Source organism: Ixodes scapularis, unplaced genomic scaffold (assembly GCF_016920785.2).
Source record: "Ixodes scapularis isolate PalLabHiFi unplaced genomic scaffold, ASM1692078v2 PGA_scaffold0__279_contigs__length_252992795, whole genome shotgun sequence".
In the NCBI taxonomy this organism is placed as follows: domain Eukaryota; kingdom Metazoa; phylum Arthropoda; class Arachnida; order Ixodida; family Ixodidae; genus Ixodes; species Ixodes scapularis.
In genome coordinates this window covers 87,094,076-87,238,254 of record NW_024609835.1, presented here as the reverse complement: position 1 = coordinate 87,238,254, position 144,179 = coordinate 87,094,076, and the positions used below count along the sequence as shown (strand labels likewise).

The window sequence follows — 144,179 nt, the reverse complement described above, 5'->3', positions numbered from 1 at the left end:
ACTGACACTCGAGCGCGCTCTTCGTGCACCGAGTTTTTCTGGGACCGCGAATGACTTCTTCGCGGTCCCTGACGTCACGTCCACAAAAAAGATGGCTGCCCAGACAGAAACGTTGTCGAGATGAAGGGTGCAGTAGACCGCTGCCCTTTTTCAGTTCAATATTGCTTAATCCAGCAGGCAAGAATGATTTCATTTGAAAGCGAAGACAGCAATTAGCGTTCCGGAAAAGGTTTGTTCGTGCATATCGCCTGAAAACGAAATCATCTATCGAATGGTAGCATTGCGATAGCACAGCAACAGGAAAGTTGTCGAAATGAGAAGACATTCAGACCGCTGCCCTTTCTACTATGCTTAGCCCAGAGAGTAAAGATACTTCGATTGGAAAGCCAAAACATCAGTTAGCCTTGCGGAAAAGATTCGTTCTTGCATCCTGCCTGAAAACGAATTGACGTGTTCTCTATTGAACGGTCTATGCCGGTATCGGCGTAACACATCGTCGGGTTCCGTTTCGCGCTGCAAGACGGAACAACGGAGCATCTGACAACTTTGACAGTTTCCTGCGTCGAGAAGCGAGTTCAGGAATTTTGTCTTTTACTTTAATCTGAACAGCACGCATGGTAAATAAGTAAATCGGTCAAGGTAACTTTTTGCATATGTGCTAGAAGCGATCGAGTTTTCAAACCTCTCAGGTATATTAAAACATTCGTAGATACTTCCTAACTTCACCGTTTTTTTTTGTTTTTTTTTTTTGTTTTTACTTTACACTCTGCGGCACCACTGAGACCTTAATTAATTTATCTTCGAAGAAATTCCGGCTTCTGCCACCTATATCCACGAGATGCCAGGTCGTCATAACCGTCCGATCGAAAGTGGCTCATGCGGCTCGCCGATATACTTTGTTTACCCTTAAGCTAAGGCTACAGTCAAAGCGACAAGCGCGAGCTAGGCCACACTCCTGGCTTTGAGACGTGCATTTTTAGCGCGAGTGCTCGTTCTGCGAAAGAACGCTACAAAGCAGCGACCTCCAGTTGCGGTTTAAGTGAGGTAAAGCAAAGCGAAAGCCTCCTGCACCATTCGTTGCTGACTAACGCGCCCGATATTGCAGCTACAACGACATATTATTTATAAAGCGAGCGGCGCTCACTCACTGAGGCACCGCCATGTTTCCCCGCATCGGACGCATCCCTACCGAGCCAGTCACGTGATTAAAAAAAATCCCTCTCCTAGGTACTGCGGCTAACTTCAGCCGCGGTTAGCGCTTCGAGCAAACAAACCGTTTGCTCGAAGCGCTAACCGCGGCTAAAGTTAGCCGCAGTACCTAGGAGAGGGATTTTTTTTAATCACGTGACTGGCTCGGTAGGGATGCGTCCGATGCGGGGAAACATGGCGGTGCCTCAGTGAGTGAGCGCCGCTCGCTTTATAAATAATATGTCGTTGTGGCTGCAATATCGGGCGCGTTAGTCAGCAACGAATGGTGCAGGAGGCTTTCGCTTTGCTTTACCTCACTTAAACCGCAAAGCATGGGCAATGACATCGCCGCATTGTTTAGATAGTCTTTCGATTCTGGGCATTCCTAAGCCTAAATGAATGCGATAATTGTCGGCATGACAACGTCTTTGGAAAGCGGATTGTTGATAGCACACAAAAGCAGACAGCGTCCCAACAGACCTTTTTTCTAGATTATCCAAGCACCGAGGTGCATGCTACGACTGTAGTTGCACGCATCGCACGTGCTGGCGTCTGCAGTAGTAACCGTTCTAAAGCAAAAAGTATAAAAGAAATTTTGCCTTGCACGCGCGTTCGTTAAAGCCTTATTATGATTTTTTACTTCGAATCTTTTATAAGAGGAAGGCCAGCGCGCGTGGACCGTAGAATTACACTTCCAGCGTTCTCCTCGCGATGCTTCGATAATTTAGAAGAAAATCTGTTGGGACGCTGTCTGCTTTTGTGTGCTATCAATACCCGGCCGATTGAGTCAAGGCAATCCGCTTTCCAAAGACGTTGCCATGCCGACAATTATCGCGTTTATTTAGGCTTAGGAATGCCCAGAATCGAAACACTACCTAAAAATGCGCCGATGTCATTGCCCATGCTTTGCGGTTTAATTGAGGTTAGGCAAAGCGAAAGCCCCCTGCACCATTCGTTGCTGACTAACGCGCTCGATATTGCAGCTACAACGACATATTATTTCCAAAGCGAGCGGCTCTCACTCGCTGGGGTGCCGCCATGTTTCCCCGCATCCCTACCGAGCCAGTCACGTGATTTCAAAATCCCTCTTCTAGGTACTGCAACTAACTTTAGCCGCGGTTAGTGCTTCGAGCAAACGGGCCCAGCTTTCGTATTTGTCTCCATTTAGTTGGTGCGCTCAGAGTATGAAACTCGGAGCGTCGAAGTAGGAGTAAATGAGCATGTACTAAACGCGCCCGCGCGTTAAGTTCGCGCTTCTTTACTCCTAGTCCGATGCTCTGAATTTCATACTACAGGCGCAGCAACTAAACGGAGCATAGCGTACAGGAGCACGACAAACTGAAACTATCGACGAGCCGCATGAGCCACTTTTGACAGCACATATATTTATTTATTATTTACATTTATTTACAAAGTACCTACACTCTAAATCTCTACTTACCCGCAATGCACTCGAAGAGCCAATCTCTGAGATCTGCAAAATCAGCTCAGCAAATGATGAGGTGGAACATCTGTTTAGACCTCAAAATTAAGCTTGCGCTGTGGCATTACGCAATGCAAGCATGACGCTTTGCACTGCGTAATGCCACAACGCGGATTTCATTTTTAAGTCTAAACGGATGTTCCGCCTCATCATTCGCTGAGCTGATTTCGCAGATCACAATTATTGGCTCTTTGAGTGTTCTGAGGGTAAGAACACGCGCAGGCATTTCTTAGAGTGTACATCGACATGTGGGCATTATTGTAAGGTTTGTTTTAGAATACAATATGGTAAGTGAGAAACGAATAAGTTGTTATTGTCAATTGACACGATCAGTTCCAGAAGATGGTTCCACTGACTCGCGGTTTAAACAAAGAATGAATTGGCAAAACTGTCAGTTTTATAACTTTGTACACACTCTAAAAAAAGTTTGTGCGTCTACTTTCCCGCACAACACTCGGAGAGCCATCACCGCAACTTATGGAGGCAGCTCAGCGAATGACAATACCGAAACATATATTTAGACCAAAAAACGCAGTCTGACTTGTGACATTGAGCAATGCAAAACGTCACGCTTGTATTGCTTAATGTCACAACTCAGACTGCGTTTTTTGGTCTAAACATATGTTTCGGCATTGTCATTCGCTAAGCTGCCTCCGTAAGTTGCGGTGATTGGCTCTCCGAGGGTTGTGCGGGAAAGCAGACGCACGGGCTTTTCTTAGAGTGCAGAAACCTTTTAATATGATCGCAACGCGAGGAGACGTAAGATGACGAACTCGGCATATCGTGGATACGGATGGCAGAAGCTGAAATTATTTCGTAGATAAATTATTAAGGGCAGACTGTAAAGCTAAAAAAGAGGGTGACGTTACGAAGTTTTCACGAAGGTTTTAACACTCCTGAAACGTTTGAACACTCACTACAAGCACATATGCGGAAAGTTACCTTGACCGATATATTTATACCATGCATCCTGTTCAGATTTAAATGAAAGACAACATTCTTGAACTCCCTTGTAGACGCAGAAAACTGTCGAACTTGTCATGCTCCGTGGTTCTATCTTGCAGCCCGAGACGGAACGCATATATGTGCTATTAGGCAGGATATCCAACTATACACTCTAAAAAAAGTTTGTGCGTCTACTTTCACGCACAACACTCGGAGAGCCAATCACCGCAACTTACGGAGACAGCTCAGCGAATGACAATGCCGAAACATATGTTTAGACCGAAAAACGCAGTCTGAGTTGTGACATTAAGGGCCGGTTGCACCAACGCCGCTTACCTTAACCCAAAGCGACGCTTTCCTAAGCCGGCTTAGCGCCCTAAACCGAGCTTAGGTAAGCACGAATTTAAATTCGGGTTGCACCAACGTGAAGCCGGCTTTACAGACGCGCCCCTAGCTAAACGCTGGATTTGCGTAGGGAATCTAGGGACAAACAGAGCAAACTAGGGAACGCTCAGAGCGACGAATACGATTGGCGAAGAGGAATCACGTGATGTAAACAAAAAAAAAAAAAAGAAAAACTGCCGTAGTAGTCGTCGTCGGCGTCTGCTTTTCGCTGTATTTCTTCGGTGAGTAACAAATTAAAGGCCTCCAAATTCAATCATTTTTTTGTTTAACTTTCAATAACAGAAGTCAAAGCTTCAAATAAACACGAATGCTCTTTACATCTTTGATTGTGTGTTTAATATCGGTTGATAACAGGATATTTTGACAGTGGTAGTAGTTTTCGTGCTCACATTTTGAGGCGAAGGAGCCATCGGGGGCCCCAAATCTCACCGAACGCGAGAAGGACACTTTACTCGCTACATCGCTGAAGACAAAACATCACGGATATAAGTAGGCAGGTAAGATGACTACTAAAACCAAGTCAAGCTTGAGACCGATGAAGTTCAAAACAGTGACGAACTCGCCACGGCAGCTGCGAAAATGCCCGGAAATCTTCGAATAGAAGTCGTCGAGAGGTCAGGTCAAGAGTCCTTGCATCGACGGTACTCGTTGCTATCAGCAAGGTGACAGAACTGCACTGTACCGTCGTTGAACATCCGCTGCAGCCTCAAACGGACTTCAATTTCACACTGTAGAGTTCAGAAAAAAAAAAAAAAAAAAAAACTCCCACTAGTACATCACATTGTGCCGATAAGAACGGTCGTCTCTTCGCACCACCTGCCCCAGCCTGCCCCGATACAGCAATGAACGAATCTAACATAGTAGTCGTTACGATTTGTCGTCACCACGAATGAAAGATATAAAGCAAAATATTCCTAAAAAATCGCGATCACCAAAAAAGTTACGGAGGACACAACAAGGCGCAACTTTCAACTGAATTTTATTGAAAACGTGTTCCGGTATATAGTCTCAACCATCGTCACAATGACAACAAACGACAAAGTAAAGGGAAAGCACCATCACAGAGCACAACTCGGAAACAACAGTATCTCGTTCTCGGGAAACGAATGAAAGATATAAAGCAAAGTATATATATAAAAAAAATGCGATCATCAAAAAAGTTACAGTTATGGAACGATACAGTTTTCTGAAGCCAAGATTCTACTCGCGAGATAAGGAAAATTCACTGAAGATTGTCTCAAAACTCAGAAAACGAAAGAAATTGAATTTTCGCTGTTTTATTACTTAAAAGCGCCGCAATCTAATGCAAACGGCAGAGGTGTCGACAATCAGCTGATCGCCGAGATCATGTACTGCCACTATTCAACGCACTGATCAAGATTAAAGGATACGCGCTGCAAGTGTAAATAAACAAGGTGGTAAATAACAATACGTTACAGCTATGCGAAAATTAGTAAGTACATACGAATAAGCTCGTTGACAGAAGAACCAACGGGTATACAGACGTGAGCCCCACAGCTCCGTACGTTTCTCGGTTAGGGCTAACACGCCCTGAAAGTGGAGAGCCAACTTGAAAACAGGGGTCGATAAACACTTCACGCGACAATATCTTGCATCCTTGTCACAATCAAAAGTCATTTTGACGAGAATTTCACGCTGATGTAGCCTAAAACACTTTGCACAACCAATTTCGTCCACCGCGTCGACCGTGACAAACCAGCCGCCATGTTTTTAATCCAGGATTAAGAAACAACCAGAAGCAAAGCGCCCAATGTTGGGCGCTTAAGTTAAGCGTAGTTTAGTGCTAGGTTTAGCGATAAGCGAGTTTGGTGCAACCGAACGAAACCGAAACTAAGCTTAACTTCCCGGCTAAGCTCCGCTTTGCGCTAAGCGACGTTGGTGCAACCGGCCCTTAATGTCACAACTCAGACTGCGTTTTTTGGTCTAAACATATGTTTCGGCATCGTCATTCGCTGAGCTGCCTCCGTAAGTTGCGGTGATTGGCTCTCCGAGTGTTGTGCGGGAAAGTAGACGCACTGACTTTTCTTAGAGAGCACGCTATGAAAGCTCGCTCCATCACTCGCGCAGCAGCACGAAATAAATGCTCGGCATCGTCCATTTCTAGACTGCCCGCTCGCCTTCCCCTGACGTCACTTTAGTGATGAAGCGCGGGTATATTTAAATGTTGGTTTTGGCATTATTTTCACCTCCAAATTTCACAATAAATATTCTGAATTTCGCGACACTAAATACCATACTGGAAAAAAGTAGAGGCCCGTGATTCCGAAAATATAGTTAGTTAGGGTAGCTGAAAAAAATCGCCGAAGTACATCATTAGGGGTGAACGGAGTATAATAGCGCCACACCATGGTTCAATAGATAGAACGTCAATTTATTTTCAGGCGAGATGCATGAACAAACCTTTTCGTAACCCTAACTCATGTTTCGACTTTCCAATCGAAGTATGTTTTTCCGCTGGGCTAAGCATTTTAAGTAGGGCAGCGGTCCGACCGTCTTCTCATCTTGACAACTAATTTTTCGCTATGCTATTGGTACGCTAAACTTCGATAGATGAATTCGTTTTCAGGCGAGATGCACAAACAAATCTTTTTCGGAACGCTAATTGCTGTTTTGGCTTTCAAATCAAATCGTCTTTACCTGCTGGATTAAGCACTATTCAACTGAAAAGGTTCACCGGTCCGACTGCGTTCTTTGTCACAACAACGTTTCTGTCAGCGCAGCCATTTTGTTTGTGGACGTGACGTCACGGAGCGCAAACAAGTCACTCCCTGTGTGAGAAAAACTCTGTGCGTGAAGAGCGCGCTCGAGCAAGGCTCTAGTAGCTCAAGTGTCAGGCTCTGGTGGCGCTTCTGTTTGTTTATACTCTGTGTCGCTAGTTGTGGGCAGCACGAGGTATGCGGGACGGGAGCGCAGTGCAATGGAGGGCGAGGGGAAAAAAGGAGAGCATTAGAAACGTTAGAGAGGAGCGGAGGTTTCTCTCTCTGTCCCCAGCTTTCCTAGTGCTTGTCCTTTCCCCCCTCGCCTGGTGCTGCCTTTGACTGCACTGCACGCAACTAGTGACATGGAGTATAGTGAAAGGAGCGCCAAACAGCCGCGGTCCGGAGGACATGGCGCGTGCGCAGCGGCGCAACCTGGGGCCCTAATCTGTACACTTGGCGAAAAAGTAGGCGAGAAATCCGGCGGCTATGATTGGCCAGCACCAAGGTCAAGTGCGGCGTTGCAAAAACACGGTCGTCAAATTTTTCGCCGACTTTCTCACCAAGTGTCCAGACTAGGGCCCTTGCACATGCGCTGGGAATCGCCACCGGCACCTCACGCCGTCGCGCCGGTTGCGTGTTCTGCAAGACCAGCGTTCGCTTTTCCCGCTATACCTGGAGGCCAAAATCTGAGACCGTGGCGATACTCTGTTCCGCAAGGACAGCATATATACATTTACTATTTTAGGGTCAAGTAAGGTGTGAGTCATCGCCCTTGGCTGTTAACTGACACCTAGAGCTCCCCTTTAGAGCTAATACTTAGAGGGGGGTAGACTTGGGGTTAGCTCTGGGATGTGTATCCGAGTCGAGATAATTGTGCGGGCTACTGCAGGAATCAGGCCTATTTAATGTACGCTAGAGATAACAAAGTTCTGTGGTCCCTTCGACTCATAGTTCGCCAGGCCTTTTCTTGCGACACGTTCTTTCCAAGAGTCCCATAGCTTGTAGCGTGGTAACCCATATATGCCTCGGTGACGTGGTTAGTCTTCCCGGCTTCTGAGGTTCGACCTCTGCGTTTCACGACGCCTGCCCATTATTCCTGGAACGAGACGTTGGGTTGGGCCTTCTTGTGCTTAGGTGGCGAGTCTCCTGGGCGGGCTGCCGAAGCCCGGCCCACGGCGGTCTTGAGGAGCTGTTCGACGCTCGCGTCGATGTCTTGGGGCAGCTTGGCGTATTCGACGCCCGGGAAATTGGGTTCCTCGGTGTCCGCGTACGGGTGAGGGGGGAGCCTGTTGAGGATCGAGAAGGCGACGACGGCCGTGACACACAGGAGCAGCAGGCCCGGGAAGATGAGGACCGAGCCGACGAGCCAGGTGGTGGCCGCCGAGACGGTGATCCCGGACGCGATCATCAGCATGGTGAGGAACAGCATGAAGCTGATGATGATCTTGAAGAAGGACAGCCGGATGATGCCGCCTTCCTCGTTTCGTATCTCCACGTGACTGCGGGAGGCCGAACTGCCCATGACGTGTCTGTCGTGCGAAGCGGTAGAAAAGGGGCGTCACTCTCGGGATGATATGCCAACGCCGCCTAGAACTATCAAAGCCGGTGAAGAGCCTCCCTCACTTTTACGTGACGTCATCATTCTCAGATGGTGCCAACGGAGCAGTTAGGCTCGAGCGCGACGCCAAGCGTCCTTCGACACATTGTTTGGACACGAGGCCCAGCCGATTGCTGACACAGCTCTCGTGTCCAAGATGCGCTCGATCTAACTGCGATGACGGTCCGTGCATTTTGACGCCATCACAGTGAGGTCGAGTGGAGACACGGGTTAAGGTGTATTCACACGGGGATTTTTTTGTATCCCGTGATGAGCATCACGTGTTAACAACGTCACGCTTTTGCGAGGAGCCGCGCCGACTTAGACCTCCCTGCTGGGGGATGGGGGTGCCTTTGCTCGGGCTGCACGAACACCCCCCCCCCCCCCCCCCCCCCCTTGGCGTGGGATCACTTAGCAATTAGTGGTATTTTTTTCGCGTGTCCGGTAACTTTACGGATTTTGTTCAGCGAGATACCGGCGGTGACATCGCGGTAGCCTAACTTGTGGCCTGCGCTTTAGCACAAGTCGGCCGATTCACCCACAAGGAGTCTTCGATACTCATCAATACGGTCCTCAAGTCGTTCTTTAAGGCCGGTTCACACATACAGCGGCGCGCTAAGTTAGCGCTACGTGAGCGCTCCAAGGAGCGCTCATGTGGCGCTTCCGAGCGCGTGATGTAGCGCTCGGTTAGCGCTTCAGCAACGCTCTGTTAGCGCTGCAGAAGCGCTCTATTAGTGCTACAGAAGCGTTCTGTTAGCGCTTCAGAAGCGCTTTGTTAGCGCTCTCACGCTCCTTGTGCCGTGCCTGCGGCACATTGATACTTTAGACCCATGTTGTTGTAAAATAAACTATCTCCAAACTCCGGTCTAAAAACATGCTTTTCGTGCAAGGCTCGTCAAATTATGAGGCGCTGGAGAAATGCAGCATTCTGCGTTAAGTCCTTATTTCGAACTCTTTTTGTTCGCCTTCCGCCGATTGAAAAGCATGCGGGAAGGGCCTTAGAACGCACCTGGTATCGCTGCGCCGCAGCGTTCTTCCGCATCAAAAAGTTCGTCTGCTTTCCTCGCCGTCACCATGGCAACGAACGCCGAATGAATAGAAGCACGCATGGTACCGCCGCGTGAAGCTAGCAACAGCTGGCGCCATTTTACGAACGCCGTCTGCTAGCCAAAGCTGAACGCGGTTTGTCAGATCAACCACCTCCGCCGGTGCGCCGCTAGCAAAGACGACGAAGCTGAGACACGCCGACGGCGATCGAGCAAGCAACAACACCGCGGGACGACTGCAACGGCGGCATTTATTCGGATCAAAGGCCGCCTTCGCCGGTGCGGTGCTAGCAAAGACGACGAAGCTGAGGCACACCGACGGCGAATGGGCGAGCAACAGCACCGCGGGACGACTGCAACTGCGGCATTTATTCGGATCAAAGGCGGGAAATAAGCAAGAACAATTTTTATTTGAATCATAACACCCGATATCCAAGTTGGGGACCACATACCTTTGCTGGGTCTTTCCTGTGAAGTTTTTACAGAGACACGGGGTGCCGCATTCAAAACACAGCTCCGTTTGCAAAATATGGGGGCCCTGAAAAGGACCGTTTAGACCGCTACCAGAACCTATATAACTGACGTAACGAGCACTTGACGAGCGGTTGGCGCATAAGTCGTCTTTATGCACGCAAGCGGGCGACGGGCTCAGCGCAGCGGATCCCTCGGAGTCACCGGGGCCGTCAGAATCCTCGCCCTGTCTGCGTCGGGGCTCTAGATTTTGGCGGCCGCGGCCACGAACGACTGGAATCTATCAGTGTCTCCGCGCGCCTTGTCTCTCCTCCAAAACGTAAACTTTGCAAGTTGACCAGTGAAATGGCGGCTCTCGCGCCGTCCAGAAGGCAGCAAGAATATTACGCGGCTCTAGTGTTTTGGTACGAGCAACAGAGGTGACACGATCTGCTACGACCAGCTACGACCACCCGCCGCAGCGATGCAGGCGTCGAAGGAGCGCAACCTGTGTACTACGCAGTCAGCCGCCGTCGCCCGACGCAGATCGTTCGGCATTCAGGGCTTTCCGCCCCGGGTTCTTCGCTTGTACTTGGAACCGAGTATTATTTCCTGTGCTTGTGTATGTGCTCAGTGGCTGGATATGGACCTCATAGAGCAGTTTTTCAGACTCAAGAGCGATTCAAAGTTGACGGCGGAAGGGCTTGCGGCAACGCTTTCGGTTGGTGCACGGCCGCGACGACTACACGGATAAATTTTAAGATTGCTGCTAGCAAGGTGGGCCATAGTCACTTTATGTTGACACGATTTTGAGTGTAAGTACTCCGTGCAAAGGCGAATCTTTCGCGTTTCTAATCCATTTTTGGTTTTGTTGTTTTTAGCACGCACGACCGACTGCTAAGCAAATGCTTCTGTACCGATCACGGAGTGAATGTCTTCGGCCTTACATTGTGGAACGCCCAATAAAAAGTCATATTCGTTCAGCGAGAAAACTTCCCTTTCGAGTGACCTTCTGATTGATAATTTCTCCCGTACTTAAGTGCTTTAATCAACACGATCGATTAAGTTTGCTTCCCTAGTTAGAACATTTTTGTGCTACATGCGGCACTAGTGCTTGGCACGATGTTTGCCACTGGTGGTATTGTGAATTGGTTTACTTCCAAAGCTAACAGTGTGACAGGTGGGACCATTCAATTTGCTAAAAATGTGATGATATGGGAATTTCGTTGCATAACTAGCGTTTTACGTTTAAGATTGATAAGAAACATGCTCATGTGATGATGCATGTCTACAGCATAAGCTTTGCAGATCCAGAATAGATGTGCTATAAGCTACAGCCTCAAGATCTTTAATGGACCAAATTGGTGATTACACGGCAATGAATATTGTGATGAAAAACTGCCCATTGACTCAGTGAGTTTTGATTGTGACCACTGGTGTGCTGTTGGCAAATTAGATAATGGCACACCTTTTCCCTGACCATCTGGCTTCAAGGGGCATTGCATCTAGATGCGCTCAAATATCTTTATTTCAAGGTTCAGTGGACCCCTTGCATCATTACAGGAAGGCAGTCTCAAGCCACAACAAACAGCAGTGAATATACAATGCATAATAACAGGCACCAGTGGCCAGGCGTATAGTCCGCAGTAATCAGTTTGAGCCTAAAAATGTTTCTGTTTTGTTTAGATAGTTTGCATTTGATGTATAATCCACAGGGCCCGATTTCCGCGCCCAGTGCATAGTCCGCCAAGCTGGTGCGTTGTGTCTTCGTGCTTTTTTTCCTGGGTGGCATTTTCTTCAGAAGTTCTTCGGTGAACGCTATTGAGCCTGAAGAACTGCTTTTGAGGCCCATATCTAGCCACGGAGCACACACAAGCACAGAAACTAACACTCGGTGCCAAGTACAAACGAAGCACCTGGGCGGAAAGCTGTGAATGCCAAACGAGCAGCGTCGGGTGACGGCGACTGACTGCGTTGCGCCCCTTCGACGCCTGCATCGCTGCGGTGGGTGGTCGTAGCTAGTCGTAGCAAGATGATCTTCACTTCAAGCAAGAAATCTTGTTATACCATAGTCAAGATGTGTGTGCAAGTGTTCGACGACGTGGGCTCTCTCACGTTGGTGCAGTTGTCATCAAGAAAGGTGCATATCAACAATGTTGCGTGTTTGAGGCTGAAACTATGACGCATACTTATCTAAACCTAAATTTATCGGTCTGCGGCTACAAACATTTTCGTTGACGTTGCTTAGATGATGTAACTATTCAGGCCTCGCATTAAATGGTGTTGCGACTCTTCGGTTGTGTAGGAAAACCTATTTTTGCCCTAATAAAAGACATTTCCAAAAGGACATGTGTCTTCTGCTGATACATATCTTCCAATTTACAATGCAGAGGCAAACAGAAAATCAACTGCATACATCTACCACTTAGCATAAGCACCTTTGGCATTCATTCTTGAGCACACTCAAATATCAGCTTAGTTTGGTCTTGTTTTAGAAGCTTTGCCCTGTTCTGTAAAAAGAAAACAGTTAAAAAAGCTTTACCTTCGTTCTCCTTCTCGCATTTAATACAGACTTGTTTGTCAGCAGATATCACCGTGGCACATACAACTCGAATGACCGATGAGACTATTGCTATTACAATAAAGCTTTCCACAAGAGCCAAAACGAGGCTTGTAGGGGTGCACAAGCACATAGAAATAAGGTTGGCGCTTCTGGGGAGTGTTTACATTACGCGTAAAAACAGGACGATCGGCGACCAGCTGATCGCAAGATAACACCAAGGATACCGATGTTTCGATACGCAGGATAAAAACCTCAATCGTCCCTTGTATGCTGTAGTTGTCATACTTTCTATCCAACCGCTTTTTAGCGCAATTAACTAGAACAACCGAAGAGTTCGCGACACCTTTTAATGCGAGGCCTGAATGGTTACATCATCTAAGCAACGTCAACGAAAATGTTTGTAGCCACAGACCGATAAGTTTAGTCTTAGATAAAGTACGCGTCATAGTTTCAACGCGCGAACATTGTTGATATGTACCTTTCTTTGGACCCGCGTACATTCGGTTCAACTTGATGACAGCTGCACCAGAAGTGAGAGCTCACGTCGAACGCTTGCACACATATCTTGACTCTGGCAAGATTTCTTGCCTTCAACTGGCTTGAAGACTTCATCTGTAGCATCACGGTAGGTCTTGGTTGAAACGATGATCGTCTCGCACACGGCAACAAACAGAGAACTACACGCTTTGTTTTATTTATACGCTACCGGTCTACGGGCGTCGCAAATCTATCCCCCTCTTGTCCGCCATGTTGGATTGATCGGAGCGCCCCCTATATTCGCTGAAACTCTTCAATTGTGCATTCGTTATTTTCTTTTCTTTTCTACCACGTCAAATTCTGACGCAAAGACACTCTACCTCCTCCGTTCCAACGCGTTGTTTGTTATTAATTTAACAAATCAGCTTCAAATAAGGGTCGTGGCACCCTGTAGAGTAAGAAAAAGAATAAAAAAGAAATATTCCGAGCAGCCAGAGCAGCACAGCTGCGCTGGCCGCTCTGGCCAGAGCAGCTCCTCTTATCAAAGAAGACGCCGTCCGAAACTCCAACGGCTCCCTTCTTACTTTTTTTAAATTGTTATTCACTTTGTTACTTCATTTTGTTGTTGGGTTCGACTGCTCCCTTCTCTGTGACGATGCCGACCGTGGACATACGTTTGGCGTTTTTTTTTTTTGTTTGTCACGCGATGGTGTGGTCCGACCGATCAACCAATGAGTTTGTTAGAATTGTGTCACGAGGCATAAAATGGCGGATAAAATAAAAATAATAAATGCAAAGAAGCGCGCAGTTCCCCCTCGGCGCTTTATTCTTCCAGAGGCGAGCATCGCAGTGCCATGGCGTTCAACTTGTGCCGTCTTCTTGGCGCCATGAAAGACCCTCTTGAAGCAATTAATTTGCTTTAGCGCGTTGGCCTGCTCCTGGCTCCTGGGTTTTCATGCGTGTCCAGAGTGCGAAGCTGCGATGACAAGCTGCAAGTCCGCGCTAGATCTGCGGATGGCTACACGGGGGGGTGCGGTGTGTGGATGATTTGTGAGGTGCCCAAGAGGAAGCCGGTCAAAGTTCAGTGCCGGGGCGAGGTCTCGGTACGGAGCGGTTCTTTTTTCGAAGGATCGCACGCACCTGACGCTTCTCCAACTCATGAAAATCATCCTCCGGATGCCAGAACCTACCGTGCGCCGTCATTCAGCGGGAGGCTGATATCGCAAGTAAGACAATAACTGATTGGGCGAGCCTTTGTCGGGAGGTTGTGGTAAATGCCGTCTTTAAGCATTCAGACATGATTGGTGGCGAAGGCGTGACTGTAGAACTAGACGAGAGTATGTTCGGTCGGCACAAGTACCATCGCGGGTATTTAAGGCCTGGCCAGTGGGTTTTCGGCGGTGTGGCGCGTTGCAGCCGGTGCTGCTTTCTTGTTCCCGTGGAGACCCGTGACGCTAAAACCCTGCAAGGGCTAATAGCCGAGTGGGTCCGCCCTGAAACAAGAATAATCACTGATTGTTGGGCTGGCTATCGCAAGCTTGCAGATGACGCTCGCTTCACACACCTCACCGTCAACCACAAGCTTAACTTTGTCGACGCGAACACTGGTGCGCACACCAATACGGTGGATTGCACCTGGGCCCACGTCAAAAACTCTCTTCCATCTGGACGGCGCGAGAGCCACCATTTCACTGGTCAACTTGGAAAGTTCATGTTTTGGAGGAGAGACAAGGCGCGCGGAGACACTGATAGATTCCAGTCGTTCGTGGCCGCGGCCGCCAAAATCTAGAGCCCCGACGCAGACAGAGCGAGGATTCTGACGGCCCCGGTGACTCCGAGGGATCCGCTGCGCTGAGCCCGTCGCCCGCCTGCGTGCATAAAGACGACTTATGCGCCAACCGCTCGTGAAGTGCTCGTTACGTCAGTTATATAGGTTCTGGTAGCGGTCTAAACGGTCCTTTTCAGGGCCCCCATCTTTTGCAAACGGAGCTGTGTTTTGAATGCGGCACCCCGTGTCTCTGTAAAAAGTTCACAGGAAGGACCCAGCAAAGGTATGTGGTCCCCAACTTGGATATCGGGTGTTATGATTCAAATAAAAATTGTTCCTGCTTATTTCCCGCCTTTGATCTGAATAAATGCCGCAGTTGCAGTCGTCCCGCGGTGCTGTTGCTCGCCCATTCGCCGTCGGCGTGCCTCAGCTTCGTCGTCTTTGCTAGCACCGCACCGGCGAATACGGCCTTTGATCCGAATAAATGCCGCCGTTGCAGTCGTCCCGCAGTGTTGTTGCTTGCTCGATCGCCGTCGGCGTGTCTCAGCTTCGTCGTCTTTGCTGGCGGCGCACCGGCGGAGGTGGTTGATCTGACAAACCGCGTTCGGCTTTGGCTAGCAGACGGCGTTCGTAAAATGGCGCCAGCTGTTGCTAGCTTAACGCGGCGGTACCATGCGTGCTTCTATTCATTCGGCGTTCGTTGCCATGGTGACGGCGAGGAAAGCAGACGAACTTTTTAATGCGGAAGAACGCTGCGGCGCAGCGATACCAAATGCGTTCTAAGGCCCTTCCCGCATGCTTTTCAATTGGCGGAAGGCGAACAAAAAGAGTTCGAAATACGGACTTAACGCAGAAGGCTGCATTTCTCCAGCGCCTCATAATTTGACGAGCCTTGCACGAAAAGCATGTTTTTTTGGCCATCCCGCGTCCTGTTTTTTTTATCCGTAACATGGGTCTAAAGTATCAAACTGCCGTGCCTGCTGCTGCGGAACAGCGCGTGCACGGCGATTCCTTTGTTGTTGTTTTTCCTGTGGTGCTGAAAGAAGAAGAAGTAAAAGAGCCGCTCTCCAGGCAAAGGGTCGGGCAGGTAAACCAGAGTCATGGACTTTGAGCGACTAATTGATTCCGTACGACCTCATCGCTTCCTATTCGACATGCGTGACCCTGGTTTTAAAGACACGGAGTTAAAAAATAATAGGTGGGAGCTGATCGGCAAAGAACTAGGCGTATCAGGTAAGGTTTTGATTGAAGCGATATACAGGGTGTCACAAAAGAAAATTTACACGGTCTTTTTTACCGCAAAAAATAAACTAGACATCGCCGAACGCTCATTATCCGCCCAAAGGTAGCGCTAGAGGTCACAACCACATGCTAAAGTTTCAGCCCGATCCGATAACTTAATCAAAATTTATAACTGATTTTCTGAAAATTTAAATGGGAAAATGGCGGCCGACGGAGTTTTCGAACACATGGGGCTCTATGGGCACCAGAAACCGAAAACGGGCAAAAATGGGCCCCATTTTCCCATTGAAATTTTCAGAAAATCACTTATAACTTTTGATTAGGTTATCGGATCGGGCTGAAACTTTGGCATCTGGTTGTGACCTCTAGCTCTATCTTTGGGCGGAGAATGAACGTTCGGCGATGTCTAGTTTATTTTTGCGGTAAAAAAGACCGTGTAAATTTTCTTTTGTGACACCCTGTACATGCATGGTGTGTGCTCGAAAATAAAAGATAGGGTGAGAAATATAATTGTTCTGGTAATCTTATCTCAGGAATTGAGGCGTCTCAAACATTTCGAACTATGAAAACAAAATTTGGGAAGTTGAAACGAAAATACGAGGAAAATACGAGGAGCGGCTCTTCCTACACTCCGCCTCCAGCTTGGAAGCACTATCGATCAATGGATAGCCTGTTGAGAAGCCGGGTAGTACCAACAGAGTGGTAAGTACGGTTCATATACATCGAGTTCAATTTAAACGTGTTCAGAAATGTCTTTATTCTTATTAGGACGCTGTCAAACCTCAGCCCTTCAGCGAGACCTGCTGTTAGCTTGACCGAAGACCACCCTGCTCATGACAGCGTGTCTTCCCTGATGTAAGCATCAATTTTAATATTTAGACGTGACACATTTGGTCTCATGCCGCGGGGTACATTGCAGCAACAACATGAGAACTCCCGGTAAGGACAGCGGAGTAGAGGAAACTCTTGCCAAGTAAGTGACTAGCACTGTCGAACTATGCGCCACCACAATAGCGTCTCTGGGTGCTGTGCATTTGGTCTAGAATGCATATATGAAGTACCACATACATGTCTATTGGTAGAAAATGAGTGCAATTTTTGTACTCTTCTCGAAAGAAAAATTTTAATTTGCAGCTCCGAAACTAGTTTAACAACGGAGATTACAGAAGACACGTGAGCTTGGTTTTCACTCTATTTATTGCACAAGATGAAAGACTGCAAAATAACATTATTTCTTCCTCCAGGACAAATACCTTAGAGCAAGGACGCGGTGAGACGTAAGTTTTGGTGTTCTTTGTTTAGTTATTTTGAGTTTTAATATTTATTTTCATAATGTATGATTATTTCTTTGCCGGTAATTTCTTGAGGGCGGCAGATATGGACATAGAGACAAAACAAAATTGCTGATACCACGAAGTGTTTTTTTTTTATCGTACGAACAACCAGATTGGTATTAAAAGCCAAGATTTTTTAAACTGAATTTGACGTTTTCGCTTCATTATTTACTCTTTTATTAAAGAAGTAGTATCTGTAATAAACACTTTTATTCCGAGCTGCCGTAATCAGGCATGTTCTTTTACAGAGCTCCACAAACAACGGGCAGAGGAACAACGAGGTATATGCTTGCAGATTTTTATGGTTGTACAATCTTATACTTTTCCTTTTTTAAATGTATTCCTGCGTGGCTGCGACCAAAAAATATGAGTCCCAAGGTTCTGCCGTATATATCGGTAGAACTAATGATCGACGTGGCGTTCACAGCTCTCCCTTTCAGAACTCATAGTTATACTGCTGCTAAACGAATCAAATCGTTTCGCATCCGGGATGAAAACCGCAAGGCTAGGAAGCTTTGCTGATTTATGTATATTACTGAGTCAGAAAACGTTTTATGCTAGAAAAAAAAAAAGAAACAAGAAATGGAGTATGAGTGGAGTGCGCCGATCCTTCGTGCCTTTTTCTTGACTCCATTATTGAAATTTATAAAGTGTAGGGTGAGGTAAAATAAAAAGCAGTTGTTTGGTTTTCCATTTTACAGTGTCGCACTTTATAATAACATCCTTTTTATAATAACGCGTAAAACGATAATTATGTGAAAATATAAAACATATGAAAACCATGCAACATATGTCAAGAAAATAAACTTCTTCCTATTGTTCAAAATATATATTACAGGCAAAGACGAAGCCAAGACATCGTATACTGTATCAAAGAAAATCTCCGAGGATTGAACGAAGCAAGGCGGGCGCAGCAGATGACTCGCCAAAATGACGACTTTCATCACTTTGGAATGATGGTGGCCGAGCGCCTGAGAAAGATGCCTAGGCTGCAGGCCTTAAGGGCAATGTCCGTTGTGCAACAACAGCTGTTGGACTACGAAGAGGAACGCCTCATGCACCAATAAATCTAACTCGCTCTTGTGACAATCTTGTTTTGCCACTTGACAGAACCTTGATCAGAGAAATAGTCTGCAAAATCATTCCGAACTTGAGCCGCTGGCTGGTCATGTTTGGCTGAGCTGGGCAAGCGAGGGAGGTGTTGAAGCACTGTGCGCCCTTCAGTGTTTTCTGCTCCGCTTGGCCCTTCAGCCAAATGCTTGTCATTTTCCCTCTCAAGAAGAGCTGGAAGGCAGTAGATGCTTCGGCTGTGGACCTCAGAAAGCAGAAAATTGTGGAGGGCAACACAGGCGCCTATGTAGGCAACAGTGTTCTTTTCCGATGCTTTGAAAGTTCTTCTAAAACTTCTCCACCGGTTTGAGAGGATTCCAAAAGCATTTTCTGAGACCCTCCGTGCTCGGGACAGTGTAGTTAAATACACGCTTCTTGAGCGCTTCTCCCTTGCCTTCGTCGTTCTGGTCTTTGTTGATATCCACTTTGGGGTATGGTTTCATTAAATATGTTTTCAGAGGAAATGCCTCATCTCCGACTATGACGAATGGCATTTCTTTGCTTGGCCCGGGCAGGGACTTCGATGGAGGAAAGCCCAATGTGCCCTTTTCCAGGCTCAGTCCGATCTCACTCCTTGATAAAATGCCGCCATCGCTTTCACTGCCGGGTCGGCCAATGTCCACCAGCAAAAAGCGGTACCGGGCGTCAACGACAGCCATTAGGACCTGAAAAATATAATACAAGTGTATATTAGAAAGTGTGCTGGTCAACCAAGTAATTCAGAACAGAGTTTTATAATGTAGCGAGTAAACCGTTGAGTAAACTTCCAAAGTTATAAACACAGAAGCGTGAGGGAGTTCGTGATTTACTTATAAGAAAGACGTGCAACATAACTACGAAGAGGCTGTTGCGTGCCTTTCCTGTCTGTATTCTTATTTTGCGATGTATGTCTTTAAATTTCATCACTTTTCTGGATGCAATATTTAGAAAAAAAAATCCAAGTTATCACGTGAAAATGATATGGCCCAATTTACTTTGCTGAATGCGTGCTTGTAGCTGAAATGTGTTGATCCACTCAGCAGCTGGCACTCGATGGTGATGTGCTTTCCGTCCATGGCGCCAACACAGTGTGGAAAATTCCACAGCCTGTGAAAGTCGTCAGCAACAGACGCCCATTCTGATGGGGAGCCCGGTTTCTTCACGTAGTTCGGAACGAGACACTGCCATAGAGCCTGGCACGTGCTTGAAATTTGCACGCTCGTTGTTGAGTGCCCGGTGAGAAATCCAAATGATATACTTTTTTGGGTATCTCCACTTCCAAGGAACCTATGAGCACACATTACATAATTATCATTACTTTGAAAACTAAATATCAGCCAAATAAAGATACAGCATTTCAAAGAAAAGCATGTGCATTGCTTAGGTTAATATATGGCATTTAAATGACGTCACTGATAGCCGTACTTGCGCCCTCCGCTTACAGCACAGGCTCAGAAAGAATAATATTTTATCCTCTGCCAAGAATGGCAGTCTTGATCAGTGATCTCTATAATCACTTGCTGGATCGAGCTTACTGCCCCGCAAATGCGACCACCGGTCGGTTATGTTTATGGGCATACCAACACGGCCGACGAGACATTGCGGCGACTGCTATAAAGGTTAGAATCGGTGAAGCGCAGCACTGGAGAAGGGCAGCACAAGCAGCCTCCACAGCGTCTGCGATTCCCATGTTGGTATGGCCAGAATATAGCCGACCCGGTGGCCACAATCGCGTGCAAGCGCGCTCCAGCAAATTGTCATAGAGATCAGTGGTATCGATGGTGTGGGTGTACGTTCCTGAATAAAAACTGAGGTCCCCGTTAGCGCGCGCTCAGCAACAACAACGTAAACTCCCTCGATAAAAAAAAAAAAGAAACATTGAGGGAGTTTACAACGACCGATGACATCTTGGAAAATTTCCTTCCCCATCGCTTTCTATGTTTTTGTAAAGTGCACGCGCTCCGGTGTCACCCGGCTCGAGCGCTGAGCTTTATAGTCAGTGCTTTGAAGCATAGCCTCCTCATTTCTTTGGCTAATGTTTGTATATATCTTTTCTTGGCACGTGCAGGCGGCATTCGGTACGACAAAGGATGTCTTTACCCTGTCAGACAGACGTCGAGGCGCCCTACAACGAACGCGATTCCGCCAGTGAATACTATTTGTAAACACCCAGCGCATTTTATTGCACCCATAAAAAGACGCATGACCTTAATACTCGTGCCTTCAAATATTAGGATTCTTATTATCGAAGCACCTTCAGTGAAATACTACATATGGAAATTGTTTTCGAATTTAGAAAGTTATATGCTTCACGGTGTTTGCTCTGTTGCCACGGTAGAAATGTTCGAAGTATTTGCGAGCGAGTTGTGCTTTTAGAAATGAAGCTCGCGTACCTCAGTGTCAGCATGAGCCGTTGGTCAGCCGGGATGCTCTGCCGCCATCGTGTGTCTTGTCGAGTTATCAGGGGGCGGACCATCTCGAGTAGACTGGTGAAGCTAGCGGGCGTCATACGTAGAAAGCTGGAAATGTAATTGCAGTCTATTAATTTGGGTTCCCGGCTGTAAATGAGAAGGACATTCATGATTGTTTTATTTATGCAAGAACTAACACTCACCTTCGAAAGAGCTCCGTGTCTCGGTCCCTCAGCCTAGGAACAAGGTTCGCCGGGTACCCGTCGGTATCTCGGTGCCAAAAGATTTCACGAACCCAGAAGGCTCTTCTTGGCGTTGAGCCGTCAACACACATATGCACTAATTGTGTATGCAACAGCATTTGTCGCATTTCTATCTCAGCATCCCACATGTCCGCCATGGTGCTGCTGATGCACACCCAACCACAGGAACCGGAACCGCAGTGCACGCGCTAGTCCGCAGCACCGCGGTACAAGGAGCGCTAACAAGGCGCTACTGGAGCGCTAACAGAGCGCTACTGAAGCGCTAACAAAGCGCTACAGAAGCGCTAACAAAGCGCTAAAAAAGCGCTAATCGCGCGCTATATTAGAACTAAGTCACGCGCGAGAAGCGCCACGTGAGCGCTCCTTGGAGCGCTCACGTAGCGCTACAGAAGCGCTCCGCTGTATGTGTGAACAGGCCTTTATACAACTGGTTTTTGATTCCGCTTGCTTTGTGTTACACCCAGCCATTCAAGGAGCATCTTTCTTTAAGCAGGAATCAGTTTGTCGCCTTCTGCATCTAACAGCACTGCTGCCATAATCACGTATCGCCGTTTTATGTACGCCTTCCTTTTTCTACCCAAGTCAGCGCACACCAAGTCCTACTGTCGAGAGTGCGACCGCTAAATGCGTCTGATAACACTGCCCTCCCTCCAGGCTCCCCGACTTTCGTGTGAATGCTGCAGTCCTGAACTCGTCAAACACAAAGTTGGAGCAGAAAGTTCACGGAGCACACCGATGGATGCCGGCAAAAAAAGCGCGAAGTCATCGTCGTGAAAGGTCAATCGTGCGCTCCTTTGACTACGGCCCCAGCTTTGTGTTTGACGAGTTTAGGGGCCCTGGAGTCGGGGATAGAGTCTTGCTGGTTCCGCCCCGAAAAGGACCCCCCGTGTGAATACTCCTCTAGACGCGAGTGCTTCGTCAGCGTTCGTCTGGGCCTCAATGTGCAGTCAATGCATCGAAGGAAGCTCGGCGTCGGGCTCGGGTCTATTTGCTGAGTCGACGTCATCATCTGCGACGTCGTTACGTGCACGTCGAGAAAGCTGGTCAAAAGCTTCGGTCATTCCGTAGTCATTGTCAGCGGCGTAAACTTTCCATTTTTCCGAGCGGAGGGGGGAGGGCAGGCTGAGAAGTTCTCTGAGGGGAGGGGGGGGGGGGGGTGCTTTTCCGCGCAATTTTGTTTACACCGGCAATTATCAGTAGTTTATTTTATGGGATACATTTTACAGCGTATGTATACGCCATGTGTCCGTCGCTGTGTGTCAATGTCAATCAACGCGCAGGCATAGCCGTGTCACACGGCTACGCTTTTCTCACGCATGCGGCTCTTCGCAAACGACCGCATCATCTATCGCTTCATTGGGCGCGTTAAGTTGTGACTCCACGACTCCGGTTCGGGTAACTCCGTCGGAGTCGCTACTAAACGGACATCAAGAACATCTCCGGAGGGAGTAGGCGCCTCTGTATAAACTCCCGGTTGTTTTATCTAGCTTTTTTTTCAGGTGGGACTTCGCAAAATGGCAGGCTGCTGTAGAAGCAGACCAAGTGGATGTAAAAGTGATTGATGCCGCGTTAGGCGCCGTTCACACATATTCAACCGAGTAAGACCGAGAGAGACCAGACCGGTTTTTAAGCCTCTTGCGATGTCTTAGGACCAGCGCCGCTGCAGTGCATCCGGTCCTAAGACATTGCTAGAGGCTTAAAAACCGGTCTGGCCTCTCTAGGTCCCATATGTGTAAACGGGCCTTTATTTTCTGGCCAGAACTGGAGATTAAACCTAACGAAGGCACGCTGGGATTCCATTACCCATGTATTTTGTCAACAAAGGCAACGTAAACGTTATCTTGTTTACATGCAACTATTAGAACCTCGTTACATGGCACGTAAACAGCGTCTCGGTAAGGATCATGGCCCAAGGGGGGGGGGGGGGGGGGGGGGCACGAGCCCCGATTCACCCCCCCCCCCCCCCCCCCCCCCCCCCCCGCCCCGTCCCCCGTAGTCTACGCTTTTGCTCATTGTCAGATTAAGGGAAAAGGACGTTTCACGCATTATTTATGCGCTGCGCGAGGTATGTCTCCTACAAAATTTGATTGTTTTCAGAAAAAGCGATGGTTTTGGCTTTTGAAACGTGTACGTCTTGATTAATTAACACAAAGCCAATCTAAGATGCACCTATATATATCTTAATTAACGCAGGAAAAGGCAACTTAGTAACGTTACGGGAGGAGCCGGACTTTTTAGAGCGATAACTGTTTGTGGGGCACTTCATGGTTTCGCGCCGTCGACCGCGCTCCATATCACTGCACTCTGCCAAAACATTCCACGGGTCACTGATAAGAAGAAAACATGCAAGCAAGATAACATGCATGGTCATGCATGGTAGCAAGATTACATGCATAGTCAGTAAAACAGTCCCCGCCAAGCAATCTGGAAGTGCACTGGGATAGGTGCCCATGTGACCCAGAATTAGCACGAATTACGATTCTCGGGACATAGGCAGATAAAACTGCAGTTTTCTTTTTTAAATGAATACACAGAAAGATAATATTAATAGTGTGTGTGTTTGTTTTATAAACTCTTCGTTTGAGAGTGCTGCGGCGAGACGCCAAAACACACTTCTTCCGAGCGATGGAATGTCCGCTCGTACTTCTTGTGTTCCTCGCGCTACCACTTCTTTCCTCGTCGGGTTTGAAAACCTTGTTTCGGGTCCTCGCCGCTGCAAAAGCTGTGCGCTGACGACCAGGTTCCCCGAGAAATGCTCTGTGCTACCAGATCCTCGCGCTCCAAATCTGCGAACAGGCACTCTATGGCTTCGTCATCGAACTGCCAGGCTTTGTGGTAGAGGAGGCTATGCATCTGGCCGTCATCTTCCGAACACTTGTTTTAGAGCGCAGCTCTTAGGCGCCCGTTTCCGGCTTGAGCGGCGTGTCGGCGTCGCCGTCGGCGTAACTGCGCGGTGCATTATGGGTAAATTTCCACTCTAAATTTAGCGGAAAAATTTCTCCGCTAAATTTGGCGAAACAATTTCCCCGCTAAATTTGGCGGAAACGTTTCCCCGCTATATCTAGCGGAAAATTTTCCCCGCTACATCTGGCGCAAAAATTTCCCCGCTAAATCTAGCGGAAAGATTTCCCCGCTAAATCTAGCGGAAAAATTTCCCAGCTAAATCTAGCGGATAAATTTCCTCGCTAAATCTAGCCGAAAAATTCCTCTGGGGGTCACGTGAACCCCCCCCCCCCCCCGAGGTCACGTGACCTCGAGTGGGGTCACGTGACCCCCCAAGATCACGTGACCCTTCCCCCAGGTCACGTGACCCCCCCCCCCCCCCCCGAGAACACGTGGCCCACAGTACCCATCCCTCCTCCTCCTCAAGAGCTGCGCTCTAATTTGGCGTTACAGGGAGTTGTAAACGGCTTTAACTTTTTTTTTTTCTTTTTTTTTTGTTCTGAAGGGCGTGAGAGTGCGTGTCCCTGCACGCGCTCGTGGCGCTTACTGTGCTACGGCGACATTTTGTTTTCAGCGATATTTTTGTATTTTTTTTTGTGAGCGCGTATTGTCGGCATCGGGTACTATACTCGGTCTAATTAAAAGTGTGCAGTACAGAACAAGCTACGAAGTGTCAAGTCTCGCGCAGTGTACACCAGAGCAAAACTCTCATATTACAAACCACGCCCAAATATTCGCGGGACGGTTTGGGATACATTGTATACCAGTGGCACGGTTCTTCATGCACAAATTCTAGCTCACGTGTCTGTTGGATTCTGTAAGAAAGGACGGACGATTCGCCGCTGGTGGGTATTTGTGGTCCGAGCAAAGCTGCATCCCTCCCCCAACCTGGAGAAGAAAACAAAATTGTTAGGACACATTGAGAGTGTGCAACGTGATCTGGGAACTGTGATCATTATTCCGATATCCGAAGCCTATATAACAGTTATAAAGCTGGTTCGCGACTCATGATTGACATTGTTTATAACTCATTAAAATATGAAAACTAACGTGGATATTCGTGAAAGAGGATGGCAATTCAGTGTGATGTCTAGCCGAACTTTATCGCTGGTATGCAGGTCAGCGGAGTTGCCAGCCAAGTAGCACTTGTCCGGTAGGTGAACACGAGCAGCAGCGTTGGTGTTCCAAAACTCGGTCACTACGAGTGCCCGGTATCCGCACCGAGATAGTTTGTTCTTATATCGTACATGGGGTTCAACGATGCACATGGTATTCAGCCAAAGCCATAGTTATGACTATTGTTACTGAACGACAAGGAGTTGTTTATTCGACAGCGTTCGCCAGTTAATCCGCCTGTCTACAGCCACCCGTGTAATCCCGTTAGCCTTGCCCGTGCTCGTCCTCTGCTTTAAAAGGCGAGTGCATGGCAAGCGCAGTAGGTATACGGACGTCCAACAAAGTAATGCCCGCAGAAGCTTTCAGCGGTGCTATTTACTGTATTTACCGGACACATGACCATGTCCGCTGCTTCTGAGCGAATGCTTTCAACGTGTTTTCAGAACGTTGACGCGGCTTAGAAGGGCGGTAGGAATCATCTGTTTGTTTTTTCAGACTTAGGCTAGGTGGCACAAGCTACCACCCGTTACAAAGGGTATAGCCATGAACATCCATCCATCTGTCCATCGTGAGACGTGAAGTTTACTCCACTGAGATTTTCCTTTCTTGCGACGCGATAAGTTCGTGTTTGCTAGGATCACGCGCCGCGCAGTAGCATGTACAATTATGATGACGAATATATTATCTTTAAAAAGTTAATGTTGCTGCTTAAATATTATCTTAGCTTCTACGAGTTCAGTGGCGCTAGCAAGCAGATCGGGAGCTCTCTGAACACACAAATATGACCGACGATGCAATTGTTTTTGTCCATATAACTTATTTGTTAGCAAACTCTTTTTTTTAGTAACGTTGAGCATCTGTGTTACATTTAGAATAAAATCCTATATATGCGTACACTTAGATGCACGCAGAGACTGACGTTCATTTGACGACGTTAAGAATAAGACGATTTACATAAATCAGCCCAAACGTTGAATCAATCTGTTCCACACTAACCGCAGCCTACCCTACGATTCGATGGAGTCAACGAAGCAGCGCCAAAAGTGCATCGTCACGGCGCTCGTCGTCTTTGTGCGCTTACTATCATCACCAGCTAAACCAACCAGGAACCGTCAATGCGTCGTGATCTTGCGTTTTTTCTTTATGTGCGTGTTGGTCTACCTGGTCGGACTATGTGAAACGGAGTGTAGACTTCCCCTGATACTTCCTCTTACAAGTGATGAAAACCGATACGCATGACGAGGCACATTCTGCGGAAACAAAATGGCGCCATTTTGTTCCCGCAAAATGGCGCCTTTCAGTTAATTCATGCTGTTGTGTGCCACCATTCACTTCCTAAAAATTGCATCGTCACGTGCACTTAAAACAATCGCATCTCCACGTGGTGAATGATGTTGATTGGGGCGAAGCTCTGGTGGCGCTTGAGTGCGTAGACGGTGAGCCGCAGCATGCCGAGCCTTTCGTTCGTTTTCATCCATGTCACGCTGCGGTCCAATGCTCAAATGCGTATATAACCACGTTCCATACAACACATTCTCTTTCCGACATGGATGATAACGAACGAAAGGCTCGGCATGCTGCGGCTCACCGTCTACGCAGACAAGCACCACCAGAGCTTCGCCCCAATCAACATCATTCACCACGTGGAGATGTGGTGGTTTTTTTTTCCTACACGAGCATGGGAGCACGTGCTCACGTGCTCGTGAACACGTGACCACGTGAGCTTAAGAGCAGGAGCCGGAGCCCCCGACGCCGGACATCGGACGGACATACGGACATGGCTAGCCCCTAAAAATATAGCGGTATTGCTAAGAAACGCGAAGTGCGCCTTTTATCTACACATGGGATGCACTGACGTTCCACCGGTGGCAATTGTGAAGGACCTTGCTGCTGCGGGCGTACATTCTTCAGTATACATTTCGCAGCGCTGAATTTCTTTTCTTTTCTCGGCAAGAACAAGTAGAGATGGTCATTGGTACGAGGCGATGACGTCACGTGCAAGCCATCTATGGGCAAGGACAGCTTAAGAAGAGCAGGGCGTGGCGGTTCTCCAGCATCTTATTACCGCTCCGCAGCCAATGAAATTGCGGCATTGGCCGATCAGAACGCTGGATGAAAAAATTGCAAAACATATGGCGTAAATTTAACAAGCGTCGTCCCGCGTTTTTGAAGCTGACAGTGATTATAAGCCTTTAGCTCAACCAAGCCATCGTTGGACGACGCGGCGCATCTCTTATAACTCACTCCAGCATGCTGCCGTAGACTCTTATCTCCCGGCTCTTGTCTTTTGGTTCGCCGATGGACGCATTCTCTCCGGGCGACTGGATGTTTTTACCGAGTCTGCCAGCAGCACTCGCAGACCATCGTGGCAGGGTACGAAGCAGGAGCACACCGAATGACCAAATACTGCTGACAATTTAGCCGCTACCGGTCCTGCCGGTTGACTTCGCCAAACCTCTTCTTTCTTTTTCATCAGTAGTTACACAAAGCGTTTCGCGAAAGCCGCCCTTGCTACGAAGCCGGGAAACCGGGGACAAAAGAGTCCAAATGGCAGAATTATTTCCACTGCTAACTGAAAATCAAGCCCACGCGTTATACTCTACAACGGTATCATCGTATCCTGTGACGAGCGGTAGGGGTGAAAGAAGTATTCACTGGACGCCATATGTATGGGTTCTTTTTTGAGCGCATGATTGATTGATTGAAACGTTTATTTGAAAGACCACGCCTCTGGCTTGTGGGCCTCAGGTGGCGTTGAGGAAGTGGAAAGAGGAGCTAGCGATGACCATGGATCATGATTGATTGATTGAAACGTTTATTTGAAAGACCACGCCTCTGGCTTGTGGGCCTCGTGTGGCGTGGGGGAAGGGGAAAAGGGAGCTAGCGATGAGGATGGATCAGATGTACCGTCCGATCCCGGAAGACCGGAGGTAGGAGATGAGGGATGAAAAGACGGCTGTTCTATCCGCGGGTTCTGAGGACCTCGGGTGGGCCCATTCCCATAGGGTCTTCGGTCCAAGGGAAGGAGGCAGGTTGTTGATCGCCGCCGCCCGTTCGCTTGACGTCTCTGGACAGAACCATACAAGGTGGTCACAAGTCGCGGGGACACCGCAGTGGGGACATCTTGGGTCAGGTCCCGTGTCCTCCTGGTCTGTTGGCCTGTGGAATTTGGCAAGCCAAACGGGAGTTAGCATAGTGCGAGTTTGAAGTCTGTGCAGGGTCACTCGTTCCCATCTTGGAAGCCCTCGAGGGCAGAGTGTCGAACCGAAATTGTTATCGGTTCGGTTCCGGTTCGGGTTCACGGCTTTTGGTTCGGTTCCGGTTCAGTTCCAAGGAGCAAAAAATAACGGTTCAAACCGGTTCGAACCGGTTCGAACCGGTTTGAACCGCTAAATTGAGACTATATTTTCCACGTTGTTCTGGCCATATACACTATTTACGCCGTGAAACAATTAACTATATAGTTTCTTCGATCGTCCGTGCAATTTGCTTTTGTGTTTAGGTGCCAAAAATATAAAATTCAGTTATTTAATTTTGATGCAAAAGTAGAAGCAAATCCACATTAACGCACATCATGTCGTGTTCATACGACTCGACATCCCTTTGTTTACCAGTAACATATATTTTATCTGAATCAAAATGTTTAAGTACAAGAGTAGAGTTGAGCTTGTTGGTGCATACCTGTAGATCAGCTTGAAATTTAGAACTATACTGTATTTTCTTGTCCTTTCTTCGTGTTGAAGTAAAATTCTAAAGTTCAAGCTGATTTATTTTCACGGTATAAAATATTGTCGCGAATTGTGCTAAATCGTCTAAAATACCTGTGATTGGTACAACTTTGTGTCGCAGTATTAAAAGTGAAATCGTGATTCTGTCTTTGAACCAAGGAATTAAATGCATCACATATAATTATAAAATGAGCACGTCGTGGCCATATATATTACGCGAAATTGTTTACGAAATACACTTCACAATATATATGTATAAGATGACGACACAACTGAGCAAAAAGCAATGGAATTTTCAAAATGTCACAAAAGTTTTAGAATAATTCCTTTCAGACTATTTTTTATAGAAACACCGAGCGGCAATCAAAATGCTTGTTGTTCTAACGAAACATTGTTTACCCTCAGTACCGCATGCATGCGACTAATCATGCAGCAAGGAGTAATCGCAATTGTTCACTTTAATCTATACGCACCTTCGCACTCAGATCGAATCTGGCCCAAAATAGCTCTTGTCCAAGTGAACATTTTCTTATACAGGAGAAGCTGACATAGCCTGACTGTTGAGTTTTGTTCTTGACAAGATGCCGGTCAATTTAATTTGCAAATGAGCATCACCTCTGCTAATTGATGACTTTAACGCGATAGCGTTAAGGAGCTCACGTCGCAGAAAACCCGATGTCTGTGGCGTGACTAGAAAATTTTTATTGGTCGATAAGGTGATGACGTCAGAGCTACATGCCCTCGCGCAAGAATTTCAAACAACCCACAATTCTCATGTCAAACGCGACATCACGCGTGGAATGACAGCGATTAAAACATGACATGTGATGCGAATTAAAGATCGCCATATGTCTTAAATGATTTAACTTTTTAAAGTAATTCCTTTAGAATTAAGAATTTTAGGCGGGATTCGAACCCGCGACCCTTCGCTTGCGAATCAGACGCTTTTGACTAGGCCACGCGAGGCACGCTTTCGTGGCAAATGAGAATGCGATGCAAACGAGGCCCGTTAAGGCTATCGCGTTCAGCGGCGTAGACTTTTCATTTTCCCGGGGTGGGGGCAGGCTGAGATAGAGCACTGCACGGGCCGGAATTTTTAGGCCCGGCCCGACCCGGCCCGGTAGAGACACGGCCCGGGCCCGGCCCGAGCCCGACAGAATTTTTAATTTCTAGGCCCGGCCCGACCCGGCCCGGAAGAGACACGGCCCAGGCCCGGCCCGAGCCCGACAGAATTTTTAATTTCTAGGCTCCGCCCGAACCGGCCCGATGGCTGTAGCCCGAAACAACCGATTCCCTTTTGAACCCGTCCCGTTTCGACCGGTCCCCGAAACGAGCTCCCCATTTGAACCCGTCCTGTTTCGACCCATTTTTTAAACGCCCTTCCCATATGAACCCGTCCCGTTTCGACCAGTTCCCTAAATGCCCTTCTCGTTTGAATTTGTCCTGTTTCGACCCATTCCCTAAACGCCCTTCTTATTTGAACCAGTTTCCGAAACACCCTTTGCGTTTGAACGCGTCCCGTTTCAACCTACTTTTATAAAGCCGTGCACATCGCAACCTCTTCGCAAAAAGTCTTCATCGTTCTAAGCCTGGTCTGCGCACCTTTTCTGTTTAAGAATATGTTCTGAAGTAGCTTTACATGTCAACGCGTTCTTAAAATACACAATCCTTTTAGGCTAGCTTAAGTTTAATATATTCCTACTTAACCCCTTAAAACGTTTTTTTCAAGATGGTTCCCAAAACGTGCCAGCGCGGAACGGACTATGTACACTGCGCGACACTGATACCGCGAACACGACGTTGGCTCTTTTTTCGAATTTTACTTCGAAATGGTGTTAGTAGGCACCAAAGTATACCGCTTAGGTCTGTGGCCTAGATGAGCACTTCTAAAGACACTAATAGTTTTGTAAACAGCGTTTTGATTCTATGAGATAAACATAAAAACACGACGATCACTTGTTCGCGCTAATATAGTGTCGCGCTCTGTGCAATAAGGGGTTTTTAGAATAACGTACCCAAGCACTTTGGGCAAGCTAAAATTAGCACCGCCATAGGTTTTACATCACAACGCTATTTTTACGGTACCCAAAGCGCTTGCGTACGTTTTTCTAAATCTTCCTAATAGTGAACTAGATATTTTTGAGAGCGATGAATCAGACAGGTTGACAAGCATATGACTGGGACTTTATTTTGTTTACAATTTATAACACTGAACCCTCGCTCACACAGAAAAAGCTTGAAGGCTTTTTAGCTTCAAGACGTCTTTTAGTTATTATTTTTAACGACGCTGTAGGGAATTTGCATTTCGCTTTTTTTTCTTTGTTTTGTATTCAATGAATCTAAAAGATTAATGAGCAAACGTCTTGCTATCAACAACAATTTATGATTTACGGCACAAGATTGCCCAGGCACGGCCCGGGCCGGCCCGGGCCGGCGCGGCCCGATAACTTTTTTGTTCAAGCCCGAGCCCGGCCCGGGCCCGAGAAAATACGTGCTACCCGGCCCGAGCCCGGCCCGCGGGCCGGGCCGGGCTCGGGCTTTCGGGCTGGCCCGGGCCCGTGCAGTGCTCTAGGCTGAGAAGCTCTCCGGGGGGGGGGGGGGGGGGGGGGGTGTTGTGTTTGAGTATTGTTTCAATAAATAGCGCGAGGCGGCGGGCAAAGAAGTGAGCGCGCGCCTGGGATGTGCGAGACGAAACGAATGCACGGGACATTAAAACCGTTTGGCTCTGGAAGCTACATCGGCTGCACCTCGTCCTGTCTCTTGTCGTAAGCACCGTGGTCGTAAGCCACAACATAATTGGCGACGAGGTATGGAACGTCCATCACGACTGCAACGGGCATCGTAGAAGGAATCCACCGGGCCACGGCAAGGACGAACGAACATGGCAGGGTTGGGAAGGTTCGATCCATTTGTGGAAGATGGTGACGAAGATTTTGAATCTTACGTCGAAAGATTCGAACACTACCTAAAGGCTACAAAGGTAAGCGAAGCCCTAAGGCTCTCTGCTTTTGTCACCGCAATTGGCCAGAAACCGTACAAGACTCTTAAGACTTTACTCCATCCGGTCAAACCAGAAGAGAAAAGCTGGGAGGAGTTGGTGGCGGTTCTGAAAGGTCATTACGCTCCGAGGCCGATGGTGATAGCAGAGCGGTTTAAGTTTAACCGTCGCTACCAAAAGGAAGAGGAGACGGTAGCCACTTTTTCAGTGGAGCTGAAGAGGCTCGCGTCGACTTGCGAGTTCGGCAGTTTCTTGGATGATGCTTTGCGCGACAGGTTCGTCGCGGGATTAAAAGACAAGAAAACACAGTCCGACTTGTTGAAGAAGACGACGTTGACGTTTGGTGCCGCGTGTGACATTGCTAAAAGCATCGAGCTCGCACGCAAGGAAACCATCACGTTTCAGCCTACTGCAGGCCGTCATAGGTCGTCTAGCCAACGAGAAGAAGACGACGTGAATGCGGTTCGGCAACAGAAAAGGGAACCGTGGCGCAAGTCAAATAAGGGTCCACGAGCTTCCACGACTAAACAGACATCCGGGCATACGGGAGACACCACGTCTTCATGTTCCTACTGCGGACAGGTACACACTGGACAGCCCTGCAAGTACCGCAAGTACAAATGTCATGTCTGTAAAAAGGTCGGACACCTGGCAAAAGTTTGTAGGTTCAAAACAGACTCCGTTAAACACGTCGCAAGTGAGGGAGCTGATGATATGCAGCTTTACACAGTGTACGCGTGTGAAACGGGAAGGCGTAACTATGAAGTAGATGTTAAAGTAGCCGACAAGCTCGTAAGAATGCAGATAGACACTGGAGCGTCCGTGTCGGTAGTGCCAGAATCGTGGTGTGTGAAATACTGGGCAAACATTCCTAAGGAGCCATGCAACCTTAAATTGAGAACGTATGGGGGGAATTTTCTCACGGTGACTGGGAAGTTGTCAGTACCAGTCGAGCACAATGGACAGAGAAAGACACTTCCTCTTATTGTAGTTAAGGCACCAGGGGGCAACGTAACCCCGCTGCTTGGTCGAGACTGGCTAGAAGAGCTGAGGCTAGACTGGTCATGCGTAAACAGTGTAAGAGAAGAAAAGGAAGCAAGGCTCCTTGAGAAGTACGCTGAACTTTTTGGAGAAGGTGTGGGTTTGATAAAAGGACAACAGGTCAAACTGGTTTTGAAGGAACAAAGCACCCCTGTCTACTGCAAACCGCGACCTGTGCCCTATGCGCTAAGAGAAGCTGTGGAGCAGGAAATTCAATCATTAGTAACAAAAGGAATATTGGTACCAGTGTTGCAAAGTGAGTGGGCGACACCTTTGGTAGTGGTACCTAAACCAAACAAACAGGTCCGGTTGTGTGGAGATTACAAAGTGACCTTAAACCCAGTCTGTCGGACGGATCACTACCCTCTCCCGCTCATGGAAGACTTGTTCGTTTTACTGAGTGGTTGTAAGTACTTTACCGTACTTGATCTGTCTACAGCCTACCAGCAGCTGGAATTGCATCCGGAGTCACAAGATTTGGTCACTGTGAACACACACCTTGGCTTGTTTAAGTCCACGAGATTGCCTTACGGCATCACTAGTGCTCCTGCAATTTTTCAGTCCGTCATGGACAAAGTACTGGAAGGGCTGAGAAATGTCGCGTGCTATCTAGACGATGTACTAATAGCGGGCGAAACTTATGAGGACTGCTACAAAAAGGTGGAAAGCGTGCTGGCACGGTTCAGCCAACAAGGCATCAGACTAAAGAAAGAAAAATGTAGATTTTTTCAGACGTCTGTTCATTATTTGGGACATGTGATAGATCAACATGGGGTTCGACCATCGGAAGAGAAAGTAAAGGCCATACGGGAGGCCCCATGCCCCAAAAATGAATCAGAACTGCGCGCCTACTTGGGCATGATTAACTTTTATGGCAAGTTTGTGCTGAACATGTCAACCGAGCTGAAGCCGTTGTATGACTTATTACAGAAGGGCACAAAATGGCGTTGGTCAAGGGCAGAAGACAACGCATTCAACAGAAGTAAGGCGTGGCTTACGCATGAAAACGTCTTAACGTTCTATGACCCAAAAAAGGAATTGGGGCTTGTATGTGACGCTTCAGCGTACGGAGTGGGAGCGGTTCTTTTTCACAGAGTTGGGAATGATGAGAAACCGATTGCTTATGCATCACGAACTCTGAGCAAGGCTGAAAAGGGTTACGCCCAAATTGAAAAAGAGGCCCTAGCAGTTGTTTTTGGGTTGAAAAAGTTTCACAAGTATCTGTATGGCAGAAATTTCAGCATCTATTCGGATCACCAGCCGTTGGCAGGGCTGTTAGGTCATGAAAAACAAATTCCGGCGATGTCAGCAGCCAGGATGCAGAGGTGGGCTCTCTTACTTGCTGCCTACAGTTACAAGTGGGTTTATCGGAAGGGTAGCCAGATTCAGAATGCTGATGCGTTGTCACGTCTGCCTTTGCCCAACGTGAACGATAGCTCAGACTACGTCAGTTTCTTTTCGGCGGTGGACGAAGTGCCATTGTCAGCTCGTGAAATTAGGAGAGAAACTGAAAAGGATAGTGTGATGAAAAGAGTGTTGTTTTTCACACTGAACGGATGGCCTTCACATGTGGATAATGAGGCATTGCAACCGTACTTTGTGCGCCGTCACGAATTGTCGGTTGACCAAGGGTGTGTAACATGGGGAAATCGAGTGATCATTCCCGAAGTGTTTAGGGAAAAAGTGTTGTCCCTGTTGCACGAGGGACATCCAGGCACCACCAGAATGAAAATGCTATCACGTAGTCACGTGTGGTGGCCTTTGATAACATATGATGTCGAAAACACTGTCAAAAACTGTAGTACTTGTCAACTAACGCAGAACGCGCCACCACGTGTTCCATTATTAACGTGGGGTTGGCCAACGCGCAGATGGCAAAGGGTGCACCTTGATTTTGCATACCGGGATCAGAACTGGTTTTTGATTGTCGTAGATGCTCATTCAAAGTGGGTAGAGGTGTTTCTAACGAGTTCTACTACGACAAAATGTACTATCGAAAGATTGCGAAGTGTTTTCGCCGCGTTTGGACTACCAGAAGAGGTAGTGACAGACAATGGACCCCAGTTTGTGGCGACAGAGTTCGTAGAGTTTCTGTCGATGAATGGGGTACGCCACACGAAAAGTCCTCCGTACCATCCCGCCTCAAACGGAAGCGCGGAACGGTGTGTGCAAACCGTCAAGCGGGACCTCCTGAGGCAGGTAATCGACGAGCAACGGACGGGTGTACCGAAATCGATGCAACATCGAGTCGACCAGTTCCTGTTTGCATACAGAAACACCCCAACTGGTACGACCGACAAAACTCCAGCCGAGCTGTTTCTCTCTTGGAAGCCTAGGACCCGTCTGAGCTTCCTTCATCCTGAAATGGAGAGACGCATGAGAGATCGCCAGCAACAAATCAAGACAGCCGCCGACATGAGAAGAGGCTCTTGGCGAACTTTCGAAGAAGGCGACCAAGTCCTCGTCCGGGGATCACGTCCGACAGATCCTGCATGGTTGGTGGGACGTGTTATGAAGAAAGTAAGTGCATCAACCTTCGTCGTGATAGTGCAAGATCAGCATCGGTATGTGCACGTGGATGATGTCCGTCCGAGACACTTCGAAGATTCGTCTGCACAGAGAAGAAATGTCGACACTCCGGCTGCAACACCACGAAGGGCGTCCGGTGGTTCTCGAGACAACATGACAGAGCCTGCTGCCCTCGATATGGAGCCTGTTTCCGAGACAGCGGTACCGACCACACCAGTGCTTCGAAGTAGCATACGACAACGTAGGCCACCGGAGAGGTATTCTTTTGTGAGTCAGCCAAAACATTGATGGGGAAGGAGTGTTGTGTTTGAGTATTGTTTCAATAAATAGCGCGAGGCGGCGGGCAAAGAAGTGAGCGCGCGCCTGGGATGTGCGAGACGAAACGAATGCACGGGACATTAAAACCGTTTGGCTCTGGAAGCTACATCGGCTGCACCTCGTCCTGTCTCTTGTCGTAAGCACCGTGGTCGTAAGCCACAACAGGGGGGGGGGATGTTGCTGCTGATGCGCGTAACCTTTCTGCCAGAACTGGAGATTAAAGCTAACGAAAGCACACTGGGATTCCATTTCCCATGTATTTTGTCAATAAAAGCAGCGTGGGCGTTATTTTGTTTACATGCCACTACTAGAAGCTCGTTACATGACACGTAAGCAGCGTTTCGGTAGGGATCATGACCCGAATCTCACCAGGGGGAGCTTCTTAAGCAAAATACAGAGGGGGTCGAAACTTGGGCAATAACTTGAGAACGACGCTCGTGTGAGACTTACAGCGACTGCCAACGTTCGCTGTCCATCTGAGGTCGCTAAAATCTTTTTTTTTTTTTCAGGTATTTCTTTCATAACACATGTAGTTATATGTAACGTCATATTAATAAGCCGCGCTTAGTCATTTCAATACTTCTATTCTCGGGGACATCTTTCGGATGCAGTTCAGCAACAACCAAAAAATGTTTGGGTGCCTCAATGATGTACAATTGGTCTCTCAACATTTTTTGTACTATCAATAAATACTGTTAAGAAGTAACCACTGACGTTGATAGCTTGCGAAAACATCCATTAGTTTTCTCCTCCGCGCAATAGCAGATGCAGAAAAAATAAAGGAAAGAGACAGCTGTCGATCCCTTCCTCAACTCGCAATTTGAACAAGCGGCCACGTGATCTGACGCTAATTCTATACCGTCAGTGTTCATCATAATCATGCCCTAGGCGGCTAGGGTTCGGAAAGCAAAAGCTTGGGCTGAGCTTCAGATATTTTTAGAGTTGGGCTATTAACATATTTAATTGACATGAGCCGTTACCCGAATGTTTGACGATGCTGACTGTCAAGAACCCGAGCACTCGACTAGGTGTTATGAAAATCGCTTACGTCACGGTGTCACGTGACTCTCAGTGCAAAATCGTGATGTCATGTTACGTCACGCTGTCAACAAGGCTAATACATCTAGTGTCTTCCTCAAATTAAATCGAGTTGACGCAGTCAGTCACTTGACGTCACGAGGTCACGTGACATTACTTGACAACATGTATTTTCACCATGACGTCACGTGACAACGTGACACATGGTTAATCATAGTGCCAATACAAAAGCGCCACAAAAACCCACAATTTACCATACGTTGCAATTCTGTATATGGCAATTTGATGAATAGATAGAAATACTGCTGACCATTTTTATTCCCATATTTTCATTTTGTGATACTAACAAAAAATAAAAAAATAAATTACCTTGAACCGTTTTGAACCGGTTACCGTAATATTTTTTTTCGGTTCGGTTCCGGTTCAGTTCCAAGATGGCGGCGAAGATTTCGGCTCGGTTCAGTTCCAGTTCCGCTAAAAATAACGGTTCGGTTCCGGTTTTCGGTTCGGTTCGGTTCCGGTTCGACACCCTGCTCGAGGGATCGGATGGGGGTTAGCAGGGAGGAGCGCAGCGAGTCGCGCCTTCCGGGCATTTCTTTCTTCTTTTTTGATCTCATAGAGGTCGAAGACTTCTTTGCTTGAAACATCTCGTTGAACGGGCGAAGGGACCGGGCCTTGTGAGGGCTGAATACTTGCTTTTAGCAGTGCCCTCGCGGCCCCGTCCGCCCACTCGTTCCCCGGAATGTTGGCGTGGCCAGGAATCCACGCGATGGTGATCTTCTGTTTAGCCCCGGCGAGGCGAACCAGTTCCCGGATGTGCGCAACCGTAACGTTGCACGTGCTCGACTGCCCAAGTGCGCGAACTGCCTCTTGGGAGTCTGTGTATATGCGGGTTTCACTGATTTCTGGGCGTGACATGGTCGTGGCCGTTTCCACTGCGAACAGAATCGCCAGAAGTTCTGCCATGCAGGTGCTTCGTGTACGTGAGGTAAGCTGGTTGCTCGTCTCGTTGCGAGTAGGTGAGTGCCATGCTATTGCGGTTCGGCCGCTATTGTCCCTCGCTGCATCCGTGTAGAAGACTTCTACGTGTTTGAGGAACTGGCTGATTTCCTTGTTATGAATGGCCGCTTGCGTGGCTCGTCTCTCGGGGCGATCAGGTCCTTCGTGACTTGGAAGGGGTTTGACAGGGGTGACTGCCTCCGCGTTCCAAGGTGGAGTTGGTGTCGGCATGAGCGGGCCGTTGATGAGGCGGGCGCGACCACTGGACGTGAGTATGATTCGACCGTGAGGAGTGCGAGACAGCCGTTGAGCTTGGCTCACCCGCATCTCATCGGAGATATCACGGATAGTATTCATTTGAGCGATGCTCTCGAGTTGGTCAACCTGCGTGAAGCGGGGAAGTCCAGTGACAACTCGCAAGGCTGCTCGTAACATGGTGGTGAGTGCAGCTTCTTGTTTCTTGGCGAGACGAAGATAATTAAGTTCGTACACCACCTTAGAGATCAGGATGGTACGGACGAGGCGTCGAAGGAGGTCGTCCTGTGCACCCCATGCCTTGTTTGAGATGGCCTTGAGTAAGTTTAGGCCTTCTTTCCACTGCGACTTCACCCGCCGGAGCCATGTGATAGCGCCGCCTTTGCGGTCGAATGTTTGACTCCTAGAATTTTGATAGAGTCGGTCTGGGTAATAGGGACTCCATCCACCTGCAGTTGAATGTCTGTACGGGCTCTCCGGCGTCGGCCGGGAATGACCATATAAGTGGTCTTCTCCTTTGATAATAGGTTGCTAAGACCGGCAATCTTGATGGTGTGGAATGCACATTTCAAACGAACTCTGGAAGCACGCCATCAGCACACGCTCAGCAGTCGCGCACATAGCTATAGACGTTTTCACTGTTTACAAAAATCACAGTCCACGCGTGCTAAATCACAGTCCAGCCAGCACTCGCGCGCAATAGACCCTTTTCAAAAGTCAGAGTCCTCTTGTGGCAGTACAAAAAGCTCCAATATTGCCGCTCTAATGGCGGTGATAGGAGATCAAGCGCGACTAAATCAAGCACCCTCGATTTCGTGTATCGAAGGTGTCGTGAAACGGTCAACATATTTTCCTTTTTCTGCTTTATGCTTTCGAAGACGTTCGATTTTTCTGGTGTGGAGAAACGGTGTAGTTCCGCCATTAGAGCGTCGGGTCTGGCTCTGCACAAGGTGGGTAGACTGACTTTCAGAAAGGGTCTATTGCGGCCAGCCAGAAAGCCCAGGTGCATAACACACTAACACAGCAATGAACGCGCCCTCAAACGCTTTTATAGAAAGGTGTATAGCCGCCAGTGAATACTCCGCAAAAGGTGCCGTCCATTCCGCCTATTCGTGGCGCTGCTGCTGCTGCTGCAGCCAATCAATATGGGGTATTCACGTGACGCCATTTTTGTTGGACGTTGTTCGCAGCGCATGTTCAAAACGATGGTCGACAACAACTTCTTTTGGCATATCAGAAGAAGCGAACACCACGCGATCACAGCTTTGACCGGTTCTCGAGGTCTAGTGCGCACGGGTACCCATAGCTTTGAGTTTACTGCCTGCGAGGAAAGCAGGATGCACGTTGAACGTCTATCCCACACAATCATAATCGTTCTTCTTGAAAGACAATTAAGGGGAGCTAGTTCTGAGCATGCGCTGTGAACAACACCTAACAATATGGCGTCTAATATAATACGTTTATTTTGAGGAAAGACAAAACAAGATAGTTTTTGCTGGCCCAAGTGAAATTGTGAAGTGGTATTTCAAGTGGTACCATTTGCTTTCAAGTGGTACCATTTGCTTTCAAGTGGTACCATTTGCAAGTCAAATGGTACCACTTGCAAGTTAAGTGGTACCACTTGCAAGTCAAGTGGTACCACTTACAAGTCAAACGTTACCACTTGCTTGTCAAGTGGTGCCACTTGCAAGCCAAGTGGTACAACGTAGGCTTCAAGTGGTACTACTTGGGCCTCAAGTGGTACCACTTGTGTTACAAATGATGCCACATGAGCTTCAAGTGGTACCACTTGGGTTGCTAATGGCACCAGTTTGAAGAATCGCATATATCCATAATAAAATAAGTGAAAGGTGTTGCTTCAAGTTCAACCTGCAAAAAGATTCAGGTGTCTTCAATATGTTTCTTTTAGTTACATAAAGGCAAGATCAGAGACAATGAATGCAAAGATTTTTCAAGAAAAAGTGAAACGTCCACACTTATTTGAGATGCAATTCAAATATCTTGAAAAGCTTTCACACATGTATACACCTCCTGGAGGTCTTTTCTTTAAATTGAAAAATTTGCAACAATACATTTCTTGAGCTCAATTTAAAAAAACGCAGGGCATGGCAAGTCTTGAGCGTCTCGTCATCCCGTCACAGCCAATGAGATTGCGACATTAGCCGACACGATTGCCGGAGAACCAATCATGAACAAGGAAGATAATGAGTCACGCCCTTAGTTTCTTAAGCCGTCATTTGCCACATGTACTGCGTGTACCAGTTGGGTTGTGTCTTCATTGTTATATTTTCATGTATTAGGAAAACTTCGTCTTCCTCTATGCTATGTGTTCATTCACTTACTTCTTCTTCATCATCATCATTCTTAAATAAAGAGCCTCATTAGAACAGCATAGGTGTTTGGATGTTCCTTCCCGACCAGCAGGGTTCACTGAGGACTTCACATTCTTTTGACGACGGGATGGACGACGGATTTGACATCAAACCTCCTCAAGACTTCTTGAGTAAACCAGGGAAGTCGAAAATTCCCTGGGAGCGATGGATTTCACTCTTCGATTGTTTCATGGGGGCATGTGGGGCTCACGCACTACCCTCAGAATGTCGTCGAAACCTGCTCCGCCACTGCCTGGGAGTGGAGGGTCAACGGGTCTTCCACACGTTGCCTTCCTTCAGCGCTGTCGCTGTGCCGTCGCCAGCAACGACGTCAGTGGCAACCGCTTCTAGAACTCTGACGAGAGATGTCTGCCAAGAGGCTGTCGACACCCTCAGCTTTTCACACACGAACGCCTAAGTGGCCCGAGGCAAATCATTGCGACGATTGGCTTTGCGTGAATTGTGGATTTGGTGTTGACCGCTGCTAAAGCTACGATACCCTTTTGACCCACAGTACTACGTGCATCGGGGCACCACCATCGGCTCCTATCAAGCAGAAAAAATAATGAAGCAGGCCAAACCAACCATGGTGAACAAAGAAATGGCGCAAGCGGTTTGGCGTCACGTGGGACTTGTGGTGGTCCAGAAGGAACTGAGTCCCTTCAACGTTGGCCTCGTCATCCTCATAGGTAAGTGAGTTCAATCTGTTCAATCATATGACTGTATCCCCATGAGCTGTTATTGGATCAGTAGTTTTTTCTTATTTTTGCAGAGACAGTGCAACATTGGGGACACCAGAACAAGGTGCATGTTCACCAAGTCATCACTAACATGTCGACAACCCTGTCACAAAAGATCCAGAACTCCCGAAAAGCTCTGAGGTGCCTGGGCTTTGAAGATTTTTCATCATCAGTCCAAGTGCTTCTACTCTACAAGCACTCTCAACTGCAAAATAAAAGTAAGAAAGACGAACATCAGGCTTTGTTTTTGTGCATCTATATAACAATGGTATTGTTTTCAAGTGGTACCACTAGCAAGTGGTACCACTAGCAAGTGGTACCACGGGGACGTGGTACCACTTCCTAGTGGTACATGTTCAATAAATCACTTGCAAGTGGTACCACTTGCAAAATTTTCACTTGGGGGAGTTATCTAGCAGGAATGGGGTATGAGAGATTGGATATTATGTATAATCTCAGGTTCGCTGACCTGACGTATTCATGGAGCGAGTCTATGATCAGCTTTCTTTGTTGTAGTTATTTTCTAGGGATCACCGAATCCTCATACCATAGGGGTCATAAATGTTGTGGAATTACAAGGGAACCATCCAAAAGGGGGAAAAAACCTAGCAAGAAAGACCTAACAGCTCGAACAGCTCTTATTCAATGAACCGGACACCCCGACTAGAATCAGCTTAAGTCAAAGACAAGGCGACACCACTCTAGACCTGACATGGGCTACCAAGAAGCTAAATTTGGGGCCACACTGCTCATATATGACACAAATAACAATCTTCGAACACCAGTTACAGCAATAGACCTTTTTCATGGTAAACGCCTCCAGGCGGTGCTCCACTTTTGACATACCAGAGAACTTCCGGTTCATAAAAAGTCTGAGCAACGCCCACTTTAGCACCGCTGCTTGAAAAGGCGATAAAACGTTTAACCATCATATCTCCAGAGGAACGCAAATAAGAAAAGAAAAGCGAGATCTGTTAAAATTTTTTCAAAGATTCTTATAAACTAACTTGCCTACTCCAAGACGTTAAACTGTGCAGCCGAAGGCTTTCGTTAAATCTCCAACCTTGTTGTCCGTCTAGCCTTAATGCTTTCTAGCACTGGTGACATAAGCAAGCTCGACGGAACGTAAGCGACAGTTCATGTTTGTAAACAGCAAAAGGGTCGTGGTTCGAATGCCGCATGCCAAGTTTCTCCTTGAACTCATTGCCATGTGGCATTCGAAGCACGAATTTTCCGGTGACTCGCATTCGAATCTGTATGCAGAGCGTCTTTTGTGTGATGTAGTAAGCAGTGTGACCCAGACTTATAACATCATGCTAAAAAAACAAAAAAAAGAAAACACAAAAACATACGCAATGGGCAGCGATTTTTTGTTATTTTGGGACAAAAGAAATATAAACAAACAAGTCGCAATGGTGTGCCGCATTGCAAAGCAGCCGGGTCTCCCAGCGGCACCTTAGAACGATTTTTTAAGGGAGACTTGTGCGTTCTACTTTTTGAAAGCTCACCATTTTGCCTTCTTTAGCATTCATTTGCGTATACGACTACTTTGGGCGCACCCTGATGATATAAAATATAAAACGCCAACGTGCTCGCGCTTTTTAATAGAACGAAATGAGCACGCCTTCCATGCCCTGTCGGACAATGGCTCAACCGGCAAAAACGATATTTTCGTAGGGCGGTTTTTGCTTTCTGATGATTTTTATAGCAGCATTATAAGAAAATGCATTTATCGTAAAGGTATTTTTTTGACAGCAAGCAAATTGTTGTGCGTATGTTTAACAGGCTGGAAGTTAGTCTGCCTCAGTGGACGTCTGGACTCTCAGCTATAGATGAGCAATTCAGCCAGTGCGGTACAACCGCTAACCTGGGGTCTTTAACGTGCACCACGCAGTAGTGATACACGACCGCACGCCGGTACGATGCTCATCCAGATCGAAATGTGCAGGGGTGGGGATTGAACTCAGAGTCACTGGGTTCCGCAGCGTGAGCTTTCGCTCCACGTGCTCCGAGCTGGGTGTGCGCTTCAGCCCACTCGGCCACCGATCCTTCCGGTGGCGGTTATTTACAACAAGAAGTGAGCGAGGGATTGCGGGACCACTGCTGGGAGAAACAACCGGAGCGGTCGGTTTGGGAGGAATCCCATACTTGGGCACCATCTATCCTCCTGCAAGTGAAGCGCTCGGTGCGCCAAACATAATCTGGTCGCCGCGTCGGACAGAGAGTCACCAACTAGATGTGTTTCTTCCACCGTGGTCAGAGCTCATAGCTTTATTTTTTAAAGTTGCTTCTGCTGAGCGAGAGCTCGTGCAGCCGGATAACTTTCTGAGCAAAGAGCTCGCACGTCTAGTTCAGTGGTATTGCCGTTACGGCTGATTTACCTGAGAAAGGCTGCGAAGCAAATATTCAGCCCTTCAAAAAAAAAGAAACATTGTGCAAAATGTATAAACACGGCATATGATCAGAGCCCCCTTCGAGCTGGAATGAATCTACGATATAAAACTACTATTTATGGCGCATGTAAAGTTCGAGGCATGTGTATGGGGACTCGCAGCCGCGGGTTGTTTGCAGGCCGCGTCCCAGAGAGTCGCGGGCCGAATGCGGCCCGCGGGCCGCGTGTTTGAGACCCCAGTGTTAGAGGAACAGATAAGTTGAGTTGAGTTCCTGAATGCAATTAAAATATTTACTTGCGAGCATTTATATAAAGTTTTTTTAATGGCACTGTTTGTTTTGTTTATAAGATGTTCACAATTAAGATTAGAAACGATCATACTGATATCGTCCGCATAACTACAAATTTAGACACTAGAATGAATAGTAATGATGTCGTTTATATAAAAAAGAAATAAAAGTGGACCTAAAGTGCTCCTCTGGGGAAAAACCGGAATTAATGCGGAGCAAAGATGATTTATGCTTGTTTAGGATACATGCTTGTGACGGTTCTGAAAATAGAACTCTGGGAAAAGGGAACACCATACAAAAAGTCGAGAAAGATGCCAGTAGCTAATAATGTTTATTGTAAATTGTGGAGTATAGTCTCCTTTTGGTGCAACAGTACAAATTCTTTTGACGTTAATTTTCAAAATCCAAATTGAGATCCGATTAAAAGATTGTGCTTCATAAAAAAAGGGTAAATTACGAGTAAATAATCTTGTCCTCCACCTTAAAAAAAGGACATATTCAAACCTTAAAATCTATGTTGATGCTACAACATGGAAGGGGCCGCGCTAAAATGTCTTCAGATTTGGTCCTATGCAAAACACACGAAGAGAGCAGAGGGGTCAAAGGTTCACTCTTCCTCCGAAGCTTTGTGAGCGGAAAAGCAGGCGATGAGTCCACGAAAGCAACTCGTCTAAACCGGTTTGATATTTTTAACAAATTCAAGACATTGCATCATACCATCGCACGTTAAAAAAAAAAAAAAAAAAAAAAAGGTTTTGCGTTCGCAGGTGAAGCGGAATTTCCCGCTGGCTTATAAAGGCAGCTCGCCACTCAGGAGACGCAGCGTAGTATTCTTCCGGATTGGTGGTGTCGCTCTCTACGCCTTGCGGCCCGGTTACGACGTCAAGGCTCGATGTACTTTACACGATGTTCGTATGTTTGCCCTGGTAAGCATGGTGGTCAGAATGTGAGAAAGCAGACAAATTTGTCACGATGTCCCCCTTAGTAGTTCTTTATAGAAGTCCGCAAGGTGAGAACTGCTTCACTAAAAGTTTACACAATAAAGAGACGCTCTAGTCTTAACCAAAATGAACGCAATAAACCGAGTGGGTTTCAAGCCACAGTCACACTGCCAGTACATCAAGCACACACACAAAAACAACAACAACAACAACAACAACAACAACACTGTGTTTGTTGCAGACATAATGACAGAATGGACCTTTTGCGAGAAGCGTTCTGCGCACGCGCGAGCGCCCGATGCCAAGCGGTGGAAGTCGGCACGAAAAATCGAGGAAATTCGGAAGGAGGCTGTGGATCAGCGAGTAGAACACGTAATTGCAGCATATATATAATTGTGTTACACAAAAAAAGAAAGTGGGCGGAAAGAAAAACACGACGTTAGGGTGGACGCTACGGATTTACCTCTTTAAAATCGCGTTGGGCACGCGACGCAGCTCAGAGAGCGGAGCAACTGGTAGCGTAGCTCCCATTATCGATTGGTAGCGCAAGTAGGTCACTTCCTCGATTTTTAGTTCGTGCAGCCACCGCCTGGTGCCGTCGGTATTTGGAAAAGGTCCATTATCTGCGGTCACGCTCCAAGCATGTTCCAAGCATGTTGGCTTCAGACGTGCTTCGATCATGTCTGGAGACGGTACTTTGAATTAGGTATTAGCAGTGGGGCCGTGGCGCAGCACGGCGCAGCAGAATATATACTGCGTCGACGACTTGACGAGCGGCTATGTCGAGAAGTGTTACGTCATCGAAATTGGTGGTTTTAAGCTTGTTTTGTTTCAAAGTAAGAAAAAGATCCTGCTGTTCGCGTGCGTTGAGTTTAAGGCTGTTTCACCGCTTTTATTTCTTATATATATTAACGATCTTCCTCACTAGATAACATCATCTATTAGGCTTTTCGCGGATGACTGCGTAATTTACCGTCGCATCACTAACCCTGAAGATTCATTACTACTATAGCAGGATCTAATTGTTCTGTCTCATTGGTGTAACACGTGGCAGATGAAGGTCAATGTAACCAAGAGCAAACTTTTGACATTCACTGGTCAGCGATCTCCTATTGTACGTAACTACACCTTACTAACACTGCCTCTCGAAAAAGTACCAACTTACAAATATTTAGGCGTAACATTTTCTGATGACCTAACTTGGAATACTCATATTGACAATGTAGTGGCTAGTGCATGCAGATCTCTAGGATACATCAAACGTAACCTATACCCCACTCCCCGTTGTGTTAAACTAACTGCCTATAAGACTTTCGTCCGATCAAAATTGGACTACGCCAACTTTATTTGGTGGCCTCATCAATCATATCTCATTACTAAACTCGAATCGGTGCAAAACAAGGCCTCACGTTTTATAACACACGACTACTCGCGAACGTCTAGCGTAACTGCACTAAAATTCAACCTCGACCTATGCCCTCTATCTCAAAGATCTCAACTTGATCGTCTTGTCCTTTTTCACAAAACTTACTATTCCTCTTCTGATTTTCGAAACACCAACTGTCAACCATCACCTCACATCTCCTTGCGTCATGACCACAGCCTAAAAATTAAACCTCTATTCGCCAGAACTAATAAATTCCAAAATTCCCCATTTTCTCTCGCTGTTACTAACTGGAATTCCCTTCCTGAATCCATAGTACGTGAATCTAACCCTAAGACATTCCGTGAACTATGCAAGGCACACCTGAAAAGCGTTGATCCTTAACATGTTTATCTGCTAATTATTTTTTATGCATGTTATGTTCTGATATCTGTCCAAATTAGTTTGTAGTTCTTTTGTTTTCTTTTTGCGTTTTCGTATTATTTACCTTGTCGTCACTTTTTTGCCATCTGTATATGTCATTTGATCCCCCCTCATGTAATGCATTTCATTTGAAATGCCTTTGAGGTAAAATAAACTGAACTGAACTGAACTGCGATTCTCGTCCGAAATCGGTGCGATTTTGAGTAAATGTCCGATTAAATCGCAATCGCACTGTCGCAGCGGCTCTGCGACTGGTTTCCATCGAGTTGGTATTTTGTCGTAGAGTTGGTGCGATCGCTTTCTCGTCAACCAATAGCGACCCTCGCGCCGCGCGTAACGTGACAGGAAGAGGCAAAGAGGTGGCTGTTCATTAGCCAGCTTTCATCAGCAATAGATGCGTATTCGAAAATAAATTAAGACACCTCAAAGCTTTTGGTTTATTGTCGTCTATTCACAAATGACATTGTGAATATTGACCAAACAACTAAATTGACAATATATGCTGACGATACAACACTTCTGTATGCTGCGGACGATCCTGAGGAGCTCGTGTCAAAAGTAAACCTATTGTTAGGTCAGATACGGTATGGACAAAAAAGAACGCTTTAAAAATAAATACAAGTAAAACTAAAGCCGTACTATTTCGACCTAAGCATAAAATTCTCCCTTCAATAAACACCATTACTTTAAACTCGGTAAATATCGAATTAACTGATAATTTTAAAACACTTGGAGTAGTGTTTTTTCAGAATATGTCCTGGGATAGCCATATTGAACATTTAAATAAAAAATTGTCAAGAACTGTGGGTATTATATGTCGGCATCGGTATTTACTTCCTACATCTGTTAAAATATTATAATACAAATCATTATTTTATTCCCATTGAAATTATGGTTCGTTAGTTTGGGGTACTACCACTGCAACTAATCTTGAGAAGGTGCACCTGCTTCAAAAAAGAATGTTGCGAGTAATTGCAAACGTACCTTATCTTTCGCACACGGAAAACCTGTTTAAAAGTTATCATATACTCAGTATTCACAATCTTTATAACTATAGGCTATCCACAAAACTTAGAACAGAATTTCTTTACAACACTTCATCCCTGGTAGAATTGTCTGCCTTGCAACAACATATCGTACCATACCAAATTCGTAATCCAGATTACTGGCACGTACCAACGTGTCGGCTAAACACAGGAAAGGAAATGTTAGCATACCGAATCCCAAAGCTTCTAAATGTATTGCATTCTAAAGGTGTCTTTATAGATAGATTAAGCCTGGGTGCATTGCGATCTGTCATGCATGATTTTGCATATATAGATTGATGCGATTTTTTTTCTTAGTTTAAAAGTGTGTTTTGTGTTGATTTGCGAATGTCAACTAATATGGCGCTCAGTGGCGTTTTCTAGTTTCATGTTTTTTTATTTTGTTTTGTTTTTTTCGTATTCATTCTGAATATGCACGATTTTTTTGTTTATTGATATTTCCGACGCTTCTGCGGAATGTACTGGAGCTGAGAACTCGTCAAGCCGCGTAGCGCGGCTTTTTTTCTTGGCTCCACCATTAGGTGTAATGGAAATAAACTGTTATTAATATTATTATTAATTATTAAAAATTTCTAGTTACACATTGTATTCGTAAAACATTTGTGTTTATTAAGACGTTTTTGTTGTATTTTAGGCAAAGTCAAACGCGTCGCGTCCGTGTCCGCCGCAACTAACCCTGGGTAGAAGAGCCGGCCGCGCCGACAGAAATCACGCGGCTGTTGGAGCATGCATGTGAAACCAAACATTGCGATCGCACTCGCTGCGTCGGCTGTCGCACCGATTTTTTCGCACAGTCGCTGCATGTGAAACAGACTATACACATGCGCACGCACAGACAGACATACACGATGCTCAAGCACACACATACGCCATACTCACGCACACACACACACATACATCCGCATGTACACACATTTTTTTCTTTTTAAACTAGAAACGTATATAGCATGTAAATAAAAAAATCTTGCCGCTTTTCTTTTTTTCGCAACTGAAAGTACGAGGTTTTAAGAGTTTGCCTACGTTTACTTTCTTTTACGGTTTATAAGTGCTGTGGGAAGTCAAGTATCCTCGATGATGATGGTCCTGTTTAAGAAAAAACGGAACGATAACTGCGTAATCTTACTGAGGTCAAACTATTTCGTAACGTTCGGGCTATGCACATTTTACGCCGCGATACAAACGATCAAGCGATGATTTTTTTTCTTCCTCGTTAAACCTTCGCCATTAAAAAAAAGAAAAGAAAGGAAAACATCAGGCAGTTTACCACGACAGATAAAATTATCCATTATATAGAGACTGCTGCTAAAGAGAACTCGAACATATAGAACCTTTGAATAGCCCCTTCTCTCCTCGTCGAATTAACGGTCGTTAGAGTGATTTGTTTCTAAGCAGTTTTTTTTTTTTCTGCGTTAAAAAAAGGAAGTATTAATATAACAAAATTTTTCGGTTTCCCTCGGAAGTACCTATTTTACAAAATTCTCATCATATACTCTCTCTTTTTTCGTTTTTTAAGAGACGCAACCTTTGCCGAAATTATTGGGCCGTTTCGGCGCCGTTTGCTTCGATTGTTGAAACAAAGTAGGGAACCTTTTTTTTTCGAAATATTTTTTTTTCGCTATTTCTTTACACAAAAAAGGGACACCGAACGCCCAAGCGGCACGCACATTTGTAATAACAATGGTACAGCTGAGGGCCACTGAGGAGTGGGAGGGACGGCAGGGGGCTGCGCTAAATAACCATTAATTATGCATGCGAAAGAGACACGTTGTTGTAATTGAATGTAAAACGACACTGGAACATAAATTTGCATCGTTTAAAACAAAGACCGTCGGGGTACTAAACGCCGGCTTTGAGTTTTAAGGAATTGTTTGGTAATTTTTGGGGGGTTATTATCTTTTGTTTGCTGTTCTCTGAGCAAAATCAGTCTTCGACAAGAAAAAATAAAAATAAATAGAAGTATGTAGCAGACACGAATCAGAACGCACACATTTTTTTCGTCGTAGATTACACGAAATCATTCGAATATTTTTTTTTGTGGTCGTTGTTGCGCTGAATAAAAGATAAAAAACTCTAATAAATAATAAATGGGAGAAGATCTTCGTTGGTGCTCACCTATTTTGAAGAAAAAAAAAAAAAAAACATGTCGTGTGCTTACTTTTTGTGCTCATGGAAATGATTGATTTCTATGTTTTCGCTTTGAATGCGGCTTAGAAAACAAAACAAAACAGAAACATACTTTAATTTTTGTTTCGTTATAGTTGCGTGACTGAACTACATGAGTATTCAATGAATCGCATTAAAGTTCACGAGATAAAAAAAAATTGAAAGAAGGAAAAAGAATTACGGTATATCTGAGTAGTAAAATTTCCGCTATTCAAATATTGCGGATGTAGCTGCTAAGTATCTTGAGGTGCCCCCATTCCCCTGAATTGTGTGTATGTCTATCTGTAGATATGCGTGTGCAATTAATCATGAATCTCGAGATTTGGAAACCACCGTAAAGCAATTACGCGAAACTCTCTGACAATTCTCGGTGTATTCGTTCGAAAAACATACATTGTGATAAAATACTTTATTCGGTGAGCCACTTCCTTTAGCAAAGCAAAAAAAAAAAAGACTGTTTTTAATTTTTTTTTGTACATGTGTCTGCGCCTTTAGGTTTCTTGACGAGGGGAAAGTTGGGCGAGTTGGTGAGCGCTTGGTCCTGTCCTTCATTCTCTGTTTCACCCTCGTCTGTGTTTGCACTCTTTACACCATGAGCATTATCGTTTCTACTCGCGCTGTTTCCACCATGAGGTTTTAATGTTTAGATTTCTAGGCACCACTGAAATGACCGGAACTTTATTTTGCGAATATGTCTTTAAAAAAGCGATGCAATAATTTTTGAACTTCCAATAAATACAGCTTAGAATTATACCTTGACAGATATGTCCTGTTAAAACACGTTTATTTTTTTTTTTTTTATCTACGCAGTGGCCGTCACAGAAACAAACCCAAGAAAAACGAGCATCTTACCCCCTCAACTCGCAGCCAGAACAAGCGACCACGTGATCTGGAGCCGATTATATGCCGCCAATGTTTAAAACATAGCCACGCGCTGGGCAATTGGCAGAGCACAAGGCGCAAGCTGAGTACTGTTGAGGTTCGGTTCCTCCCGTCATCCCAGCGATTGTGTACGAGCGACTACCCGAATGCATGTCGAGGCATTGTCACGAGCCAAAATCCAATGCACACGCAGTGCTCGTACACAATGTATCGACCTCACCTTAATTTTTTTTTAATATGCATTAAAGCCAAAAGATGTTGTTTCCTAAGTTTTGCGGCCAAATATTGCGTCTAGAGTTTACAAACCTAGTTTAAAATTTCTATGTTTTGGAGATTCTGAAACGACCATACGACACCGCGTGGGAACCAGAGGCAAGAAAACGTCATTATAAGTGATATATAAAAGGGAAAGCATATTCCACTTTATTTAATGTTCAGACAACATATCAAAAATGATAAAAAATATTTTATTGGCGCTCTTTTATTATTTAAATTAAAGCGCATCACGTGATTGCGGTTCAGTGGCCGAAGATCCATTTCTGGCCGCCATGCCAACAGTGCCCGCCATGCCACCGTGCGCGTTGTGAGATACTAGGGGATTGTAGTAGACCGCTTTTCTCCTCCACTACGGTATCCGTGAAGAAATCGCCGCAGCTGCGCATGCGCACCGCCAGCCTTATCTGCATAGTTCAAAATCTTGTGGCGGATTACGGAGCGCTATCCGGGTGCTTAGCGGGCTGCGGAAACGGTCTACTACAATTCCCCACTAGGGAATTGTAGTAGACCGTTTCCGCAGCGCGCTAAGCACCCGGATAGCGCTCGGGAATTGTAGTAGACCGTTTCCGCAGCCCGCTAAGCACCCGGATAGCGCTCCGTAATCCGCCACAAGATTTTGAACTATGCAGACAAGGCTGGCGGCGCGCATGCGGAGCTGCGTCGTTTTCTTCACGGATAGCGTAGACGACATACGGTTTCATAACCTGCCTCGCGAGCCACATCGTAGGGTCCTGTGGTTTCGAGCCGTTGGCCGCGATGGTCCGGACGACATTGGCGCACGTGTGGATCACGTCAGTTCCGACCACTTTCTTCCGGGGGATGAATATGATCAGATGACTATTCAAATGTGGCAAAGCATCGGCCTGGATTTTTGAAAGAGGCTAGTGTTTAATGTTACAGACAGGATTTAGTCCAACTTCAAGGTGTCTGTGTTGATAGTTGTCAATGAGACAGAGAGCCTCCGGTGGCTTTTTGTCAAAACGCCACGTTTACTGCCTCCCCTTCGCCACCTCCTACTAAACCTCAACATCACAGTGTCAGCAAATTCTCACTGGCCTATCTTTTTTTTAACACCAGCACGATGGGCATTGTCATTTATGAGTATGTAACTGGCAACACAGTTCAAGAAACACCACCAAGCACAGCTGAAATGTTCTCTTGTGTGTATGTAGGATATCTTGCCACGAAGAATCTTGGCCTCGCATGTTCATGAAAGTTGCGCATTTCAGGCCAGTTTTCTGGTCATCATCAAACATGACTCGTACAGCATGTACAGTACTCACCAAGGTTATATAAAACACCCAACTGTCTCTTTTCTCATGGCAGACTTATCTCGATGTATTTGTGGTGGCAATTGATTTTACTGGCAATGTTGGTCCAGAAGCAAGTTCTTATGCACTTCACATTTTACTTCGCGCTGTTTCCTTTTTTTTTTTCGAGGCGACGCGGATGAAGTGTTAATAAAAACAAGGGCTTTTTTCTTTTTATATGAAATGGGTGACAAATACACCAAAAGTTATGACACATATCTTAATATACAGAAAACGTAGATACATATCCTAGCTTCTTCCTATTATCACTGCACAAATTTAGCCAGTCATTATGAAATGGCACAAGCTTTTTGGATGCTCTCCACTTAAAAGATGGCCGCCTGAATTCTCAGTAATTCCATTCCGAGTTCAACGAGACTCACCGTCAGTCGCCACTGATGTCCCGTCCCGAACTGCAGCATTAAGAACGACTGTGTGTTCCTTTTGAAGATATGGTTTTCTCCACACAACGTTTCTGGCGACTGAAAGTCTTGCTGACGCATGATGGAATGACTGAGAAGAACCCCGGAGGCAGCCTTCTTTGGGGAAGGAATGCAAGAGCCTGTGGCACGTCATAATAACTGCCTAAATGTGCGCGACATTTATGTGGATAAGTAGCTAGGATATGTATCTACATTCTTTGTATATTCAAATATCTTTCATACCTATTTTTACCATGTTATAGGGAGCTTATACTTTAAAGAATTAGCCCTTGTACAATATGTTATGGCGCAAACTCAGGTGATAGTAAAACATATTTCAAGACAAAACCTAGAGACTGAGGAGAAACGAAGGACAATGAAACAACACAAAGTAATTTGTAATGTTTTTTTTTTTGTTGTAATCATATAAAAAGCTATTTTAGATAACTACAGCCATAAAATAATGTAAATCGGCGTCTTCGATGTGCAGACAGGCATATCCTTCAAGCCGTCATTGTTATAGCCATAAAAAAAGTTATTAACACCAACAATTAACTGAAAGGGACACTGACAGTGTATCTATGCTCGCCGAGGTTTTTAGTTGTATGCATGACATATGAGAGGCAAAATACCCAGAATAAAATTTGCTGCTCGAAGTTCGGTTTCTTTCGGCCCGAAACCACCGACCGAGAACTGGCCAGTTTGAGTCGCGCTCACTCTCTTTTTTGCGGTCACGGGCCGTTTTCAATGGTTTAGACACAACCACCAAATTTAATCAAAGTCGTGGGTAATTGAAAACACACTCTCCATATTAAAGACAAACAAACAAACAAACAACGAAACCCTATTTTTTTTGTGGTTTTCAAAAATATGCAAATGCGTAGATTGAAAAAAAAAGTTGCACAGACAACCGGAAACATTCTGTGCGTTCACTGCGTAATTCTCAACATGGCGTCGTATGGCATATTGTGGGACGGCGATGACAGCGGATGACCGGGCGTGGAACCTCTACTTCAGAACTCTCGCTCGCGGTACTGGACAATATGTCTTCCTTCGAAGGGGAAATTTTGGACTGGTCAAAACAATTGAAATTCATTCTTTACGACACGCCCGACCACCAAGCCGATTTGCACGAAAATGTCACCGTGTCGTCGCCCCTTCTGGTCGCTGAAGACATCGCTCGTCTTACGAACACGAATCGGTAAGAGCTTGAAAAACGCGCAAAGGCCAATCACAAAGTGAGCACTTTGAGTTGAATATGCATGCGTACGATTTCGTTACAAGGTGCGAACGTGACCCGTCCGTGGTGCTGCCCGACTTCGAGCCTGGCGAGTGCCTTTGCTGCAGGGAAATAGGCAATAATAAACTTTCCGACGTACAGTCGTCCGGCTGCATTACTACGAACGAGGAGTTCCCCCTCGTCTGCCTTAACAGTACGATGTTAAAACTAGTGTCCCTTCAAGCTCCACTACAGGAAACTGCCTATGCCTAAGGACCAGGCACGTAGGCAGGGGGGGGGGGGGGGCATGGGGTCCGCCTCCCCCCCCCCCCCCCCGAAATCTTCCATCTTGCTACGACCTTCTCTACCCCCCTCCCACTCATACAGCATTTAATAATGCCCCCCCCCCCCCCCCCCCCCCCCCCCCCCCCCCCCCCCGAAACGAAACCCTGGCTACGTGCCTGCTATGGACATCCACAAGTCTATGTTGTCAGGGAAAACGGTTATTTCGTGTTGCAGAAAAGCTCAGTAGAAAGATGTCCGCTTCATACGCAGCAAGCCCAAGTTCCATCCCAGGTGTTTTTTATTTTTTGCCCAACATTTTGCGATATTTACAGATTCCTTTTTTACAATTATCACCGAAAAAAAAAAAGAAAGAAAGTTGTGGACGAAACGTTACTGAACTAAATGGTATGGGACTCCCTTTTTGACACCTACGAACTCAATGTAGTCACTTTGCACAAAATACAAGGAGCATTTAAACCAGGTAGCTTTCGCTTTCCGAAGTGCCCGTAACTGTTTTGCCGGAACTGCAGCCAGTCACTGGTCCCGATCCCGTTGATCTTTCGGAAACTTGTGCAGACTTTCCTGCACAATGCCACTTTTGGATGCAGAACCTGTGAGGCAGCTCCCCACGCAACATCTTGGGGGCATTGACCACTCATTTCCTCATTTCCAAGTCTTCAATGTACAGATTAACTCATCTTGAAGTGCAGAACAGCGAGGGGAACAAACATAACTGCAGAGCAATCGTATACAAGCACTACTCGCGTCGCCTGCTCCGCCCGGCCAAAAAAAAAAAATAAATAAATAAACGGAGGGGAAAAAGAAAAAGCGAGGTCGGGTGTAGCCACGTGACTTCCGGCACTCTCCTCCTTATATCTCCGACCTCCTTGCGCAAGTTTCGGATCGGTTTCGAGCAGTCGCGTTTCTTGGCTTTATTAAAGATATACGTGACCCCGTAGCAAAATCTAAATTGAGTAGTCTTCTGACACTATACTAAATCACCTGGCAAAAAATTAAATTTCTTTTTAAAGGGGTGTCAGTGTCCCTTTAAAGGGAAACTAAAAAGTTTCTCGAAAAACGAAAAAAAAAAAGAGTAAGAGGTGATTTATATAGTGTTTTTATTCTGTGAATCTGTGCATCATGTTCGTTTTCTCCGAGCATGTATCTAAAGGTGAAAAAACACGAAAAACGTCGGACCAGTCGTTGCGTCATACTAGAATCTTTCCGCCGCCAAACGCTCGTCGCATGTGTAGGCAGCTTCTGGCTGATGCCATTTTGAGTGTTCGTCGCTTCGGAAAGCGAGCAAAGCACGCTTCGGAAAGGGTGCTTTGCTCGCTTTCCGAAGCGACGAACGCGCACGTGCTGGGCTGTGAAGATCGCACGCGGACTGTGATTTTGTAAATGTTTGAAATGTCTATATTCCCTCGCATTGACACCAGCCGTGACGTCTTTTTTTTTTTTTTTGCCTTTTTGAGAATAGCAAGAGTGCGCGTGCATAGCTTTGATACGCTCTGAAGATGCGCGAGAGCGGAGATTCCGAAAGCTCCTTTTATGGCGTCCCGCTCCGGGAAGGAGGGGTTCATCGGTACTTAAAAAATAATTTTCTGCAGCCTCCGTGCACCAAAGTGATAAAAAAAGTAATAATCTATATTTTTGCGATTCTTGAGGCCAAGTGAAGACGATTGAAGTGCTTTTACTCAAACACCTGAATGTGCAGACTAGACGCACCGGATGACGCGAAAGGGAGGCACTAGGCTTGTTAAGAGTGTTCGGTCGACTAGCCAGGTCTGTCCAGTAGTACAGGACGCAGTGGACGGTGCCACTAATTTGTGGGCAGGGCTCAGAGCGGGTTGTGACCTACACCTAAATCAGTCTAACGACGTAAATATTGCGAGATTCTTCTTTCTTCAAAACGTTATTTAAAAGAAAAAAAAAATATATACGTATCCCGTCTATTTTGTTGAAAAAAATCATTTTTTTCCTTTGCAGTGTTCTTTTAAGCTACCAATTACACTACTTCGTCTCTTTGGCGCCGCAGGCCGACAATTCCGGTAACGTTTGAACGCCACTTTGCATATGTATGATTTCCTCAAACGTCACAACGATTTCTATTTATTTCGATGGCCTACACCATGATATTCTCTATAATATGAAAGTCTGAACCTTGCCAGATCGTTTTGTGTAGTAACAAACAGGCGAATCGTTGACTCGAGCGATATCCGCGTGTTACCGTTCCATGTAGTTACAAGAAACTATAAAGATGGATGGGAGACTCGCTTTTCAACGCGTCCGCCTCTGTGTATTTACAATTCGTCGACGGCAGATAGACCTTAATGGAAGCAGCTGCTTCGCGGGCGCAGTCAGATAGGCATCTTAATGGAGAGCCCGGTGTACAGTCAACCGAACGGGCCGCTAAAGAACGCCGGGCTTGAAGTTCGGTGTTTACTCCGTGTTCGCCAAACGGCCGGGAACGGGCGTGCACGTATTACGGCCACCCTTTTACAGAGCGATTCCTGGACGATATACAGATATCGTGTACTGCGCGCGGCGGGGGAGTGCATGGGAGTATTCGTTGACGACATCTCCTTTAGCCTGTGTTTGCGGCGAGTCCTTTTTCGTACGACGAGGGTTTGCAGCCTGGGGAAAAGTGGGCGCTTTGCGGTCGATCCCGGAGCTACTGTACATTGGGCGGCGAGAAATTGAGACACATTCAAGTCTTGGAAATTCTGATAGTCGTTGTCTCGTTTTCTTTCAATTTTTTTTTTCTTTCGGAAACACCTCATTTCTTTTTAGTTTGTTTTGAAATGGTATGCAAATGTGTGTCGATCGGTGAAATTCTCTTCCGTCCCAGCCACAGAGAGACATGGCCATTGTTCGAGGCAACGAGGAAACAAAGGCTCCAGATTAAGTAAATTTCTTTTTATGATGCCCCACTTTCTCGAGAGTTTCGTGGCCACTATAGTGCCAACTATCGGAGGTTCACGGTACTACCCGGGGGGTAACCCGAGAAATCAACGCTTTCTAGTGTCCCCGCTCCATTTGTTGCATATACGTACTGTCGAGAGCGGTTATAACGAAGTCAACGGGAATCGAAAATCACTTCGCTATATCCACTGTTTCGTTATAACAGACTTCGGTTATAACGAAGTGCAAAAGGAAATGAGAAATCGTGATCGCCTCGCTGTAGCCGTTTTTTTTTGTACTAACAGACTTTTACTATAACGAAATTCCAGGTTTATTACAACACATTCCACGTTTGTGCTTCAGTGTGGCCGAATACATTGCGACTGCTTGCGATTGCTTCCGACGAGAGACCAGACTGGCGTCATTTATTGGGTTGGAAGATTTTGCAAATTATAGTTGTTCCTGGCGGACGATATATAAACTGACTCTGAGCATGCGCTTATTTATGTACTTTATTTATTCACTCGGTCAAAATAGCCCCTTCGTTTTATTAAGAAATGCCTTCGTTACTCTTAAACATGTATTAAAAATTAGCTCCAGGGGAACAAGTTCGAGTCAAGCGAGTTCTTCCGGTATCTTTATTTAGACCACTCTTTTTTATTTAATTTGTAATAGCCCATTAAGTTTTACAGAAGTGCATATAATATTAACCCGGTTTCCCTCCACGGAGGGGAGCCTGCCTATACGTGGATAATGCCCTAGGCTCAAAAAAGCTCGGAATCGTCAAAGGCTGATAGTGCGTTTGAGATTATAAGAATTAAAGTGTATCAAAAGAAATACTGAAGAACACTTCCAAATCTGAACATACAATTACTTATATATAACAACGTTGAAAAGTTTTATTAAGAACAATGTGAATTACAAGCAAGATGGAAATAAGTATTAATATCTGGGAAAAATCCGAAACAATAAAGTATCTTTGATTTAAATGATCCTAATATATATACTAGTCCCCCCTTCTTTTCTCCTGGCTTATTTTTACCAGACATGACAGATTCATTATCACTTATACTGATGCACATAAGCCTTAAAAAATTCTAGGTGAAAAGTAATTTCCTTTGAACTAAAACGATTAATCGTCAAGCAGACAGGATCTTGGCTAAACTCGCATTAAATCCCCCTATACTTTTTCTATTCGAAAGCGCATCGTATCCCGCGTGCTGTATGTGCAACGTATCACTCTATCCCGTGATGCACATCCGAGGCTGGGCAAGCAGTTGTAATGCTTCTGTAAAATGTGTCATCTACAAGAGGAACCGGTATCACCATTCTATGGCAGACCGACTTTAAGCCGTTCAAGCATCGAGCGTTTAATTATCTTTTAGGCGCCGGTTTGTGGGTTGAGCGGCGTCGGCGTCGCCGTCGGTGTAACCGCGCGTTGCATTATGGGACGTGTGACGTCACACGTGATGTCACGAGGGTTACCCTCGTGAGAGTAACCCCTGTAAGGTTAACCCACCCTCACGAGAGTAACTCTCATGGGGGATAACCCTCGTGAGGGTAACCTCTGTGAGCGTCACGAGGGTAACGTTTTGACGTTACCCTCGATCGTGACGCCACGTGTGACGTCGTTATGGGGAACACGTAACGTCACACGCATCTAACATTACCAATATTTCCGCTAAATTTAGCGGGGAAGGAAAAGGCGCATACCCTTCCCTCCTCCTCCTCCACCAAAGCTGCGCTCCAAGTCGGCGTTACAGAGAATTGTAAACGTTTTTCATGTTTTTGGTTGAATTGATATATCGTATTGATATATCATGCTGCACAACATAGACCTGGGCCTCAATTTTCGCTAACTTAAACATCGCTCAGTAACAAAAAAACATTAACTAAATAAATATAGACTTTCATAATGTGAATAAAGCTACATGGTACCCTTTACGAGTAAAGAAACTACGCGGATTTCTACTATTCCCTGGAGAAGAGAAAAATATCACGTACGTTTTCCCATAGGAATACACAGAAAGACTGAAAAAGTAGGCTGCTGTCTCTTTTAATTTGCAACCGGAAGTCCTGTAGTTTAGTGATGCAAAACTGTCGATAAATTGACTATCGATACCATCGATAGTTTTTCCAAAACTATCGATAGTGTCCCAGAACTATCGATAGTGTCCCAGAACTATCGATAGTCGACTATCGATAGTACTATCGATAGTTTTTCGATAGTCGACTATCGATAGTTTTTCGATAGTTGACTATCAAAAGTTTTTCGCTAGTTTTAGAGCGCAGCTCTTAGGGGCCCGTTTCCAGCCTGAGCGGCGTCGGCGTCGCCGTTGGCGTCGCCGTCGGCGTCGGCGTCGGCGTAGCCGCGCCCCTCCCTCTCCTCCTCCCCTCCCCCTCCTCCTCCTCCCCCTCCTTCTCCTCCTCCTCCCCTCATTGTGTAGTATGGTCCGGGCGGGTCACGTGACCTCGGGGGGAGGGGGTCACATGACCCGTTTCCAGCCTGTGCGGCGTCGGCGTCGGCGTCGCCCCTCCCCCTCCTCCTCCTCTCCCTCCGCTCCTCCTCCTCCCCCTCCTCCCCCGCCCAGGTCACGTGACCCCGGGGGGTGACTCCCCTCCCCCCGCCGGTCACGTGACGGCCCGCCCAAAGTAATGTGATCCCGTCCCCTCGAGGTCACGTGACCCCCCGGACCTCTGCCCTCCTCCCCCTCCTTCTCCTCCTCCTCCCCTCATTGTGTAGTATGGTCCGGGCGGGTCACGTGACCTCGGAGGGAGGGGGTCACATGACCCGTTTCCAGCCTGTGCGGCGTCGGCGTCGGCGTTGGCGTCGGCGTCGGCGTCGCCCCTCCCCCTCCTCCTCCTCCCCCTCCGCTCCTCCTCCTGACTCTATATTTCAGAGCACAGCCCTTACGCGACCCTTTCCGGCTTGAGCGGCAAGGAGGAAAGCAGTACGAAGGTGGAGGAGGGCGGAGGAGAGACGAGGAGGCGGAGGCGAGGGGAGCGGAGGAGCTTGAAGGACGAGGAGGTGGTAAAGGAGAGGGAGGGGGAGCAGGAGGGGAGGAGGACTAGCAGGCATGATCACGAGGGAGGAGGAGGAATATACCCTCCACTCCTCCTCCTCAAGAGCTGCACTCCAATTCGGCGTTACAGGAAGTTGTAAACGATAGTCGACTATCGATAGTACTATCGATAGTTTTTCGATAGTCGACTTTCGATGGTTTTTTACTATACTGGCGACTAACGATACTATCGCTAGTGCTATCGATAGTCTTGCACCACTATTAGCCCCGAGAAGTTCGCGTGGCGCCCCCTTACGGCGAGCCGGGGTGACGTCACGGCGAGGAGAGAATTTTACCCCGACTCGCCCCGCTCGGCCTGTGGAGGCTGTGACGACGCTAGCTGTCGGCGCGCTCGTTTAGATTTAATCTTTTTTTTGCGTGTTTTCCGTAGGAAGTGTAAATTTTTATATGTGCCTTTATTGAGGTATGACCTGCAGCTACAGGCGAAACTTCATCCAACATTTTAAGCAAGGTTGACAGGGCAGGGAACGCATGAATCACAGTTGGTATATGAAAATAAAGAAATATGGCCACAATTGCAGGAGCATCACCATAGATTTACATCTCGCACAATAAATGCTGCTGATGATCTGAAGGAATTGGCAAATTATGTATACTATTTTTTGTATCCATGTTGTTAATCAAGAACGCCGAAGAAAAGCTGCATGCTGCTCGAGCAACATGCTAAATACAGTCTAGACCATGGGGAGAAAATCACAAGTAAGACAGCCCAAGTGCAGGGGCAAAGTAAAAAAAAAAAAAACAAGGAACATTTAATATATACATTGCTCGCATTTGACCTTTGCTGGATTCGGATAGTATTTCAATGGATTACACGGGTGGCATCTGTGGACTTGTCTATATCAACCCTCAAGTAATGTATAACAAACGTAAGCGAAGGTGTCTAGCTTGGTATTAGCCCCTTAAGCCCTAAAGTTGAGATTTTACTTAAACCGAATTGTCCTGAAGCTAAGATACCAGAAGCTTTTCTCACGCAGACTGTCGCCCTTCACAGGTTCCACATTTTCTGCTAGTAGTGATGCATCTACAACTGGACAGACGTTCGAATGCTTGCTTTTACTCCTGTTTTCCTCTGTTGTCAGAGAGTCCAGCTGTGGGAAGTTTGGAGGCTGAGGAGGCTTTTGGGGACCTACAGCAGTGTCTTTTTTAATTGAAAATGGCAATTCAGACTGAACGGTGTACCTTCCGAATACCCAAGGCTGGAATAAAGAATGTCAGGAAAAAGCATAAGCATTCCAAATTACGGCACTATTGCTGTGCGTATTTTGGGCAGTTCAATACATATCATACGGGCAACTGGGGGCAATTCGGCCGTTTTTGCTGCTACCATACAAACTAATTTCCAGTAATTGTGCATCTTCTAAGAGATATGCCTGCACACGTGTATAAACTGTATAAATAATTCACGAAGAAGCTATATTTATGTAAAACAACCCTGTTCCACGAGCACTTCTAAGATCACCAGACTCAGGGCCTTTAAAACATTTGCGAACCAGCGCATGCAGAGTGGAAGCGCAGAGTCGGGGTCGCGAGCTAATTTGCCGACCACCCAAAGGCCCATGATATAAATGCCACTTCAAATGCCTTGAAAGCAGGATGTAATATTCTCCTAAATTATGAACATGCAAGGAACAGAATTCCAGCGTCTGAAACACTTGCGCCACCGTTTCAACGACACCTCGCAAGATTGCCTTGTGTCGTGTGGACGGGCGGGGAGGTTCATCGGCGGAATTGCCTCCGCCGATAGCTTTCGGGATTTGTAACCCAATTTTAAAAGTAAAAGGGACAAGCAGGCTTATAAAATGTGCGGAAGCACGTCAATATCGGCCTAACTCAACTTCTTGTACACCGAATAAACGAAGTCCACTTCCTCGAACAGCTTGCGGCACACAACGCCAAACCAGGAAACCGGTGCTGGGAAGCGAGCCGATGCGAGATCGCGGAGCGGAGTACTCCCCCTGACGTCACGGTACACCTCACCCAATCAGGGAGCGGCGACCGCAGCGACGCTTGTGTTCGCTCTCGGGGCTAATAGTCCGTTGCAACCTAAGAACGAAGGGCGAGGGTAAGACGAGCAGGAGAGGAGGAAGCAGACGGAACGCTAAAGAGAGAAGGAGGTTTCCCCCTCTCTTCTCCAGCGGTTCGTCTGCTTCCTCCTCCCCGGCCCGTCTTGCCCTCGCCCTACCGCTCGCCTCCCCCTTCTTCTTTTTTCGCCCAAACCCCCATCTTCGTCATCACTGAAAGCTGAACCAAAGTTGGGATGGTAAGTGCCTGGGCTAGTTTGTGCCCCGTTTGAAAAAAAAATTAAAGCGATAAATAGACAAGAGGTAGCGACGCAAACTACTAGTGTCGCAAAACTATCCATAGTAAACTGTCGACAGTACTATTGATAGGTTTACGATAGTCGACATAAATGGTTTTCCGATAGTCGATTAACGATAGTTTTCTGATAGTCGACTATCGATAGTACTATCGATAGTTTTTCAATAGTCGACTATCGATAGTACTATCGATAGTTGTTCGACAGTCGACTATCGATAGTACTATCGATAGTTTTTCGATAGTCGACTATCGATAGTACTATCGATAGTTTTTCAATAGTCGACTATCGATAGTACTATCGATAGTTTTTCAATAGTCGACTATCGATAGTACTATCGATAGTTTTTCAATAGTCGACTATCGATAGTACTATCGATAGTTGTTCGACAGTCGACTATCGATAGTACTATCGATAGTTTTTCGATAGTCGACTATCGATAGTACTATCGATAGTTTTTCAATAGTCGACTATCGATAGTACTATCGATAGTTTTTCAATAGTCGACTATCGATAGTACTATCGATAGTTTTTCAATAGTCGACTATCGATAGTACTATCGATAGTTGTTCGACAGTCGACTATCGATAGTACTATCGATAGTTTTTCGATAGTCGACTATCGATAGTACTATCGATAGTTTTTCAATAGTCGACTATCGATAGTACTATCGATAGTTTTTCAATAGTCGACTATCGATAGTACTATCGATAGTTGTTCGACAGTCGACTATCGATAGTACTATCGATAGTTTTTCAATAGTCGACTATCGATAGTACTATCGATAGTTTTTCAATAGTCGACTATCGATAGTACTATCGATAGTTGTTCGACAGTCGACTATCGATAGTACTATCGATAGTTTTTCAATAGTCGACTATCGATAGTACTATCGATAGTTTTTCGATAGTCGACTATCGATAGTACTATCGATAGTTTTTCAATAGTCGACTATCGATAGTACTATCGATAGTTTTTCAATAGTCGACTATCGATAGTACTATCGATAGTTGTTCGACAGTCGACTATCGATAGTACTATCGATAGTTTTTCAATAGTCGACTATCGATAGTACTATCGATAGTTTTTCAATAGTCGACTATCGATAGTACTATCGATAGTTTTTCAATAGTCGACTATCGATAGTACTATCGATAGTTGTTCGACAGTCGACTATCGATAGTACTATCGATAGTTTTTCGATAGTCGACTATCGATAGTACTATCGATAGTTTTTCAATAGTCGACTATCGATAGTACTATCGATAGTTTTTCAATAGTCGACTATCGATAGTACTATCGATAGTTTTTCAATAGTCGACTATCGATAGTACTATCGATAGTTGTTCGACAGTCGACTATCGATAGTACTATCGATAGTTTTTCGATAGTCGACTATCGATAGTACTATCGATAGTTTTTCAATAGTCGACTATCGATAGTACTATCGATAGTTGTTCGACAGTCGACTATCGATAGTACTATCGATAGTTTTTCAATAGTCGACTATCGATAGTACTATCGATAGTTTTTCAATAGTCGACTATCGATAGTACTATCGATAGTTGTTCGACAGTCGACTATCGATAGTACTATCGATAGTTTTTCGATAGTCGACTATCGATAGTACTATCGATAGTTTTTCAATAGTCGACTATCGATAGTACTATCGATAGTTTTTCAATAGTCGACTATCGATAGTACTATCGATAGTTTTTCAATAGTCGACTATCGATAGTACTATCGATAGTTGTTCGACAGTCGACTATCGATAGTACTATCGATAGTTTTTCAATAGTCGACTATCGATAGTACTATCGATAGTTTTTCAATAGTCGACTATCGATAGTACTATCGATAGTTGTTCGACAGTCGACTATCGATAGTACTATCGATAGTTTTTCAATAGTCGACTATCGATAGTACTATCGATAGTTTTTCGATAGTCGACTATCGATAGTACTATCGATAGTTTTTCAATAGTCGACTATCGATAGTACTATCGATAGTTTTTCAATAGTCGACTATCGATAGTACTATCGATAGTTGTTCGACAGTCGACTATCGATAGTACTATCGATAGTTTTTCAATAGTCGACTATCGATAGTACTATCGATAGTTTTTCAATAGTCGACTATCGATAGTACTATCGATAGTTTTTCAATAGTCGACTATCGATAGTACTATCGATAGTTGTTCGACAGTCGACTATCGATAGTACTATCGATAGTTTTTCGATAGTCGACTATCGATAGTACTATCGATAGTTTTTCAATAGTCGACTATCGATAGTACTATCGATAGTTTTTCAATAGTCGACTATCGATAGTACTATCGATAGTTTTTCAATAGTCGACTATCGATAGTACTATCGATAGTTGTTCGACAGTCGACTATCGATAGTACTATCGATAGTTTTTCGATAGTCGACTATCGATAGTACTATCGATAGTTTTTCAATAGTCGACTATCGATAGTACTATCGATAGTTTTTCAATAGTCGACTATCGATGTACTATCGATAGTTTTTCAATAGTCGACTATCGATAGTACTATCGATAGTTGTTCGACAGTCGACTATCGATAGTACTATCGATAGTTTTTCGATAATCGACTATCGATAGTACTATCGATAGTTTTTTTCACTATCGATAGTCAGATTTCTGGCGACTATCCATACTATCGATAGTTTTGCACCACTACAGTAGACACTAGCGCCAGCTGAGCCTCTGGCGTTCATTGTAAGAACTCTATGAAGCCACCATACGCGTTTCACCGAGACACTGAACGAGCAAACCTGGCGACGATGAATTCACGTAACACTGGCGTTGGTTATGACAAATGCATCGTAGTGTTGAGAAAAAAAAAAAAAAAAACTTCTTGTGCACCATAAAAATGCGTCGCAAGTAAAAAAAAAAAAAAACCTTCAGCTTTTTTACTCTGGTGGAGAAGGAAGAGCAGCGGAGCTGTACCTTCTGTTCTCGGCGGTGGCTTTCCAGGCGAGCGATCTGCTCTACTTTTGCAAGGGAATCTGAGGCGCTCGACGCAGTGGAACTTCAGGTGATTGCGGCCTCTCGACGGTTGCAGAATCATTCGCGCTGCTGCGCACATCGCCGCTCGTTCCGTTCCCCCTCTTCTTCGTCCGAAGAAATTTTGCCACCATCTGTGAGTGACAGCAGCAACCGGTTGTCTGGTTGCCGAGGCTAAAAAGGTTGCCTCGATCTATGAGCGACGGCGGCAAGCAAACAACCGACAAACACAGCACTCTGGACAGCTACCGCCATCTGTGAGTGGCGGCGGCAGCCAGAGTGTTGTGTCGACATTTGTTTGGTACCGGACGTGATCCTGGGAGAATCTAGTCGTCGTTAACAGCTCCGCTGTAAAAAAATATAGTAAAAGACTGTGGGAGCCGAGGGTGAAAGACGAGGCAGAGGGCACGTGACAGGCGGTCGGCGGAGAAGTCACGAGCTGGCGCGAGACAGTGTGTGCAGAGCGAGGCTGGAGCTGGGCAGGAACATCGGAGCCGGGCTGCCTGGCCTGGCCCATGCCGGACCCCGGAGCGGTCCACCAGCGAGGCCTGGAGCAAGACCGGTGGAAACGGCGAGCCCTGGCCATATGACCTGGGCTATGAAGATCCCTGGGTGGTTCCGCAGCGAGACTCGGGCATTGATAGCCCGGGACAGACAGCCTACGCAGCGCTGGTGTGGGAAAGGCGATCCGCAGGCCTGGACACGGACTCCGACTTTGAGCTGTGATCGACGTGCGACAACAAGGGTCGGCGGGCCTGAACAGCCGGCTCTCGACGACGGGCAACCGGGAGGTACAGTAAAACCATTCGCTGCCTTCTTGTTGTGTTATGTCACTCCCTGGGTGACGAGCGGAGTGCATACCGATCGGGCGGCGATTATTAATAGAGGGACCTCCATAAAGAACCCGTCAAAAGTTGTTTAAAACAAAGAAATAAAAAAAAAAAAAATAAACGGCGAGCTCCTTATACACACCGACTTCCCATACAACAAGGATATTTTAAAGGCCTGTGCTGACTAAAGCACACGGAGTCTGGAATCCGGATGCGCAAAAAGCATCCGTATACTCTGCATGTAACACTAAGCAGAACAGACAGCACGAAATACATGTTCCGCAGCAGAGCAGGCTCTGCGTGTTCCAGAGATCTTTTAGCCGAACTGGTGCCTGGAACATATGGGGCCTTGAACGACTGGTGCGTTTACCACGCCACAAAAAGTGTTCCATCAGGCAGTGTTCCAAACTTTGCTCGATCTTACTCCAGGGTAAGGGTCTTGTACCTTGGCGTTCCGAAATTTAACCATGTCCAGCGCTTTTCAATCTGTGTTTTCACGTGACACGACTCGCCGGAGTAAGTCGGATTCATTTGGGTAAGATTTAGAACACGGCCTCAATTTCCGCCTGATGACATCATAGAAGTGTCATGCTGTCGCCGGTCGCGATCCTGGTGGTGTTCCAACAGCGGTGGTTGACGTGACAGACGCCTGTTCTGCTGCAGGTCGCTTTCCAAATCCAATGTAACAGTCCACAGAAGCTTCGGCAGTCAGAAGTTGGGACGCCGCGACGACACCGGCAGTCGCGTTCGCTTGTAATTTTGCCAGTATTTTTACGACTAACCGCCAGGATCGCGACATGCAACAGCATGACATTTCGTCTTCTGTGACGTAATTTGTTGCCACTTCGGGACCACTTTTGATGTATGGCAGCAAGGACGCTGAACACACCAGTCGAAGACGCGCTCCAGGCACCATAACTGAACGCCTAAAGGGCATTCTGCCATCTGGAATGCCCGTACACCAAGGGTAATGAATTTAGATATTACAATGTGTGACCCCGTTTGGGAAAACAGTTTGATGACAATTAAATAATGATATACTACTTTGTTTCAAAGGTTTTTTTCACCCTCTCCCCCCAGCGTTTTTTCGCGCATACACACACAAACACACACGCACCGGCGATTTTCGAGCTGCCCTAACTAACTATATTTTCTGAATCCCTTGCGTTTACCCTTTCCGGCATGCCAGTTAGTATCGCGAAATTCACAATAGTTATTATAAAATCGGCAAATGAAAATGTTGCAAAGTCCAACACTCAAATATATCCGCACTTTTCAGTGCTGTGACGCCATGCGAAGCCAGGCTTGCCAATCCAGCGAGCAGTTTAAAAGATAGGCTATGCCAAGCAGTTGTTCCGTGCTGGAGAGCGGGTGCTGGAGCGAGCTTCCGAAGCATTCGTTTGACAACTTGAAACTGCTTGTAATCAGTTGGCAACAAAATCTACAGCGCAAGGAGTGAACCCATGCCTTTCATTGGCGTCACTTTTTCGTTGTCGCCAGTAGAGACTTTCAGTTTGAACAAAACATGGTGAGGACCAGCATTGTAAATTAAATAACTTCGCAAAAAACTAATATCTTGACATAATATGTGGTAAACTCTTCAGCGATGTTCGTTGGTGCGTTTATCAAATTTTCAGGCAAATAGGGAACCATGAAGAAGGCGCCGGAGTACCACACTGATAGGGTATTTATGCTCGCCGAGGTTTTTATTTGTACATGACATAAGAGAGGCCAACTACCTAGAACGCAATTCGCGGATCGAAATTCGTTTTCTTTCCACGCGAAAACCAAAAATTAAATCAAAAGTCGAACTGGACGCTTAGTGCTTATGCAGCGTAAGGTCGGTCTGCCAGAATGGGGCGAAACTGGTTTATACTGGAGATGAGCAATTATGCCGGTGCAAACCTTAGGACACGGCACGTGACCACGTCTGCTAACCTGGGGTCTTTAACATGCACCACGCAGTAGTGATACACGACCGCACGCCGGTACGACGCTCATCGAGATCGAAACGGGCAGGGGTGGGGATTGAGCCCAGGATCCCTGGGTTCTGCAGCGCGAGCTTCCGATCCACGCGCGCCGAGCTGGGTGTGCGCTTTAGCCCACTCGGCCACCGATCCTCCCTACACGCGAAAACCGCCGATCGAGAAGTGGCCGGTTTGAGTCGCGCTCACTCTCTTCTCCGTGGTCACGTGCCGTGTCCTATGGTTTAGACACACACCAAATATAATCAAAGCCGTGGGCTATTGACGGCCCAAACTCAATATAAAACATTACGGGAAGAATCATTGGTGAATTCTTGGGGAGTGCGTGAGCATGACTATTAGAAACGCCACACGCGTCTCCCTTTGTGGAACGCTAATGCCGACCCCTTCACTTTTTTCTCTGGGCTTTCTCTTTTTCTGCCTGTATTTTTGTTGCCTCTTTTTGGCGCCAATGCGAGGACAGTGTCTGCGATTCCCAAAGAAGGACGCGTGTGGCGTTTCCCAAAGGTCATGCTAACGGATTCCCCGAGAATACATTAATGGATCTTCCTGTAATTTTTTCCGTCCCTTTTTTGTACCCTACCTGTCAGAGTATGTCGACGCCCTTTGATACGGTCATCCATATCACCCATAAAAAGAGCAACATCTACAGCACTCGTGGAAGGAATCATAACTATATCACTCGTGAAGTAAAACGCATTTGTCGTTTTAACTACACACACACACAGATAACAGCCCACGCACCGCTACTATGGAAACCAAGTGCGAAGAACAACCGGCGACAGCAGATCGGCAACTGAGCACGACCGCGTTCCACTGCGCCGCAGAGCAACACCTCCTAGATAAGAAAGCCGTTGTGCTGAATGAGATGGCGTCATTAGAGAAGGCCAACGCTGGGTACAGATTGGACATGACGATTGCGTCAACGTTCGGCTCAAACTTGACCCGAAGCCGAGCGCTGACGCAGCACTCGTTCCCAACTTGTGTGCAGCGTTGGCCTTCTCTGATTAAGCTATCTCACTCAGCACTACGGCTTTGTTATCAGGAAATCTTGCGCGGCGCTTCCTCTTTTCTGGCTCCGCGCCAGCGGTGCGCGTGATTTTGCCGAAACCTAAAGGGCTCGTTTTGACAAAAACCCGGCGGTGTCTGTCAGTTTGTCAGCGCCGGGGAGAGAGGGAGAGGTTCACGCGTGATGACGTCAGCGCTTCGAACCCACCGGAGCGTCGCACGCGACGACTGACAAACGAAAGACACTTCCGGGTTTTCGTCAAAACGAGTGTTCTAATGCTGAAGCATTAAAATAAAAAGGATACCCATTTTTTTTGTGGCTTCTAGAAAGCTGCAAATACGTTGATTGAAAAGAAAAATTTGAGTAGAGAACCGAGAACACTCTGTGTATTCTGTGTATCCTCTGCGTATATCTCAACCTGGCGTAGTATCGTGAGAGTCGCGGACTGGACGGGTGAACGAAGCGGACAAAGTGAAGGGGACGGACGACGGGCGTGGGACCTCTACTTCAGAACTGTTGTCCGCGGTACCGACGAATCTGTCTAGCTTCGAAAGAGAAATCCTTTACCAATCGAAATAATTAGGCTTTATTGCATACGACACGCCCAATCACCAAGCTGATACGCAGGAAGACGTCGACGAGTCTTCGCCCCTTTTACAGGCTGAAGACGTCGCTCGCCTTACGAACACGAATTGGTAAAACCGGAGGTCACCTCATACATCATTCAAAAGCCAGTCTGCAAACACAAGTCACCGCAATATCCATGGTTGGAAAGCCGCGTGCCAAGTTTTTCTTTGAACTCATGGCCATGCAGCATTCCAAGCACGGATCTTTTGTATGATGTATAAGCAGTGCGACCCCGGCCTGAGAGCTTGAAAAAGCGCGCAAACATCAAGCACGAAGGGCTTGACTTTTGCGTTTTTGCGAGAGTACGACGCGCGCGTTTTCTGCCTGCTTCGCTAGGCCGAAAAAAGGACGGGGAAAGAAAGAAAAAAAAGAAAACGCGGTTGGGTGTAATCATGTGACTTCCGCTGCTTTCTCCTTCTTTTCCACCCCAGTCCAGTTTTGTGGTTTCGGCTTCGAGCAGTTTCATTTTTTAACTTAATTAAAAATATACCTGGCGCTGTAGCAAAATATTTATTGGGTTGTCTTCTGCCACCCTAATAACTCGTTTGGCAAAAAACAAACAAACCAACAGATTTAGGGGGGGGGGGGGGGGGGGGCGGGTGTCAGTGCTCCTCACAATCCGGGACCTTAACCCATCTCTTGATTCGTGGACACAATTACACAAGTCACAGAAAGGCAGGCAGAAGTTTCGTCTCTCCGCTACATGAGCGCCGTCCGCAAGCTTTAAAAAACCTCGCGGAAGTAAAAGCGCTTTCCTACGACTACGTAATCACACCGCCTTCCTCCCACCGCGCTGAACAGATCCGTGGATGAAAATCAAGAGATGTAGTACGTTTTTTGGGAATAGAGTGTTGTTCCTGTCAAAGGTCTGCGTGAACGCGAGTATAATCATACTGCAGAGACCGGGCTAAGAGGTGCGGGTGAACCAGGAGCTGCCTGACGTGCACTTTCCTGATGGCGGTGAACGTCTTCGGCGTGAGTGGGACCGGGAAACGCCCCGTGCATTTGCGAGACCATGCTAGCAGTAGAGTTCTCTGAGCCTCGGACCCCTTTCTTCGTTTTGTGAGGGAAGTGGTGTGTCCGTTCGGCGATAGAAGCCTCCAAGGAAAGGTCAGCGTCGACGGTGCGTTGTCAGCTGCCGGCTTCCCACGAAGTTCTCGGGGTTTGATCCGTGCAGCTCAAGGATGTTTCAACCCGTGCGCCGGAACAAGACGTCTGACATTCCATCTGCACGCTTCGCGACACAGTTAGCGCGAACACGGCGTCCGGGCTCTTTCGCATATGGTTCGGTACAGTATGGTAAACCTGGCAAAGGACTAACGGCCCCCTGGAGCCAATCAGAGCGACGGAGGCGAAGCACGTGACACTCCTTACGAAAGATATAGGGGCAAGTGCTTAACCCAAGTAGTTGACAAAAAAAAAAAAAAAAAAAAAACTCCACGGATTTTTTGTTTTGTTTTACACGTTTTTTTTTTCTTTCTGGAGATCAGTGTATCACTCGAAATACGTACAAAAGCGGCTTTTCTCTCCCTCCCCCCTGTGGCTTTCACAGCACTGCGCGTAATTAGTGGGGTATGGTCACATGTCTCCTTCCGACTCGCTGATTGGCTCATTAGGGACTTCGCCGTTTTCCAAGCTAGATGGAAGGTCAGAGTCGACAGCGCGCTGTCAGCTGGAGGTTTCCCACGTATTTCCCTTCAGTAGCCACACGCAGCTCAATTAGGTTTCAAACTGCACACCGGAACGAGTCTTCCCATCTTCCACCAAAACGATACGCGACACAGTTAACACGACCGCGACATGCGCGTTTTTTTTTCGCATTTTTGCTCAGGTAGGGTATTGACGAGATGTTACTCACGAACTTGTACATAATTTGAATGGTCAACTCGAGTTAATTTTAGTTTAACTATTTTTTTTCTAGTAATTTATTACCTTGCAATTATATTTCTAGTTCGGTAATTAGTAGAATACTTAACGTACTGTGTTCGAGTGACTGTGGTGAGAGAAAAATGTCTGAAAGAACAAAGCCTCTTGAGAACTGCCCCTAGACTCGGACCGCTTTGGTTATGTGCCCAAAAGGCGGTGCGATGATGCTGGCGCTCGTTGGCTTGTAGGTGCAGTGTCGAAAAAGCCCCGTTGTATGTTTGATGCCGGTGCCGACTCAAGATATAGGCTTGAGGCGGTCGATGGAGATGGTGTTCCGCCGTCCCTTCCAGTCCAAAAGTAAGAACTCATCGCGCATTTTTATACTCGGGGACAACTTTCTGCGGCTATGGAGCTAAAGCTAGAGAGCCGAAGCACGCCGTTTCACTGCGCAGCTGAATATAGTTATACCAAAATAATTTTCTGGGTGTAACTTAACCAATTAAAAATACATAAAAATTTGTTCTTTTTTGCTTTGATTTCGTAAGGTCAGTATAACATTAGAGAAAACGTGAAAAACCTATAGCATTTTTTGTTTTTTCGTGTTTTTTTTTGTGTCCAAGTTCGCCACGTGTTTTATTTCCCTATCGCACAAAGATGGCGTCGTTATCGTGTGCGTCATTAGGTATCATTGGCGTGGTGTATCGTCGGCAGAGTGCCGAACCGAAATTTTTTTCGGTTAGGTTCGGGCTCAGGCTTACGATTTTCGGTTCAGTTCCGGTTCAGTTCTGGGGAGCAAAAATAACGGTTCAAAGCATTCCAAACTGGTCTGAACCGCTGAATTGAGGATATATTTTCCGCGTTGTTCTAGCAATAGGCACCATTTATTCCGTGAAACTTTTATCTTTTCTTACAATCCACTTTTATTCTGAGGCACCAAAAATATAACATTCTGTTATTTAATTTTGACACACCAGAAAAAGAGAATCTTCATGAACATAAAAACGTTGTGTTTATGCGACACAACATCCCCTTGTTGATTAGAGTCACATTTATATTACCAGAATCAAAATGTCGCGAAGTGTGGCAGGTCGCCCAATACACACGTGATTGGTGCAACCTTCTGTCGCAGTATTAGTCCCGAGAGCGAACACAAGCGTCGCTGCGATCGCCGCGCCCTGATTGGGTGAGGTGCACCGTTACGTCAGGGCGATGACTCCGCTCCGCGATCTCGCATCGGCTCGCTTCCCAGCACCGGTTTCCTGGTTTGGCGTTGTGTGCTGCAAGCTCTTCGAGGAGCTGGACTTCGTTTACCCGGTGTACAATACGTTGAGTTAGGCCGATATTGACGTGCTTTCGTACATTTTATAAGCCTGCTTGTCCCTTTTACCTTTAAAATTGGGTTACAAACCCCGAAAGCTATCGGCGGAGGCAATTCCGACAATGAACCTCCCCGTCCGTCCACACGACACAAGGCAATCTTGCGAGGGATCGGTGAAGCGGTGGCGCGAGTGTTTTAGACGCTGGAATTCTGTTCCTTGCATGGTCATGATTTAGGACGATATAACATCCCGCTTTCAAGGCATTTGAAGTGGCATTTATATCATGGGCCTTTGGGTGGTCGGCAAAATAGCTCGCGACCCCGACTCTGCGCTGCCACTCTGCATGCGCTGGTTCTCGGATGTTTTAAAGGGGTCATGAAACGCTTTTCCAACTTTTTCCTGTTTAGCTTTCCTCCTCAACTCATAAATCGCGCATTCCACCAAACAGTAAAAGAAGACGAAAAGGGGGAGTCCCCTCTTGCTCACACTCTCGTTTGTGTAATCCCGGACACATCCATTCTCCCCCTAGAAGATTAGCCCGTCGCTCAAAATTCAGACAAAAGTTGCTTTCCCCACCCCGTTCATTCCGAAGCTGACAGTGCTGTTGAAGCTACGTGCTCGTTGGGCCAGCCATAATTGCCACGTGAGTGTGGCAAATGTGGCTGCAGAGAATGAAGTCAGGTGATGAAAGGGAGGCGGCTGATTGGTCCGGCAAGCGCGTAGCTTCCACCACAACATCAGCTTAGGGGTGAAGGGAATAAGTGAGGTCCGGTTGCGTGTGACGTCAGTTTGGACCCGATGACGCGCTTTTGGGACCGCGGATGTATCACAGTGAAAAGGCAGAGAGGTTGCGAAGGGGAGGAGGTACGAAATAGTCCGCCCTGTTTTCAAATTTTCGCACTGAAAGTCAGGCTTTTGACTTTTTACCTTTTTTCTTTTGGTCCACTGAACGATGTGCTATCAGTAAAATCCCAATCTAAAATGATTTATCCCAAGCCAAAAATCGTTTCATGGGCCCTTTAAGGCACTGCGTCTGATGATCTTTGAAGTGCATGTGGAACAGGGTTCTTTTACATAAATGTAGCTTCTTCGTGAATTAATTATACAGTTTATACAGGTATGCAGGCATATTTCTTTGAAGATGCACAATTTCTTGAAATTAGTTTGTATGCAGCAAAAACGTCCGAATCGCCCCCAGTTGCCTATATGATATGTATTGAACTGCCCAAAATATGCACAGCAATAGTGCCGGAATTCGGAATGTTTATACTTTTTCTTGACATTCTTTATTCCAGCCTTGGGTATTCGGAAAATAGACCATTTAGTCTGAATTGTCATTTCCATTTAAAAGAGACACTGCTGCAGGTCTCCAAAAGCTTCCTCAGCCTCCAAACTCCCTACAGCTGGACTCTCTGACAACAGAGGAAAACAGGAGTAAAAGCAAGCATTCTAACGTCTGTCCAGTGGTAGATGCAGCTCTAGTAGCAGAAAATGTGGAACCTGTGAAGGGCGACAGTCTGCGTGAGAAAAGCTTCTGGTATTTTAGCTTCAGGACAATTCGATGTAAGTAAAATCTCAATTTTAGGGCTTAAGGGACTAATAACGAGCTAGACACCTTCGCTTACGTTTGTAGTACATTACTTGAGGGTTTATATAAACAAGTCCACAGATACCACCCGTGTAGTCCATTGAAATATTATCCGAATCCAGCAAAGGTCAAATGTGAGCAATGTATATAATAAATGTTCCTTGTTTGTTTACTTTGCCCCTGTACTTGGACTATCTTACTTGTGATTCTCTCCTCGTGGCCCAGACTGTATTTAACGTGTTGCTCGAGCAGCATGCAACTTTTCTGCTTCGGCGATCTTTTTTAGAAATAGAAATACAAAAAAAAAAAAAAGTATATACATAACCTGCCAATTCATTCAGACCATTAGCAGCATTTATTCTGCGAGATGTAAATCTTTAGTGATGCTCCTGCAATTGTGGCCATACTTTATTTTCATATACCAGCTGTGATTCATGCGTTGCCTGCCCTGTCAACCATGCTTAAAATGTTGCTTGAAGTTTCGCCTGTAGCTACAGGCCATACCTCAATAAAGGCACATATAAAAATGTACACTTCCTACGAAAAACACGCAAAAAAAATATTATATAGAAACGAGCACGCCGTCAGCTAGCGTCTTCACAGCCTTTACAGGGCGAGTCGGGAAAAAATTCTCCCCTCGCCGTGACGTCACCCCGGTTCGCCGTAAGGGGGCGCCACGCGTACGTCTCGGGGCTAATAGAAAATGAAACGTGGCACCTCGTCACCATATATATAATGAACGATGCTTTACAAAATATATGTTATATATAAATATATGTATATATATATATATATATATATATATATATATATATATATATATATATATATATATATATATATATATATATATATAATGTGAACAACGACATAACTGAGCTAAAAGGAATAGATGCTTCATAATGTCTCGAAAGAACTGGGACAAGCCCTTTCAGTTTATCTTTTATAGAAACAGTAAGCGGCAATCACAATGCTTCTTTTAGGCAGCAGCTCTTAGGCGCTCGTTCCCGTGTTTCGCGACGTCGGCGTAACCGCGCGCATTGCATTGTAGGACGTCACAGACCTATACACCAATTCAATTCCCCGCTAGATTTAGCGAAGAAACTGAATTGGTGTGCAGGTCTATGACGTCCCACAATTCAACACTGCGCATTCAGTTTCCCCGCTAAATTTAGTGCTAGAACTGACGTCACATAACCTCCACCAATTCAGTTTCCCCGCTAAATATAGAGGGGAAAATGACGAGGAGAGATGGAGGAGGGGAGGGGAGGGGAGGAAAGGAGGGGAAGGAGGAGCAGTGGAGGAAGAGGAAGGGACAGGAGAAGGAGGGAAGGGTACGGAGGACCCCTCCTCCTCTTTCTTCCCTCCCCTCCCCCTCCTCCTCCCCTCCTCGTCCTCATTGTCCTCCTCTTCCTTCTTTGTACTCTCCCCTTCTCTTGCATACCCTCTCGTCACGGTATATCACAAAATCAAAATACCTCAAGAGCTGCACTCCAATTTCACATTACAGAGATTTGTAAAGGTCTTTCAATTTTTCTAATCAACATTGTTTAGACTCAACTCTTTGATGCAGGCGATGAATCATGCAGAAATGAGCGATCGAAATTGTCCAATGTAATCTATGCGCAACTTCGTGTTCAGATCGAATCTGGTCTAACAGCGCTTACCCGAGTGAACATTTTCTCATACAGGATAAACTGACATAGCCTGGCTGTTGAGGTTTGTTCTTGACAAGGTTCCGGTCAATTAAATCTGGAAATAAGACTCAGCTTTGCTAAACGGTAATTTTTTTTGCCAAAGAAAAAGCAACAAAGTAGTATATTTCATGCTCTATTTGACATGGCAGCAGTTTAATTGGACAATTCCTGACGGCTTGCGTATGCGATTGCTATTGTTCCGCCACAAGCCCCTGTGTACTTTTTTTTTTTTTTTTGTCTAGCCCACAGGCACATGAAAGTTCTGTTCACCGCATAAAAGAGACAATAACAGACTTCTGTATATATGAGAAGGTATATATATGTGTCAGGAGCACAGTTCCTCAAATTAGATTCAAAATAATAATAAAAAAGCGTTTAAGTCTCTCTCTTATAACGTGATTATCGAGGGTAAAAACGCCGGAAAAAAATTGCAGGGCATCTTCATATACTTTGGGGGTGCATTTACGTATGATGTATATCTTTAAGGTTATCGGTTCTTTATTTATGTTGTCAAATCTTCAGTCAGTAATTGAATATATTTTTATCATCATCAATAAATTTGACTTTATGAATTTCACATAATCGCTTGAAACCGATACGGGAGGACGATGCTCGAAAATATTCCGGCTGCTGAATCTGCGGAAACGTGTTTTTTCTTTTTCTTTTGTTCGCTGTTTGGCAGCGTGAAAATCGAATTCCACGGTGTGCCGAATGTGACTTTGGACACACATAATAGATCCAAAGGCAAATTCACAAAATATGCAAAAATAGATAATAAATGGTATTTAAAAGAAAAAATCCCTTACATAACGTTTTACTGCAAAAAGAAATGCACATAGATGCATGCAATGATGTTCCTAATTATACATAAATAGCGCGAAGGATAGACGAATATTTAGAATCTTAATATAACTCCTATTTGGACACCAACTTGCAGGACTCGAAACTTCGCAAAATATTGCCTCGGGAGGCTTGTGTTATATTCGGTTTCAAGCGCACTTGCTGGGGCCCTGACTTTACAACTCAGTGCTTTACCAGTCAAGCGCCCTAAAATTTTATTAGACTGCCGTATATAATCGCGAGACTGCTATGAATTCTGCACAATTTTACAATTTGGAAATATATATGAGTTGAGAACATATCGCGTTTCACCAGAAAGCTGCAATGTTTAACATGGTTTGCACATGACGCCATCGCACTGCATGCTGGTGGTCATTTCGATTTGTTCTTGCTAAGAGCATTATATCCGGTGGCGCGAAATGCTCGCTGCAGCAGGTTGGAGCTCAGTGCAAGCCATGTAATTTGAGAGGCACAAATTATTCTTAAAGGTGCATCGTCGTGAGGAACGGCGCCAGCGTCTGGCGCGATGAAAACGCGCTTTCTGGCAAGAGTGTTCTAGCAAACAAAGTAATTTCCGAGGTGACGCTTTCTGGTATGCACCGAAGATGTGGGGCAGAGGAACCTTTACGACACAATATGTTTCCTTTTTGTTTCCCGGTCCTTTTTTTTTTAACTTTTCCGTTGCTCCTTTTGAAAATACTCTTTTATTGCTAAGGGACTGCCTTCTCCGTTTGGGGGTGCTACTTCGTCAATTACATCTGTATCATCTCTTAACAGTAATTCTTCATTTTTTTTTATTATGTACCCAATCGTGAAGTTAAGTTTTAACAAAATACAGAGGTGGTCGAAACTTGAAGAAGAACTTAAGAACGACAATTCTGTGAGACTTAGAGTGGCAGCCAACGTTCGGCTGTCCATGTGAGAATACGCAGAAAGAATAAAACACACGAAGGACGAACACAGACACACACAGTTCTTTCAATGAGCAACGAAGACTTATGAAAATGCCCATGACACTACGACCGTGAACTTCAAAGAATTGAAAGAAAGAGAACGAAAAATTAAACGAAAATAAAGAGAACGAAAATGCTAAAATTTAAAATAAAACTAAATTGCTCAAACATTTTTAAATACCAAATTAAAACGATAAGACACTTGTGGAAATTAACCCCCGAATGAAGGGGAAAAGGATAAGAAAAAAGGAAATTAACCTCTGAATAGAGGGGAAAGGAAGAAGAAAAGAAAGGAAGAACATTGAAAGAACTGTGTGCGTCTGCGTTCGTCCTTCACCTGTTTTATTCTTTCTGTGTATTCTGTAGTTTTCCACGCGCTCTGCTACGTGTACATTATCCACGTGAGCCTTTAGGATCTACCTTTTCAGGTATCCATTCCGTAGACACTTATAGGTGTATCTAACCTCGGATTAATAAGTCACATTTAGTCCTTTGAATATTATATTCTCGGGGACACTTTTTTGGTGCAGTTCAGCAACAACGAAAAAATATTTGGGTGGCTCAATGATGTGTGCATATAAAATTGGCCGTGCAACAATTTTGAACATTATCTAAATACCGCTAAAAATGAATCCCTGACGTTGATAACTTGCAAAAGCACTAATTATTTTTTCTCTCCGCACAACGGAAGAAGCAAAAAGAACAAAAGAAAAATAAAGTTTTCCCCTCGTCAACTCGCAATTAGAGCAAGCGGCCCCGTGATCTGACGTAAATTCCATACTTTTAGTGTTTATCATAGTCATGCGCCGGGGTTAGCAAAGCATAGAGAATTGGCTGACCTTTAGACATTGTTAGATTTATCTATTAACCTCTTGCATTAAACACGAACCGTTACACGAATATTTGGCGAAGCTGATTTTCATGAACCCGATCGCTCGACTCGAGGTCATGAAAATTGCATACGTCGCGGTGTCAGTGTGTCACGTGACTCTCGGTGCGAAGTTGTGATGTCATGTTACGTCACGGTGTAAGCAAGGTTAATAAATATAGTTTCGTTCTCAATTTAAATCAACTTCACGCGGTGAGTCACGTGACATCACAGGGTCACGTGACACATGGTGAATCATAGTGCCGATACAAAAGCGCCACGAAAACCCATAATTTTTCATACATTGCAATTCTGTATATGACGATTTGATCAATACATAGAAATACTGCTGCCAATTTTTTATTCCCAAGTACTAATTTTAAGATACAAAAAAAAAAAAAAAAGCAGAAAAAAAATTGCAGTGAACCGTTTTGGATTGGTTACCGTTATATTTTTTCCGGATCAGTTCCGGTTCAGTTCCAAGATGAAGGCGAAGATTTCGGTTCGGTTAAGGTGTATCCACACGACGGACCAAATTGCTGTTTTGGTCCGCGGGCCGCGCATCACGTGATCTCACGTCACCGCTTTTCGAGGTCCGCCGGCGGTCCGCGGCCCGCGCTTGTGAGAAATGCCAAGCGCTTTTCTCGCCCGGACCTTGGCGGCGGGCCGCGGCGTTTTTAGTATAATTGAATTGCTAAGTCTGGCAACAAGCTGACTTTAGTTGTTCGAATTGAAATCCAAATCCAAAGTCGTTCCTTTTGGCGCCAACTAGAGCCACTAAATAAGCTGCGCTTAGAGTATCGGCACTCCGTTCCCGACATTGTTGTGGGCGCTGCCATTTTGGCTCGTATGCAGAACAGACGCAACAGCCGATCGTCATGATTCAAAAGTGCGACTTCCTCAGCATTAGATTCGGTGTTAGGAAGGTAATGTAATATTGCTTTGCTCTGTCGCGAACGGTTTAAACATTTGTGGAGGGCGGAAAAGCATTTCCTGTGATTTCAGATAAAGCTTCAGATAACTGGCAACCATGATTTTAAGCCACAATATGGCCAAGTGTCGTTACTCTGAAGCGTAGCTTATTTAGTGGCACTAGCGCCAACTGTTGAAGACGAAAAAGACGAACCTTTTGTTGTGCGACGATGGCGGCATGTTACGACGATGCAACTGTTTACTGCATCGTGCTCGTGGAGCAATTCCCCGCTGTGTGGGACAATAGATGCATGCCCTTTTTGGGTTCACTTAAGTCCTCCTCGTCCTCAATAGTCAACGCCAGGGCCACCGCGGCCAAGCCTCTCTTACGTTCAACCTCCATCTTGGCTCCTTACAAATAGCCTCAAAGCAGCTCGCTGCATGCGTTTGGCGGAGCTGTGAGGTCGAGGGTTAGACCGGCCCGTTCGCTCTGTCGTCTGCTCTTTTGGTCCGCCGAGTGGATGCTCATTGAAGCCGGGCGGCCCGCGGGCCGCGCATCACGTGATCAATCGGTCCGCGGCCCGTTCCGTCGTGTGGATACACCTTTAAAGGGGTCATGAAACGATTTTCCTACTTCTTCCTCCTTAGCTTTAATCCTCAACTCAAATGCGAATTGTGAAATCACATGGTCGTGACATTCCTTCGGCACCGATGCGATGACTCATAGCTTCCACCGTGCTTCTTATGCACACCATAGAACTTGTCATTCCCCAGTGACGATAAGTTCCGTCTGGGCACTCATTGGCCACGAACGCGAATCCAAGTATTCGTCGACGGATTGATTGTTGACGAGCGCATACGTCAGAGTGACGCAGTTCTCGTGTCCAATGCGTGAGCTGGATTCTGCTGACGTCAGTTTGGCGCCGGTGACGCGCTTTTGGAACCGCGGATGTATCATAGTGAAAAGGCGAAAGCTTTCGAAGGCAAGAAGGTACAAAATAGTCCGCTATATTTTCAAATGTTCGTACCGAAAAGCTGGCTTTTGACTTTCTAGCCTCTTCCTTTTGGCCAACTAAACGATATGCGATTAGTAAAGTCCCAATTTAAAATCATTCATCCCAACCCAAAATTCGTTTCATGGCCCCTTTAAGCTCCGGTTCAGCTAAAAATAACGGTTCGATTCCGGTTTTCGGTTCGGTTCGGTTCTGATTCGACACCCTGATCGTTGGTACCTTCTGTGTGGTCGCCCTCTTCCCCATAGTATTTTCACGAAGGTTTCAACCAAGAGTGGTCAAAACAAACCAAGCAAGGGGTGTGCAACGTGTACGCACAAGTGAGACAGAGGAAACCGGAACTCTCTATTGTTTCCTTATACCGGCTGGTTTGCGAGCTCACCGGCGTAACAGGATTAAAACATTCTGGCGGGCTAGTTGGTTACACATAATTAAATTACAATAGGACGAGGACAGACGAAGAAGTGGACAGGACAGGCGCTAACGTAACAGGGCTGGGGATCGAGCCCAGGATCCCTGGGTTCTTCAGCGCGAGCTTTTGCTATACGTGATTCGAGCTGTGGTGCGACACCAACCCCAGCGGTAACTCAACGCCATCCAAATAGAATTTCAGTTCGCGCCTTGGCGTGTGCACGCTTCTGTTTTAGTGTATTGCGGCGCGCTATGATTTTTCAGCACCAGAAGAGTTTACGTGTCAATGACCTCAAAAAACTGTAGCGCTGATAAAATTGCCGGCATTTCTTAAATCGACGCTGCATATTTGTGTCGGTCGCAAGACAAATGAAATTCCGGGGGATCGACCAAGGTGTAATTTACTTTGTAGGTCGGTCCGGGAGCTTGAGCCAAACCGTTGGTCTGTGTTTAAAGACGGGTGAAATGTTGGTAAAGAGACGCGGATATACATGTACGATCAGTGATCGCGGTTCAGCACCCTCAACCGCGATCCTTGTACGAAAATACGAGCAGTAGCAACTGCGTGCCTGGCACGCCAAAGCCCACCGTGAAACCGAAACCAAAAAAAGTCCGAAACTACTTGGCGTGATAACGCAGAGCCGTTAGCTCTGCCTGCCTTCTCCCCTCCCTGGCTTTCTCTTCATGGCCACAGAAAGTTGTTCCCCGTGTATAACACTTTGGGCCATCGTAAGGTTGCTGTAACGGCTTCTTGACTGCGTCTCCGTGAACAAAGTCACGTGTTTCCGACGCTGCATCTGGCGCGAATCCAATGCGCTGGTGCGACAGCGAATTCACGTGGGAGTGACGAACTTCTGCACATCACGTCCGGGTTAAGGCCCAACCGCACTAGCGTCGCGGATGCTTGCCGCGCGCCGCTGGCCGCCGCGGGATGCAGTTTTCACCTTCAGCGGCTCGCCGTTGGGCGCCGTCAAGACAACCTGCCCGTGCGCAGTTGAAGGCTCGCGTTTGTCGAGTCAAAAGAAAGTAGCCAATGAGAAGAGGCGTAAATAGTGACGTAGCGATGCCACGGCAACGCGTTAGCCGCTTTTCCGCGCGTCTTTCACGTTGCAAAGGACCGTAGCGTTTGTTTCCTTTTTCCTCTCTTCGGCAGCACCAACTCCGCCGGACACAAAACCTGTGCCTCCTTCCCTTCAGAGCGCGGCGACGTCGCAAGGTCAACGAGCATGGCCAGGATGATCACATTCAAGCTGATCACCAGGTCATCATGGACACCTACTTTCTAGCATTGAGTGTGGTTTCGACGCTGATATATACGATAGATGAGAGCCTAAATGGAAGAAACTAAGGAAGAGGAGACGACAAAAGCACGATACACCCGGCGGAGGTGCGCACGCGATCTCGAAAACGCGAGAGCCAGCCACAAAACGGAGGCCAATCTGGCTCCTTGACATTCCATGGGACGCCTAAAGCCCTTCGATGTGTTAGCGTTTGTCTTTCAAGTAGCGTAAAATGCGCCTGTGCGCGATGCCCGTGTCTCGAGGGCCCATTGGAAACAAATGGCGGCGCAGCACTAAAACACTAAAATGAGCGGACGTTGGAGGTGAATGGCGGAGCACCCGCTCGCCGGTGTCTTGCACGCTTCCACAACAATGGTTGGCGGTAGTTATAAAAAACGCTTTTATCAAGGTGCTTTAGGGACGCGGGGTGGCGGTGCCGCCCAGCGGCCTGCCGCTGCCTTTATCACAGCAAATGATCGAGAGAAAAAAAAAAAATGAAACGTAGAAGATAGTTTTTTAGATGGTTGACCTAAAAAAACAACCGCATCTCGACGTGGTGAATGATGTTGATTGAGGCGGAGCTCTGGAACACTGTACTCTGGTGGTGCTTGTCTGCGTAGACGCCGAGCCGCAGCATGCCGAGCTTTCGTTCGTTTTCATCCATGTCACGCTGCGGTCAAATGCTCAAATGCGTATACGTTCCATACCACACATTCTTTTTCTGACATGGATGAAAACGAACGAAAGGCTCGGCATGCTGCGGCTCACCGTCTACGCAGACAAGCACCACCAGAGTAACCAGCACTTCGCCCCAATCAACATCATACACCACGTGGAGATGCGGTTGTTGTTTTTTTTCCCTACACGAGCACGTGAGCTTACGAGTAGGAGCACGTGCACCCGACGGCGGACGGACATACGGACGTGGCTAGATCTAGGGAGCTTCGCCCCTAAAAAACATCCCTATAGGTAAGACTTTATGTCGACCTGCAGCCCCAATGTCTGTCCAAGAGTGTCGAGCTGTTCTACTTATAGCACTGGCGAGCCCGCGTCGCTCGTGATGTGCGGTCTTTATGCGCAACAGCTCCTTGCTGCCATTTGAATCCGCTTTGGCACCGACACGATACAACACATCGCGCCAGCTGGGTCGCCGTCGGCGCTTGTACACTACCTAACTTCCACTCAAATTACAAATTACTTCCGAATTCTAGTGAGAGGTTCGCTCCTCAACAAATATTGGCGCACAAATATTAATTTTTCAGGGCCTCTGTAAGCTCCTCCGTATGTGTCTCGTTACGACCGGGCAGTCTTTTATAGCAGTGGGAACCTGACACAGAACGCGAAGATGTGCCTCGAGCCGGGAAATTAGCACCGGAGACTGGTCTTCTTTGTGTTCCGAAGTTCTTCGTTCTTGGAGACAAGAACTTCGTTCGCCAGGCTCCTTAAAGGGACACTTACGCCACCTACAATGTTTAATTTTTTGCCAGGAAATTTATTTTGGTGTCAGAAGACTACGCAATCAATATTTTGCTACAACGTCAAGCATGCTTTTAATAATCTAAAAAAAAAAAAAGGCACTGCTCGAAATTGAAACCGAAACGTGACTGGGGAGGAAGAAGAAATATAGAGGAGGAGAGAGTTGGCGGAAGTCACGTGGCTGAGCAACTTTTTTTCTTCGATCAATGTATTTGCGGTTTTTTAGAAGCCACAAGAAACAAGTATCATATTTATTTTCCAATTTTAATATTGAGTGTGTGCCTTCGATGACCCTAGACTTTGATTATATTTGGTGGTTGTGTCTAAGCCATAGCAAACGGCACGTGACCACGGAGAAGAGAGGGCGCGCGACTCAAACCAGTCAGTTCTCGATCGGCGGTTTTCGGGCAAAGAGAAAAAGAATTTCGGGCTAGTTGGGCTCTCATGTGTCATTCACAAATAAAAATCTTCGCAAGCATAAATATCCTGTCAGTGTCCCTTTAAGAAATATCGACTGCGACAGGAGGGGGGCGTCACAACATCGCGCTCCAGTGTATGCGGGGACACTGCTGCCTCCCCGGGTACATAAATGCTCAATAGATTTGTTGCACCGGGGCATGACTGCACGGAATCTCAAGAAGGTTTAACTTTAAGACGTTGTCTATGTACCCCTACTATCGAAATCAATTTCTGGAGTGACATTAGCTGCTCTTCAGTTTGCTAAACCCCGTCTTTATATCTACGTGCTGTTCAAAGTAATTATTTTTTTCTTTTTCTCTTTTTGCCGAAGGATGTTTTGAGAAAACACGCGCCCTTCAACAGCCGTCACCAGAAGTAGAGGGTTCGAAGCAAGCAGAGGGGGGGGGGGGGGGGGGGGGGCGGGGGGGGGAGGGGGGAGGGGGGGTTTTAGAGCGGGACCTGGCAAAACCATCGGTCTTTACCATCTTTCCGCTCTGGTCAAGTGTACTTAAATTGACACCAGAGGATCGCGGGTGAAGAAACATGCGAGCGCATTCTTGTTCGTCCCTTCGGGGTGTGCCTTCCGGGACCACAGACAACGAGACAGACTCCGGAGAAGAGAAACAGCGGTGGTGCGAAGGAGCTGTGGCCCCCTTCTCCAATTACGCGGGGAGACCGGACGAGAGGGAGGGGGAGCGTCGACAACGCATGCCGCAACAGCTACAGGCTCGTAATCGAGGCTTCGGCGTCGGCACAGAAGAGAACGCGCACCACGCAGAAGAAATAGGAAGCCTACATACGCGACAAAGTCCAAGAAGAAAGAGGAAAAAATAACTACAATGAAAACATTGAGAGGGGAGCAAGGCAGTTAAAGAAATGCGAAGGACAGACCACCCGAGCAGTCTATGTGGTCTCCTCTTTTTGCAAATCTGGGGTACCCTGAACTGGTTGTTTCTCTGGGGACATAAATAACTCCCGAGACCAAAGAAAATGGCGAAGGTTGCCTTCTGGGGTGAACGAAAGGGCACGCCGCGTACCGTCTGGAGGACGTCACGTACACTAACAGGGACCGGCGGGCGAAGATTCATTTACGAGGAGCGCGGTTAGTGAAGCAACTTTCAAACGAAACGAAAAACACGTCAAGATAAAACGAAAGAGACATAACCAATAAGCATGGAGAGGAGCTGGGTCAAGTCCCCAAAAACGTACATCTTTTGTTGTTTTTTTTAATTTGTAATCTGAGGTTAAAGCTTCGAGCTGTCTATATCGGGTCGGTGCTAAGCATGTATCACGTAACTCCCCTGGCAAAGCGGATGCTTCCATGGTACGGGGCAGGAGGCTCGTAGCTTTGATGAATTTGGAGAGGAGGGTGAGAGAAGTATATGCATAGTTCACATGATTGATCAGCCGAACTTCGCTCTAGTTATGTCTGAGCGATCAACTAAAGCAGGGGTCGGCAACCGGCGGCCCGCGGGCCAGGTCCGGCCTGCGAGGCCATATGATACGGACCCTGGCACGCTACTAAAACGCACCCCCCCCCCTCCCCCCCTTCCAATCACATAGACACACACACATATACTTTCGAGGACTAATGTCGCAATAAATATTGTTGGTTGCAGACCTTGTGTAATCGGACGTATTAGTTCTGAAACAGCACGTCAAGGGGTTAGTTTTCTACGGGCATTCATTGTATGTACCAAATATCCACAGTCGTCGTGCACCAAAGTGATGCATCAACAAGCAGTAATTAAGGCAATCGTATCCCGTATAAACTGTTGGAAATCACCTCCCTGCCACATACAGAGGCTCGCTATATAAAGCTTCTGGCCAATGATTGGTCAGAATTTCAGCATAAATCTTTTAGGCCATCATTACAAAGAGCAATTGAACTGATGGCTTTCAGTTTGTATGGGTCTTTAGATGTTGGAATAAGAACTGTGTGCCCTTGAAAATGATGGAAACGGAACCTGGGCTCCAAGAGACTCGCAGGATACAGCGTGCACCGCAGGGCATGGCAGTTCACTTGTGTGATATCGTTCTGTTCAAAAGCTGATCGGCAACACCACCCCCTCCCCCCCTCCATCTCCCCCTTCTCTCAATTTTCAACCGTCACGGACCGTCGCCGTCTCGCTTCGATTTGACCCACAGCAGCGAAAAGGTTGCCGACCCCTGAACTAGAGCAGTGTGAAAGGTAAGTACGGCGGAAGAACAAACGAAGATGCGATTAAGAATTTGAGTACGGTGTTAGTAATTATTTATGCATACGAAACACACTCGGTGCTTCAAGAGCTAGATAAATTATCTTGCGTGTACTCCTTTGCACTACTTTGCTTACCTCTTATATGTACTTTGAGACGTTGATATGCTATTAGAATTGGCTATTCTAGTTCAGCGCTCTAGAAAAGCAATATAGACTTTGAAGTATGACTGCAAAGCTGGTGTCTTTAACGGGCATCGTGCACCCATGTTTACACGGCGACACTACTATACCGCATGAACTACGTTAAAGAGAGCAGGGAAGCTCCTGGCCTTCGACTTCTTTATTTAAACTTCTACGAACAAAAATACCCGTAAATTTGGTACTGATAAAAAAACCTCGTGCAAAATTTAAAGTTTTGTGACACCAGGGTATGTTTGAAATAGTTTTAAATAGTTGGTTTCTTTCGGCTCGGAAACTTTTGATTTTGAATGGTGTAGCTGAGGAAATACTTCTTATAAATAATTCGTCGCGTTTGAACAGTCCACTTATCACTGAAGTAATAGTTCGATTAAAAAAATAATCTTTCAAAAAACGCGTAAAAAAGAAAAAAAAAAACACACTTAGGAAAGCCGTTTATAATACTTGTCGCGACACGTGGTTAGCACCGCACTCCAGAACTAACTATGGTAATCAGATGTCTAGATGTACTGCACCCCGTTTTTTTTTTAAATCGTTTAACTGAATTGAATATAAATATCTTGAGCGAAGCCAGGAAAAACGGGCGTCCAGTATTTGTAAGGGAGCATTGTATTATTTGCGAATAGCCGAAATTTAAATTGATTGATTGCTTTTAATTTACTCCTTCGTACTACTTTGTACTTCTGTGTGTGTCTATTACTATTTTGAATATTGTGCATATACACGCTGTTTCTCTGCTGCTGTAGGAAAGCCAGAAACTTATCAAGCAGCACCCGAGTTGCTTTTTACTCCGCCTCTCCTCTCCAAATGGGAAAAGTGCAAATTTTGAATTCAACCTTGAGTCAGCGCAAAGGGTGTGAACGAAACCTCGGGTGAAAGCCAGAGAAAAATAAAATATAGTCTCATCACAATATTTGTATTTAAAAAAATATACGTATGTTCACGAGCATTACGACCAAGTGGCATTCCAAACTGTTGAGACTCGGTAAGCCCGTGATTTTTTTCCCGTTCACCCAATGCCGTGCTTACACTCGTATGATACCTCATCCATGAGCAGTATCATCGTAGATGATATACCATATAAATATCTCCGGTTCCGTCGCCCTGGGCATGGACTTGTATAATACCCGATTCAAGAGTAGCGTTATCGTTGATGGTATACCCTATCAAAACCCCGTTCCGTTGCCCTGGGCATAAAAAACCACACCATAATATATATATATATATATATAGATATATAGATTTTTTTTTTTGCGCCGAGGACGATGTAATGTGAGCTAGCATATCGCTTCACTTTGGAATCACGTAAAGTGCACGAGGCTCCTTGTTCACCTTTTAGGTGACCATGAATCGAAATCTCGTGGAACGCCTAAAGCCGGGGTCACACTCCTCATACATCTTACAAAGCGCAGTCTGAAAACACGACTCACCGCAACATCCGTAACTTGAATGTCGCGTGCCATGTTTTTTTTTTGTTTTTTTGGAACTCATTACTACGCGGCATTCCAAGCACGGATATCGCTGTGACTCGCTGTTCGAATCTGTGTGCGACTGTCGTTGGCATGATGTATGAGCAGTGTGATTGTGTGGTGGTCGTTGGTGTGATGTATGAGCAGTGTGGTTGAGTGTGGTCGTTGGTGTGATGTATGAGAAGTGTGAGAAAGCGAGCGCCTCTGGCGCTCGCTTTTATGCGTCAAAACAGCGGCTCCCAAAGGTTGGACTCCGTGCGAACAAGCGACCAATATCGCCCGGCGCCATTCGCTCCGCGTACGCCCTACAGCAGTGCACGTGTTGCTGCGCGCAGAACGAACGTGACGCCGAACAAAGTTTGCCGCTGGTTCGTCGCATATTTGCTGGACAGAGTTTATCCACCGAAATGTCTAAGCACGGGACGGGAACTCTTGGAAAGCTTGAAAACCATACGTGCTTTTCTCGCGTTGAACCGGGCGAACTTTTTCGTCCGTTACGGACGAACAAGTTCGTTGCAAGCAAATCAATATACCATTTTCAAAAGGGAGTAACCCCTATACCCGTTTTCACCTCGATAGTAATAATAATAATAAAAAAAGAGTTTTGCGCATTGTTGATACGCGTCAGAAAGTAGTTCTTACGAGGTTTGGTTGTCGGAGGAAAAGGCGATGCTTTTGGCGTTTCGAACGTGTACGTCTTGATAGGACAACATGTATCTAATGTAAAATTCACCAACATGTGCCTTAATCTTCCACATTAATGGGAAAATTAGTAATGCTTCGCGAGCAGCCGAACTTTTTTTTTTTTTACTATGGTTCTTGAGGTAAAAACGGATATAGTAGTTGTCCCGCCAATTATTCGAGTCTGCCATTGTAGGGGCTGAGCCTGTATTGTGCACGAGTATTGCGTCAGCGTTCGGCTTTGACTCGGAACCAATCACACGCTTCATGCCCGAGAAATGGCGATCGCCAGTGTTGCTTAATGAACTTGTAAAAAGTGTTTGTTGATTACTTGTAATCAGTTGAACGTTATTTTATATATGTTGCGCTTTAATTACAAAAGCTGGAGTTTTTTTTTTTTGTGTGTGTTAAGATAAACTGGGTAAAGAAAAGAGTAACTACAAATAGTGTGATAAAAAGAGAATATTACTCACACACACACACACACACGTACATATATATATATATATATATATATATATATATATATATATATATATATATATATATATATATATATATATATATATATATATACATATACTTTCGCTATAGCTTCACACAAATACTGCACAGAATAAGGCAGTTATTTTGACCTGACACAGGCTTTTGGATGCTCTCCCTAAAAAGAGGGTATCTACTGCCTTTATTTTGTGCCATTTGCCATCGAATAGAACGAGACCCGAAAATAACTAATTAAGTAAAAAACAAAGAAAGTTCAGCTCACTCGCTGATAGCTGAGGAAAGGCGAGACTTTACCGGCAGGAAAAAACTACGAGAATAACAGGAAAGGATCCTGAAAAACCCTTCCAGATCTTTCCCGCGGCGAACGTAAACGCGCCGCCGCAGAAAAGCGATTAATTAGTGAGCAGCGGGGATATTCGTCTCGACACACCTCAAACACCAAACACATGTCTCCATATCCCCCCTTATCCCTCCTTCAAAAGGAGGAAAGGCCCCTTTGATCCAAAAGCAATTTCCGCAAGGAGTGCCCAGAGCCGTCGCCGTGTCGGTGGCGTCTTGCCTCGACCGCAGGAAACAGCACGTCCCGTGGCGACAGAAGAGCATTTACTGCGCACCATCCCACCCAGGTTGCCTTGCCGTGTTCGTCCTACCTACCGAGAAAATGCCGAGACTGCGATTGTCTCCCAAGGTCAGTCGTAGGCGCCGAAAGAGCCAGCGGCAATGGCCGAAACCGAACACCGCGGCCGACAAAAAGGGAAAAAAACGAGTCTAGAGAGGCGGGTCTTTTTGACGCGTGTCCCCAGGGTCCTCGTTCGGGAGCGCGGCGGGTAAAGCTCCCGTCAACTCTCGCGAGAGGAGGTGCCCGGCAAGAGTCGGCCGACGGCGGCGGCCAATCGACGAGCGAGCTGCCGAGGGACTCGGTCTGTCACTGGTCGACGTGACGTCACGGGGGAGGGAGAGAGGGGTGGGGAGTAGGGAAGAGCGGTTCCGGGGTTCGAGCCTTTTGTGCGCTCCACGGGGAGACTTCGATCCTGCGGTTTCTGAGCCTTCCACCACCACGAGGTTCGTTGGCGCTCGTTCAGCTGCGAGTTTCTGACGGAGCCGCGTGAAGTTTAGATTTTTCTTATTTTATTTTGTTAATTTTGTCGTTTGCGCGGACGTCTGCGACCGGTCGGTGCTGGGGCCGATTGAGTTGGTTCGCCATTTGCTCGCCGTTTCGACCCGTCGGCGGACACGGCGGAGGTGTCTTTTATTGTTTGTTCGTTTCGCTGTTTGTCATCGAAGTGGATGCTGTGATTTCGACGCGCGGATAGGTGAACAAAAGGTGAGTTGCTCTCAAATTTTTATACATTTAGTTTTAAAGCTGAAGAGCAATTGCTCCTGAATTAGGTTAGATAAAATTATGCTGTTATACGAAAAAAAAAAAAAAAAAACTTTATTCCAAATCTTCGCACGAGCTATTTTAAAACACAACTAAATTAACGCTTAAAAATTTATTCCTCACAAAGAAAGAAAAAAATCTCAGTTTTGCACGCGACAACAGATACAGTCCCTTGACACCTATTTTATTATAAATATCTTAAAATTGGAGACAAGAACGAATTCTTTAACATTAAAAATATGTATCACAATTAAAAAAAAGAGAAGCGAAAAACAAACATAGTATAATTTTAGGCCATCTCTGACGCATTTATATAAAAGCGTGTTTGTAGCCCTGTTCCACAGGCATTTTTAAGGTCCTCGTGCCGAATGTGTTTGTGCCATCGACAAATCAGCTCGCGATTTCGACCCTGCGCAAGCCCCTATTTCGCCCACTCTGCGCGACACTCCTTTACTCGTATTACGCAACATATATCTTGATATTAAAAATGAGCTCACATATGTAAGAGAACAGCTAACACGCTTTAAAAGATATGAAATTATTTCCGATCGGCGTTAGTTATGTTTTCTGTTGGCAGTTGACTTTGTGTTTGCCTGTCAACATGTTGACAACCTTATCAATAATATTTGAGCTCTACATAATGTTGTTTTAATTTATCGTTAGAATATTCGATCAAATTGTGACAATTAAATACTAGATACGACATATCTTGAAAAAAAAAAAAAGAATACAAATGAAAAGAAACAAACGAGATATATATTAGTGCGCACTAAAATACTTATTTTCCGATGCTTCATAAACTCTTCCTCATAATATCGCTTAACTCTTCCATCATCCAAATTGACCCGTACGACGGTGCGCGTAAATTCGGCAGTGCACCTTTTCATCGTCTGAAAAATTAATTATTGCATTTGAGATTTTTGGCAGTTTTGCGTAGAAAAGATTGATAAACGAATCGTGGATTGACGTTTTATAGACATCAGGCACCGACGTATGAACGTAAATTAAAGTTACGATGTCTACCGGCCACTTTTTCTGAAATCACCCGCGCTTTCATTAAAACATATCCACTCGCCGTCTACTCGCTTCATCGCCATGCAGCCTCGCCTCTTTGCTATTTCGGCGGGTCCTATTTGGACGCGTGATATTGTGTTGCTGGGCAGTTGTAACGCAGTAGTATGTTGTCCGATCCTATTTTGCCGCATCTTTTTTTTTGTGTGTGTGTGTATGCTGCGTTGTCGGTAGTAGTGCGAAGTAAATTACGCAAAACCTCTTAGCTGAAAGGGCAAAGAACAAGGCGCAGACTAGGTCAGATTTTTATACAGCAGTTCATAAGATAGTGGTTACAGAATACCAGCGAACCTCGATGAAAAAAAAAAAAAATGTCATTCGCCTGGTAACGCTTCACCCGATGCTAGCGAAGTATTCCAATCTTTTTTGTTTTTGAATTCTCGACGTTTGTTTCACAGATCGTGAAAATTGCTAAAACATTCGAATTGTACGTAAGAAAAACAAACCAGAGACCTTTTGCACTATTTTGGTTTTAATGGGCCTTCCGCGAAAAATCACACAAGGCTGCACGCTCCTTGCACTCGCCGCGCATATCACGTGACTCAGAAGAATGAAAAATACGTGTGCAGTCGCTGGCCTGCCCTCGCCCTCTAGCCCGCGTTTTCTCGGTCGCCTACGACGTCCGGTGTTGCACGTATATACCAGTGGTCTCAAACTCATTTCAGGCTGGGGGCCAAATATCCCATACCGGAAAAGTCGAGGGCCAACGCAACACCAGGGGGAGGGAGGGGGAGTCAGACGATTTTAAAAAGAAAAGACATCGTCCTCTATGCTTGTTGTAACTCACAGTTTTGTCAGTGACATTTTTAGATTTGATTGGTTTATATGACTACTTTGGGCCTCACGTCATGTGATATCAGAATTAAATTGACACCGCCCCGCCAACTTGCTAGCATTTTTAATGGGATAAGAGAGAAATTGCACTGTCGTTTTCGTTGCTTAATTCACTCGGAAATTAACCAAGTTTAACATGTCTCTAAAAAATCAATCAGTTAATTTGACAGTTCTTGCTTTCCTGACGATTTTTATTACAATACTCTGAACAAATACTTTGAAGGCTCTATTCCCCTCCTCGTAGCTTTATCTTAGGCAGCGACTCTTGCTGATCAAGGGTTTGCGCAGCCGAGATGTATCCTGAAACGAATAGTTCGCGGTTGCAGCAGTAGCGTAATTGTTGTACATTACAAAAAGCTGGGAAGCAAAAAAAAAAAAAAAAAGAAATAAAGCGAAACAAAGGGGAAATGAGCACAGATAAGTATAAACTATGTGAATATGTTAAAAGAGCACAGCTACTTTTCGAACGGAAATGAATTGGCGAGATGGGATCACTATGGCGCATGCCATTTCTAGCGCATGGGAACCGGGACGGGAAGCCGGTTACCTGCGGGCCGCGTTCCAGCGAGTCGCGGGCGGCATGCGGCCCGCGGGTCGCCTGTTTGAGACCGCTGGTATATAGTATGTGGGAAAGTTGGCGTATATAAATATCTCTTTTCAAAGCTATAGACCAGGGGTGGCCAGGCTGACTCGACCTTAGAGCCGCAAACAAAACCACGAAACGTCCAAGAGCCGCGGGGGGAGCAAAGTTATATCCAGAGCAATAAGCGAAACTCGAACTACTTTGAATATGTTCGAGTCAAATGCACTCCATCTGTATGTAAGATAACAGCAGCACAAAACTACGACACCGCAACCTGTCTTTCGATTTAAAACGCGTTCCATTTCTCTTTTTGGGGAGGTGCTCCTGTGACCGGGAGGGAGGCGGGGGAGTGGGTGGGGGGGGGGGGGGGGGGTGGAGGGAGCCACGAGCCGCACTTTAACACGCGAAGAGCCGCAGCTTGGCAACCCCTGCTATAGACAGTCGTAAGGTCGAAACATGTCGGCAGAAAGAGTTTCAGCTTAAGAAGTTCTGCTTGCCGGAAGAGACAAGAAGGCAATTTCGCGACTTATATATATATATTTTTAGAGTGTCAGTTTTACTGCCAGTTAATACTACTGCGCGCCTTCAAAGTTAATGTATAGAGCGGCGATTTCCAAATAATTTCCGCATCGACACTTTTCTAGTCACCGACATAGTGAGGACGGCATGTGGTGTCTTTGGAACGCCCGGGCTCCGGCATGCGTTCCATGCCTTCCGCCGTATTTTGGCGACGCGCTCTCGAGGGGTACGAGACGCCCAACTGTTGGCGAAGGAGAAAGCCCGCGCTGGAAGCGGGGCAACTCAAGCTCCTCCATGCCGTTTTCAGCTTGTCGGTGACTATGCGCCGAGAAACTGAGCTAGAGGATGAGGACACGTCAGAAGACCGAACGCAATGATTAGGGGGTAGACCTAAAGGCTGACCTCTACTGCACTCGCCAAACAAATTAGAGCGACGGCGTCCGGCGCCTGGCTCCCGCATTCGAACGCTTTCGACGAGTGCGGTGGAGACAAAAGCAGCTAGTTTTAGGTCAACACGTCTCGTCTCCTCTTCTTCCTCACTTTCTCGGTGAATAGCGTCCATTCTGATGTTTCTGTCTGGTTAGGTTTCAGTTTGAACCTATCTACAAATGCTCGCCGTAATTCAGGCAAAGTGTACACGGTGCGTTTAAGATTTCTAAGACAATGCCGCCATATCGATCAATAATCGAGAGCCCCACCACAGGCTGATTCGTGTAAGGAGACTTTTTGAAGCCCTAGGAGTTAAGTCTACTGTTTTCATTACATGCACAGTGCGTGACGCAGTTCAGCGCGACCAAACAATCGCCAAATTCTGCCGCGTTTTTTTTTTTTTGTTTTTTGTTTTTTTTGCTAAAGAATTTTTGTTATACTAACTCGTCCAGATGAACAACTTAGATGGTAAAGTTTGGTGTTCCTTAATTATTCCTCGATGTAGCCTTCAGACTCGGGAAATTATGCAAAAAAACTAAGCAAAAAAAAAAAAAAAAAAGGAGGGGGGGGGGGTTAACGCGAGACACACGTAGACTATTTACATTAGGCAATCGTATTATACAGAGGTAGTATATCGAAAGAAGAGTACCAGTACACCACAGAACGCGACACATTGTTATGGTATCAACGTAATCGACAACACAGACTCCGTCCAAACTGCAAAATTTTTGAAGCAAAAAAAAAAAAAATGTAAGTAGAAGATTAACTTGGGCAGGTTGGTGATGAATGGAAAAATAAATTGAGCGTAAAAAGTACGTGGGAGAAGTTGAAAAAAGGCAGCGACAATGCAATGAAATTATTAGTTGCTGTTTATTTTTTTGTCAAAGAATTTGTGGCTACCGATGAAGGCGCCTAGTAGAGTCTGTTCCGGTCCGAAATGAGGTGGTGAATTTCTAAATTTGAGTTCAGCAGATATAACTTTAATTGGAAAAAAAAAGAAAACGATATCACGGGATGATATATAGAGTATAATGAGCCGGCCGTGACTCCCGAGCGTCGCGCTCACACTGCTAGTGCACCATACAAAAGAAAGGCTGCACACACTGCGTAATGCGCGTTTCCGGTTTTTTTTTTCTTTTTGTATGACGGTAACATTAGTCATGCAAAAACTGTTTTCAGACATGTCCCAGGCATGTACAAAACAAATACATGATTGGGACGTACATGAGGCCTGCCCGAAGATAATTCTTTCGTCATGTCTGTGTGATCGTGTTTCTTGAACGATTTATTGAGCCGCGTGACTGACTGCGGCGCAAGAATTGGGAACCGTGACTGCGTTCGAGCACGAACAAAAGGGGTGCAATGCTCCTTCTGGAACCAAGGGGCGTTCTTGCGAGTGAAATTATTTTGTTTATTGAAGTCGACCGATTACGACCCGACTCGTATACCATGACACGGCCGAGGGTGGATCGCCCTCATCTGGAGGCACTAAGGAATCCACGTGCAACTCTGGAATTTCTATGCTTTGACATTATAGAGAATTTTAGCGTACGTTACGTAGGCGAACACATTAATCGCATCATTTATAGGACCTGTGTGTATTAGAGATAAGGTTAGCTCGATTTCAAAACCCGGTCTTCCACTGGCGTTTTTTTTTTGTTTTTTTTATGACGTGACTATATAGTCGCTGAGAGGATGCAGTAAATGCTCCGCTTCTATCGCGAGCTCTGCTTTTGGTAACGCTTGGTCGCGCGTAGTCGTGGAGTCCGTCGGGAGGCGATGAGCGCAACTGCTGGAACCTCTTACCGACCATGGATGAAAATTGACCAGTATCGACGCGGTTACTGCAATTGAAATGTTTCTACCCGAGAGGTTTCCAACTTACTCAAAGCCTTAATTTTTCGGAAGCTAGACACTTGTACCAATTGTTTCTTCATTTGCTGCACCTTAACCTACGTTATTTGGAGTAGCTGATTTTTTTTCTCTTCGTAAAAAATTTGTCTGAAAACTAAAATGTTTCAATTAATTTAATCATTAAAAACGATAAAATTGAGATATAAATCCTAAACAAATGACTTCTTACCTCAATTTAATTCAGATTTCTTCGGTATAGGTTTTCGCTTCCTATAATGACACCCTAGAAACTGACTGATATTTCAATTATATATATCTGCGATAAATACATGATCATATTCTGGGATGGGCAAAATACATAAAAAATGTATTTAGATGCACATACAGAATAATATTGCAACAATGTTCTTCATCACGAATTAAATTACACTTTTAAGAAAAGTATTCAGATACAAATACAACCAGCGTATTTCATAATCTTCAAATACTTTTTCAAATACGTTTTGTTTTCAAAGTGACATCTTCAACTTAAATTTAAGTCAGGTAAAAAGACCATACCGAAATGAAAAGTGGAGTATATATCTACTATGAATCGACTTAGGAAATCAATTTGCAGATTTTACCATAAAATTTGTTTGTCATAACTTCAAGGCAGATATAGCGTGAGGAAAAACAATATATTTAGTGTAAGATTAATTGAAAAGACTGAGTTAATGCATAAAAGCCTTTTTAAGCATGATGTCGTTAATTCGACGTGCTTGAAAAAGTAAATCGCAGAACCAAAAAAGCAATAACAGTACTGATAGCATTCCTTGTTCTTCTCTTCCTCTATTTTTCAATGTTAATTCCGCGCAAAGCGCAGCAAGTTTCATGCGCTTTGCATATGACAGGACTCTTTTCGCGAAGAATAATTACCATCACATTTGATTGCGAAGAGCAGCGCCCAAAAGCGTATTTGGGGCTGTATTTGAAATCGATGCGTTCTAAATCCTAAATTTTAAGTATTTAAATACAGTTGACAAATTCAATCACGAATAAGTAATTAAATACGAAACACAAAATACAAAAAAGTCGTATTTTAAATACTAGTATTTGAAACTGCCCACCCCTACATGGCACAAAGTGACACAAATACCGCGCCTACTTGATTCATACCAACACTTTTTTTTTTGCGAACGAAGCTTACGTTCGTCCACATTTTCACAAAGCACGGGAACACTGTTTGCTTAAGAATTTTACATCAGCTAACGACACGCAGAACCAGGACTCGTGTATTTCCGCCACTTGTGCTGGAGGGATTTTAAACGTCCTACTCAATCAAGGTCGCAACGGCAATTGCGTCCTTACTGAGGGTCTCTGGTGAAGCCCCTCCTACAAAAACTCTGTATGATTGGAGGTTTCCTCCTTTCCACTCGCCTCCTCTCCAGCGATCGCTCCACTAAAGTGGAAAGATTGGAGGGCTTTCCGGATGGAGGTGGTTCCACAATTCTTAGCCTGCAACAAACTATAGCCATGCCGGGCTAGAGTTGAAATGGCGCACTCTTTTCACATGGGTGGGCAGTTCCTCCTCCTCATCGCGGCTCGGTGGGGTCGCTGCGACCTCGCCCCTCCTACAGCCCTTGAACTCCATCTAATGACGAGCCCAAATTTCGTCGTTGACGACTCTTTGCTTCGGGGTTGAATTTTCTAGACCGGTAAGATCTACAGCCCTCGAGACCGCATGTCTGCAGTAGAGTGTCCTAGAAACGACTATAGTACACTCTAGCTGCAGGGACTCACGCAGAACACCTCTTCGTCTTCTCAAAAAAACAATTTTCCATATACAAACGTTTTTTTTTTTTCGAATTCGTAAACTAGGAGTATTTTAATCACCACAGTGCAGTTATTTCATATGAGTATATTGGCACGCAGTTTCAATCACGGCTGTCGGATCGGTTGCTCAGGAGAACTCAGGCAGCATACTGGCGTCGCCCTCTCACGCGGCTAGAAACAAGTGATCCCATTACTTTTAAGCGAAAGCAGAGGTTAAGAGGAATTTCGTCTATCGACGTGCCCTGCGGAAAAGTAGACACGCGGGAAGTTTTCATAAACAGTGCAGTTCTTAATTAAATGCCAGATCGGACAAAAAGCACTCGAAGTTAGAGCTGATTATACTATATTTACCGATCTGAAAAAAAAAGAAAGAAAAAATTATCAAAGGCACGCTAGGCGTGCTTTAGCCATTTGTTAAATAAACGCCACCACGCTTATGAAAACGAGTTCGTAAAAAAATATAATCAAAACCTGCTGCAAACGCTCAAACAAAAGTGTTAAAAAAAAAAAAAAAAAACGGAATTTCCCATTTGCACGCCAATCCCCTCTTTTGGTTTAGTGGTAAGTGCCATTAACTCTCGAAAAGAGCAAAAAGAAGAAAAAAAAACATAATATTGTTTCTTGCTTGTGTGATTCTGCTGAACAACGGCATGTGCGTCGGAATTCTCTTTTAAAGTTAACAGTTACGGTGATTTACAGCGAGCAAAAATGAACTGAAAATGCGAATAAGACGTCAGCAGGTAAATGCAGCATTCGTTATGCATCACTCAATGTTTAACCTGGATTACCTGGTGCGATAATTTTATATCTTGAGAAAGATTGCAGTTTGCCGAAAAAAAAAAAAAACTATTTTAACAGCACATTTGGTATAACCCTCGTTTAAGGCCTGTTGTAAAAATTAACGTATTTTATATATTAATATTTATTTACAAAAATAGAAAAAAAAACCACAAACGTTAAAGTTACTTCTTTTTTTTTTTTGTGACCCGCGTTAATAGTTGTGTTTGATTCATGACGTACTCTGCGGAACTTATTTTTTAAGTGTCGTGGAACGTGTAGGTCACCTCTACTAAAAATAAACTGCAAAAACAATTTAAAAAAAAGAATATCTATTTATATATATATATATCGTGTTGTTATGTAAAGTATCGAAGGGACCGCAAGCAGACGCGACATGCAGGGGCACACATTCGCAAGGTAAGTACTTTAGACTGTACGCGAGACCAATATAATCCACCTAGTTGTCTAACGCCTTGCTCTAAGCGCAATGTGGCGATACGCTCATTGTGCTCGTTGCTGCGTCAGCATACGGACCTGATACGGCGTACATCTAATACGACTAATTCAGAGGTATGCGGACAGCAAGTCGTCTGCTTCTTGCGTAGGAGTTGTGACGTCAGAACAACGCCGAGCTTTGATTGGCTTTCATCGAAAGTATAGCGGGTATGTGCTCAATGCTAGATGCCTCGAGGTCTACCCACTATCCTTCAATCAATGCGAATAGGTGCTCGGCGCTCTGACATCATTGCCACCCCTATTCAAGAAGCAGACTAACTTGCGCTCCACATCCGTTTGAGAAAATGCTTCACTGATTTAGTTGCGAGTAAAATAATAACCCTTAAGGTGATGCTACATCTCACATCAAGTCTTTCTGTGCAGCGCGGTAGAAATATCCCTAATAGTGTCAGGAAAAAAGCTCACTATCACACCGCTCTCAGTGAGCAGGATTGGTTTAGCCGGCGAAAGGAACACACTGCGTTTTCGATCGCCGACGCTGCCTAAGTGGCTCCGCGAGATCATAGCGTTGGCCGACCTAATGTAAAACGAAGAGCCTTTTCAGCGCTTATCACCCAGGCGAAAAATGCCGAGTCATTGAGCTGTGGACGCTCACGCGGCGTCCCATATTTCTTGGAAGAGAGCTTCTGCGTACGCTCAGAACGCCTTCACGGCCAGGGAAACGAGGATGGTAACGCGCAGAAGGCGACTATTGAAAGCGAAAGAAATGTCCTCCTAAGCTGTGCCTCGCACCTTCTCGTTTGATAAAGCGAAGCGTCATTTTGTCTGCTTCTTCTAGTGCGAGGGTTACAGTGACGTAAGGACACCGAGCTCTGATTGGCTCCGATGGGAAGGATAGTGTTCGTCGTTCTGAATATGAATATGAATACAACCCCGGCAAAAGAAGCAGACAAACTTGAGCTCCGCATAGCAAGTTTTAAGTGCATCGTCCCGAATAACTCCGATAACGATGCCCGATACTCCGCCGACGCGTTTTAGCATGCACTGTATCGTTATGAGGTATCGTTACGGAGGTATCGGAACGATCTGCTAAAACTCTTCTAGCAGTGTACTCGACGGATGAGATTGAACTTACGCAACCCGAGGTCAGTCTGGTTTTGATCACAGCTGGCGTCAGACCCCATGTGTGACGAACCTCTGCTGGTGATGCGTAAGCTTAAAATGCTTTGATTTGAGGGCGGTGTCAATATGAGCGTTCTTTTTGGTCATAGTTGTAAACCCGAGACTGGGGATACGGACAAGGGACAAAACACAGAACGACACGTGTCGTTTTGTGTTTTGTCCCTTGTCCGTATCCCCAGTCTCGGGTTTACAACTATGCTCAATTTACACCAGCTAGCCTGCACCCTCACCATTGCTTCATTCTTTTTGGTGTTTGTGGCGCAGTGGCATGGAAAGGGCCGAGCGCGTCCCCTGGCCGGACTCGCCGTCGAGGACCCCGTCACGTCGTCGTTCCGAGTCTCCCGGAGTCATCGATTCGAGCAAGCTGTTGTTGCCCGTTCGCTGCACCTCAAAGTTCTCCATCGACAGCCTCCTATCTTCGCACCATGAGGTGGACGATGCACGGATCTCGAACACGCACAGGTGAGTAAACAATACCTTTTTTTTTTTGTTCTTTTTTTCAGCATAAAAAAAAACAACACTTATACTCGCAGAAAACTTTCAATGGCAATGCCGTCAATGAAAGGTATGCGGAGAGCAAGTTCGTCTGCTTCTTTTGCAGGGTTTGTGATGAATCAGAATGCCGATCTCTGATTGGCTCTGATTGAAGGATAGTGGGTGGACCTCGAAGCAAGGCTGCCTTGAGGTCTACCCACTATCCTTCCTTCATAGCCAATCAGAGCTCGGCGTTTTGACGTCACCCCAACCCCCGCAAAAGAAGCAGACGAACTTGCGCTACGCATAGAAAGTATTCACTGGCGGTTATAGCTGTGTGCGCCATTACTGAGCGCGTGCTAACGGCGAGCTTCCACAGTTCATTATGAACGTGCATTCCACGCCATCAAGATTGCCGTCTCAGCAGCCTGTTAATGTGAGCTCGTTCTGAGCATGCGTTTTAAACGGTGCCCTCAAATATGACCTCCTACTGAATACCCTATATACGAGAGGAGTGCTTGCTTGAACGCCGATTAAACCTGAGCATGTGCACTCTTCCTCTTTTCAAAAATTACACAGGAAGGTGTGTCGGAGTTATGAAGGCATCTGAACAGGGGTTCAAAAAGAGGAACTTTGAACTATAGTTATAGTGGAAGGGAATTCTGCAGTACCATGTGGGGTAGGGGGTGGTAGTAGTGATAGTGATTGGTGGTATAGTGGTGGTGTATTTTATGCGTATATGTAGGAAGAGGCGAGGACGATTGGGAGCCTTCCGGAAAGGGGGGGGGGGGGGGGGGTAGAGGGGCCCAATGCCGGAAACGTTTGACGCAGCTAACAAAAGCAAGCCAGCGTCTGTTGCGTTACAGTTTATTCTCTCTCTCATTCGCTTTTTCTCTTTCTTTACACATTGTTTTCGCACGGGGGACATACATAAAAGGGGTCAAATTAAAAGCCCAGCAATGCTGCACTGCACAAGAAAAATAAAAAGAAAAATTGCTGAATGCATGTTCGCGTTAACAGTGTCCCGCAGTGTGCAACATCAGTTGGCGAGAAATAAAGTTTGAAATGCCAAGTTCTCCGGGATGTAATACACGGCCAGAATAAAGATAGACGAAAATATGTATTTCTTTCGCGGTTGTATTTCAACTGTTAACCTTACTGTTTGTACTCAAACTCAGAAGTTGTTTGCAGCCAAGCCAAAGTCGTAACAGCGTAGCTCTCAAAACGAATTGTTTCTGCCAAGGCTCACGTAAAGAAGTCGTCTTCTAAAAGAGAGCCCTCCCGCCCGTGTCTGCTCCCACAATGCTGTATCGGAGTACATACTTTATTCTGCGCTTTGGCGCAGTATGGCCATAGTAGCTTTGCGCCATAAAGCCCGCAATCAACAACATTATTTTGCGCTCTCAATGGTGTTTTCTGAGTGTATGAATGAATAAAATGTATTCATATACTTCATTACTGTAGAAGAGCGTGCGCGTTGCTTCCGTTCAAACGACAATCAAACGTTCCGAACACGTCGAAGCCGCGCTTTAGTTCGAACCCGTCAACAATTCACTCGGCTTTCGTCTCAAGGTAGGGTGCCGCGGTGTCGTGTCGGCTAATTTTGATTCATCTACCCGCGCGTGCGGCCTGTTCCTCGCCCCAAGTCCGGCGTCGCGGCGTCTGGAGACCCTGATTGCTCAGGTGCTTAGAGCTGCCGCGTCTCCTACCTTTTCCACGCTCATTGTCCGGGAGCATTCAGCAACAAAGGAGCGGAGGTCCGTCGGCGGGTCCCCTGGATCTGCGGCCACCCCCGTCGGCGCCGACGAGGCCCCAGGCCCTTCTCGCGGGGGGTCTGAACTGCGTGAGGCCCACGCCTGTGGGCCTCCACCACCAAGCGGCGCTGCATCCGGGCCTCAGTCACGTGCTGGCCGGGGCCTACGACGGGCCCGGTCACGTGGTCCACCACCACCAGCCGCAGCACCACGTCCAGGTGGGCCAACAGTACGCGGGGACCTGCGGGGCGCCGCCGGGTCTCGGCGGATGGCTCGGCAGGCCGCTCTTCTTCACGCTGGCCGGTGGGTGCTTTGAACTTTATCGATCCTTCCGAGGAGATTTGATAAGAGCTCAGTTTTGGCGTTTGGAATAACCCCTGCCCCGCGGTCAAGTTTAATATCAGTTTTATCGAATGACTAGAAGTGGTCGGCGAATGAGCTTGCGACCCTCAGTGTATACGAGCGTCGCGCATGCAGCGCGCTGCACCGGGAGTGACAAGCACTGACCGGCTGATCGCCTAATGCAGTTCCATGTACATGACATTCGATTTTGCCACTGGCGGCAGGCCACGCGGAAATTAGTCTCTTTCATGGGGTGTACCTTTAATCCACGGTCACACTGCTTATACATGATACAAAAGACAGTCCGCAAATATTGCCTGAGGCGTGCTTCTTCCTCGTCTGAAGGCCCTGTCCATACAAACTTCAGTCATCGTGTCTGTAACCAACACAGTGTCTTTTGTACGACGTACAATCAGTGCGGCTTTTGGGATGACAATGATGTCTACGTGAGCATCACGCGCGCGATTTTGCGGAAATTAGAACCACACCGCGTGAAAAGCGCTCATAGGAATTTCATGTGAATGTGTAATGCATACTTTCTTCCGTACACAGTTATTCTCCGTTTCACCTTACGAAGGCTACCAATTTCTCCACAACCTTAATTTATTCTCTCTATCTCTCTCTTTCTGTCTCGTTACGATGCAACGAGATATAAGAGTCAACTCAATAACGTTTTAGTGTCACGTGACTTTCGGGAGGAGCGAGGCGGCGTGCGGTGGTTTTAGTCACGTCACGTTCTTCACAGCGCTGGATCGACTGGGACACTCCGTTTCACCTGACACATGGCCCGCTGCGCGCCACAGTAAGGTGAAACAGAGTAGAGAGCTGGGAACAAACCGCTTTCTAGTCTGGCGAAAGACCCCAACGCAGACACGTGCGCAAGCTTCCAACATGTTGAGCTTATAAAAACGACATTTTTTTTAATATAGATGATTTCAAGCAGCGCATCTCGGCACCGCCAGGTCTCTACTTGTGCTGTCAAGCCCGTGCATTTACGAGCTTGTCAGTGTTACGTTCACGTGCACGATGCACATGCTTACGCGCAAGGGGGGGGGGGGGGGGGACCAGTAAACGAAGGCGAAGGCAGGTTCACGAGTCCGACCGAATGTGACTGCAACGGCCTGCGAAGTTAAAGGGATACGGAACCAAATATCTCAGTATTCGTAATAACTGGCGCACGATTTTCCCACAAGCCAGCAGCCGTCGGTGCGCGCGAGTAACCAAATTGACGTCATGGTCCTCCATTCACGCTTAATCCGTTGCGTTCGCATGCAACCGATACAACCGCCACGACAGTCGCCGGGACATGTTCTGGCGACTTTGCGTACGGCGAACACTTGCAAGGATTCGCCGTACGCAGCGCGGCAAACGATGGAAGGGGTAGCTATACACGAAGCAATCCACGAGTCACACGGTTGCTCCGGTGTTTTACTCGCTTCTGTCGTTTCGGTTGCATACGAACGCTACAGTTGCAAATGTGTGAACCAGCCTTAAGACGACAGTGAAATGTTTGAACTCAGAGAAAAAAGGAGAATGAAGACAGGCTTTTTATCTCCTCAAGTGAAAGCTACGTGCTTGTTAGACCAATTAATCGCCTATCTTTTATACCAAACCCTGGAGATGAAAAGCATGTCTTTGTTCTTCTTTTCCCCGGAGCCCACACATTTCACTGTCATCTTAAGCGTGAATGGGGAACTATGACGTCAATTTCGTGCAATTTAATGCACCGTAGTAGGGTTCGTAGGTGTGTAAAGTATGCGGCGGTATTTGTTATTTTATGTTACCTTGACGGTTACGTTCTATTATACTGCGCATTGGGAACCTACAAAAGATTAATCTTCAGTACTTGAGAGTATGCGTGGGTGTACAATATGTCTATTTTTAAGAGTGATCATGCTCCGTTCACCGTTAAATTGATGGAGCGGTGGAAGCTGCGGGGGCGACGAACCAATCGATAGGTTTTCTTTTCTAGCCTGATCCCACTCTCTACGCGTGAGTATGCTCAGAGGACCCCATCGCGAGGTGCTGAATCGACATCTAACTTGTGCCACAATAAAGGTGTAGCTTCCACCGCTCTGTCGGCTTAGCGTTGAATGGATAGCGCTTGCCTTATGCTGTATCTCACAAGTTGTGTGATGCATTATCAACTTTAAACAGACGTTTCAAGCTTAGCTGTGCATAATGCTCAGTTTGCACAAACACTACTGCAGGAGAGTTACAGTCTGAAGGGACGTGCTCGCACTCGTTCCTCACGAAGCTCGGCGTAGGACCGGTCTATTGAAGGACTCTTGTAGAACTTTAGAAACGAAACACATAAAAATGATTTTATGAAAAAAAATGAGAAAACCACCAACAACAACAAAGAGCTGCCAGGTGATAGTGATTGCCAAATTAGAGGCCGGGCATGCGTCATGGGAGAGATTTGGGATCATTCACGAATTATTCAGAAGATCCCCCCACCCCAAACCACAAACGAACGCACACACACACACACACACACCAGGATATAAGTATTGTTTCGTCGCTGTTCCGTTCACCCCTCAGCCGACAGTGCTGTAGAAGCAACGTGCTTGTTGGACGGGCCACATATCCTTTGCCGCGGGATCACGCTCTTCCTCATACCCATGCTCAGGGAGCCTAGTTAAGGAACGAAAAGGTGTTTGATTGGTCCGGCGAGCACGTAGCTCCCCCCATACTGTCAGCTAAGGGGTGAACGAGGTAATAATAGTCCGCATACTGAAGGGGCACCCGTCTGGCGGAGCTTCCCGCGGAACCCTTGAGAGGAAACGCCGGAGGTGCTTGACAGATTAGCCGGACGCGGCATCTCAGTCCACTTCCCTCTCTTCCCCAAACGGCACCGGCAGTGGACACAGTGCGCTTTGTTGAGTGCCGTTGAGCCTTGAGGTTACCTAGTGACCGACAGAAGCCACTCTGAAGGTCCGCCGACGCAGGCGGTTTTGCTTTTCGGTCGTCAATCAAGGGTGCGCCTTCTTGACATCGGGAAACGTCGTTTGGTCAGAGCGTTGTCCTCTCAGTGGTGCCGTGGTACCTAATGGTCCCTAATACCGGTAGCCTTGGCATTGACCAGGCCCCTTCTAACGCCAAACGCATGCCAACTTCTGGCTGGCTTCTTCGAAGGATGCTCGTCGCGGCTCATTTCCGGTGTGCCTTTCTGGAACTGGATTTAGCCAAGATAAAACGAACCTTTGGTAAACTTGGAACTCTAAAGCGTGGTTAATGTTCCATATGTAAGTTTTGAATCATTCCTAACCAGAGGGATGTCGGTCCAAAATGTTTATATTTAACCTTTGGTATAGTTCAAAACTAGATGTCCCGATACATGCTTAATAAATGAACTTAAATGAGCTGCGTTTAAAATATTCGCGTTTAAAAGAAACCTCTGACAGACGTGTGTGTTTGTCCCCTTGTCGTCCGCTCGTCTCCAGTTTGTGTTACAATAGCTCTTTTGCTTTTGGATCGGCTTTCAATGAACCTGGAGGAATATTCTCGAGGCTACGTTGGAATGGACTCGCTATCGATCTATAATCACTGACAGCCTAAAGGAGTCATGAAACGCTTTTTCAACTTTTTTATGTTTAGCTTTCCTCCTCAACTCATAAATCGCGCATTGTACCAGACAGTTCAAAAAGTCGGAAAGAAGGGAGTCCCCTCTTGCTCGGAATCTCGCTTGTGTAGCCCGGACACAGCCATTGTCCCCCTAGAAGATTAGCCCGTCGCTCAAAATTCCGACTATAGTCGGTTGCAAGCTAAGAAAAAACCGGAAATGCCTCTCAGAGGAAAATGTAATCCTACGCCGAGAAACGCCAGCCAATTATTTTCATGACGTCACGATTCTGTGGACCAATCGCGATCCTTTTGAAAAAAAAAAAAAGCTCAACATGGCTGCTGGCCTTAGCAACGCGATGCTATAGTTTCTCGTGACAATTATTCTGCTTTTTTGCACCGTGTTTTACGTGCCCGAGGTTACGCCACGAAATCTTGATGGTATCGGCTTGCGTTTGCAGCAGTTTTTGCGCGACAACGTGAGAATCCAGCGACGCTATCGCCAACGAAAATTTCGAAGCGGGCGCGAGGCTTAGCACTGCTGAGAGGTATGTTAGACGGTATGTTAGACAGTATCTTGGACAGAAAATGAATAGTGAAGACGGTACATTGGACATGACTTTCTTTCTTTCTTTACTAAACAGCTATTTCGTTGACAAAAACGTATTCTAACTTATTTAAATGTCCTGAATGAATCAAATAAATATTGTAGTAGTTTAAGACAAGTTTCCTGGAGGAAGAAAACGCAACGTTGCTAGCGAACTACTTTCTCGACGGCGGAGGCACTTCAGATGGGCGCAATGCGCTTGTGTGTGGAGCCAAAAGATTGTTCTTAGGTTGCATCCGACTATAGTTGCTTTCCCCACCCCGTTCACCCCGAAGCTGACAGTGCTGTGGAAGCTACGTGCTCGTTGGGCCAGCCACACATTTTCCACGTGATCACGCCCTCTCGCGCATACCGACCCGCAGAGAATGAGGTCAGGTGATGAAAGGGAGGCGGCTGATTGGTCCGGCAAGCGCGTAGCTTCCACCGCAATGTCAGCTTAGGGGTAAAGGGATTAAGTGAGGTCCGGTGTCGAGTGACGTGCGCTTGGGCCCTGGTGACGCGCTGCGGGGGCCCGGTTATGGTGGCTAGTAGCCTGGTGACGCGCTGCGGGGTCCGCGGATGTATCACAGTGAAAAGGCGGAGAGTTTACGAAGGGAAGGAGGTACGAAATAGTCCGCTATGTTTTGCAAATGTTTGTAGCGAAAGTCAGGCTTCTGACTTTCTACCTTTGTTCTTTTGGCCCACTGAACGATGTGCTATTAGTAAAATCCCAATATAAATTGATTTACTCCAGCCCAAAATTCGTTTCATGGGTCCTTTAAGAAACGAAGGGCATGGTTTATTATGTTGACGCTGCTTGCATGCTTCTTGCTTCGTGTTGCGATATTCTTGACGGCCAATGCCGAAATCTCGTTGACTTTGGAGCAGTGTTAAGATCCTCGGCGCTCACCACGCCCCGCGATCATTTAGAGGTTTTCATCCTCCGTCGCATGGGCGCTGCCATCCTGGAATCACGTGACGCGGCCGCCATTAGGTTACTTCAACTTGTTACTCCGCTCTCCCCTCTGCGCCTTGGCAGATGCGTTGTATTCGTGCTTTTCTTTACGTTTCACCGCGCTCTCTTGCCTTACTTTTTAAGGTGTAGTCCGATACTTAAGTCTACTACCTAAGTGCGTTACATCATAATCTGCACAACCCCTGCTGTTAGCTTTGTAGCACGATATGGCTATTTTCACCGTCGGCGTTCCGAATGCGTGTAAGGATGAGGCAGAGGAATCAGCGTTAGCACTGAGCCACATTGATTATGAGAAGACTAAAAAAATATAAGGGTTCAAAGGTCAACTCATTATGGCAACTGAGGCTTGCTTACTAATAGTGGCGGGACGTTCACAATAATAAGCACGTATATTTATATCGCGCATTTTGGATCGGAAGGTGTCAAGAACAGTCAGCTTAAGGAGACAGTGTTTCCTGCGAGCATCGTCCTTTGTACTCATAATAGATCGAAAACGGTTTCTGTAGATTATGCGAGGGAACTCGTGGAGGAGATAGGCAAGGAACGGTTAACTTGCGTTTTATTTTATGCTAGAAATAATGGTAAGTCAACGTTAGGCGATTTGTTTGTTCATAATATCACACCTACATGTGTACGGTTCTCAATCTTTTTTGCGAGGTAAACATTCGGTTGGTCGGTTTACTTATGAAGTCTAAGAAATTGTATACCGTACTCGCTCCGGTAGTCTTACGAGTGATTGCCTGATTTTCTTTAGATAACCAGTTCAACCCACTTAATTTATTTTAACACAGTGGTTGCTACTTCCCGCGTAAGAAACTGCTCCAGACAGCTTAAGAGTAGCGAGTTTTAGAATAGCGTAATATGTCATCTCTATCAGCCAATCCAAAACGCAGTTTGGGCTCGGCTCATGCGCAACAATGACGGCGCACTAATTTTTGTTATTTTCTTTTTTTTGCGTACGCGCAAGTTTTGCATACGCTGTTCACTCTAAAAAAATGCCCGTGCATCTACTTTCCCGCACAACACTCGGAGAGCCAATCACCGTAGCGTGCGGAGGCAGCTCAGTGAATGACGATGCCGAAGCATATGTTTAGAGTCTTTGGACCAAAAAACGCAGTCTGAGTTGTGACATTAAGCAATGCAAAAACGTCACGCTTTCATTGCTTAGTGTCACAACTCAGACTTCGTTTTTTGGTCTGAGCATATATGTCTGGTCTAAGCATTTAAAGGTAATAATAGCTTGGATTTGGAGGTGCTCCCGGATTTCGCAGATCTGATTCAGAGGATTTGAGCGCTGGAAAACGACCAGCCGAATATGCCGTAAATTTGGAACCTGAACGTCGATCGGCGCAGCCAAGTACAAGAGCGCGTGGACGCACGCCGACGTTGCGTTCGAGTATAAACAGCCATGATAGCTCATGGCTATTTAGTAAGTTGATGTGTTCGACAAGCATGGGTTACATGTCTGTCCCTGCTCTCTGTTTGCTTCGCGTCGAATTTGCTTTTCTCTTTTTTAACTGCAGACGACGGGGTCGTCGCGGACAACTTCAGACGGCGTGGCTTATTACGTTCTTGCTTTGGCATTCGTTCCTCGGCGTCATTATTGGTTAATTTGCCGCAGCCACCTTGCTTGATAAGTGATAATAAGAGGCTCGCCTCGTCTCGCATTTTTTAAAGTGCCCGTGCCTGTAGACACCTCTGCAGCGTTTGTCAAGCGGAAAGTGCCTAATCACAGATCTGTGGACGCACACGCTCGGCGTCTGATGCTCCGCGGAAAAGAGCTACGGCGCATGCTCAGTACGCGTTCCATAGTCCAGTTTGGACAAAGACGGCGGCACCATGTAGGCGATTATTAGGATGACCTCGAAGCTGTGCACGCAGGTCTCAAAGTAAAAGCGGTAGCGCCTCGGTTTCTGCCTGTCGTGCTCGAACAAGACCTGGACCGGTTTGCTGGTGAATTTTGGTATCTCTCCCGGTGGGTAAATTAGCCAGAAGATAGATTTCGAGCCGCGTGACCGACTCCGCGGGGCGAAAGTGCCTGGCGGTTGAGCCGATTCCGCTGAAGAGGCGTAAGCATTGCCGGTCGTTTTCTTTATAGTTCTCGCTCGAGTAGCCCGACCTTCCCCAGAAATAATATTACATGCCGCTCTTAAAGTACACGAACGCAATTAATTTTACTTTTATTTCGAGCCTCTTCACCCTCCTCCTTCGCACAATAAACGAACATATACGGCAGCCATTCGCCCGAAACCCTAGGTGCCTTTAGTTCCATGGCCCCACGCCATGCAGCCGGTCACGTCACCTCAAAATCCCTCTCGCAGCTAATTTAACCACCGAGTAGACACCCGCATACACCGGGGAACCGGCCCTGGGGACAAGTGCGCCAGATGTTGACTGTCCTCTCTTCCCTCTCCTCCGCCGGCCGCTACAGAGATGTGTGGCATTGCAGCCCCGAAGCCCTCTGGTCGGAGACCCCGCAAGCCCGGCGTGGAGCGCAAGCCGCGGCAGGCATACAGCGTCAAGCAGCTCGAGAGGCTCGAGGCAGAGTTCAAGGTGAGCTCCGGTTCGGCGACTGCTAGGCTATAGAAGCGAGCATACAATGAGGACGGGTGCTATGTGCATTCCCATTCAACTCAATTGCATTTCGATTTAGCCCCACGATTAAATTAGAAGCTGCCTATACCTCGTTTCAGCTTCGGTCCGAGCGCGGCCGGTGTTATGAGCCGAAGGGCCCATCAAACAGCGAAAGAGGCACAACGTCATGGCGTGCTCTCTGCAGTTGATAGGACCAGCGTGCTCTCTGTGCGTGCTCCTTCGCCGGCTAGTCCTATCAAGCGCAGAGCGCGCGCCATGACGTTGCGCTCTTTACGCTAATTGATTGGCCCTTTCGCTCGTAACATCTGCCGCGCTCGGACGGAAGCTGACACAAAGTATAGTAGCGCCGCGCTCACTATTGCAAGTAGTGTGCCGTCAACATTGCGAAAAACGGTGGATTAAGTGTGATCATTTGTGAATCGTTTGACTTGCGACCGAAATCTTGGTCGCCAGACTGTGGACACCTCGACCGGGATTCGGACCCACAAACTGGGGATCCGTAGGCCGGCGCTGTGCCATTGAACCACCTAGAGTTCCTGTCTAGGCTCCGTACAGGAGCCAGAGTTGCGCGTTCATCCTCTACGGGTGGCCCTAGAGCCGGCTTTCCTGCGTGGCCAGGTATTTTGTGCTCGTTAAGGCCCGTTCACACACATGCGTCCGTAGCGACCGGAACGACCGGAACAACCGAAACGACCGTTGCAACGGTCTGCAACCGTCAGTTGCCATAGCGACGGAGGGACGCACGCACGTGTCGTTCACGACGCAAGGAGTTGGAGCGAGCCCAACTTTCCCCGATGCGTTGGAAACGACCGAAGCGACCGCAACGACAGACCAATCACAGGTCGAGGAGAATGGGTCAAGCGCGTTGCATGCCGGTCTGCCGGTCGCGGGCCGACTCCTTTTGTCTGCAAACATGGCGTCGGTGGTGATCGTCGACGTCGGGGTGAAAGTTCATCGTTCCGCGTAAAAGCGCTAGCCTTGACTGTGAATTTTCGTCGTACGTCGCTATGATAACCCAGCACGTATTAGAAGGGAAGATCCACCTACTCGTGCGGCGATGTCGTGGTTGTACTCTCAAGACAGCAGAAACGCCCGTGCCGTCGTGTTTGTTTACTTCGACTACAGTGGTGCTTTCTAAGCATTTGTGTCCTCGAACATCGCCCGGATTTCTGATTTGGCGCATTCCTTGCGTGTGCCCAAGTTCAAGGTATTACTGGTGCGTACCGTATAAAGGATGCGAATTTTTTACTTGTTTTCATCGCCCGAAAAAGGTGATTAGTGTTAGCAATCCTGAACGCTCGCATCGTCTGTCAAATTATATTTCTACGTTGCTATATCGTTGCTAAGATTACATCGTCTATTATAATCGTAGAAAAGGCGTGTGGCGAGATTTGTACTGTTGGCAAAGTCGTGTATTAAAGTCGTGATCGTGCAAGACGGCGTACTACATCTTTCTTTTTTTTTTTTTTAATGCACTACCCTGCAAGCTTATCCTGAAAAGAGTAATAAAGCTTGAGGTCATAGAAGACGGTCTGTCTATTTTCTGTTACGCAAGTGAGTGGCAGCGCGTCCCCTTCTTTTTGGAGGCACCGCTGAAACAGCGGACGGCAACGGAGAGGCGGTCGCCGTGCTGCCGACCCGCTGCGCTTGTTGCAGCGGTTGCAGGTGTGTGTACGCGCGGCTCAGAGCGGTCGTTCCGGTCGCTTCGGTTGCAACGGACGCATCGCGCTCGTTGTACATGTCTGAACCAGCCTTTACGTGACTCAGTTCGGCGAATAGCGGCGCTGCGTGCGCCGCCGCGCGTGGAAAACAGAAAAGAAGGAGAAGGAGGCCAAAGCAGGGAAACATACGCCGGGGTGCGTGCAACGTCTACTTTCCTGCACGGCGAGGAATTCTTTGCTCCACCCGAGACCGATCTCGGAGAATAGCGGTGCAGCGCTCAAAACAGACGCGCAACTCTGGCTCGCGTAATGACCCTGTACAGGAACCCTACTCTTTAAGAAATGCCTGCGCGTCTACTTACCCGCAAAACACTCAAAGAGCCGATCATTGCGATCTAGGATATCAGCTCAGCGAATGATGAGGAGGAACATCTGCGCTGTGGTATTACGCAATGCAAGCATGACGCTTTGCATTGCGTAATACCGCAGCGCAGACTTTATTTCTAGGTCTAAACGGATGCTCCGCCTCATCATTCGCTGAGCTGATTTCCTAGATCGCAATGATTGACTTTTTGAGTGTTTTGCGGGTAAGTAGACGCGCAGGCATTTCTTAGAGTGTAGAACCATCGAGGCAGCAATCGCAAGCTTATAGCACTCTAAAAAAAACCCGTGCGTCTGCTTTCCCGCACAACACTCGGAGAGCCAATCACCGCAACTTACAGAGGCAGATCAGCGAATGACGATGCCAAAACATATGTTTAGACCAAAAAACGCGGTCTGAGTTGTGACATTAAGCAATGCAAAACGTCACGCTTGCATTGCTTAATGTCACAACTCAGACTGCGTTTTTCGGTCTAAACATATGTTTTCGCATCGTCATTCTCTGACCTGCCTCCGTAAGTTGCGGTGCATCATGCATAGCGAATGCATCATGCATAGCGTGCAGGATCGCGACGCATTCGCTATGCATCATGCATAGCGAATGCGTTGCGATCCTGCACGTTTTTTTTTTAAATTATTTTTCTGTGTGATTGCTTTAGCCGGTGAGTGCGAACCCACAAAGACAACGAGCACCTTGACACAGCGTTTTTGGTGCCACCTAATTGACTCTATATGCGGAGCGCAAGTTCGTCTACTTTGTTTTGCAGGGGTTATGGTGACGACAGAACGCCGAGCTCCGATTGGCTCTGATTGAAGAATAGTGGGCAGACCTCAAAGGAAGCTGCCTCGAGGTCTACCCACTGTTCTTCAATCAGAGTCAATGAGAGTCCGGCGTTCTGACGTCACTAGAACCCCTGCGAAAGAAGCAGACGAACTTGTGCTCGCTTAGGGTAGTGGCTTCGACTTAATACTCTAAGTGAAACAGTGCATAATCATGGAAATCCGTGTGTTGTTAACGTTGGTAATATTTTTTCATTCTAAATAACAACCGGCTCTTTCTTCTTGTTTTTTTTTTTTTGTTCGCGAAAATAAAACTTTTGCGAAATAAAAGTATTTCAGTTTATGTCTGACGAATAATGTTAATGCATATAAAAATGAAATGAAGCAGCACTCAACATTTAGCAAATTTTCGGATCACTGCTGTTAGTCTGAAAATTCGTAGAACCTCCCACGAGGCGATGTCACTCTCGATGACTGCATCTTTCCGAGTGCTTTTAATAACGCTAGCGTGACTATAGAAATCCCGTTAGACTCGGTTTGTTTTGGTAGCTTTCGAAACGAAATAATAATAAATGTTGAAGATGACAGGCATCGTTAACAGATTCGTGATGTTTCATCTGGAATTATTTCTTAATAATTAATATGAGTTTCAGTTTATTGTTGGTATTCAGTCTGGTGTCCCGATTTCTTGATGAAATATCCGGCGCTAGCTAAAACATTCCCGCAGTAAATCACTCAACAACGGGAGGCAGCGGTGGAATTTTAACCGTTCAAATACTGACAACCACAGTCCTCCTTTTTTAGCGCAGCATGCGTTACATGACTGGTAATCTTGTACAGGTTACACGAAAAAAAAAAAAAAAAACAGTCGATTACAGTTACCACTATTCTTGGTCAAAAGCTATTAAACTATATTCCTCGATTAGGTGAGAGGAAAAGTTATTCGTGATTACTTGAAAAAGTAACCGTTAAATTACCGATTACTTCAAATTTTAAAACGGCAGATTTTTCTACCGGGTTGAAATGATTTTTTTATTGTCTATTATTGGATTAGCATCCCTAAATTATAAACTACTTATCTTCTTAATTTGCCAATTTTGACAAATGCTCCTTTGTCTGAGGCTTGCTCCTAGGATTCCTTAGAAGGAAACTCGTAACAACAAAACGGCTGAAAAAAGAAAAGAAAAGAAGGGGGAGTGAAAAATAGTGAAGGTTAAAAGTAATTTTAGTACATCCAAAAATAATCAGATTTTTCTCGCGAATGCTCCCTTATAAATTTATTCGGACGATTACAAAATTAAGTAGCCCATTACCGCTTCCGGTTTCGCACTCAAGGGACGCAAGACTGTCCGACGAGTACTGCGCCAGCGATCGGCTGTAACTCGCACGAGTCGTACCCTCGATATTTGAACACGGTCGAATGTCATCCGAACGACGAAGCAGCGCTCATATGTCGACGTGCTGGACACAAATCCCAGCCGGACACTGCCCGAAAACCTGGCTTCCGATTGTTCCCGCCTAGGCTCGTTAGGTGCACGCCCTACGGAGCGCCGTGCCCGGTCGCAGATTTGGAAAGCGAGGATCTGGTAGCACAGACCGTTCCTCGGGGAGCCTGTAGTCAACGCACAGCTTTGGCAGCGGCGCGGACCCGAAACATGGTTTTCAAACCCGACTAGAAAGGAAGCCATAGCCCGAGGAACGCGAGAAGCACGAGCGGACATTCCATCGTTCGGGACAAGTGTGTTTCGGCGTCTCGCCGCAGCGGGGCGCCCGTTACATGCCTCTTGTCTGCCGCTCTACCTTTTCACTATCGGCGGCTTCGCCTTTCTTTCTCCACTTCTTCCATGCGCTCTTGGTTGGGCAGTTGACATCGGAGCTACAGCTCAGCGCAACCGTTCCGGTGACCCATCGTCACGTCACGTCACGTCCGTCACGTCCAGTGCGTCGTCACGGCGATCGTCGCCTTTGTGCCTTTTTTGCCCCAAGCCATTCATGCACAAAACAAAAATGCAGGGTCATGGAGCATTTACTGATTGGTTCAGCCGGATAAAGCAAACGCACAAAAGCGATGAGCTCCGTGACGTTCCCCTTTTGGCGCTAATTGATTGGCTCCGTCGGATCGCAGCCCAGTTCCTGTGGAACTTGCAAAGTAAAACGGAGTAGTACGTTTCGGCGCTGCATTCCATTCTGTGTTTTGCCACGACAGTGAGGGAGAGAAGGCGACTTATTGTTAACAGTTTTCTCTACACTCTAAAAAATGTCTGCGCTTCTACTTACCGGCAAAACACTCGAGGAGCCAATCTCTGTGATCTACGAAATCAGCTCAGCGATTGATGAGGCGGAACATACGTTTAGACACAAAGATGAAGTCTGCACTGTGGTATTACTCAATGCAAGCATTGCGTAATGCCACAGCGCAGACTTCATTTTTAAGTCGAAATAGATGTTCCGCCGCATCGATCGCTGAGCTGATTTTTCTAGATCGCGGAGATTGGCTCTTTGAATGTTTTGCGGGTAAATAGACGCGCAGGCATTTCTTAGAGTGTACGCTTAGAAGAATATATACCGTTCAAGCCTGAACGCCATTGGCTGTCACTATGGTCATGTGATCACCTCTCGATCGCGTCGCTTCTCGTTTTATAGTCTTTAGCTTTTTGGCCTTACGTTTTTTCACCGAGTTACCGTCACGAAAATATATTCCGCGTTAAATTAGCGCCGTTCCATCGTTGTTGCTTTTAAACCCCGCAGGTTGACAAGTACCTCAGCGTCAGCAAGCGGATGGAGCTCTCGGCTACCCTGAACCTGACGGAAGTTCAAATCAAGACGTGGTTCCAAAATAGGCGGTGAGTTCACACGCTGTGCTTTGCATCCTGAAGTCTCGCCATATCGGGAAAAGACAAAAATATTTGATTTGACAGAACTCATAGCTTAACCGTTGGCAGACGTTTAAACCCAACTTGACATTTACCATTAATACTGCCATTGTGGAACCAGACGCATATATAATAGCTCATTGTCGGACGTCCAAGTCTCGTTAATGCGGCTGATTGAATGTATCTAAATATATATTTAATGAAGGAAAATATCAACACTGAGAGAAATTTGAATAGCAACAGAGACTTAGCTTATTAAACACAGCCAACTTGAATATAAAATTTCCTCCTTCAAATATGAGAAATGTGTTTTCAAATTTGAAGAATAGAGGCTTCTGTTCCAAGGTTTTGTGTCTAATAAAGCCTCTGTTGCTGTTCAAATTTCTTTCAGTGCTTCTCATTGGTCAGGAAAGTTGTAGCTTATAACTGTAAAGCTCTTGTATCCCACAAATAATTTACACAATATATTTTGTTCTCATAAAACAAACAAAAGGCGGTATTACTCGCAACATATGTACCCCGCTATGACAAGAGACATCCACCTCTTACTGGTGCGTTGGCTTTTGTAAACTCTCTGACCGCTTTTCGCTTCAAGGGATTTCGTTCTTTATCGTTACTGCAGTTCACTTTTTCATTTTGAGATCCGAGGCCTCAAGATAGTGCTATAAATGATGCGTAATTCACGGAAGATTCAGCACAACCGTACATCTCAGTCTTTGTAGTTGTTCCTTAGAAAGACGTCTGCAAGAAAGACATCTTTGTTTGTTGTTTATTGTGCGTGGAATATATGCCGTTCAAACTAGGAAACGAAGTTCCTTTTTTTTTCTATCTTTCTTTATGAGTTTGTATCCCCAAGCAAGATATGAAAACCCAAAATAAACCTTGTTTAAACAAAATATGTTTTCCAAGCTAAAAAAAAAAAAAAAAAAAAAAAAAAAAAACGTACGCGAAAATTTATAAGGTGACACACAAACAAGCAGTTCTGCTTCTGCTTTGTGCTCTTTGCGTCACGTTTTGTTTTTGTACTCATTTGCTTTCCGGGATACTTTCCTGGCCAAGTAAATTACCTTTTACATGATTTACGGTAAAGTAGACACGCAGTCACACTTGAGAGAAAATCACATCGAACACAAACCTGCATTCAAGCCCACTTATCACATTTGGGGGCGACGCAGATATCAGAAAACTCGACCCAGAGTGTTTTTGCAAACATCTTCGAATTGCAGGACAAAGTGGAAGAAGCAGATGACAGCGCGAATGAAGCTCGCCCAACGCCAGGGTCTGTGGTCACCTCACTACCTGAGCCCGAGTCACGCCTTCGGACCTTTCCTGGGTCCTCCGGGCTTCTTCGCTGCTCCCCCGGGACCCACGTCGGGGCCCTGCGCGGACTCGGGTCCCCTCGGCCAGCTGTGCCGAGACGTGAGCCCGGGCTCATCGCCGAACCACAGGGACGACGAGGACAGTTCCGCCGAGGACAACAAGTAGTGCGACGGTCGTCTGTTTGCTTTTCACGACCGGACACGTCTTATGCAAGGCTGAACACTGGAGCGAGACCAGTCCTCGATGGACCTTACGCACTGCGGTGATATTCGTGAGGACTTGTGAGACTGTTTGTGCGTGAGATTGCGACAGTGAGTGATGATTGACTTCGGACGAAGAACAGTTGGTCTTCTTGCCGTCTGGGTTGGAAGTGGTGGATCCTCCGAGACGGGAGCAGTTAGTGTAAAAAGCTGGATGTGTAAGGCGATCGCGCGGGGTTCTTGCGAAGGAGAGATGGCTGCCATTGATCTCACAAAAGCTAACGGTTCACGTTGGACTGTCAGAGAAGTGTTTCAACTGCAATAGCGAAGCATGAGAATCAACTAACAACTTACTGCCGAGGAGTCGTTATCATTCCAATAGAAAAAAGAAATTCAGAATTTATAAAGTAATATTGACCCGTAGACCGTAAAAAGTGAAGTAGTCACAGGCGGACTAGGTAGATGACAAACTACGGCACGTCTTTCAGGTGCCGAGTTGCTCCACTCCAGACTATATAGAATATTATGAACCATCTATTGCCGTCAAAAATGGCCGCGAAAACTGGCAACTGAACGCGCAATTGTTAACCGTTTTATTAAACTTTTTTTTTTTTTTTGTAATCAGGTATACACTGTGACATTTCAAGAAGTAGCTTCGTTAATCTACAAGATAATAAAATTCTCGAAAATTGGAATGCCGTACATTGACGAGAATGGCCGAATCGGGTAGACAGTCAGATTTGGTGTCATATCAGAGCCGTGGCGTCACATGTCTCGATTGAAAAATGCCCAGCACGGCAATCAGTTATATATAAAAAATGTGAGTATAATCTAACTCTTATTCAGAATTTACAAACAAAACATCGGTCAGAATAAGGTCGGAAGCAAGAAAGAAAATTCGATTGCTCAGACCTGCCGTGACACGTGTGTTGCTCACCAAGCCCTCGATCCAACTCGCCTGTCTACGTCTGGTGTTCAAGTGCTCCGGATCTGTTTGTCATTCTTGAGATGTACGGAGCTCCGCCCTTAAATGTCACTAGGTCAAACCGACGTGAAAATTAACCTTTTACGAGTTGCTGTAATGGTCAGAGTTCTGGACCTAACATAGATGCAGACACCTCGTTATAATGCTCGAAATATCAGCAAATGTTCGAATCTGATTAGTTTTGCACACGTGATCTCGAAAGAAATACTTCTTAATTTGTAGGAGTGGGTGCCCGCGAGTGTGTACATTTGCGCACGTTTCTCAGTGCTGTGCAATATAGATTCTCCTTATTTGCTTTGTTTACGTGATATTAATGGCGCCGACGTCGCACTACTTTTCTAAACAGCGCGGTCGCGGCACTGTATAGACAAAGCTAAAGCATAACTATCGTTTTGGTTTGCATTTTAAGACTAGCCGTACTACACGCTGTATGTAAAAAAAAATGTTTTTTCTTTGAGTGCTGTTTTTTGTGAGGACGGACGATGTGATATACTTATTTTTTCTAGTGCAATCTTTTTACGTTTGAGACATGTCTTGTTTTGGATGGCATGGGTGAAGAGTAAAACGTTCAGCGTGACTTGTGCAACTATCGCTTGCAAAAAGGAAACGGGACAACGTGCAATACCTTTTATACGTTTTTTTTCTTTTCGTGCTAGTTTTTTTGTTGTTTTGTTTTGTGCTGCAAAAAGAAAACAATTGAGATAAAGTTATCATTTTAACCCTTATTATGCTTGCATCCTTATGTAGAGTAGTGGACCTGCCTTAAAATACGGCTGACAGCGAAACGAAATGAGACAGCGTGCCTATGAAGTGCAGTTTCATTGAAATAAAAAAAAGTCTGGTAGTTTACTTTTTTTTTTTCGTATCATGAAGCCAGCCAATCACGATGAACAGCAGAAGGATCAAAACCAGCGACAAAGCTCGGAATACGATTATTTAAAAAAAAAAAATGCTACGTGAGCAGGGATAATGATCATGACGTCACTCTACCTCACTGGCCTCGCACGTATCGCATTTTTCGAGTCAAATCGTGTTCTGAGCTTGGTACTTCGCTGCAATCATTTTGTTTGCATTTATGGGCTGCCCTCATATTCTTCAGGAAAGTGGACTTGGAAGATTTTTTTTTTTTAGTTTGGGCGTGTGGAGCGAAGGGGAAGACTGCTAAAAAATTTTACTCTTTTCACATATACAAAATTAAAAAAAAAACAGAGAAAGAGAGTAGATGTTTAAAGTCGCACTAAATTGGATTTTAATATTTCTTTTATGGCGCAAATTTTATCTATCCTCCCTAAGTACCGTGGTTGCTCAACTAATAGTCGCGCTTCTTATGAACAAGTCCCTTGCGTCTACTTTTCTGCAGAACACAGGTACAGCCAATAATCACGCTATGCATAAACGCGAAGCGAGTTATAAAGTCGAGATTACGATTCATCGTAAAAATGCTATCTGAGCAGACAGCATGTACGCGTAAAGACGTTATATCTGTCCCGTAAATCGCTGCCCTTTCTTTTGCCGTTTGTAGTGATTGATTGCCCTCTTGCTCTGCGGGCAAGCAGACCCACAGGCTATGTTCATAAACAGCGCGGCTATTACTCGAACAAATATACGGTATAACACGAGACCAAAAATTACAAACACGCGTTGCCGTTTTTATCCTTAAAAACGCGACCAAACTCCGCGACCTTTTTTAGATTTGTCTAAAAGAAAGGGCGTGTAGCTGTATTAGGGCATGTTTTTGAAAGCGAAAAAATCCGCGCATAATTTTAATTTTTAATTTTACATGACGCTTTGGGAGCGTAGATTGAGTGGGCATTATAAAAAAGACGATTATTAAGTGCACTTTATTACCCACAGCTCGTAGTTTGAACGGTTGACCCAAATCCAAAAATAAAAAGTAAGAAAAATAATGGAAGGGTCCTAATGTCTAGCACAGACCACGAGCAATCGAAAACAAGCGTACGTACACTCTAAGAAATCCCTACGCGTGTACTTACCCGCAAAACACTCAAAGAGCCAATCATTGCGATCTACAAAATCAGCTCAGCGAATGAAGAGGCGGATCATTCGTTTAGACCTAAAAACAAGTCTGCGCTGTTGCACTGCGCAATTCAAAGCGTCATGCTTGCATTGCGTGATGCCACAGCGCAGACTTAATTTTAAGGTCTAAACAGATGTTCCGCCTCACTATTCGCTGAGCTGATTTCGTAGATCGCAATGATTGTCTCTTTGAGTGTTTTGAGTGTAAGTAGACGCGGAGGCATTTCTTAGAGTGTAATACAAAAAGCGTGAAATATAAAAAGTATCTCGAATTGCCCTGCAATTGTGTTGCTACGTGAAACGTTCTTGGTTTAGTGCTAGTAACCTCCAGGCATTTCACTGGTAGGAAGCGCCTGGAGTGCCGACGGCTCTGAGTCTGAGGCTGTTCGGTTCTCGTCGACACCCCGCCCACAATGAGTTATCGGCCAACTGCTCCGATTAAATAAGTCGCACAAGCTGCGCCCGCACTCTCCGCCTTTGTACAGACCTTTGCAAAAAGAGCTCTCTGGCCGCCGCTATTTCGCGAATCGAACGACCCCTGTCAAACAGAAATTTCTGCCACCCGCCTAAGCTGTGGAAACCCTGTCAGCGCGACTCCCCACTTGCATTGTGCATTCAAAGTTCATCGGCTTTTCTTGAACGTTTTTACTTTATTTGCCTGTTCAGGATGCTTACCCCTTTTGCGTTGTCTTTTACTGTGAGAGCCAGGGAATCCCAGGTATCGTAGCCTGCTCGGCCTTTGCAAGAAAACAAACGAAGAGAGGGAACGTGAAACCACCCGCGACACGGGCCGGGCTGTTCGACCTTTTTCGAGGATTTTTTTCCGTTGAGATAATTTCCGCAAAGCCCTCCTGCTTGTGCCCTTGGTCTTCACTAGAAATTGCTGATAGGGTCGGGTCGGGGACGGAGTAGACAGTTCATTTGCTTTGGCGCAGTGCGAAAAAGCAGCAAACTTCCAAACGTGTCCTAAAACAGGCCGGATTCCGTCCGATCGTCGTGAAGTGAATATCGTCGACAGCGTAAGGTTATGCTGTGCATCTGAGACCTTCAAATCCTGTTCGGATAACGTGGCACCGTGCGGTACGTATAATATATGTTGTTCGATTGATGAGACTCGTTGAATATCATGTTGTGAACGGGGAATACAGTTCGGCTATCCTGTGTGGTCAAATATTTTCGACAGTAAAGATTTTTGTAGATTCACACGGCTGAGCGTATGCTGATGTAAAAAAATATCAACATAAAATGAAATAAACATTTTAGTTGCATTTGTTCTGTCGCGCAGGGACTTACCAAAAATAGGTTTTATTTGTTTGTTTTTGCTTCTAAAAATAGTACAATGCCTTCTTAAAAACCTCAATATACTTAATTCGCAATAAAACACACGAAAAAAAAAATGACCATATCTCCACGTGGTGAATGATGTTGATTGGGGCGAAGCTTTGGTGGTGCTTGTCTGCGTAGACGCTGAGCCGCAGCATGCCGAGCCTTTCGTTCGTTTTCATCCATGTAAGAAAGAGAAGGTGTGGTATGGAACATGGTTATATACAAATTTGAGCATTTGACCGCAGCGCCCTCTCGTCTATAAACGTTGAGCCAATGCATGCAAAGTTTAACGCGATTATATACGCATTTGACCACAGCGCCCTCTCCTGTTTAGACGTTGAGCGGCTACATGCAATGTTTCATTCATGACATTCCCAGCTCTTGAGTTACTACCATATCTCAGAGCCCCATACTCGTCCCGCACTCGTGGCCGAGTGGTTAAGCGATGGTCTAGAAATCCATTGGGGTCTCCCCGCACAGTTTCGAATCCTGTTGACTGCGCAAACATTTTTTTCTTTTTTTCTTTTTATCTTTTTTTTCCTGCTCTACACGAGCACGTAAGCACGTGCTTACGTGCTCGTGAGCACGTGAGCACGTGAGCTCACGAGCACGATTACGAGCACGAGCACCAGCAAGATCGATGTGAGCACGAACGCCGGACGGACAAGGCTAGACCCTAACGAGCTTCGACCCTAAAAACACGGCATTTCTGCCGTCTTTGACGTCCGAAATAGACAACAAGGTAAAGGGGCTTAGAGTGATAAACTGGAAGTTCGGAAGTGGCACCCCCCCCCCCCTCCCCCCCGGTTGTCGCCATGCTGTACGCAAATGTGACCACTCGTCACGTGACCTCCCAAGAGCCGTGACGTCACCGGTAAGATGGCAGCGCCCAGAGGTGGCGGATGCGCGTTTGTTCGGTGCGTGGCAGCCGTGATGTGTAGCTGCTTTCCGACAACTTCGAGCTTCTTCGTGCTCGCTAACGCAAGTATAATGTGAGAATATGAAGGAATGAGACTTTACACCTTTTTAGCGCAAGATCGCTCTGGATCATATGGATATTAACACCTCTGGGACACCATCAGCCTTATCGCCGTACCGGTGCTCGGCTTCCCCCATGTGTTCGAGGATCGATAGAACTTTGAGTGCTTTTAGCATGAAATTTTCGCATTTTCTTAGCTTTGTTTGAACGTTGGAATGTCTGAGAATCGACGCGAAATGTATGCGTCGGACATAGGGCCTAGGGGAATTTGTTTCAGCCCTAGGCAACTGCATAATCACAGCAACTTTTAGCGAGGAAGCTCCTGCGAAAGTTTTAAAATGTTGACTACCATCCCTTTCAATCTCTCCAATAGACTTTTTTTTTAAAGTGTGGGCCGCCTATACTTTGTTTAACCGTAACTTGGAAAAGGGTAACCGCTACAGCCCCCTCAAGCCAATCAGAGAGACGGAGTGAAGGTGTGTGACAAATCTGTGCAGATGAGCACTCTTATCATTTGTTGTCATGTGCCTCTCTCCAAAGTGCATACTGACTTACATGTAGCCTTCGCTGTTCGCCAAATTGTGATGAAATGAATTGCAGTAGCTACTACTTTAATTACCGAAGGCATTCATACTTTGAGTATTTGTTCGACAAGAATGTCAGGTCAGCCATCGCTGTGAACTTGGCTTACCGCCTATAAAACTCGAATGCTGCACTAGCGTTCGACGTGAACTGGAGCCCATTCGTGTGCTTTACGCCGAAAAAAAAATTGGTGACAGTTGTGTTGCTTGATGGGATTTTGCAAAGGGTCTATTGTGTCATACGTATAGGAAGTGTCCTGCTATATAACAATGCATCAATTGATACTATTAAACTAGATGCTCAGAGGTGTGTTTGTTATGTACGCAACGATTTGCAGCAATAAGTATTTCTTACGAGTGTATTATTTATTTTCGTTAGCCGGGCCCGTTTTGTGCTCATTAAAGTTAGTGTGCTTTGATGTTATTATCATGTGTGTTGTTTTTTAGTATCCTCTTTGCAATGTCTACAGAGGCCTCCTTGGAGAGAATAAATTAATAAACACCATTTTCACATCACTGGAGTTGGTTTTCGGATGCGCCACATGTTCGGGGGAAGTGTAACGAGTGCAGCCCAGTGCAACCAGTCTGCCAGTCTGGTACCTCCAATCAATTAATATTGAGGGGTCAGAGATGCGAGTGTCCTCAATAGGTTCAACACGTGCGGTGAACACAATTCTTTGTGTAGAGACTCTGAAGGTGTAAAGGCAAGCGGAAATATATTCATTTGGTTAGTGCATCAAATATGTTTATTTCCACTTGATTACATAATTATTGGTTCTTTGCAAATGGTTCCATAACGAGTTCTTCCTGCAACAGTCTCGTGTCAGGCGTTCAGTCGTGGTACCTGTGTTCCTTGTTGTCGGATGACGCACCTGGCACGTCGGTGTTCAGTTTGGTCGAGTAGCAACTTTTACCGACAGATTCCGTCTTGTAATCATACGTCATGTGCGGCCACTGACATTTGATGCACTGAAGCTGCAGAGCTGTCTTCTAGTACGCAAATTTTCATGGTAGTTTTCTGCGTCAATGCAGCAAGCTCGGGCATGTATTGCTTACATAAATTTTGCTGTACCGTTGACGTGATGGCTGGCAACAGGCAACCGTGTTTGTTTGCTACCCAAGCCATTTCACTTCTATTTCGTAATGACTGTTGTATTTCTAAGGCCATGGAGTACTCGTAGCCGTTACGAATAAACCTTTAGTATACATAGAACAACTATTTACAGTCAGGGTGATTCCGGTATCGGCAGACGGCAGCGTTTGGCTGGCTCGCTGGCTCGTGTCGGTCAGCTCGAGCTCGCTTCTTCATCGTCGTTCCGTGTGTCTACTCTTGGACTCAACACTCCCTCAGACTAATCACAGTTTGTACCGAGACACCGGCTTGCGTGCTCTCGAGGGGTATCGGCGTTCCGCGCTTTCAGACGTTGTTCGGGCACCCGGAGAAGAGACAGAGTCTTTTAAATCTGGTTTCCCACGTTCCGCTGATTTACTTTCCTCCTGTTTGGGAATGAACAGAGAATCTGACTCGGATTCCCCGGTGCCGAAAACTTGGCTTCGTCGGCGAAGAAGTTGGTTGAGGTGTCGTTTCCAAACTCCGTTCGGCACCTTGACTTTGTAGTGCGTTTTCCCAAGAGAATTCAGAATTGTGCCTGGAATCCAACTTCTCTTTGCATTTCGGTAGTCTCGCACCAAAACCCCGTCTCCTTCTTCAAACTTCCTTTTTCGTTCTTTCTGAGCTTGAAACTCCGACAGCTTCTCTGGGTGAAGGAGATCCAATCTTGTTCTAAGCCTTCGCTTGAACAACAGTTCTGATGGTGCGAAGCCAGTGGATGTGTGTGGTGTGCAACGATAAGCCATCAGAACTCGGGAAAGCTTCGTTTGTAATGACCCTTCGGTCTGTTTCCGCAGTCCTTGCTTGAGCACTTGTACTGCTCGTTCGGCTGCACCATTCGTTGCAGGATGAAACGGAGCGCAAAACTTGTGTTGGATTCCATTTCCCCTTAAAAATTCTTCGAAAACTTCAGAATGGAAGGGTGGTCCATTGTCCGAGACAATAGTTCGCGGTAGTCCATGCAGTGCGAACGACTTCCACAACGCTTCCACGACTCTCCGCAATCGTGCTCGTCATTATCTCCACTTCTAGCCACTTAGAAAAGGCGTCGGTGACAACTAGAAACGTTTCCCCTAGGAACGGGCCAGCAAAATCAATGTGCAGTCTTTCCCAGGGTTGTTTGGGTGTCGGCCAGTGGAAATATTCTCAAATTGGTTGGTTCCGAAATTTCTGACACAGAGAACACTCTTCGACTGTTCTGACAATGCCATTGTCTATGTTGGGCCACCAAGCATGCAGTCTTGCCAGACTCTTCATGCGCACAATGCCGTCATGTACCGCATGAAGCTCGTGCAGTACTTTCCCTCGGCATGCTTCTGGAATAACAACTCTTCGGCCCCACAATAAGCATTCTTCCTCCACCGTAAGTTCCAACTTCCTCTTGAAGTAGGCTTCCATATCTGGACTTATGTCCTCAGGCCATCCGGTCTGAGTGAATTTCAGTGCCTTGCTGTACAGTTGGTCTTTCTGTCCTGCCTCCTGCAGAGTTTTCGTGTCTACTGGACACAGGTCTAGCTGTCCCAAGTAGAAACTTGTGGCATTGTCATTCACTTTTTCTCCTTGTCCATCGATTGGCGGGCGAGATAGGGCATCTGCGTTGAGATTGTCTTCTGATTTCTTGCAGACCATTGTATATTGATATGCTTACAGAAGCATTGCCCAACGTTGCAATATTGCAGCTGCTATTGTTGGAATGCCTTTCTTGGGTCCAAGGATGGTTGCCAGCGGCTTGTTGTCGGTTACCAAGATGAAGTTACGTCCATATAGGTAGTCATGGAATCTCTTCACTCCAAAGACGATCGCTAGAGCTTCCTTCTCTAGTTGAGCATAATTTTCCTCTGCTCGAGCAAGTGTCCTTGACGCATAAGCAATAGGACGCTCTGTCTTTTACGGGTACACGTGCGCTAACACGGCTCCAACTCCAACTGGGGAAGCGTCGCAAGACAAAATCAGTGGTAGCTCTGGATCATAGTGAGCCAACACTGGGGCTCTGCTCAAAACTCCCTTGAGTTCCTGGAATCTCCTGTCGCACTCTGGTGACCAGCTCCACGGCACGTCTTCATGCAGCAGAAGCGTGAGCGGCTTTAGAATCGTAGACAACTTGGGCACGAGACGTCCATAGTAGTTTACAAGTCCCAGGAACGATCGTAGCTCGCTCACATTCTTGGAAACCGGTGCTTCCTGTACAGCCTGGACCTTTCTCCTCATTGTGCTTATTCCAGAACCGCTAACTGTATGTCCCAGGTAGTCCACCTTGTCTTTTATGAACAGGCGCTTCTTTTTCGCTAGCCGAAGTCCACGATCCTTCATGCGCGTTAGTACTTCGTGCAGTCTCTCTAAGTGCGTTGTATCGTCCTCTGCGGTTACCAAAACGTCGTCCAGGAACACGCAGACACCTGGAATCCCTCCCAATAGTAGCTCCATTTGTTTCTGGAAGATAGCAGGGGCGGAGGCGATCCCATAAGGTAGACGCTTGTATCTGTAAAGTCCCTTATGCGTGTGTATGGTGACATACTGGCGAGACTTCTTATTCAACACCAGTTGCTCGTAGGCGTGTCTTAAATCCAACTTAGTGAACTTCTGCCCACCATTCAAAGTCGTGAACAAGTCATTGGCTGTTGGCAGGGTGTACTGGTCCACTTCCAGTTGTGGATTTACCGTGAGCTTGTAGTCGCCACAGATCCGGACCTCTTTTTCTACTTTTGGAATGTTGACTGTAGGCGTTGCCCATTCACTGTAGTTTATTGGCTCGATGACGTCTCTTTTTACCATGTCATCTAACTGTGCTTCGATCAGATGCTGGAGTGCATAGGGAACTTTCCGGCTTTTCATGAAGTTTGGTTGGGCGTCTGGCTTCAGCTACAGATTGACTTCAACTCCTTTGAAGCACCCTAGTTCCTCTTTGAAAAGTTCGTGACACTCGGCCAGGATGCCTTCTAAGCCACGTGCATCTTTCACAGTATTCACCTGGAGTGCTGGCATCCATGTCTCGTCCAGGACTTGTATCCAATTTCTACCCAACAATTGTGGCACCTCTGCATTCACCACGACTATACTCTGTTTCATACTTAGCGTGCAACGCTGTCAAAACTACTGGCGCGAGCGTGGAGCTTGATCTCGTTGATCATTTGCACGCGTTCTCGCGCAAACAAAACCGTAGATGAAGCCACGCGCTCGCGCCAGTAACTTTGACAGCGTTGCACGCTAAGCATGAAACAGAGTATAGTGGCAGCGTCCAGGTCTTCTGGTTGCTTGTGACATGAACATCCACAGTACCACAGACGTTCAAGCTTTGTCCTGAGCAAGTGCGAAGCTTGGTCCTGAAAGGCTCCACGCGCGAATCTTCAGTTCTCCTTGGAGCCGCTTTGGAATCACTGTCACCGTAGCTCCGGTGTCCACCTCCATCTCCAGAGTCACATCATTAATGAAGACGCATTTCTTGAGGGGTGGTACAGTCAGTAATTCCGCGTTGGTCCGCAGGACTAAATATTCTTCCGCTCTCTCTTCCTCTTTCAGCTGTTGCATCGCTCCCTTTCCTTTCTTGGCTGGTCCCTTGCGTTTGCCTTTTTCATGCTGATTTGACGTTTTCCCTCTTCTTTGTTGCACGCTGCTGTTTTTGCAGGCTTTGCGCAGGTGACCCTTTTGTCCACATGCGTCACAGTCGTAGCCTTTGTAGCGGCAATCTTGAGGAGTGTGGTTGGTTTTGAGACAACGCCAGCAGGCAGCGCTTGTGCTTGCTAGTTGTTTCACTTCGTCTTCAGCGGTGGCGCGTGCATCCTTGAGAATTTTCATTTGATCCTCAGCCGCTTCCAATCCTGCTACCAATTCCACAGCTCGTGTCAGAGTCAGATTTTCAATTGTTAGGCACTGCTTCTGGGCCATCGTGCGATTGAGACCACAAACAAATCGGTCGCGCAGTTGCTCCTCGAGTTTGTCTCCAAATTGACAGGTCTCCGCAAGCCGTCTTAGTTCTGCCAAATACGTGGTTGAGGGTTCACCTGATCTTTGATCCCGCTTTCCAAATTTGAAGCGCTCGGCTATCACTAACCACTTAGGCGAGTAGAATCGACTTAGGAGTTGTACGAGCTCTTCATAAGTCCTCTTGCTCGGTTGCTCAGGAGACGACAGATCCCGAAGTCTGGAGTAAGTTTTCTGTCCGATGGCAGTGATCAAAACAGAAACTTTCATCCGATCGGTCTTGATTTTCTCTTTTTGCAACTCGAAATACTCTTGAAGGCGTTCCTCGTACTCGTCCCAGCTTGTTCCTTCCTCATAAGGTCCAATCGAACGCGATAGGTCGTCCATGATGAACAGTACCTGGGGTGCTATGTTGCGCTTTTTGGACTCCCAGGAGACTAGGGAGAGGGAAGTGACGTCAACGACACAGCAAGCGCAGATTGGGTGTTGATTTCGTTTTCTTTTGTCAACATCCAATCTACGTTTGCGCTAGTCGTTGACGTCACTTCCCTCTTCCAAGTCTCCTGGGAGTCCAAAAAGCGCAACATAGCACCCCAAGTTCGGTCGATTCTTGCCCCGGTAGATCAGGTCTAGGTTGACTCCTCGTCGCCACTTTGTTGTATTTCTAAGGCCATGGAGTACTCGTAGCCGTTACGAATAAACCTTTAGTATACATAGAACAACTATTTACAATCAGGGTGATTCCGGTATCGGCAGACGGCAGCGCTTGGCTGGCTCGCTGGCTCGTGTCGGTCAGCTCGAGCTCGCTTCTTCATCGTCGTTCCGTGTGTCTACTCTTGAACACAACAATGACGATTTTTTTCTGCATCCCGTGACCACTGCAACTTGTGTAAGTCTAGTGTGACAAAGCGAAGTCGGGTGATACTTGCTGTCCACTTTTGAGAACCACCAACCACTCTATTTCTTCAAGTCCCTCAGCGGCATTCTCCCTCAAAGTTGAAAATTGTGCGCTTCGTTGCGTGGACACAGATAATTGGTGTCATCAAATTATTAAGTATTGTCCTTGGACAACAACCGACACCAAATCAACTGTCTTGGCATTGCCGCTCACCTGCTTTGTCGTGCTTACCTCCAGTCTAGGTGATGGGCATCAGGAGCTTCGGTGTAATGTCGGCACCAGGGGCAAAACGCCGCCGAAGATAATACTCAATGTCCCGCGGACGCTCCTCGAGACGTGGTTGAAAGTCGTTCGAAAAGAAATCTTGCCGGCCAATTCATTGGCACGGGTGCTTCCAGTAGACATGGTTGGCCTCATGCAGTGGTAGCAGAGTGGTTTTCGGTCGACGATTCGCAGCACCTTCGTTTTCCTCGGTGTAATTTGTTCAGCGCAAACCTACACTGGTTCTTCCCGACGTCGGGAATGCTTTGGCGTTAGGGTGTCTTGATGAATTAGCATTGAATACTATGCCACAAAGTCGTCGTGACTTTGTGGCATAGTCGCCCTCGGTTCGTCAGATGCTGCTTTGCTCGAAGAAGTCTCTGGTTGAAATGCCTGTCCAACGTGTTCTGAAACGATCTTGGCAATCAAAAAGCCGGGCAACTGATGGCAGGAAGTAGCTTCGTGATCTCCCGGACAACGTCGTGGATGTTGCGAATGCCTGGCAGGCTGGCGTCGAAGTTGCAACCGGACGACTCGAGTGTCGAGAGGCTAGGGAGTTGTTGATAGTGACAGGCTCGGGCCTGCAGTGTACATTCAATGTTGGAAGCCACGGCGATATGAACCCTTCAACTGTTGGCGTGAGGTTGCGGAAAAGGCTGCCGAAGGTGTTGTCCCTCACATGAGGAGCATGGGATTCTTAGCTTCTTGTGTTCTGTAGCATCAGGGTTGGCCTGGGTTCCCGATCAGGCGCAAAACATCCTCCACGAAGGTGGCGACGCTCTTTTTGGGGTCGTGTCCTAGGCAAAATCAGGAATTCGGATCTCTCTAGTCAATGTTGACTAATGAATGTGCCCTTCAGCTCAATCTTGCAAACTTCCCACGACGTTAAGGAGGGTTCGTGGTTCTCAAACCAGTGCCTGGCAGTTTCTTTCACGAGAAGTATAGGTTTTGCAGGAGCTGGTTGTCTGTCCACCCACTGTGGCGGGCGACACGGTTATATTGTTCAATCCAGCCCTCGACGTCTTCATGCACCATGCGTGAAAGGGCGTCGGAGTGTGAGGTGCGACGGGCATGCAAAGAATGGTGGGAGTGAACGCGGTTTGCTGCTACAGGTTTGTCATTGTTGGCTTAGTCAGCTTCGGTTTTTCTGGCAAAAGACCGAATTCCGGTGGTTCTTACTGGTAGCAGCGACTGACTCCGATTTCAGGTTCTTCGTGGTGTATTTCGGAGGTTCGTCCTTGTGGTACTCGCTCGTCTTGCAGTTTTCCTGCCGGGCTCAAGATAGGACATGGTTCACGGCTCGCAGGGGTTTAAGAAGCGGGATAGTCCGCCCCCTGTGTCCCGTTATCGGGCAACTTGGCTGAGGAGCCGCCAAAGTGCACACAGAGTGAAGGGCTATGGGTAAAATACCCAGCACCTCCACCAGAACATACGATGACAGCTGAGCATGGCCTGGAACTTTCCAGAATTGTAAATATTGATAAGAGATAGGACTGGAGCAAGCATCCAAGACAATATAACAAAACTGACAGAAGAGAGTCTATCCTGACCACTAAAGAAGCTGCATTGCTTTAGTGACATTCTGTCCGAATAATTCCTCTCTTTCGGCGTTTGGCGGCTGCCGTGGACGAACTGAACTGAAATGGATGTGGGACCACTTTTCTGGTAATGAGCCTCTGCAGACTGTCGTCGCAAAGCGGCATGAACGGGTGGACTGGGTAGGTAACACGCTCAATGAAATGTTTATACGGCTTGCAATTCGGGTAACGAGTGTTGATAAAACTTCTGTGTGGACGAAACGTGCGACAGACCAGCGACATTAATACCAACTGCAAAACCTCTGCTCCGTGAAAGTGCACGTCTACGCCGGAACAATTTGGGAAGCAGCACAACATCATTTAGCACGGCACGGGGACTACCAGCTTCAAGGCAGCTCTCTGATGCGCCGCACAACCAAAGTGAGCCTTCGGTCATTTGAACGAAGCGGCGCAAGGATAGCGCACTGTCAAGCACGACTCACGCAATTTACGTCACCAAACTGTGTATCCAAATATATTGCATACCCTTCAATGCAGACCTCGAAAATTCGGATGGTCAACGGGAGCGCAGAAACGTCTCCTTAAATTTTATCCTCGCGCTATCTGAGTCAATCCAAGGTCCGAGCAACGTAAGACAGATTGTCTTTTCCGTGGCAATATCCCCGTCGGTTGCCGACGAAATGCACACTGTTCCTCCGTATTTTCACGTTATACCTGCGTCAGACACCAAGCTGAACTCTGATGTCGCTTCTGACCGGTCTCATATGATGATTTTCGAGTGTTAAAGAAACTGGTGTCGACGAAACGTGCGACATACCAGCGGAATCAACACCAACTGCAACACCTGAGCTCCGTGAAAGAGCACGTCTACGCCAGAACAATTTAGGAAGCAGCACAGCAACACCTGAAGCAGGGCACAGGAACTACCAGCTTCAAGGCAGCTCTTCGGTGCGCCGCACAACCAAAGTGAGCCTTCGGTCATTTGAACGAAGCGGCACCACGATTGCACACTGCCAAGCACGACTCACGCAATTTCTGTCGCTAAACTGTGTATCCATGATGCATTGCACACGCTTCACTGCAGACCTCGAAGTTTCCGATGGGCAACGAGAGCACCGAAACGTCGCCTTAAAATTTACGCGCGGCATCCGTATCAATCTTATGTCCGAGCGAAGTAGGGCCGGTTGTCTCTTTCGTGGCAATATCCCCGTCGGTCACCAGCGAAATTCACACCGCTCCTCCTTATTTTCAAGTTACACCTACGTCAAACACCACGCTGAACTCTGAAGTCACTCCCGACGGGCCTCATATGACGAGTTCCGCGTCTGAAACCAACTCATCGAGACAAACGACAACGAACAAAGCATCCGACAAGCTCCGGACAATGCTCCGGCCCAGCTGGGGCCAGCCGCTGAATGGGCGCTGCCATCTTTCCTGTGACGTCACGTATTTGGTTTGGTCATGTGACGAGTGGTCAAATTTGCGTACAATGGCAGCGGCTTTATGCGGGTCACTTTCGAGCGCAGACCGGAATCAACTGGCCCAGTTCTCCACCTTATCCCAGTTTATCGCTCTAAGCCCCTCTATCTCGTTGGGAATAGACATATCGCTAAATTACCCAAGCATCAAGGAGAATGCAGGGATTGGTGTTCCATGCGCAGCACGTGCTGGCCTCAACCGTAGTAACTTTTCTAAAGCTACAACTTGCATCGCGCACGCGCGTTCGTCAACGCCTTATCTGGGGTATTTACTTCGAATCTTTTATACAGAGAAGGCGTGCGCGTGTGGTGCGTGAAACACCAATCCCTGCATTCTCCTTAATGCTTGGGTAATTTAGCGGTATGTCTATTGCCCCTACGGAGGCTGCCACAGCCCACTGACGAGAAAAAACAAGACATGTACAAATTACTCAAAAAAGGTAGTCAGGTTACTGAGTATCGACGCCAAAAGTAAATGGAGTGGAGTACAAATTCCGCATTTGTAATAGTAATTGAGTAAACTACTATGTAAAAAAGAAGCGAGTTACTTTTTAAGTTACTTTCGAAGTTACTTTTTATACTTTTGTGGTAGCAAAATGAACAGCAGTTTTGACCCGTGTAAAACCCTATGAGCATAACACCATTGCAATCATTTGATGGCTTGCGTTTTCACAGGATGTGCAGGGTCGTGTAAGCGAGTGTCGGCATCTTTGGCAGACAAAACATGTCAGGTTTGCCTCGGCCTAAAGGGTCTTTTATAACAAACTCCCCTCCCTCTTTCTTTTTTCTTTGGCAAGTTGAGCTTGCTATGACTGTCCCCTCTTTATTGCCACGACGTTTGGAGAGTACGCTGAGCGAGTGCACCTGACCGTCAAGGGATGATGTCTCGCTACACGGCGATGAGATTATCCGGACGACTGCGCGTCTCGTTGCAGTGCTACGCTAATGAAAAAAATAATAATAACAGAAGATGAAACGAAGTATACTTCGCCGCTGACGCCGACAAAAGGATCTCCCAAGGGTGACTCGAAATCCTCGCCGGGCGACTACGGTATCTCGACGCTCTTGACACGCCTGACAAGTAACGTTTCCAATAAAGAGGATGTCTCCTTTGAGTGAAAGCTCGGAAGGACGCGAATGATTACACGAACAAGCATCGGTGCTCGTACAGTTGCAGCTGAAAGCGGGACTTGCTCCCATGAACGGATTATCCGTGTCTGCGTTCGTGCGCGGGGGAATCCGGCTTTGCAAGGGAGTATGCGCCAGACTTGTACGTAGTTGAACTACTCTACTCAAGTTACTGTAGTTTAACTACTTTTCTGAGTAGTTTAGTAACTTTCAATTACAATTTTATTTCGGTAATTAGTAGTTTACTTTAATTGCCTTTTTCTGAGTAACTTCTACTCAAATTACAAATTACTTTGAAATTTTAGTGGTCGTTTTGCCTATCAACAAACATTCCAGCAGAAAACAGATAAAATGTTGGAAGATCATCTGATATTTGCAAAGGAGGGGGGGGGGGGGGGGGGGGAGCACATGGCGTAGGAAGGGGGGGGGGGGGCGGAAGAAAATGTGTGGAGAGTCCGAAACCCCCCGAAATTTTCCCGAGCCCCCCCTCTACAACAACACTGCTACGAAGCGCGGGGAGCGAACAGGCACGACGCAAGAGAGGCCGAGTAACTGCGGGATTAGCGTCGAAGACTGGCGTTTCGTTGTGTCCCGAAGCTCAAGGAGACTTGACCCAATCGAAGAAAGGGCTTGTATCCGCTTCTCCCCAACGTAGAAACTCTCGCCCACTACAGAAGGTGCACGGACTGCATCCTCACTCAAAGGAGGCAACAAAATGCAGCACCTGCACTGAAACTCATCTGGTGCTCCCGCAGTTTGGGCTGTACTCAAACAATCACGTGCTAAAAGGCAACGCAAAGGGGACTTTTTGCGTTGCCTTTCCTCCCAAAACATAAAATATTCAGATCTTCAAATATTTGAACATCGTTCGAGAAACCTTAGCAATTCCATCAATGTTTTTAAATAAAAAAATAATAAACAAGCAGTGTTGGGAAGTGCCCTAAGTACATGGTCGTTAAAGTACTACTGTTTAGAAAACTTGTACTTTATTTGAAGTACGTTCTCTGAGCATGTGCTTTTACTTTCCGAAGAAAGTAAAACTCCCTACTTCTATGTACATTCCCCGAATTTGAAAACAAAACAATGGCCTATCGTCGTATAAAAACGCGCTTTTTCAAAACGTCATTTGGTCATTTCTCTGAGTGAAGTAATGGCGGCTATGAGACCGACACAAATAAGTGGCTTCTAAGTTGATTGTGTCAAATAGCTCGTCAGCGAGAGTAAAACAACTACTCTGTGGCGACTTGACTTTAGTCAAGTCGCCACAGAGAATGAAAGGGCGTCACGAAAGATTCTGTTAAAGGTACTGGTACTTTACCTTGAAATATATTGTATTTAAAGTACGTTTCTTAAAGTACATGACCTCTAATTTACATTGTACTTTACTTCAAGTACTTTTTAGATGTACTTTACGCTACACTGTAAAGAAAACACTGCCTAAATATCAAGCTTTGTCAGTGCTAAACCTCATAGTAAAATTGACACATTTGTAGTACATCATTGACCAAACAAACAAGAAAGTACAAAACAATCAGGCACGTAGAAGCAGAACCTGCTATTAAAGCATTTCTTTGAAAAACAATCCGATCTACATTTGGCTAGTACAATTTCGCGAACAGATAAAAACCTATGCACTTTCTTTTTACCATACAAAAAAAAAACAAAAGTAACTTCAAAGTAACTTGAAAGGTAATTCGCTATTGTTTTATGGTAATTAGTAACTTTCTTAATTACTTTCCATTTGAATAATTTCTATTCTACTCAAATTACTTTTTACTTCAATACTTGGTAACTTAACTTAATTACTTTTTTTTGAGTAACTTGTACATGTCTGGTCAGACTTGGACGTAGTTCAACTACTCTACTCAAACTACTGTAGTTTAACTGCTTCTCCGAGTAACCTGGTAACTTTCAATTAAAACTTTATAATGCGCTGACCACGAGGCGATCATGGGAACAGGCGCCCAACTGCGAGGCCATTCCAGTGGCGCCTCCCGTGGAGCCTCCAAACCGCTTGAGTCAGAACTTACTGAAGGCGGACAACATGCAAACAATAAAAAACCTCGGAGTTTCCTCGTGTTTCACGGTTGCAGCTGGAGGCGCGGCGCCTGCGTGCATTACCGGATTAGGTTTATACCCGACCAAGGCTTGTTCCCTGCCTGCGTTCGTGCGCGCCGGTGCTATGTTTTGGCTGCTCGTCGCCACCTAAGCCCAAGGACGCCTATGATGCAGTTTCTACGGCTGCCGAGTATAAAGGCCCGTTCACACAGTTGCGTTCGGAGCGACCACTATGCTTACGAACGAATACCGCTGCGACTTCAACGACAACTGTACGCGACGTCTACGAGCACATGCAACCACATGCAACCACACGAATCAACGGCCAATGAGAAACGAGCTTCAGCTTTTGGTCCTAGCCAATAGTAAACAACCCAGCTACGCTTACAAACATGGCGGACGGTTTCCTGCCCGACGCGAGGTTCACCGTCCTCACCAGAGCAGCCGGAGGTTTCGGCTACGGCGTACAGTCACGAAGATCTGCTGTGCGCCTACAATAGCTGTGTAAAAGCTGGTTCAGACATCTGAAACGAACCCGTTATCCACGACTGCGTCCGTTGTGACCGCAACGACCGCTCTGCGCCGCGTGTACACTCCTACGACCCCTGCAACAAGCTCAGTGCGTCGGCCGCACGGCGACCGCCTCTCCGCCGCCGTCAGCTGTTTCAGCGGTGCCTCTAAAATAAAGGGGATGCACTGCCACTCACTTGCGGAACAGAAAATAGACAGACCGTCTTCTATGGCCACAAACTTTATTTTTTTTTTCAGGATACACTTTCAGGGTAGTGCGTTAAAAAAAGAAAAGAAAAAAGATGCAGTACGCCGTCTTGCACGATCACAACTTTAATACACGACTTTGCCAACAGTACAATTCTCACCACACGCCTTTTCTACGATTATAAAAGACGATGTAATCTTAGCAGCGATATAGCAACGTAGAAATATAATTTTGTGATCAGATAGACGGTGCGAGCGAGACGTTGCGAACGTTCAGGATTGCTAACACTAATCACCTTTCTCGGGTGATGAAAACGCGTGAAAATTCGCTACCTTTATACGGTACGCTCCAGTAATACCTTGAACTTTAGCACACGCACGGAATGCGCCAAAAAAGAAATCCAGGTGGTGTTCGAGGACACAAATGCTAAGAAAGCACCACTGTAGTCGAACTAAAGGAACACGACGGCACGGGCGTTTCTGCTGTCTTGAGAGTGCCACCACGAGATCGTCGCACGAGTAGGTGGATCTTCCCTTTTAGTACGTGCTAGTTTATCATAACGACACACGACGAAAATTCACTGTCAAGGATAGCGCTTTTACGCGGAACGATGAGCTTTCACCACGCCGTCCACATCGACGATCCTCACCGGCGCCATGTTTGCAGACAGAAGAAGCCACAAAGGAAGGAGCCTGGCACGAACGGCATGCAACGCGCGCGACCGAGCTCTCCTCGACTTGTGAATGGTCTGTCGTTGCGGTCGTTCCCGAACGTAACAAAAGTGTTCAGCCCGGCTCAACTCCTTGCGTTGCGAACGAACACGAACGAAACGACCGTTTGGCGCTTCGTTGCTATGGTAACTCGTCGTTCCAAACGGTTGCATTCGTTCGTAAGCGTAGTGGTCACTCCGAACACAACTGTGTGAACGGGCCTTAAGTGCGTGGGAACGAAGTGCGAGGGGGCCACTTGTTCGGGAATGCCACTTCACCTGCCGGCGTCTTATTTATTTCTGCCCTCAAACTTTTGTGATGAGCAGAAGTAGCACTAAATTTAGAAAGTAGTTAGTAATTTGATTAGACGTTACCTGAAAAACGTACCAGTTCAATGAAACTACTAATTAGCCAAATGAAGTTGTAATTGAAAGTTACCACAATAGTTTGAGTTGAGTAGTTAAACTACGTCAAAATCTAAAAAAAAAAAAACACAGTCCAGCGCAGTCGGGCAACATTGACGTACACTCTCAAAACTAGGGTCGTGCGCTGTAAATCAAATCATTCGAGACTGCCACTGGGAAGAACTCAACTCTCTGACGTCACGCCACTGCGGTGGTGCTGCTGTCGTCACGGCGCATACGCAGATGCTTCGACTCGGGCGAACCTGGTTTCTGCGCGCGCGCAATACCCACACCGGGTGTGAGAAAACGCGGGCAGGTTTTGTAGAAGGCGGGTTGGTGTACCCTTCGTTGAAGTTTACGATGGATCGCTGCGGACGGAGAGAGCCGTCCCAGTTAATCAAGTGCTGTGAACTTATCACGTGACTACCCGCACCTCCACCCCCCCCCCCCCCCCCCAAAAAAAAAAAAAAAATCTATATATAAACATTGTTGTAGGTTTTGTGAAACTCACACGACGTTCAATTGATTCCAGTGGTCCACAGCGTCCACTGTGGCTCGTTGTTGCGTGAAACCAAGCATAGTGGAACGCTACCCGCTCGGTCGAAAATCAAAGTCGAAGGTATCAATGCTTGGCAGTTCGCAGGTCAAGACTCTCACGGGGAGCGAAGGGAGTGATTAAAACAGCTGCTCAACTGTCGCGCATCCGTGCCGATCCTGATCATAGCTCTCCCCTCCGCTGTTTTAGATAGTGCAGCAATGTACCTCATTCGTTTTTCGTCCGCCACCAACTCCTTTGGAAATTATTATATCCTCGCCGATTATGATGCACGTTTGGACGATATTTGCTGAAATTCTGGAATGTCAGACTGTGAATGCCTCTGTGTGTGTGTGTGTGTGTGTGTGCGCGTACGTGTGTATGTGTGTGTGTGCGCGCGCGCGCGCGTGTGTGTGTGTGTGTGTGTGTGTTTAGACAGTGGAAAGTTTTAGACCCAGTAGTCATCCGGTGTCTCCGCTGGAGGTGAGAAATTTAGCCAGTGCTGTTCTACTGCTAGCCTGGGGTCTTTAACGTGCACCGCGCAGTAATGACGCATGAACGCACGCCGATCTATCTGGCTTGATTTCTTTCCTTTCGCGTGTTGATGCAAAATAAAGATGTTGATTCCTGTAAAAGCTGCCCCGATGTTCTGTGAATTGTGCAGCCGTCGTTATTGAACCATGGTTTTAATACCGGGAAGATACCGACACGGGTAAGAATTTGCGAGCCACTTGGTTGGAGGGAATCAGGCGTTCGGCTCGCATCAAGTTTGCCTAAGTATGTTCCCGTCATTTCGCTTCGAAAGGGAAGTAACACTCAAAGTTTGCAGTGCACCTGGCCTAACAAGGCGAATATTTTTACGTCGCGTTTTAGTTGTGCGTCACGACACTCACCCACCTTGCTCGAGGATGTCATGTAAAAAAAATATGTAACAACAAAAAAAAAAAGCTGGAAGGACTGCATATTTATTTTGTTGATTTTTTTAGTCCTTTCGGTCGCTTATTACCGCGCATTGATAGACGCTGACACACGCTTGTACTGGACCGTGGCTCGTGCGAACGCTAGAGCGCCGCTTTCATAGTCGCGTCGTCTGAGCGTTGCAGACGTTTTTACAGCGAAGCTGTCTATGGCCAAGTTCTGGCGGATTGTCTCCGGCGACAGACTGAGCGTAGACCAACAATTTTCAAACGAAACGATGTATGCCTCACTTAATACTCTTCTCCACCAATGCCGCCTCTTTCCCGAGTCGCGTATACACGAACTGAACTCTGTTACGTCACGGCGTGGTGGTGGCGCGTTGGGCGCACTTCCGGTCTGGGGCTGTGGGCGGAAGTCTCCATGTGAGACGTGTATTCCTGCATTGTTTTGAAACGAACCAGACAAAAGCCTGCCTTCTCGTCAAAACGCCTCCACTATGGCTGTACGAAAAGAGTCGAGAAAGGTTTGAAGGTCAGTTTTCATGTGCTCGGTTCGTCCGAGAACGTGGATATGTGCCGTGAAAAAGGAAAACCGGACGGCGTAGGGCCACGATTGCACAGTTGCTTGGGCAAGAAGCACTTTGGGTTGAATTTACGGATACTTGTGCTCATCAGATTTATTTGTTTTGTTCCAAAATGAACGCCGGAAAACCGTCAAGTTGTACGGACCACCTGCGGACTACGGTCAGTGCGTCTTCAAGTTCAAACGGCCGCCTGATCGCTCGAACTGCACTGTAAAAAATTTTCACCCCATTTTACGGGCAAAAGTTGCCGGTTCAATATTGCCGGTATGGTTTGCCGTAATCTAGAAACGGGACTGTCTGTAAAACCAAGGCATATAATTCCGTAAAATGACGAAACGTCCGTAGTTCACTTCACAGACAGTTATCCGTTTTCCATTTTACGGGTAAAAGTTGCCGGTTCAATATTGCCGGTATGGTTTGCCGTAATCTAGAAACGGGACCGTCCGTAAAAACAAGGCATATAATTTCGTAGAATGACGGAACGTCTGTAGCCCACATTACGGACAGCTATCCGTAGGAAATGTAAAAGCTGTCCGCACTAAATACCGAAGGACTATACCTTTCCGAATTATATAAGGCCAAAGCCTCGAGCCATCCGTACCACCTGCACCTCCGATACATCAGGCGACTCACCTGGCAGAGCTCTAGATCTGCCAGGGGTGTCACCTGACTTATCAGAGGCGCAGGACTGGTGCGGATGACTCAAAGCTTTGGCCTTATATAATTCGGAAAGGTATAGCCCTTCGGTATTTAGTGCGGACAGCTTTCACATTTCCTATGGATAGCTGTCCGTAATGTGGGCTACAGAAATTTCGCCATTCTACAAAATTATATGCCTTGTTTTTACGGAGAGTCCAGTTCAAAAAGACGTAAATGTCAAGTGTTTCATTATTTAGTGCAAAAAGCTTCCATATTCAAGCAAGCCTAAATCACATGAAGCTTTTGGGGTAGATTGGTATGGAGAGTTCATAGCTCCGTCATTGTAGATATGAACTTGAATAATCTTTCATCCTCAGCCAAAAAGTTCATGTTTTGCAAAAGAGAAAGAGCACACAACCTGTACTTCTCACTGCCAGGATTTTGTTTGTGTGAGCTCAGCTGTTCCTATAGATGACAGCTCAACAAACGAACCAATTAAGAAGTTTCGCCACAATACCTTTATTGGAAGAAGGCATGCCTTGCTTTAACTTTGGAGAAAATTTACATTATAGTTGTCCTTGTGCTGGCCATTTAGATGCCCCTCCATGCTTGTGCTTGAAGTTGTCATTCAATTGAAGACCTCCTCGGTATCTTCATGGTGCATGTAAGGGCAGCTTGAAATAAAGAGCAGAAGAGGATTTGCATTCAAACACAATCGCAACAAATTGTATATGACATGCATGGTTACAGTAAGTAAGCAACGTGCTTACAAACTAGCCTAGCTCCTACTAAACATGACATATAAAATAAAACCCCCATAAATTGAACCAAAGTAAACATTTGCATTGATTTGAATACCGAACATATCAAGTGCTTGAGAAATAAAACTAGCCAATTAAAATTGCACAACTATTCAGTGATGTTAAGCATATTGGATTGAGCCAGATCTCCCTTAGTATATACAGTAGGCTCGCGATAATTCAGACTCGGATATTTAGTACTTCTGGTTAAGTCAAATAAATTTCAAAACTTTGGTTGACCCACTACGTTTTCAATGTATTTATAAGCCGCTTAACTCGAACAATGTTTTCGTGTAATTCATAATTTTTGTTCTCGCAGCACTATTGAGCGCACTTCTTTCGGAGCACCGGTGCACTGCGGAGAAGCAACACCCGTGGAGCTTGCTTCCGCTGGTGTTGCTTTTTCGCAGTGCACCGGTGCTTGGTAAGAAGTTTGTTTAACGGGGTTAAAGCAGAGCAGAACCGTGTATCAACTGTTTTACTAAAAGAGTGCGAGAGATAAAAGGGGAAAGGGCTATCGGCGCTTTCCCCCTTGCTGGAGCGTTAAAGACAGTGAAAGCCCCAGATGAGAGGCTTTGCCAGTGTTCGGTGTAAGCATTGCCCGAACTTCGTTCGTGTTTTGTTCTCTGTTTTAAACTCCCAAACTTAATTAGAGCCACGGGCTTAAATGGCAACAGTCCCCCGGTCATCAAGACACCATTGCTCAGTTATACGGTGCACGAGCAACGACAGAAAGCGTCGAATACTGTCCGAGAGCCTGTGTAGCTTGCACGAAATCCGGCAAGGCGAGTGCGACTGCAGTGTCTTTAAGCTCCATCGCTTTCCACATGACCCCGATTTCCGGCAGTAGTGGCTTGCGTCCCTAAATCGAAAAGACTTTTCCCCAACGCCATCCTCTCGACTGTGCTCGGAACATTTTGTGAATGGAGTGGGCATCACATTTAACGCTGTACCGTCGATGAACACGGGGTGCGCTCGCAAGGTGTGTGCAAGTTTTCTCCTGATATTTGCTTTCAGCTTGTAACATTTTGGAACTGAATTTATTTTAATATAGATATTTCGAAGTGGTGACATTGACTCAATTTTATTATCTACAGCACTTAGTTGAAGGCCGATTTTCGTCGCCAGGTGTGGCTGGCGATTGTCAAAAATTTAGTTCTATTGCTTTGCCTGAATCCCAATCTCCTGCGCAATACCAGAGTCATGAGCCCATGCTGACCGTCACAATGCGACTAGATTCTTCTTATTTTCAAAATTAGTACATAATGTAGCTGGAAAGAAACCTTCAATTTCTGTTGCTTAAAGTTGAAACATGCTCATGCATCACTGTTTATAAACATAGAAACATGCTCATGCATCGGTGTTTATAAACGTTTTATTTGAGGATCCCATGCCAACGAGTGCGTCTTTTGTCGAGAACTGAAAACAGCAAAGTCGAGATGGGCCTTTTGCCGGAGCGAGTCGGTCAATGATTCAACGATTCGAAATTGATGCATGAGCATATTTCAACTTTCAGCAACAGAAATTGAAGGCTTCTTCCCAGCTACATTATGTACTAATTTTTAAAATAAGTATCTAGTCGCATTGTGACGGTCAACATAGGTTTATGGCTCTCTGGTATTGCTCAGGTGATCGTGATTCAGGAAGACCAATAGAACAAGCTTTTCGACAATTTTCAGCCACACCCGGCGGCAGATATGAGCCTTCAACTCAGCGTTGTTGATAAAATTGAGTCATTGTCAACACTTTGAAATATCAATATTAAGATAAATTCAGTTAGAAAATGTTACAACCTGAAACAGCCATTATCGCGAGAAAACTGGCACGCACCTTGCGAGCATACCCCATGTTCATCGACGGTACAGCGTTAAGTTCAGTGTGCGCTCCATTCACAAAATGTTACGAGCACGGTCGAGAGGATAGCGTTGGAGAAAAGTCTTTTCAGTTTACAGAAGCAAACCACTGCCACCGGAGATTGGGGTCATGTAGAAACAGCCGCACTCACCTTGCCGGATTCCGTGCAAGATACATAGGTCCTCAGACTGTATTCAACGTTTTCTGTCGTTATTCGTGTACCTTAAAACCGAGCAATGGTGTCCCGATGACCGAGGGACTGTCGCCATCGATGCTTGTCGCTTGAATTAAGTTTGGGAGTTTAGAACAGAGAAGAAAGCGCAAACGAAGTTAGGGCAATGCAGATGCCTAACACCGGGACGCAAATAGAGGGCTTGACAAGATCTTTTGGCCAACCAGAAGCCGAAAAGAATCTCCTAGCCGTGGTTTGGGATTGGAGGGCAATGGTAAAGAGCACCTCATGTTTAAGAGAAAAAAAAAAAAAGCCGCTCACCTGATGTGCATTTCTGGAAACAGGCTTTGACTAGCAATTATTGCCTCAGGAATGAAGTGCTGCTTCAGTAATGGTTCCTGCACAAACAATTCAAGTGTAAGAACATAAGCCCCAAAATTTTCTTGCCATCCTCCTCCGTCTACTTTTTTGTGCATCTAATTAATTTCATCCCTTGGCAAATCCTAAAGATTTTGAAGTGCTTATCCA

The 144,179-nt window shown here is 46.3% G+C and overlaps 2 protein-coding genes across 2 annotated transcripts; both read left to right on the top strand.

The window, feature by feature from the left end:
* The first annotated feature begins 34,258 nt into the window (after nt 1-34,258).
* On the top strand, nt 34,259-98,896 carry LOC115331878 (uncharacterized protein K02A2.6-like). Its single transcript, XM_042292377.1, has 4 exons — nt 34,259-35,327; nt 40,833-41,007; nt 41,091-41,276; nt 98,796-98,896. Exons 1-4 carry the CDS (start codon nt 34,332-34,334, stop codon nt 98,894-98,896), a joined length of 1,458 nt encoding a protein of 485 aa, XP_042148311.1. The 5' UTR covers nt 34,259-34,331.
* Nucleotides 98,897-99,270: 374 nt separating this feature from the next.
* On the top strand, nt 99,271-117,985 carry LOC8039835 (homeobox protein DLX-4-like). Its single transcript, XM_040220730.1, has 5 exons — nt 99,271-99,293; nt 102,723-103,045; nt 110,660-110,763; nt 116,376-116,470; nt 117,727-117,985. Exons 1-5 carry the CDS (start codon nt 99,271-99,273, stop codon nt 117,983-117,985), a joined length of 804 nt encoding a protein of 267 aa, XP_040076664.1.
* The last annotated feature ends 26,194 nt before the right edge of the window (nt 117,986-144,179 follow it).

Coding starts and splice junctions, on each gene's coding strand:
- LOC115331878 (XM_042292377.1), top strand. CDS start 34,332: ATGAAAAGAGTGTTGTTTTTCACACTGAACGGATGGCCTTCACATGTG. Junction 35,328..40,832: donor TGGGACGTGTTATGAAGAAA/GTAAGTGCATCA, acceptor TTTGACCCACAG/TACTACGTGCATCGGGGCAC. Junction 41,008..41,090: donor TGGCCTCGTCATCCTCATAG/GTAAGTGAGTTC, acceptor TTATTTTTGCAG/AGACAGTGCAACATTGGGGA.
- LOC8039835 (XM_040220730.1), top strand. CDS start 99,271: ATGCAGGGGCACACATTCGCAAG. Junction 99,294..102,722: donor CAGGGGCACACATTCGCAAG/GTAAGTACTTTA, acceptor ATTGTCCGGGAG/CATTCAGCAACAAAGGAGCG. Junction 110,764..116,375: donor GGCTCGAGGCAGAGTTCAAG/GTGAGCTCCGGT, acceptor TAAACCCCGCAG/GTTGACAAGTACCTCAGCGT.